Source organism: Haliotis rufescens, unplaced genomic scaffold (genome assembly GCF_023055435.1).
Source record: "Haliotis rufescens isolate VD_foot unplaced genomic scaffold, xgHalRufe1.0.p SCAF_36, whole genome shotgun sequence".
Classification (NCBI taxonomy): Eukaryota; Metazoa; Mollusca; class Gastropoda; order Lepetellida; family Haliotidae; genus Haliotis; species Haliotis rufescens.
In genome coordinates, this window is record NW_025964068.1 from 3,130,085 (window position 1) to 3,251,980 (window position 121,896).

Genomic DNA, 121,896 nt, shown 5'->3' on the forward strand with positions numbered 1-121,896 from the left:
AGTGTTAACAACGTAATAAACCACGACACCGGCTATACTGGACAGTGTTAACAACGTAATAAACCACGACACCGGCTATACTGGACAATGTTAACAACGTCATGAACCATAACATCGGCTATACTGGAGAGTGTTAACAACGTAATGAACAACGGCACCGGCTATACTTGACAGTGTCAACAACGTCATGAACCATCACACCGGCTACACTGGACAAAGTTAACAACGTAATGAACCACGCCACCGGCTATACAGGACAGTGTTAACAACGTCATGAACCATGGCACCGGCTATACTGGACAGTGTTAACAACGTAATGAACCACAACACCGACAATAGTGGACAGTGTTAACAACGTAATGAACAATGACACCCGCTATACTGGACAGTGTTAACAACGTAATAAACCACGAAACCGACTATACTGCACAGTGTTAACAACGTAATGAACAATGATGCCCGCTTTACTGGCCAGTGTTAACAACGTAATAAACCACGACACTGGCTATACTGGACAGTGTTAACAACGTAATAAACCACGACACCGGCTATAGTGGATAGTGTTAACAACGTAATAAACCACGACACCGACAATAGTGGACAGTGTTAACAAGGTAATGAAACACGACACCGACAATAGTGGACAGTGTTAACAACGTAATGAACAATGACACCCGCTATACTGGCCAGTGTTAACAACGTAATAAACCATAACACCGGCTATACTGGACAGTGTTAACAACGTAATAAACCACGACACCGGCTATGCTGGACAATGTTAACAACGTCATGAACCATAACATCGGCTATCCTGGACAGTGTTAACAACGTCATAAACCATGGCACCGGCTATACAGGACAGTGTTAACAACGTAATGAACCACGACACCGACAATAGTGGACAGTGTTAACAAAGTCATGAACTACGGCACCGGCTATACTGGACAGTGTTAACAACGTAATAAACCACGACACCGACAATAGTGGACAGTGTTAACAACGTAATGAACCACGTCACCGGCTATATTGGACAGTGTTAACAACGTCATGAACCATGACACCGGCAATACTGGAGAGTGTTAACAACGTAATGAACCACGGCACCGGCTATCCTGGACAGTGTTAACAACGTCATAAACCATGGCACCGGCTATACAGGACAGAGTTAACAACGTAATGAACCACGACACCGACAATAGTGGACAGTGTTAACAACGTAATGAACCACGACACCGGCTATACAGGACAGTGTTAACAACGTAATAAACCACGACACCGACAATAGTGGACAGTGTTAACAACGTAATGAAACACGACACCGACAATAGTGGACAGTGTTAACAACGTACTGAACAATGACACCCGCTATACTGGCCAGTGTTAACAACGTAATAAACCATAACACCGGCTATACTGGACAGTGTTAACAACGTAATAAACCACGACACCGGCTATGCTGGACAATGTTAACAACGTCCTGAACCATAACATCGGCTATCCTGGACAGTGTTAACAACGTCATAAACCATGGCACTGGCTATACAGGACAGTGTTAACAACGTAATGAACCACGACACCGACAAAAGTGGACAGTGTTAACAACGTAATGAACCACGACACCGACAATAGTGGACAGTGTTAACAACGTAATGAACAATGACACCCGCTATACTGGCCAGTGTTAACAACGTAATAAACCACGACACTGGCTATACTGGACAGTGTTAACAACGTAATAAACCACGACACCGGCTATACTGGACAATGTTAACAACGTCATGAACCATAACATCGGCTATACTGGAGAGTGTTAACAACGTAATGAACAACGGCACCGGCTATACTTGACAGTGTCAACAACGTCATGAACCATCACACCGGCTACACTGGACAGTGTTAACAACGTAATGAACCACGCCACCGGCTATACAGGACAGTGTTAACAACGTAATGAACCACAACACCGACAATAGTGGACAGTGTTAACAACGTAATGAACAATGACACCCGCTATACTGGACAGTGTTAACAACGTAATAAACCACGAAACCGACTATACTGCACAGTGTTAACAACGTAATGAACAATGATGCCCGCTTTACTGGCCAGTGTTAACAACGTAATAAACCACGACACTGGCTATACTGGACAGTGTTAACAACGTAATAAACCACGACACCGGCTATAGTGGACAGTGTTAACAACGTAATAAACCACGACACCAACAATAGTGGACAGTGTTAACAACGTAATGAAACACGACACCGACAATAGTGGACAGTGTTAACAACGTAATGAACAATGACACCCGCTATACTGGCCAGTGTTAACAACGTAATAAACCATAACACCGGCTATACTGGACAGTGTTAACAACGTAATAAACCACGACACCGGCTATGCTGGACAATGTTAACAACGTCATGAACCATAACATCGGCTATCCTGGACAGTGTTAACAACGTCATAAACCATGGCACCGGCTATACAGGACAGTGTTAACAACGTAATGAACCACGACACCGACAATAGTGGACAGTGTTAACAAAGTCATGAACTACGGCACCGGCTATACTGGACAGTGTTAACAACGTAATAAACCACGACACCGACAATAGTGGACAGTGTTAACAACGTAATGAACCACGACACCGACAATAGTGGACAGTGTTAACAACGTAATGAACAATGACACCCGCTATACTGGCCAGTGTTAACAACGTAATAAACCACGACACCGGCTATACTGGACAGTGTTAACAACGTAATAAACCACGACACCGGCTATACTGGACAGTCTTAACAACGTCATGAACCATGACACCGGCTATACTGGACAGTGTTAACAATGTAATGAACAATGACACCCGCTATACTGGCCAGTGTTAACAATGTAATAAACCACGACACCGGCTATATTGGACAGTGTTAACAACGTAATAAACCACGACATCGGCTATACTGGACAGTGTTAACAACGTAACAAACCATGACAGTATAGCCGGTGTCATTGTTCATTACGTTGTTAACTCTGTCCACTATAGTCAGTGTTAACAATGTAATAAACCACGACATCGGCTGTACTGAACAGTGTTAGTAACATAATAAATCACGACATCGGCCATACTCGACAGTGTTAACAATGAGATAAACCACGACATTGGCTGTACTTGACAGTGATAACAACTTGATGAACCATGACACCGGCTATACTGGACAGTTTTAACAGCATCATGAACCATGAGACCGGCTATTCTGGAAAGTGTTAACAACGTCATGAACCATGACACCGGCTATACTTGACAGTATTAACAACGTCATGAACCATGACACCGGCTATACTGGACAGTGTTAACAACGTAATGAACAATGACACCCGCTATACTGGACAGTGTTAACAACGTCATGAACCATGACACCGGCTATACTGGAACAGTGTTAACAACTTGATGAACCATGACACCGGCTATAGTGGACAGTGTTAACAACGTCATGAACCATGACACCAGCTACACTGGACAGTGTTAACAACTTGATGAACCATGACACCGGCTATACTGGACTGTGTTAACAACGTCATGAACCATGACACCGGCTATACTGGACAGTGTTTACAACTTGATGAACCATGACACCGGCTATAGTGGACAGTGTTAACAACGTCATGAACCATGACACCGGCTACACTGGACAGTGTTAACAACTTGATGAACCATGACACCGGCTATAGTGGACAGTGTTAACAACGTCATGAACCATGACACCGGCTATACTGCACAGTGTTAACAACTTGATGAACCATGACACCGGCTATACTGGACTGTGTTAACAACTTGATGAACCATGACACCGGCTATACTTGCCAGTGTTAACAACTTGATGAACCACGACACCGGCTATACTTGCCAGTGTTAACAACTTGATGAACCATGATACAGGCTATATTGGACAGTGTTAACAACATAATAAACCACGACATCGGCAATACTGGACAGTGTTAACAATGTAATGAACAACGACATCGGCTATAATGGACATTGTAATAAATCACGACAATGGCTATACTTGACAGTGTTAACAACATAATAAACCACGACATCGGCTATACTGGAGCGTGTTAACAACGTAATAAACACGATATCGGCTATCCTGGACAGTGTTAACAATGTAAAAAACCACGACATCGGCTATACTGGACAGTGCTAGTAACATAAAAAACCACGACATCGGCAATACTGGGCAGTGTTAACAATGTGATAAACCATTACATTGGCTATTCTTGACAGTTATAACAACGTAATGAACCACGACACCAGTTATAGTGGAAAGTGTTAACAACGTCATGAACCATGGCACCGGCTATACTGGACAGTGTTAACAACGTCATGAACCATGACACCGGCTATACTGGACAGTGTTAACAATGTTATAAACCATGGCACCGGCTATACTGGACTGTGTTAACAACGTCATGAACCATGACACCGGCTATACTGGACAGTGTTAACAACGTCATGAACCATGGCACCGGCTATACTGGACAGTGTTAACAACGTAATGAACAATGACACCCGCTATACTGGCCAGTGTTAACAATGTAATAAACCACGACACCGGCTATATTTGACAGTGTTAACAACGTAATAAACCACGACATCGGCTATACTGGACAGTGTTAACAACGTAATAAACCATGACATTGGCTATACTGGACAGTGTTAACAACATAATGAACCATGACACTGGCTATACTGGACAGTGTTAACAACGTCATGAACCATGGCACCGGCTATACTGGACAGTGTTAACAACGTAATAAAACACGACACCGGCTATACTGGACAGTGTTAACAACGTCATGACCACAGCACAGGCTATACTGGACAGTGTTAACAACATAATGAACCACAGCATCGGCTATACTGGACAGTGTTAACAACGTAATAAACAACGACGCCCGCTATACTTGACAGTGTTAACAACGAAATGAACCACGACACCGGTTATAGTGGACAGTGTCAACAACATCATGAACCATGGTACGGCTATACTTGACAGTGTTAACAAAGTAATGAACCGTGACACCGGCTATACTGGACAGTGTTAACAACATAATAAAGACGACATCTGCTATCCTGGACAGTGTAAACAACGTAATAAACCACGCCACCACCTATACTGGACAGTGTTAACAGCATAATTAACCATGACACCGGCTATACAAGACAGTGTTAACAATGTAATAAACCATGACATCGGCTATACTGGACATTGTTAACAACGTAATGAACCCCGACATGGGCTATATTGGACAGTGTTAACAACGTAATGAACCACGACACCGGCTATACAAAACAGTGTTAACAATGTAATAAACACAACAGTATTAACAACGTAATGAACCACGACATCGGACAGTATTAACAACGTAATAAACCACGACATCGGCTATACTGGACAGTGTTAACAACGTAATGAACTCATTCGATAAACTTGGTTTCTGAGGTCCTCTGATACTTTTCTTTGGCTCCATACATCTATGCTGTGACCGACTGCCCAGTAAGCTGCTGCCTGATAGTCCCAGTAAAGGTACATGAGGGCTTCCCTGTGTGGGGTAAATTCTGAAACAAAGACATGTATAACAAGGTATATTCATCTAGTAAAAGTGCATCTTAAACTTCGAGTATTTAAAGAATGACATTATGGAAAAAGGAGATTATTCCTCTCATTCGTTGGGTATCATATATTGGGAGTGAGTGAGTATGGTTTTACGCCGCTTTTAGCAATATTCGAGCAATATCACGGCGGGGCACACCAGAAATGGGCTTCACACATTGTACCCATGTCGGGAATTGAACCCGGGTCTTCGGCGTGAGGAACGAACGCTTTAACCACTAAGCTACCCGACCGCCCTCATATATTGGGAATATGAATATATGACATTTGGGGAGCCAAAACTCTCCTGGTGTGTGATATTTACAATACTGACACCAACTCCGATAATAACCTCTATATACGATATGGTCGGCTTGTACTGTGAAAATGTCGGGAAAATAGCTTACTTCAAAGTATGGCGGGCGCAACATTAGCACAACGTTATTTGCCAGCTGGGGTTGTTGGAAAAGTGCTGACTGGTGCGTTATACAGCATTCACGCAATCGTATAGATTATCAATATATAAAAGTTTCATCGAAAATGCTAAAGCATAATGCTATCTAGCTCAAAGGCATTGTACGGGTATTAGAAACATATGCATATCAGTACATGGAATATTTAAATATACGGGTGATGTTGAATAGCTACAGGCATGCATGAGTGATGTTTCCCGTCCAGTTGTGTGTGTGTGTGTGTGTGTGTGTGTGTGTGTGTGTGTGTGTGTGTGTGTGTGTGTGTGTGTGTGTGTGTGTGTGTGTGTGTGTGTGTGTGTGTGTGTGTGTGTGTGTCATGTCATCATCATTGGGGCGACGGTTGTATGACCAGTTCTTTTAATACAAAAAGTAATTCTAAAACTTAACTTTCACATGTCTCGAACAGACTTTCCGTCATTTTGAGATGTTATTTGAGATACTGACAAAGATAGTTAATACAATTTCAGATATGTCCCAATTAGTAAAATAATTATTTTTCGTATTCAGTATGAATAAGAAATATCTGAAAATAAATCAAGATAGAAAAATTGCCTTCATTGGAGGACACCAAGAAAATATGCTAGTTTCGGGGTGGCGGGCGCATATTAGACATATGTTTTCAAAAGGTTCTTATAATTGGAGAAATGCTTTTTTTAAGACATTAGTAATTAATATTCAATTGTTATATTTAACCGAATGTTTTGTTAATTTGAGATCGCGGGAAGGTCATTCATTCTTTGCTGTTGTGAGCCTATTCAGACAGAACTATTGTCTGTGTGGTACACAAGGAAATGACTATTTAAACACACACAGTTTTGAAAGTATTATCTGCTCGAGGGAAAGTTCGTGTAATTCGTCATTTTGAGTCTTGACGTCAAACGTGCATTGTAATCGCTTGAAAACTCAGATGTACTTGGAATCTTCTATTCATTATTCAAACGTGTTTTGTCTTTTTTAATATGACTGAATAAGAACTTGAATAGTTAAAGGAGAAATATGTCTTCGCTTGCAGAAAATATTTTGACACCTGCGTGTAGTTTGTCTGAGACAGCGACACTACAGGGGTTAAGCTAGCAAGCTGAAGAATGTTCCATGATGGTGTCAGAGTTGTTCAAGTTTGAATGAAACTGGCGTTTTTTAGTCTACGTGCATGGAAGTCGGTTAGCAAGGAACCTACAAACGGGCTTGGTTACTGAGATTCTCGACAAATGTTTAAAACATGACAGTTGCACCTCCGAGTTTAACCGTTAGTAACGCATGGTATCACTCGCACCTGAATGTAGCACTGGATAGACGGACCTATCTACGTGTTACGGCATGGCGGATGAATAGACAGGTCCTGGGGACAGCTTACCACATTGACCTGCCCTGCAGAAAGTGTCGAAATCAAGTTTTCTTACACATCGGTCCTCACCTATCACCTATCAGCAAACACACAACCCCAGCACTTTCACAGATAATTCACAACTGTATTCGCTGTCGCACAAGGTACGCGCAAAATTCCAGTAATTATAAAAGGGCAAATAAGATGTAGGCCTGCCTCTGTTTGTTTTAAATTCGCCAGACTTCACTACGGTGTGCGCGCGAGGCAATGCCGGAGATTGTTTGACCAATGGTGGTATCAGATCCCACGTGTTTTTCATCTTGTGCAATTTGAACCAATCAAATGCTGGTTTAAACACTTCGTAATCAGGCTTTGCTAATTATCGCCCCTGGTTTCGGGTACACACAGGCGTGGCTCCTTTCATACACACGGTACTGATAATTCGCAAGTCCTTGCAGCCATGATGCAAGGCTTATTGCAATGACTCGTACCCGTCGTCCTACATATAAAAGGCCGCATCTGCCGTCTAAGACGTCTCCTTTGCATTATCTCTCGTCTTCAAGGGACCCTACGTATATCTGATTAGGATCTATTTACAACACAGCAGCGATCAGGTAAGTACACCATATCTCATCAATGATTATCAATGCCTCGTAAGTTTCATAGCGCTTCATGATTGAGTATTGTTTTAATGCATTGTATTGATACATTGAATATTGCTTTTCACGTGAATGCATATACGACATAAATTCTGATAAGAAATATACTTGGTAACTTTTCGAATTCAGTTTTCAAAGATTACAGACCATCTTAAAAGCACGAATTCAACGTCGTCAGCAATTAACAGATTATTCATTGAAACGTATTATCTACCACCATAGTGAGACCGTGTTAACGTCACTGTCTTGACATAACGTCACTGTTCAACCCCAGACTTGAAAGCACTGTCTTGACATAACGTCACTGTAACTGTTTAGCCCAGACGTATCAGCACTGTCTTGACATAACGTCACTGTAACTGTTTAGCCCAGACGTATCAGCACTGTCTTGACATAACGTCACTGTAACTGTTTAGCCCCGGCCGTATCAGCAGTGTCTCGACATAACGTCACTGTAACTGTATAGCCCATAACGAAAACGTATCAGCACTATCTCGACATAACGTCACTGTATAGCCCCGGATGTATCAGCACTGTCTTGACAAAACGTCACTGTTTAGCCCCGGATGTATCAGCACTGTCTTGACAAAACGTCACTGTAACTGTTTAGCCCCGGGCGTATCAGCACTGTCTTGACATAACGTCACTGTAACTGTTTAGCCCGGACGTATCAGCACTGTCTTGACATAACGTCACTGTATGGCCCAAGACGTATCAGCACAGTCTTGACATAACGTCACTGTTTAGCCCCGGATGTATCAGCACTGTCTTGACAAAACGTCACTGTAACTGTTTAGCCCCGGGCGTATCAGCACTGTCTTGACATAACGTCACTGTAACTGTTTAGCCCCGGATGTATCAGCACTGTCTTGACAAAACGTCACTGTATAGCCCAAGACGTATCAGCACAGTCTTGACATAACGTCACTGTTTAGCCCCGGATGTATCAGCACTGTCTTGACAAAACGTCACTGTAACTGTTTAGCCCCGGGCGTATCAGCACTGTCTTGACATAACGTCACTGTAACTGTTTAGCCCCGGACGTACCAGCACTGTCTTGACATAATTTCACTGTAACTGTTTAGCCCAAGACGTATCAGCAGTGTCTCGGCATAACGTCACTGTAACTGTTTAGCCCCGGACGTATCAGCACTGTCTTGACATAAAGTCACTGTAGCTGTTTAGCCCCGGGCGTATCAGCAGTGTCTCGGCATAACGTCACTGTATAGCCCAAGAGGTATCAGCAGTGTCTCGGCATAACGTCACTGTATAGCCCAAGACGTATCAGCAGTGTCTTGACATAAAGTCACTGTAGCTGTTTAGCCCGGACGTACCAGCACTGTCTTGACATAACGTCACTGTAACTGTTTAGCCCAAGACGTATCAGCAGTGTCTCGGCATAACGTCACTGTATAGCCCAAGACGTATCAGCAGTGTCTCGGCATAACGTCACTGTATAGCCCAAGACGTATCAGCAGTGTCTCGGCATAACGTCACTGTATAGCCCAAGACGTATCAGCACTGTCTTGACATAACGTCACTGTAACTGTTTAGCCCCGGACGTACCAGCACTGTCTTGACATAATTTCACTGTATAGCCCAAGACGTATCAGCACTGTCTTGACATAACGTCACTGTATAGCCCAAGACGTATCAGCACTGTCTTGACATAACGTCACTGTAAGTGGTTAGCCCCGGGCGTATCAGCACTGTCTTGTCATAACGTCACTGTAACTGTTTAGCCCAGACGTACCAGCACTGTCTTGACATAATTTCACTGTAACTGTTTAGCCCCGGGCGTATCAGCACTGTATCGGCATAACGTCACTGTATAGCCCAAGACGTATCAGCAGTGTCTTGACATAACGTCACTGTAACTGTTTAGCCCCGGACGTATCAGCACTGTCTTGACATAACGTCACTGTATCTGTTTAGCCCCGGACGTATCAGCACTGTCTTGACATAACGTCACTGTATCTGTTTAGCCCCGGACGTATCAGCACTGTCTCGACATAACGTCACTGTAACTGTTTAGCCCCGGGCGTATCAGCATTGTCTCGACATAACGTCACTGTAACTGTTTAGCCCCGGACGTATCAGCACTGTCTCGACATAACGTCACTGTAACTGTTTAGCCCCGGACGTATCAGCACTGTCTTGACATAACGTCACTGTACAGTTAGCACGGACGTATCAGCATTGTCTCGAGATAACAACACTGCTTAGCCCCGAGCGTATCAGCACTGTCTCTTCGCCTGTCTCTCTCGAAATAGCGATTATGTGGGAAAATGTATTTCCCTTGAATCATTTGATGTCAGTAATCGACAAGATGGGTTTTTTTGTCGGCTACGATTACTAATAGTACACTCAACGGAATATATGGCCATACAGTCAGCTGCAGGACGATCAGGTCTGAGCGTACTGTTTGTCCATCATCACAGCGTTACGCTATTACAAGAGGAAAACATTTCCCAGAATTACTTCAGAATTAGGCTTTTATTTACACAGATCTGAAAAGTGGGATGCTTGCTGACCTGTGTGCCTGCTTTGACCCCAGCGTTCGCAAAGTAAATACAACGCTCGTCCCGGATCGGTTCTGATATTTAACTTTTCTAAAGGTCATATCAGAATATTTTTTATTTAAATGTGTGATTTCGTGCGTGCGTGCGTGCGTTCGTGCGTGCGAGCCAAATTTGCCAAAATAGGTCCCAAGGTCATGCAGTTTTTGAATGCAGGAAGCAGGAATAATCTGGGTGTTGTGTTGTGTATGTAGTACTCTCAATAACTGTCCAGTTTGATTATTGGTAACTACTAATATTGATCAATAGGAATTTTAGGAAACCATTCAGTATTTTATATAACATTATTAAATTAATATAAAACCAAATACCCCCAATTAAAGACCTAAAATGTAAAAAAAATGACTACTGGAAAATATTCTTTTTAGTCCATTCATCAGTTCATATGCAGTTTAAACAGAATAGTAAATTAAGCCAAAGTACGTCCATCTAACACCTGAATGCTAAATGTCACTTTAACTGCTAAAGGAATGTATCAAGGTGTTTTTGAGAAAAAAATCGCATGTCGTCAGTGAGAGATGATTCTACTCACACAAAGCGTCACTGAGAGATGATTCCGCTCACACAAAGCGTCACTGATAGATGATTCTACTCACACAGCGTCACTGAGAGATGATTCTGCTCACACAAAGCGTCACTGAGAGATGATTCCGCTCACACAAAGCGTCACTGAGAGATGATTCCGCTCTCACAAAGCGTCACTGAGAGGTGATTCTGCTCACAGAAAGCGTCACTGAGAGGTGATTCTACTCGCACAAAGCGTCACTGAGAGATGATTCTGCTCACACAAAGCGTCACTGAGAGATGATTCCGCTCACACAAAGCGTCACTGAGAGATGATTCCGCTCACACAAAGCGTCACTGAGAGGTGATTCTGCTCACAGAAAGCGTCACTGAGAGATGATTCTGCTCAAAAAAGCGTCACTGAGAGATGATTCCGCTCAAACAAAGCGTCACTGAGAGATGATTCCGCTCACACAAAGCGTCACTGAGAGATGATTCCGCTCACAAAAAGCGTCACTAAGGTGATTCCGCTGACACAAAGCGTCACTGAGAGATGATTCTACTCACACAAAGCGTCACTGAGAGATGATTCCGCTCACACAAAGCGTCACTGAGAGATGATTCTGCTCACACAAAGCGTCACTGAGAGATGATTCTGCTCACACAAAGCGTCACTGAGAGATGATTCTACTCACACAAAGCGTCACTGAGAGATCATTCTGCTCAAACAAAGCGTCAATGAGAGGTGATTCTGCTCACACAGCGTCACTGAGAGATTATTCTGCTGACACAGCGTCACTGAGTGATGATTCTACTCACACAGAGCGTCACTGAGAGATGATTCCGCTCACACAAAGCGTCACTGAGAGATGATTCTACTCGCACAAAGCGTCACTGAGAGATGATTCTACTCACACACAGCGTCACTGAGAGATGATTCCGCTCACACAAAGCGTCACTGAGAGATGATTCTACTCACACACAGCGTCACTGAGTGATGATTCTACTCGCACAAAGCGTCACTGAGAGATGATTCCGTTCACACAAAGCGTCACTGAGAGATGATTCTACTCACACAAAGCGTCACTGAGAGATGATTCTACTCACAGAAAGCGTCACTGAGAGGTGATTCTGCTCACAAAAAGCGTCACTGAGAGATGATTCTGCTCACACAAAGCGTCACTGAGAGATGATTCTACTCACACAAAGCGTCACTGAGAGATGATTCTGCTCACACAAAGCGTCACTGAGAGATGATTCCGCTCACAGAAAGCGTCACTGAGAGATGATTCTACTCGCACAAAGCGTCACTGAGAGATGATTCCGCTCACACAAAGCGTCACTGAGAGATGATTCTGCTCACACACAGCGTCACTGAGAGATGATTCCGCTCACACAAAGCGTCACTGAGAGATGCTTCTACTCACACACAGCGTCACTGAGAGATAATTCTACTCACACACAGCGTCACTGAGAGATGATTCCGCTCACACAAAGCGTTACTGAGAGATGATTCCGCTCACACAAAGCGTCACTGAGAGATGATTCCGCTCACACAAAGCGTCACTGAGAGATGATTCTACTCACACACAGCGTCACTGAGAGATGATTCCGCTCACACAAAGCGTTACTGAGAGATTATTCTGCTCACACAAAGCGTCACTGAGAGATGATTCCGCTCACAAAAAGCGTCACTGAGAGATGATTCCACTCACACACAGCGTCACTGAGAGATGATTCTACTCGCACAAAGCGTCACTGAGAGATGATTCTGCTCACACAAAGCGTCACTTAGAGATGATTCTACTCACACAAAGCGTCACTGAGAGATGATTCCGCTCACACAAAGCGTCACTGAGAGATGATTCTACACACACACAGCGTCACTGAGAGATGATTCCGCTCACACAAAGCGTTACTGAGAGATGATTCCGCTCACACAAAGCGTCACTGAGAGATGATTCCGCTCACACAAAGCGTCACTGAGAGATGATTCTACTCACACACAGCGTCACTGAGAGATGATTCTGCTCACACAAAGCGTCACTGAGAGATGATTCCGCTCACACAAAGCGTCACTGAGAGATGATTCTACTCACACACAGCGTCACTGAGAGGTGATTCTACTCGCACAAAGCGTCACTGAGAGATGATTCTGCTCACACAAAGCGTCACTGAGAGATGATTCCGCTCACACAAAGCGTCACTGAGAGGTGATTCTTCTCACAAAAAGCGTCACTGAGAGATGATTCTGCTCACACAAAGCGTCACTGAGAGATGATTCCGCTCACACAAAGCGTCACTGAGAGATGATTCCGCTCACACAAAGCGTCACTGATAGATGATTCCGCTCACACAAAGCGTCACTGAGAGATGATTCTACTCACACACAGCGTCACTGAGAGATGATTCTGCTCACACAAAGCGTCACTGAGAGATGATTCCGCTCACACAAAGCGTCACTGAGAGATGATTCTGCACACACACAGCGTCACTGAGAGATGATTCCGCTCACACAAAGCGTCACTGAGAGATGATTCTACTCACACACAGCGTCACTGAGAGATGATTCTGCACACACACAGCGTCAGTGGGAGATGATTCTGCTCACACAAAGCGTCACTGAAAGATGATTCCGCTCACAAAAAGCGTCACTGAGAGATGATTCTGCTCACACAAAGCATAGCGGCTGACTTGTACTTGTGTGAATGTATTCAGTAATGTCAGAGGTCGGTTGCCAGTTTGGTGCGAGGGATATGTAACGCCAGCCATCTTGTGTCACGTTTTAACCTTTGAATGCAGGGAGCACATCCTAATCCTTATCCACATCTGTTTCTGTTGCCTTTCAGGATTTACAAGTGTGTTTTGTGTAAATATATTGTCCATGTTGTGTTAGAGCGTGTCGTTCACAGTTTCACAGTCAGTACATTGACAATGTCATATTGCTAATTTGTGCGTATAACTGTGAAACTGACCAGTTACATATCATTCGACAAGATCCCCAATCCACAAAGCGACCAAAGCGCTATGACGGCTGCAAGCTAATGTCAAAGTATTGAACACAATAAAACCATGCGTTCAGATATCCTGTAAGCATTATTAAAATTGGCATCCCTCGAGAAAATGAAATGACTATTGGGATGATTTGTTGCAAAGCACTCGCCTCTCGTATTGTGCTACGTCTAGGCATTGTGACAGTACCGTGTTCAACTACTTGTTAATTGCTTGTCCCCCACGAAGAGAACAACACACAGTGGATAAGCGGTCATACTTCGGGGAGAGATGCCGGGCAGACTTAGTGGTTCAGTTGCTTCCACAGATGGCGGCCGAGACATATTTCTATTGGGAAATACTACATGGGTGTCCGAGACATATTTCTTTTGGGAAATACTACATGGGTGTCCGAGACATATTTCTACTGGGAAATACTACATGCGCGTCCCAGATATATTTCTATTGGGAAATATTACATGCGCGTCCCAGATATATTTCTATTGGGAAATACTACATGGGTGTCCGAGACATATTTCTATTGGGAAATACTACATGCGCGTCCCAGATATATTTCTGTTGGGATATACTACATAGGTGTCCGAGATATATTTCTATTGGGAAATACTACATGCGCGTCCCAGATATATTTCTATTGGGAAATACTACATGGGTGTCCAAGATATATTTTTATTGGGAAATACTACAGAGGTATCCAAGATATATTTCTGTTGGGAAATACTACATGGGTGTCCAAGATATATTTCTGTTGGGAAATACTACATGGGTGTCCAAGGCCTCTTTCAAAAACCGATCTTAGCTAGGGACATCGTAACGTCCATACTTTAACATTGCATCTTTGAATACTAAGATAACTGTAGGGTACAACCAAATCATCAGTCTTGATGGGGAGAAACACCGGATACTGGTCGGTCTGTCTTCATGTGAAGAAACACCAGACATCGGTCAATGTAAACGTAAACAATGGTAGCGTTCGAGATATAATCCGTTGATTAAGTACAGGAAATCAAGATCATTCATTGTGATCTTTAGATTTACTCTAGAACCAATGCATTATATATTTTCTAAATTATGCGAACACCATCGTTTATTCTCATGTTAGAAAAGCATACTCATATTAGGTTTCCTGCATCAATGGATGGTAACCTTTAAAGTTGTCTCCCTTTCTAGGCATTTAGTAACATCTTCAATGACTGATACATGATTGTACGATAATGTGATTAAATAATGTTGATTTGCCGGCGGGTGGTTATTATAACATCAGAAATGGTGATACTTGTAAACCATTACATGGTGAACCCAATCCAACCAGAAAGCCCCCATTTGAGTTGCCGTGTAGCACTACGTGGGAAATCGCTGCACCATGGTGAACTACAGTTTTTCTCAGATAATGACATACTGGATGTGGAAAGGGCATGTAGTTTTAAGACATTTCTCCACACAGAACAACTGTCCCTTCAATCAAAGAAAAGCAAATATCACATTGGTGACAATGTGGCTAGATTAGTAACACAGATAGCAAACTCCTTTGGAAAGTACGTAGGTATTTCAAAAATTGAATATTTTTCTAAAGTTTAAATTTGTTTGTATAAAAACAAAACATTGTTGTAAATTTCTAAGTTAGATGGAGGCTACATTTGTCCGCGAGGAGGTGGTAGACGACTATCAAAGCTGAATCCTGGGAGGGGGAGTGTTTTCACTGGTGCTTGGATGGCAGTCATTACATTGTTTAATGCTAAGGTTACGCCGTGTTACTGATATGTCCCTAATATAAGGAGACCTCCTTCCCCTATCAGCACCTGAGAAGTGTATCTGGCCAAGACAGGGATTAGCTCTGTACATTTGATCATAATAAATAATGCCTGTATACACTTTAAATACCGAAACACATGATTAAATATATATACACACGGTGGCGTGATTGCCCGTATATATATATATATAAAACGCAGTGAAAACGTACATGTGACTCAATGTCACCTGAACAGTTAAAACAGTTCCTCTGCAGGGGTACACTTTCATGTCTGTCAGTTTGTGTCCGAAGAGACACACCCCATCTAAATTGTGGTTATGTGTATCTATAATCACGGGGTATTTGGTTTAAAACATACACTTCAGCGCAATAATAATACTTTCAATGAATACTTTAATTCACCTCGATTTTGCGGACATAGATGCTTGTTGAGTAAACCATTCCCAGATGTTATATACTTATTCCTCCACAGACAAAGCTTGTGTTACTTCTACCAACGGTATTCAACACGTGCACCAATCCAATATTACAAAACGCCTTTCTTAACCTATCAACTGTCTTACAATAGGGGGTCAGTCCCAGATCGCCATTCATTTATCGAACATTTATTGACCGACCCTTAGTCACCGCTCTTGTAAACGTTGAGAAACGAATGCCTCATATCGACTGACACTTACATATATGCAACCCCATCAAACGAGTGTCCGATTTTGCAACTGTGCGTGCCATTGTCGTAGAATCTAGTTGATCAGTTAATAATATAGTTGTTGTGTTTCACAGATTTCATACCAATGCTTCCAACATTAAAACAATGCTCTGTCTGTTCTGTAGACGAGTCACTGAAATAAATGTACAAGCTTTGATTGTTTCTGATTTCTGTCTGGTGTGGTGATTTCAGGTACGACTATAGGTCCCCATAGGTATGCAGGTCATAAGAGGCGACTAAAATGGATCGGGTGGTCAGACACGGTGGCGTGATTGCCCGTTATGCTTCTCCGACGGGGTGGGACCTTGGCCTTTATATCATTGACTGGATAGTCTGCTTCCAGACACCATTATGTTCAGGCCGCCATGATATAACTAGAATATTGCTGAATACGCGTTAAACAAACAAATAATCAAACAAACAATGACGTAATCCGTGACCGTATTAATACGTCACCGTGTCACTTACACACTGAGGAATTCTTCGTACACAATCTGTAAAGTCCCCGAGAAATGACCCCCGTCATTCCCAACCGAGTAAACATGAACTGGCCGTCCTCAGCTTGTGAAACTCTTACCCATATAAACACGAACCGCGTCACCTTGTTTGAAGATCAAAAGACGTAATTAAACCACGGAAGGTGTGTGTGAAAGTGGGAACTGTAATAATCCGGAAAGTAACTTACAGCTGTACCTAAACACATCGAAACGATAAGAGATATCCTATTGGGTGAGGGTGCCTCAATCTGGGTATCGCTCTGCTGCAAAAGTTTAAAAAGATGGGGGGTTTCTTGACCTCCTCCCGAATAGTAAACGTGGATAGGCGTGACGACCAAATACTCCTTATCAGCATCAACATCGCGGGGCACATGTTGTTTGCTTGGCGTTCTTCAATGCACGGGACGACTATTATTCTCTGGATGCTTGCCCTTCACATGCCCACAGGTCGCCGCTCGTCTCAGCGTTGTCGTTAGTTTGTAGGAGGCAGAAATATCTATTCTTCATTCTTAATTGGATTGCTAAGTTCTTATGCGTCCCCCACACATCGTGTTTAAAACCTACATTGGTGTGTATAAATATAAACCATGTGGTATAAAGGTTTAGAGAAAGGTCATTTTTGAATCACATAACCCCTTAACTTTAACCGCTACGTCTGTGGTCCAATGTACGGCGAGTAGAGAATACTGAATGCTACATGACTTATAGACATGTGTTCGACTGTACACTGAACCCTGGTGAACTCAACCCTACTTTGCCCCATATATCGCTTACGATGTCACTTGAGAATGGCCTAACATTGGTCAATTCGATGCATCGACGTTGGTCATCTGAACTTCGGGTTAACGATGTTACACAGTAATCACTAAATTATCGTTATCATTATTATAACTATAACAATAATGATAGTACGGTTTGTACCTCCGATGATCGAAATATCATCCGATCTACAGTTCTTATATTGGAAATCTAAAACAGTGTGAGTCGTCTTTGCACCCCTAACTATCATGTTACTTAGGTTTTAATAGAATGCTGACATATTTCACCTTCCAAAACTCAGAGAACTTTTGTTTTGTTTGTGGTTGGAATTGTTTTTGCAATGGCAATATCGAATAGTATTCTCATGACAACAGCTTAGAGCAGTCACTACATCTGGTACCCGCAATGCGCCTGAGGCACATTGATCGTATCCCAAGTGGATATAGTAATATCTACCGTTGCATGGTTGCTTTAAGAGGGTTGGCGTGAGAGTGAAGTATTTGTCAGCTATTATTTCTGAATAAAGTATGAACGATTACATTTACTATTTCATAAAGACATTGTAAAGATATAATGTTCATAAACATTTCGTATCGATATATATATAGTAATAGCAAAATGACTTATTTGCTTTACACCTGGCATCAGATCCTGGTCTGGTAGGCATGTTAATGTTTTGAAAATAACATATTTCTTTATGGAAAACATTTTTGTTTTAAAGAGCGGATTTTTTTAACCTCATGAAGCCATTGTGTAAGTGGAAATTTCATGCGGTCCTGTCAACAAGCTTCTCCGTGGTAGCTACAGGATTTCTTGAGGCGGGCCATGACGTCACAGGTCGCCAGAGGCCAGTTAACACCGTGGATGTGAGCTCCACCCCAAGAACAAACGCCAAGTCCCGTCATGTCTCTTCTGTCCCCCTTATCCCCAATTAACGCTCAATGAACGTACAGTGTGGTGGCCCTGCAATTAGCCTGGACACGATAGCTTCTAGTTTGAACAACCCATGAAACTTTCAAATCACGCATCCCTAAACAAACACATTCTCATGCCATTTGGTAAAATGACGTAGGCCTATGAAGTGCCCCTCTTGAATTGTGTGACTAGATTAATCCAACTTTTAACACGACTAGTGCTCGGACAAACGGCCAAGTGACTAGACGTTTTCTGATTGTCCTGTTGTACACTACTTTCGTAAAGAACTTTCGTAGTGCAGACTTTAAAGGTATGTTTTAGTTTTTATATATATACCAGTGTGCAGAGATGGTGTTGCAGTATCACTACCCTAGACCAAAGTTTGGTTTTATTTAATCATCTTTAATACAAGAGATGCATTTGAATGGTTCTTTAATTCTCCTGGCAGTGATGTGAGTCAAGTGGTTCCAACAGAACATGTATTCTATCATCTGTACACAAGTATGAGTTGTTATTTATAATCAATGCGAGTAGTACGCGTGTTCTAATGTAGAATTAGTTATTATGTATAATTCCCCACAGCGTAAGTAAGCCTTTCTCAAGGCGGGGCTATTTGTAGTGAAGGTGTTGACGCTGAACATTTTGTGACATTGTACCTGTTTAATTAGAGTGAACATAAACTGAGTGAGTGAGTGAGTGAGTGAGTATGGTTTTACGCCGCTTTGAGCAATATTCCAGCCATATCACGACGGGGTACACCAGAAATGGAACATAAACTGAAAGATTATGTTCATCAAATCATTTGACTTAGCGGCAATTTTGTATCCAATGTTCTGCAATTGACCAAAGCCGAGTATCTCCTTATGGTTCCACTGATCAGCTTAAGTTTTTAACACTTTATTATTAACGACGCCTTGTGTTTCTTCAAAGTAAGTTTAACCAAGTGTCGGGTTGTGTCCTACATAAAAAGACTTGAATTTAAATACACTTTAGGATTTGAATTTTTCAACCCATTTAGTTAATTCACATAGAAAGATTTCAGACGTACCATAATGTGTATCTTAGTCCGCATCTTATCGGCCGCTTCCAGTCCGCATCTTATCGACAACCTCCGTGGTCTAGTGGTAGAGCGTCTGCCAGGAGAGCGGAAGGTCGGGGGTTCGATCATCGGCCGCGTCATGCCAAACGCCGTTAACAGATGGTACTTGTTGTTACCCTGCCTGGCGCCCAGCATTAAGAGCCATATACAAGGACTCGGAGTCAGTATACCGTGTCTGGGTGGGGTAGTCATGTTAAACTGCGGCTTGGTAACTCAGTGGACAAGCAATATAAAATCGTAATCTTTTGGTTCAAGGCGTTTTAAAAACTGTCCGGTTACACGAAAACTTGCCTTTTAATTCCAAAAGTAAGCCCCTAGCCCCTTTTGTGACAGCCAAGGAGCATAACGAGGGTTTATCTGGGAACCCACGCCCAATGAACACTCGCAGACAGACACGCAGCCTTATAACATGAGGCAACCAAGAGTACTAGACACCTGGACACACCCCACCCACATAATTGACCAACGCAATACAGGGAAGAGCATAATTGCAAGACGGATAGATGGACGTTTGCAGTAAAATTCAATTAATTGCAAATGTACTTTCTTTAATTCAGCAAGACACCAAAGGAATGGAGATGTGGATGGCGGTATGCGCCATCGTGTGCCTGGCAGGTCACGCTCACGCCGGGGCACTCACGGGGAACTATGGTCAAGACGCCAAACTACTTAGGGGATGGGTGGACTCACTTGCTGGTCAACAAATGAGGCCAAAATCTAAACCTACGGCCAGGAGTTGGGGTTTCGAGTTTTACAACTGGGGATCAACTAAAGGTATGTAAACACGTGGATCTGAGTTGGCAATAGGAGAAGGTAGTCAACAACGGTGCCTGTGAATTCAAATTTCAAAAGCAAGTAGTTAAAATAGAATGAAATGCGTCAATACTAAAAAACCGTGACGTTTGAATCTGTGTGCAAATATCAAATAAATCATAATGGAAACAAAAGGGTAATGAATGGTTGAATGAGTGAGTTAGGTTCAAGGCTGCTTTGTCTAGTATTCCAGTCAAATCACGGCGTGACAACTTTGTGTGGGAGGAAAGCCCAAAATGATGCTGGTTTCAGGAGTTTACCACTGTGGTGAAACCCACAAGCACATGTAGGGTGCTGACAAACCTAGAAACATAATCAGGGCGAATCTGGGATTTGAACTCGCGATCCTAGGATTCTTCTGACACTTAATGGGGACGCAGCTCTGCGCAGCAAACCCATTAGATGCCGAATCACGGGACATAACTACATCGGAGAAAGGGTGTCTATTTAATGTATAGACCCCCCTACCTTATTTGTTTCTCCAGGTTAGGATTCTAAAATGACATCACGCTTTATCGGCCAAATATCTGTAGCATACGTTAAATAAACATGTACTAGATTCATTTTCTTTGCCATTAGCAACTGAAAATTTGACTTTGAAGTAAGGGGAATAACAGTATGGTATGCCTTTGACCATAACAAGAACAGCTTCGTCTTTGTATTTAAGTCAAGAGATGCCCCGTGAACGTTGTCTTCGTCGTCGATGGTTCCGACAGCGTCTCTTTGAATGGCTTCCAGAAGGCCAAGGATTACTTGAAGCGTGAAATCAGATCCGTGACATCTTCTTTCGCTGGCACCGACGTTGGTGTCCTCTTCTTCAGCGACGGCATCTACCGTGAGATGCCTCTCCAAACTCGCAACAACGCTCAGCTCCAACAGTTGTACAACGACATCGACAACCTACAGCAACCAAGGGACAAGACAGAACTAACAACGGCCCTAAGACGCTCACGGCAGCTTCTAGAACAGTACAAGAAGGAAGGTAACGTCATCGTTGTCATCTCCGACGGCTGTCCCTACAACCTCCACGCAACCGTCAACGAGGCTCTTCTGTCTTGGTTGGAGGGCATCTTCATCATCAGCCTTGGAATTGAGGAACCCCAAATCAGCCTACAGAAGAAGATTTCAAGTCGGATCCAGGACGGTAACACTTCCATCGACTGGAGCGACATCCTCATGTGCCCAGGTGGGTATTACAGGTGTTAATGGAAGGACTTCCTTTGATCACAGATTTGTAAAATTGCGATTGAATTGACTTGTACTGGATTGCATTTAGTTGTATTGAACTAAATTGAGTTGCATTGGAATATATTGAGTTGTACTGGAATACATTGAGTTATTTTGGATTACATTGAGTTGTATTGGACAACATTGAGTTGTTTAGGACTACATTGAGTTGTATTGGAATACATTCAGTTGTATTGGACTACATTCAGTTGTACTGGATTGATTGTGATTTTGTAGACTGGCAATGAAAGATGACATGTTCATTAATATAAATCTAAATATGTTGCTGATTCGGGTTTCTTCTGTTGAAATTACCTTATTACTGATTTGCATTGACAAATGGTTTACCAAAGAAGGTTTGTATGTGTCATGTGACAGGGGGGAACGTATGCCAGTAATATGTAGAAAATGCTGTTCGTCTCGGAGGGTGATTGTGGCAGATCTACAATGATCTCATGTTCTGTTGCAGGTGTCATTCTCCCCGGGATCGGAGCCACGTCCAGTAAGTGTTTCGGGATGACAGTATTTACAATATACTTACAGGCATAAAATAACAGTGCTTATGTTCAGCTTTATCAAAAACATATAGGATAGGATACGTTTTATTCCATACTGAAAGGCCTCAGGCCCATAGTACAATTCTGTTTTCGGGAGTGGTTACATATCCGTTTAACAGGTCATATTCTAATTAACATAGCACGATAAATGAACATTGATAGATTTTTTAGAGTATCTTTATGAGTTGTTGACATGACAAAAACATCCTCCCACTGCTAAGGGACGCAACTCAGGCTAGCCTTAGACCACTGGGACAACTGTGTCACTTCTCGTACAGAAAACCTCGTTTCATAATAAATTGCAATTGGGTTGCAGCAACGTTGTTCTCATATTAGTTGCTAGATTCTCTAGGAATCTACACAATAAATGTTTTTCTTTTTCAGATTGTCGTGATTTTATGTTCGTGGTTGATGGTTCCGACAGTCTCTGCCACCACCAGGACATCGTCAAGGCCTATCTGAAGAGCGCCATCCATCGTTATGAGAACGTTTCCAACGCCATTGGCGTGACTATCTTTGGTACCGAGATCGGCAGTCAGGCTGCCCCGAACACCAACAAGATGGTAGTAAAAGCCGAGATAAATGGTTTGGACTTTCCTCTAAGCGGGACCAGGACAACAAGCGGCGTTGTCGAGGCCCAGAGACTCCTGGACCAGGCCGGGAGAAGCAACTCGAAGGCACTAATTCTCGTCACCGATGGTCCTCCACTCAGTTTGAACAACGCCATCAACGCTGTCAGCTCCGCCCGTAGTGCAGGATATGAGATTGTCGTTATCGGCGTCGGTGACGATATCAGCAGCTCGGATCTTGTCAGCCTTGCTGGCAACAACCAAGACAACGTGTTCCAGATTGACACCTACCTTGACCTGTATTCTGTTGACTTCAGCTTATTGCTCTGTGGAGGTAGGTGCTTGGATACTACTGTGACCACTAACACTAACACTAACACTAACACTAACACTAACACACAACACTACAATTACAACTACCACTACAAACTCTAACAGTGCCACTCTGATTACCCCAACTACCTGTATGTCAACCACTGCTACTATCACCAGACATGAAATGAAGACCACAACTACCACCACCAACAATGCTGTGGCGCCTCGTACATTGGTGAAAGCTCCCGTCCAGTAGATACTCGCATCAAGGAACATAAGTCTTCGACAGCTAAAGCAGACAACAATTCAGCCCTCTCAGACCACCAGCCAAGTTTCCCTAGACATCACATTCAGTTTAACAAAATCCAATTCCTGTCAGCCAAACGTCAGCACTTACGCCGTCACAAACCTTCGATCAACATGTCGTATCAACATGTCGTCTCCCTATGAAGATAATTTTAATAAGGACCCTATCAGATTGTCACAACTGTTTAATCCGTTTTTTCCTTATCCTCACTGTACATCTGGCTTCATTACCCACTTGCTTCATTACCCGTGTGCTGTTTGTTATTCTCACTGTACATCTGGCTTCATCCAATAATCTGTATGCTACTTGTTATCTATTACCTGTTATCAATGTTAATCTGTTGCTCATCACAACATGTCCTGCATATATTATACCTCTCATCACTTGGTTGTTGTCACTCCAGCTTGATAACGGTGTAAGAATCTACATCACAACATATCCTGCATATATTATACCTCTCATCACTTGATTGTTGTCACTCCAGCTTGATAACGGTGTAAGAATCTACATCACAACATATCCTGCATATATTATACCTCTCATCACTTGGTTGTTGTCACTCCAGCTTGATAACGGTGTAAGAATCTACATCACAACATATCATGCATATATTATACCTCTCATCACTTGGTTGTTGTCACTCCAGCTTGATAACGGTGTAAGAATCTACATCACAACATATCATGCATATATTATACCTCTCATCACTTGGTTGTTGTCACTCCAGCTTGATAACGGTGTAAGAATCTACATCACAACATATCCTGCATATATTATACCTTATACACCGAAACATGGCGATATGCAATAAACCAGAAGTTGTTGTCCATAAAGTTGTACGTTTTCTTACTGAGTCACCAACTTCTAGAATGACAATCAATCAGTTACTACTTCCATTACTAATATTCTTTGACTACGACTTCTACTTCTACTGTTGCTGCTGCTACTACTCATACTATTACTGGAATCACCACTGTCACCACCACAGAACAACCACTGCCATTTACAAAACAAAACCACCACCACCACCACCACATCAACAACAACCAACAACAACTACTACTACTACGTATACTACTACTGCTGCTGCTGCTGCTGCTGCTGCTTGTACGACAGACTAACTGTTATATTGTTATAACCAACTGTTTATTATTCAGTACATAAGATGAATAATCAAGCATTTCATCACAGTACAAGAAAAGCAGTTTCAAACATTTATTCGGTATGATTCAATGACTTGCTGACTGACGATTCTATACACTGAGCCTCCAGTACTGTTTATTATAAATGATACCTCTAAATATTCTTTCAGGTAGGATATTGTGCGACAACACCATCGCTAATTGCGTGAACGGCAACGCTGGGTTCGACTCAAACGGTGTTTGCAGATGCTTATGCAACCCAGGCTACACCGGACCTACCTGCGGTGTCCCCAACCGTAGGTTATCTCCCTGTATATGTCGTTGGTTGCCCTTCACGGGCCTCACACTGTGGGTTACTTCCCTTTACAGGTTGTTAAGAGCAACTTTATGTAATTCAAATCAAGTCCATCCAAAGAGGCATGTTATATGAAGACACATCACATTAAATAAGGAGGATCGTTTAATAACTGATTTTATTCCAGAAGTGCGTGGCTGTTACAAGAATGGATGACTATTTGTGCATTAATATATTTCTACATTACTTTATGAATAGTCAATTTGCATTATCTATGTCATTATAATGAATTTAAAGATTTTGATAATTGTTATCGATACCGACATTTTATTTTCATCTGGTTACGAATGTGTCAGTCAGCCGACCTGAGGTACGACAGGCTGATAAAGTAAGTTAGTTCTGTTGAGTTAAATGCGTTGTCTAAGCCTTCTAGACTGTTACAGCCCCGTCTTGTACAAATGCTGATATTGGATGCATCAACGGTAATGCTAACCTCGACAGCTCCAATGTATGTCGCTGTTTCTGCAACGCTGGATACTCTGGTGCCAGGTGTGAGAACCGTGGTAAGTGTGTGTGTGCGTGTGTGCGTGTGTGAGTGTGTGAGTGTGTGAGTGCGTGCCTGAGTATGTGCCATCCAACACGAATATTCCGTCATTGAAATGTAATTATTTTCACCACAGTATGTACGAACGCTCTGATTGGCTGCATCAGTGGTGTCGCTCAAGCTGACTCCTTGGGCAACTGTCGCTGTACATGCAGCGCCGACTGGACCGGAACACGCTGTGACACCCGGGGTGAGTGGGGATGGAAAGAGTCAATTTACCGGTTTAGTCAGTCAGTCTGTGATCGGTAAAACAGCCAGTCAGTCTGTGATTGGTAAGACAGTCAGTCAGTCTGTGATTGGTAAGACAGTCAGTCAGTCTGTGATCGGTAAAACAGCCAGTCAGTCTGTGATTGGTAAGACAGTCAGTCAGTCTGTGATTGGTAAGACAGTCAGTCAGTCTGTGATCGGTAAAACAGCCAGTCAGTCTGTGATTGGTAAGACAGTCAGTCAGTCTGTGATTGGTAAGACAGTCAGTCAGTCTGTGATCGGTAAAACAGCCAGTCAGTCTGTGATTGGTAAGACAGTCAGTCAGTCTGTGATCGGTAAAACAGCCAGTCAGTCTGTGATCGGTAAAACAGCCAGTCAGTCTGTGATTGGTAAGACAGTCAGTCAGTCTGTGATTGGTAAGACAGTCAGTCAGTCTGTGATCGGTAAAACAGCCAGTCAGTCTGTGATTGGTAAGACAGTCAGTCAGTCTGTGATTGGTAAAACAGCCAGTCAGTCTGTGATTGGTAAGACAGTCAGTCAGTCTGTGATTGGTGAGACAGTCAGTCAGTCTGTGATTGGTAAGACAGTCAGTCAGTCTGTGATTGGTAAGACAGTCAGTCAGTCTGTGATTGGTAAGACAGTCAGTCAGTCTGTGATTGGTAAGACAGCCAGTCAGTCTGTGATTGGTAAGACAGCCAGTCAGTCTGTGATTGGTAAGACAGTCAGTCAGTCTGTGATTGGTAAGACAGTCAGTCAGTCTGTGATTGGTAAGACAGTCAGTCAGTCCCTGATTGGAAAGGGGCGGACCATTGAAAATAAGTCAGCCTCAGTAAAAAGTCTCGACCGCAATGTGACCATCCTCATCAATACAGAGTATTTCGTAAAAAGCCATAATCTTTGACAGAGAGACATCACCATATGAGACAATATGTATCTAACCCTTATTTATTAATAATCATTTCAAATCTTCCATTTCAAGATGCATATCATGCAAGTCACTGTGTTGTTTCCTTGGACAAGGTTATTGACTCCGCTTATCCTACTGAGATATGACTTTTGGTCGTATCAGTGATTGGTTTGACGGCCAGTCAGTCAGTGATTGGTTCGACAGCCAGTCAGTCAGTGATTCGGTTAGACAACATTTAGTGGCAGTATTATGTAAATTACTGAAACTTTCCCCAAGTAGACTAAATTCTGCAATGTATCACCACTTTTGAGATGACAGTAATAATCCTGTTGAAGGTTTAAGATCAGCATGCCTCACCGTTGTTATAGTGCTCGTCTGTACAAATGCCCTGATCGGATGCCTCAACGGTAACGCCCAGGATGACGGCCTCGGATGTCGATGTGTATGTAACCCAGGATATTCTGGTTCCATGTGCGAGACAAGAGGTAAGTTCAAGTCACTCTTCCTGTGTTCTGCTTCCTAATATTACATCACTTTCATATCAAAAGAAACATATCTATTCTGATTTCTCCCTTTCATTTTATGAATCTTCTTGATATAATTTTTATGACCATTTACTTTGTGTTCTAGCTATACCAGAAAAGCAAAATAGTCAACATTCTTTTCAGTTAGAATGAACGAGGAATAACAAAAATATATATGACAAAAACACATTCAAGCCAAATATGTCGGGATTTACTGATACCAATATTCTTTTTAGTTTGCACAAGCGCTGACATTAACTGTCAAAACGGCGCTGTGTCTAACTCCTTTCGGCAATGCGTGTGTAACTGCAGAACTGGCTACACCGGCACCAACTGCCAGACCAGAGGTCAGTGCGTGCGAGCGTAATGACTGGTCCTCACTTTATATATCCTCTTGAAATCATTCTCATTACCATCTACTTTTTCATGTTACTATACCTGAAAAGCAAAATGATAAAAATCTTAACAATTTGTAAAGAACGAGATCTTGCAAATTCAAACCATAATATGTAATGTAAGAATACATCAATATTGAATTTTCAAAACTGAATATCAGCCTGGTATATTTTGTTATATTGAGACCATTTTTGCTTTTAGTGTGCACAAGCGCTGACATTAACTGTCAAAATGGCGGAACAGCTGTTTCTGGCTCCTTTGGGCGTTGCGCGTGCAGCTGCAGAACTGGCTATACAGGCACCAACTGTCAGACTAGGGGTCAGTGCACGCGAGCGTTATTACCGTCCTTCACTTCATGTCTCTATTCTTGTTATATTTATCGTTATGATCTACCTTTGGATGTAAATGTAAATACAAAGCAAATGGTCACCTCTGCTTAAGAATTCATAATGAGCAAGCCATGGCAAATTCAAACTTTGTTACACGTCATGTAGGTTTGCACATAACTCGTGGTTATTCAAAATTGAATATTATCCAAATATGTTTGTATTTATGGAGACCAATATTGCTTTTGGTGTGCACAAGCGCTGATATTAACTGTCAAAATGGCGGAACAGCTCTTTCAGGCTCCTTTGGACGATGCAGAATTGGCTATACCGGCATCAACTGTCAGACTAGGGGTCAGTGCACGCGAGCGTTATTACTGTGCTTCACTTCATGTCTCTATTCTTGTTATATTGATCGTTATGATCTACTTTTGGATGTAAATGTAAATACAAAGCAAATGGTCATTTCTGCTTAAGAATACGAAATGAGCAAGCCGTGGCAAATTCAAACTTTGTTCCACACGGTTATCCAAAATTGAATATTATCCAAATATGTAGGTAGTTATGGAGATCAATATTGCTTTTAGTGTGCACAAGCGCTGACATTAACTGTCAAAATGGCGGAACAGCTGTGTCTAACTCCTTTGGGCGTTGCGCGTGCAGCTGCAGAACTGGCTATACAGGCACCAACTGTCAGACTAGGGGTCAGTGCACGCGAGCGTTATTACCGTCCTTCACTTCATGTCTCTATTCTTGTTATATTTATCGTTATGATCTACCTTTGGATGTAAATGTAAATACAAAGCAAATGGTCACCTCTGCTTAAGAATTCATAATGAGCAAGCCATGGCAAATTCAAACTTTGTTACACGTCATGTAGGTTTGCACATAACTCGTGGTTATTCAAAATTGAATATTATCCAAATATGTTTGTATTTATGGAGACCAATATTGCTTTTAGTGTGCACAAGCGCTGACATTAACTGTCAAAATGGCGGAACAGCTGTTTCTGGCTCCTTTGGACGATGCGTGTGCAGCTGCAGAACTGGCTATACCGGCACCAACTGTCAGACTAGGGGTCAGTGCACGCGAGCGTTATTACTGTGCTTCACTTCATGTCTCTATTCTTGTTATATTGATCGTTATGATCTACTTTTGGATGTAAATGTAAATACAAAGCAAATGGTCATTTCTGCTTAAGAATACGAAATGAGCAAGCCGTGGCAAAATCAAACTTTGTTCCACACGGTTATCCAAAATTGAATATTATCCAAATATGTAGGTAGTTATGGAGATCAATATTGCTTTTGGTGTGCACAAGCGCTGACATTAACTGTCAAAATGGCGGAACAGCTGTTTCTAACTCCTTTGGGCGATGCGCGTGCAGCTGCAGAACTGGCTATACAGGCACCAACTGTCAGACTAGGGGTCAGTGCACGCGAGCGTTATTACCGTCCTTCACTTCATGTCTCTATTCTTGTTATATTTATCGTTATGATCTACCTTTGGATGTAAATGTAAATACAAAGCAAATGGTCACCTCTGCTTAAGAATTCATAATGAGCAAGCCATGGCAAATTCAAACTTTGTTACACGTCATGTAGGTTTGCACATAACTCGTGGTTATTCAAAATTGAATATTATCCAAATATGTTTGTATTTATGGAGACCAATATTGCTTTTGGTGTGCACAAGCGCTGATATTAACTGTCAAAATGGCGGAACAGCTCTTTCAGGCTCCTTTGGACGATGCAGAATTGGCTATACCGGCACCAACTGTCAGACTAGGGGTCAGTGCACGCGAGCGTTATTACTGTGCTTCACTTCATGTCTCTATTTTTGTTATATTGATCGTTATGATCTACTTTTGGATGTAAATGTAAATACAAAGCAAATGGTCATTTCTGCTTAAGAATACGAAATGAGCAAGCCGTGGCAAAATCAAACTTTGTTCCACACGGTTATCCAAAATTGAATATTATCCAAATATGTAGGTAGTTATGGAGATCAATATTGCTTTTGGTGTGCACAAGCGCTGACATTAACTGTCAAAATGGCGGAACAGCTGTGTCTAACTCCTTTGGGCGTTGCGCGTGCAGCTGCAGAACTGGCTATACAGGCACCAACTGTCAGACTAGGGGTCAGTGCACGCGAGCGTTATTACCGTCCTTCACTTCATGTCTCTATTCTTGTTATATTTATCGTTATGATCTACCTTTGGATGTAAATGTAAATACAAAGCAAATGGTCACCTCTGCTTAAGAATTCATAATGAGCAAGCCATGGCAAATTCAAACTTTGTTACACGTCATGTAGGTTTGCACATAACTCGTGGTTATTCAAAATTGAATATTATCCAAATATGTTTGTATTTATGGAGACCAATATTGCTTTTAGTGTGCACAAGCGTTGATATTAACTGTCAAAATGGCGGAACAGCTGTTTCTGGCTCCTTTGGACGATGCGTGTGCAGCTGCAGAACTGGCTATACCGGCACCAACTGTCAGACTAGGGGTCAGTGCACGCGAGCGTTATTACTGTGCTTCACTTCATGTCTCTATTCTTGTTATATTGATCGTTATGATCTACTTTTGGATGTAAATGTAAATACAAAGCAAATTGTCATTTCTGCTTAAGAATACGAAATGAGCAAGCCGTGGCAAATTCAAACTTTGTTCCACACGGTTATCCAAAATTGAATATTATCCAAATATGTAGGTAGTTATGGAGATCAATATTGCTTTTGGTGTGCACAAGCGCTGACATTAACTGTCAAAATGGCGGAACAGCTGTTTCTAACTCCTTTGGGCGATGCGCGTGCAGCTGCAGAACTGGCTATACAGGCACCAACTGTCAGACCAGGGGTCAGTGCACGCGAGCGTTATTACCGTCCTTCACTTCATGTCTCTATTCTTGTTATATTTATCGTTATGATCTACCTTTGGATGTAAATGTAAATACAAAGCAAATGGTCACCTCTGCTTAAGAATTCATAATGAGCAAGCCATGGCAAATTCAAACTTTGTTACACGTCATGTAGGTTTGCACATAACTCGTGGTTATTCAAAATTGAATATTATCCAAATATGTTTGTATTTATGGAGACCAATATTGCTTTTGGTGTGCACAAGCGCTGATATTAACTGTCAAAATGGCGGAACAGCTCTTTCAGGCTCCTTTGGACGATGCAGAATTGGCTATACCGGCACCAACTGTCAGACTAGGGGTCAGTGCACGCGAGCGTTATTACTGTGCTTCACTTCATGTCTCTATTTTTGTTATATTGATCGTTATGATCTACTTTTGGATGTAAATGTAAATACAAAGCAAATGGTCATTTCTGCTTAAGAATACGAAATGAGCAAGCCGTGGCAAAATCAAACTTTGTTCCACACGGTTATCCAAAATTGAATATTATCCAAATATGTAGGTAGTTATGGAGATCAATATTGCTTTTGGTGTGCACAAGCGCTGACATTAACTGTCAAAATGGCGGAACAGCTGTTTCTAACTCCTTTGGGCGTTGCGCGTGCAGCTGCAGAACTGGCTATACAGGCACCAACTGTCAGACTAGGGGTCAGTGCACGCGAGCGTTATTACCGTCCTTCACTTCATGTCTCTATTCTTGTTATATTTATCGTTATGATCTACCTTTGGATGTAAATGTAAATACAAAGCAAATGGTCACCTCTGCTTAAGAATTCATAATGAGCAAGCCATGGCAAATTCAAACTTTGTTACACGTCATGTAGGTTTGCACATAACTCGTGGTTATTCAAAATTGAATATTATCCAAATATGTTTGTATTTATGGAGACCAATATTGCTTTTAGTGTGCACAAGCGTTGATATTAACTGTCAAAATGGCGGAACAGCTGTTTCTGGCTCCTTTGGACGATGCGTGTGCAGCTGCAGAACTGGCTATACCGGCACCAACTGTCAGACTAGGGGTCAGTGCACGCGAGCGTTATTACTGTGCTTCACTTCATGTCTCTATTCTTGTTATATTGATCGTTATGATCTACTTTTGGATGTAAATGTAAATACAAAGCAAATGGTCATTTCTGCTTAAGAATACGAAATGAGCAAGCCGTGGCAAATTCAAACTTTGTTCCACACGGTTATCCAAAATTGAATATTATCCAAATATGTAGGTAGTTATGGAGATCAATATTGCTTTTAGTGTGCACAAGCGCTGACATTAACTGTCAAAATGGCGGAACAGCTGTGTCTAACTCCTTTGGGCGATGCGCGTGCAGCTGCAGAACTGGCTACACCGGCACCAACTGCCAGACCAGAGGTCAGTGCGTGCGAGCGTAATTACTGCTGAACAGTTTACATTTCTTTTTGAAATATTTCTAATTACGATTTATGTTTTGATGAAGTTAAACCTGAAAAGCTAAATGGCCAACAATCTTGACAATTAGAATGAAAGAGGCATTAACAGATGACATAAAGTACAAATCCACCTTTTATATTACAAAACTGATGTTCAAGCCAAATATTTTTGGATTTATTGAGACCGATATTGTTTTAGTGTGCACAAGTGCTGACATTAACTGTCAAAATGGCGGAACAGCTGTGTCTAACTCCTTTGGGCGATGCGCGTGCAGCTGCAGAACTGGCTACACCGGCACCAACTGCCAGACCAGAGGTCAGTGCGTGCGAGCGTAATTACTGCTGAACAGTTTACATTTCTTCTTGAAATATTTCTAATTACCATTTATGTTTTGATATAGTTAAACCTGAAAAGCTAAATGGCCAACATTCTTAGCAATTAGAATGAAAGAGGCATTAACAGATGACATAAAGTACAAATCCACCTTTTATATTACAAAACTGATGTTCAAGCCAAATATTTTTGGATTTATTGAGACCGATATTGTTTAAGTGTGCACAAGCGCTGACATTAACTGTCAAAATGGCGGAACAGCTGTGTCTAACTCCTTTGGGCGATGCGCGTGCAGCTGCAGAACTGGCTACACCGGCACCAACTGCCAGACCAGAGGTCAGTGCGTGCGAGCGTAATTACTGCCCAACAGTTTACATTTCTTCTTGAAATATTTCTAATTACCATTTATGTTTTGATGAAGTTAAACCTGAAAAGCTAAATGGCCAACAATCTTAACAATTAGAATGAAAGAAGCATTAACAGATGTCATAAAGTACAAATCCATCTTTTATATTACAAAACTGATGTTCAAGCCAAATAATTTGGGATTTATTGAGACCGATATTGTTTTAGTGTGCACAAGCGCTGACATTAACTGTCAAAATGGCGGAACAGCTGTTTCTGGCTCCTTTGGGCGATGCGCGTGCAGCTGCAGAACTGGCTATACCGGCACCAACTGTCAGACTAGGGGTCAGTGCACGCGAGCGTTATTACCGTCCTTCACTTCATGTCTCTATTCTTGTTATATTTATCGTTATGATCTACCTTTGGATGTAAATGTAAATACAAAGCAAATGGTCACCTCTGCTTAAGAATTCATAATGAGCAAGCCATGGCAAATTCAAACTTTGTTACACGCCATGTAGGTTTGCACATAACTCGTGGTTATTCAAAATTGAATATTATCCAAATATGTTTGTATTTATGGAGACCAATATTGCTTTAAGTGTGCACAAGCGCTGATATTAACTGTCAAAATGGCGGAACAGCTGTTTCTAACTCCTTTGGGCGATGCGTGTGCAGCTGCAGAACTGGCTATACCGGTACCAACTGTCAGACTAGGGGTCAGTGCACGCGAGCGTTATTACTGTGCTTCACTTCATGTCTCTATTCTTGTTATATTGATCGTTATGATCTACTTTTGGATGTAAATGTAAATACAAAGCAAATGGTCATTTCTGCTTAAGAATACGAAATGAGCAAGCCGTGGCAAATTCAAACTTTGTTCCACACGGTTATCCAAAATTGAATATTATCCAAATATGTTTGTATTTATGGAGACCAATATTGCTTTTAGTGTGCACAAGCGCTGATATTAACTGTCAAAATGGCGGAACAGCTGTTTCTGGCTCCTTTGGACGATGCGCGTGCAGCTGCAGAACTGGCTACACCGGTACCAACTGTCAGACCAGAGGTCAGTGCGTGCGAGCGTTATTACTGCTCAACAGTTTACATTTCTTCTTGAAATATTTCTAATTACCATTTATGTTTCATGGAGCTATACCTGAAAAGCTAAATGGCCAACATTCTTAACAATTAGAATGAGAGAGGCATTAACAGATGTCATAAAGTACAAATACATATTTTCTATTACAAAAAAACTGAAGTTCAAGCCAAATATTTTGGTATTTAGTAGGAACAATATTGCTTTTAGTGTGCGCAAGCGCTGACATTAACTGTCAAAATGGCGGAACAGCTGTTTCTGGCTCCTTTGGGCGATGCGCGTGCAGCTGCAGAACTGGCTATACAGGCACCAACTGTCAGACTAGGGGTCAGTGCACGCGAGCGTTATTACCGTCCTTCACTTCATGTCTCTATTCTTGTTATATTTATCGTTATGATCTACTTTTGGATGTAAATGTAAATACAAAGCAAATGGTCACCTCTGCTTAAGAATTCATAATGAGCAAGCCATGGCAAATTCAAACTTTGTTCCACACGGTTATCCAAAATTGAATATTATCCAAATATGTAGGTAGTTATGGAGATCAATATTGCTTTTAGTGTGCACAAGCGCTGACATTAACTGTCAAAATGGCGGAACAGCTGTGTCTAACTCCTTTGGGCGATGCGCGTGCAGCTGCAGAACTGGCTACACCGGCACCAACTGCCAGACCAGAGGTCAGTGCGTGCGAGCGTGCGAGCGTTATTGCTGCTCTTCACTTTATATATATCCTCTTGAAACCATGTATATTTTGCTACATTGTAACCAATATTGCTTTTAGTGTGCACCAGCGCTGACATTAACTGTCAAAATGGCGAAAATGCTGTTTCTGGCTCCTTTGGGCGATCGTATATATATATATTTCTCATGCTGTTAACATCCTCCTCTAATTATATCATTATGTCAACGTCCTATCCTATCATTAAGTCAACGTCCTATGATTATGTCAACGTCCTATCCTATCATTAAGTCAACGTCCTATGATTATTTCAACGTCCTATCCTATCATTAAGTCAACGTCCTATGATTATGTCAACGTCCTATCCTATCATTAAGTCAACGTCCTATGATTATGTCAACGTCCTATCATTATGTCAACATCGTATCCTTATGTCAACGTCCTACCCTATCATTAGGTCAACCTCCTATCCTATCATTATGTCAGCGTCCTACCCAAACATTATCTTGACTTACATATCGTTACATATCACAGTATCTTTTTACATATCACCTCACTTCTCCAGACTGTTCAACACAACTCCTATGCGAGAACTCGGGAACAGCGATTGAACAGTTTGGAAGTTGCACATGTCGCTGTCCGGCTGGCTACTCAGGACCAACTTGTGCGAACGTTGGTGAGTGTTTGCCAAGTCCAAGTCTATAAAATTGAAACCATCAAACAAATAATGTTATGAGTCGCAGAGAGACGTTAATGCCACTAGGTGTTGGGTATGTGGATTGTGTACAAACATTCACATATGGACTTTTACGTATTCAGCTAGTCGAAAGTGTTTTACAAACAAAACGAAAAAGTTGTCTGTCATCCAACGTTCATAAAAATTATAACAAGACTGAGAGAATATTATACAACGTTCTTCCCTCCTTCCCAGACTGCACGAGACAGATTTCCTGTCGCAATGGCGGTGTAGCGGTTAACCAGTTCGGTACATGCAGATGCCAATGTGCTTCTGGTTTCACGGGGAGCAACTGTGAGAACCAAGGTATGTACAGCTTAAAGTCTTAAATCGGAGCAATAGTTCATTCAAAATAAATGTCAAACGAACATGGTAAAAATATTATGACCTTTCGGATACTAAAAAGACGGATAAGTTGCGAATCCAAATAGAAAACCTAATTCTAAATACTGGTCATGGAAGTTGTAAAGCCTTTTATCTATTTAAGTTCATTCATTAAGTTTTTGTTAACTGTTTCTTTTCAGATTGTTCCTCACTTATCTGCCAGAACGGCGGCACAGCTGTCAGTCAGTCCGGTTCGTGTCGATGCCAGTGCCCCTTCGGTTACTCGGGAACCAACTGTCAAATTAGAGGTGTGTAGTATTTTGTTTTCTAAATTCTGAAACTTGCAATTCGCCGGCCATTTCAAATGCTTTACGGAGTTACGGGCGGTCCAGTGGTCTAGGGTGCTGAAATTCGCGGTACAGGATTACGTCCTTTCGGAGGACCTGAATCCTATCATCGAAGGTGCGACACTAATATGATTTTGGGTTGGGCAGCACCGTGTCAGTGTTCTTAGATTTCGAAACCGGCTTCACTTCAGAATTTACTTCCACTAACACGCTGCGAAATAACTGACATTCACTTACTCAAAAGCTGTAACATTTGGTCAAGAAAACGTTTACAAGATGGTGTTATTGCCTTTCAGACTGTTCAAGCGTTATCACCTGTGCAAACCGCGGCAGCGCAGTCCAGAACGCCTTCAGTGGTAACTGCGAATGCAGATGTACCCCCCAGTTCACAGGACCTACATGTCAAACACCAAGTAAGTCATAGTTACATTGCAGGGGTATCAAACAGAGAGCGTGGTGTCTTTACCTCCAGATCCGGGGAATGCCAGGTAGGTTTCTACAAGATTCTGCAGCGGTGCTTCAGCCGCCGAGGAGGAGAGAACCATCCAGTTCCGGAACAGATGTGTTTTCATTCATTACTGATGGTCCTGCAGGCAGGGGAAATGTTTGTTAAACTGCGCAAAATGGGGATTATAAACAGACAAATAAACCTGTAAGAATTGCGATGTTATGTGTTTTGTTTGGGAGCGTCTTCTACAGAAGATATTGTCTTTCATCTGTATCACATGCGGGCTACCCTAGCGCACATCGTGCACATGTAATACAGAAAACCCCGCCGTCGATGGTAAATTTGCTGTTAGGTATCTAAAAGCAGCACCATCCTTGTATTTAGTGTGTCCAGTAAAATCTGAACATGTTTTATTGAAACCCTGCTTCTCCTGCATGAACCACTCTGAAAGCGTGGATTCTATGGATATACAGTTGTATATTCCATTTGTATGACCTGTGTGCTTCAATATTCTTTTCTTTGTCAGACACCGATTCCTGAAGGTATGTCTTTTTGTTCCATTGTTTTGCCTCTTTGGATGGACATTTCCTAAAACTAGTATCTTCAATGTGCAGTTACTATACATGCATGCCTTCTGTATAGCAATGTCTTATACAACGTTTACAGTCACTCTGCCTCAACCTTTAAGGCTTTCCCATTAAATAAAGGACCTCCTGTCTCTGCTGCATTCTGTGCGTTGTCATGGAAATACAAATGTTGCATTTCAGCTCCAAGATGTGACCCTCGATGTAACGACAAAGGAACAGCATCTGTTGATGAACTGAACTGTCAGTGCGTATGTCAGGACGGATACACTGGACAAGACTGCTCCAGTAATAGACATACATTTTCTTCTCCCTTTTCAACAATAATCCCAGACGGTGCATATGTACGGGCTAGCCTCGTGGTTTCGCGTTCTCTCATCACACAAAAGGCCCGGGTTCTATTCTCCATATGGGTACAATGTGAGACTCCAATATCTGGTGTCACCCTCTGTGATATTGTGATATTGCTGAAATATTGCAAAGACGGCATAAAACTAAACTCACTCACTCTCACATACTGGCCATGGCTTTCACTTTTCTTCATTCGTTTTGATACAATACATTCTTTGCCCAAGCATCAGATTAGCTGATTTCGTTCATTTTTCTCTTTCCTCACACTTTTTTAAAATCATTGTTACCTCAGTAAGATTGCATCGCCTCTACTTTTCCACTTCCATAAGTAGTCACAGACGAGCAACTTGTTTTTTCAGACTTCAGTCCCTGATTACTGATTACTGTCTGATATAGTTCCTCAATATACTTCATCACTCAATTATATTATTTAATTGTTTTCGTATAGGCTTGTCAACCCAATAGTATATAGTCTGTAACAACATGGTAAAATAGTATAACTCTTCACAAATTTTACTGAATAATAATATGTAGGTATGTTGCGTAGTTACCATCACTATCCATTCAAGCTCCAGCTGGCCCTCATTAACAAATGTCTCAGAGGGGTACTCTGTCGCTCTTCTGTACTCATTATCCCGTGTCTCATACACGAGTATTTCTCTCATTTTAATGCTTTCTACTTGTTCATTCAATTTTCAGCTCACATGCTGTATCAAACCCTATCTTGTTAAAAAATTGTATTTTCTAAACGTCTGTAAACATATCGCGCAAACAACATTAGGACCAGATGTTCCACCACGCTCAACACAGGCCATAGCCTTCCCACCGGAAAAAAACGTGTGCCAGCCTACATTGTAGATATATCTTTCTTTTCCACCTTTTCATTGACATAACATCTTTCATATACATTTCTACCTTGACTCTGGTCTATCATATCTTATTTGAGATATATTTCAATCAACTTCTTCATTACCCCACTTTATTTGAAAAGAAATCGTTTTATTTAAGCATGTCGTGAATAAATCTTTAGGACCAGGTGTACCACCACGATCAACTTCAGCCCCAACTGGACAAACGTGTACCAGCCTAAACTGTAACGAGTCAGGGACAGCCAGGAGAGATATCAGAAATTGTAGATGTATCTGTAGACGTGGATTTTCTGGGGACTCGTGTCAGAGGGGTAATTCTTTCTTTCTTTTGCACCTATTCAATGTGCATGACATCTTTTATATACATTTCTATCATCTATGTGATTCCGGTCTATCAAATCTTATTTGAGATTTATTTCATTCAATATCTTCACTCCCCCACTTTATTTGAAAGGAAATTGTTTTATTTAAGCATGTCGTAAATAAATCTTTAGGACCAGGTGTACCACCACGATCAACTTCAGCCCCAACTGGACAAACATGTACCAGCCTGAACTGTAACGAGTCAGGGACAGCCAGGAGAGATATCAGAAATTGTAGATGTATCTGTAGACGTGGATTTTCTGGGGACTCGTGTCAGAGGGGTAATTCTTTCTTTCTTTTGCACCTATTCAATGTCCATGACATCTTTTATATACATTTCTATCATCTATAAGACGCCGGTTTCTCATGTCTTATTTGAGATTTATTTCATTCACAACTTCACTCGCCCACTTTATTTGAAAAGAAATCGTTTTATTTAAGCATGTCGTGAATAAATCTTTAGGACCAGGTGTACCACCACGATCAACTTCAGCCCCAACTGGACAAACGTGTACCAGCCTTAACTGTAACGAGTCAGGGACAGCCAGGAGAGATATCAGAAATTGTCGATGTATCTGTAGACGTGGATTTTCTGGGGACTCGTGTGAGAGGGGTAATTCTTTCTTTCTTTTGCACCTATTCAATGTCCATGACATCTTTCATATACATTTCTATCATCTATAAGACGCCGGTTTCTCATATCTTATTTGAGATTTATTTCATTCAATATCTTCACTCCCCCACTTTATTTGAAAAGAAATCGTTTTATTTAAGCATGTCGTGAATAAATCTTTAGGACCAGGTGTACCACCACGATCAACTTCAGCCCCAAATGGACAAACGTGTACCAGCCTAAACTGTAACGAGTCAGGGACAGCCAGGAGAGCTATCAGAAATTGTCGATGTATTTGTAGACGTGGATTTTCTGGGGACTCGTGTCAGAGGGGTAATTCTTTCTTTCTTTTGCACCTATTCAATGTGCATGACATCTTTCATATACATTTCTATCATCTATAAGACGCCGGTTTCTCATGTCTTATTTGAGATTTATTTCATTCAATATCTTCACTCCCCCATTTTATTTGAAAAGAAATCGTTAATTTAAGCATGTCGTGAATAAATCTTTAGGACCAGGTGTACCACCACGATCAACTTCAGCCCCAACTGGACAAACGTGTACCAACCTGAACTGTAACGAGTCAGGGACAGCCAGGAGAGATATCAGAAATTGTCGATGTATCTGTAAACGTGGATTTTCTGGGGACTCGTGTGAGAGGGGTAATTCTTTCTTTCTTTTGCACCTATTCAATGTCCATGACATCTTTCATATACATTTCTATCATCTATGTGACTCTGTTCTATCATATCTTATTTGAGATTTATTTCAATCAACATCTTCATTCCCACACTTCATTTGAAAAGAAATCGTTAATTTAAGCATGTTGTGAATAAATCTTTAGGACCAGGTGTACCACCACGATCAACTTCAGCCCCAACTGGACAAACGTGTACCAGCCTTAACTGTAACGAGTCGGGGACAGCCAGGAGAGATATCAGAAATTGTCGATGTATTTGTAGACGTGGATTTTCTGGGGACTCGTGTCAGAGGGGTAATTCTTTCTTTCTTTTGCACCTATTCAATGTGCATGACATCTTTTATATACATTTCTATCATCTATAAGACGCCGGTTTCTCATGTCTTATTTGAGATTTATTTCATTCAATATCTTCACTCCCCCAGTTTATTTGAAAAGAAATCGTTTTATTTAAGCATGTCGTGAATAAATCTTTAGGACCAGGTGTACCACCACGATCAACTTCAGCCCCAACTGGACAAACGTGTACCAGCCTTAACTGTAACGAGTCGGGGACAGCCAGGAGAGATATCAGAAATTGTCGATGTATTTGTAGACGTGGATTTTCTGGGGACTCGTGTCAGAGGGGTAATTCTTTCTTTCTTTTGCACCAATTCAATGTGCATGACATCTTTTATATACATTTCTATCATCTATAAGACGCCGGTTTCTCATGTCTTATTTGAGATTTATTTCATTCAATATCTTCACTCCCCGACTTTATTTGAAAAGAAATCGTTTTATTTAAGCATGTCGTGAATAAATCTTTAGGACCAGGTGTACCACCACGATCAACTTCAGCCCCAACTGGACAAACGTGTACCAGCCTTAACTGTAACGAGTCAGGGACAGCCAGGAGAGATATCAGAAATTGTCGATGTATCTGTAGACGTGGGTTTTCTGGGGACTCGTGTCAGAGGGGTAATTCTTTCTTTCTTTTGCACCTATTCAATGTGCATGACATCTTTCATATACATTTCTATCATCTATGTGATTCCGGTCTATCATATCTTATTTGAGATTTATTTCATTTAATATCTTCACTCCCCCACTTTATTATAAAAGAAATCGTTTTATTTAAGCATGTCGTGAATAAATCTTTAGGACCAGGTGTACCACCACGATCAACTTCAGCCCCAACTGGACAAACGTGTACCAGCCTAAACTGTAACGAGTCAGGGACGGCCAGGAGAGATATCAGAAATTGTAGATGTATCTGTAGACGTGGATTTTCTGGGGACTCGTGTCAGAGGGGTAATTCTTTCTTTCTTTTGCACCAATTCAATGTGCATGACATCTTTCATATACATTTCTATCATCTATAAGACGCCGGTTTCTCATGTCTTATTTGAGATTTATTTCTTTTTATATCTTCACTTGCCCACTTTATTTGAAAAGAAATCGTTTTATTTAAGCATGTCGTGAATAAATCTTTAGGACCAGGTGTACCACCACGATCAACTTCAGCCCCAACTGGACAAACGTGTACCAGCCTAAACTGTAACGAGTCGGGGACAGCCAGGAGAGATATCAGAAATTGTAGATGTATCTGTAGACGTGGATTTTCTGGGGACTCGTGTGAGAGGGGTAATTCTTTCTTTCTTTTGCACCTATTCAATGTGCATGACATCTTTCATATACATTTATATCATCTATGTGACTCTGTTCTATCATATCTTATTTGAGATTTATTTCAATCAACTTCTTCATTCCCACACTTCATTTGAAAAGAAATCGTTAATTTAAGCATGTTGTGAATAAATCTTTAGGACCAGGTGTACCACCACGATCAACTTCAGCCCCAACTGGACAAACGTGTACCAGCCTTAACTGTAACGAGTCGGGGACAGCCAGGAGAGATATCAGAAATTGTAGATGTATCTGTAGACGTGGATTTTCTGGGGACTCGTGTCAGAGGGGTAATTCTTTCTTTCTTTTGCACCTATTCAATGTGCATGACATCTTTTATATACATTTCTATCATCTATAAGACGCCGGTTTCTCATGTCTTATTTGAGATTTATTTCATTCAATATCTTCACTCCCCCACTTTATTTGAAAAGAAATCGTTTTATTTAAGCATGTCGTGAATAAATCTTTAGGACCAGGTGTACCACCACGATCAACTTCAGCCCCAACTGGACAAACGTGTACCAGCCTTAACTGTAACGAGTCGGGGACAGCCAGGAGAGATATCAGAAATTGTCGATGTATTTGTAGACGTGGATTTTCTGGGGACTCGTGTCAGAGGGGTAATTCTTTCTTTCTTTTGCACCAATTCAATGTGCATGACATCTTTTATATACATTTCTATCATCTATAAGACGCCGGTTTCTCATGTCTTATTTGAGATTTATTTCATTCAATATCTTCACTCCCCGACTTTATTTGAAAAGAAATCGTTTTATTTAAGCATGTCGTGAATGAATCTTTAGGACCAGGTGTACCACCACGATCAACTTCAGCCCCAACTGGACAAACGTGTACCAGCCTTAACTGTAACGAGTCAGGGACAGCCAGAAGAGATATCAGAAATTGTCGATGTATCTGTAGACGTGGATTTTCTGGGGACTCGTGTCAGAGGGGTAATTCTTTCTTTCTTTTGCACCTATTCAATGTGCATGACATCTTTCATATACATTTCTATCATCTATGTGATTCCGGTCTATCATATCTTATTTGAGATTTATTTCATTTAATATCTTCACTCCCCCACTTTATTATAAAAGAAATCGTTTTATTTAAGCATGTCGTGAATAAATCTTTAGGACCAGGTGTACCACCACGATCAACTTCAGCCCCAACTGGACAAACGTGTACCAGCCTAAACTGTAACGAGTCAGGGACGGCCAGGAGAGATATCAGAAATTGTAGATGTATCTGTAGACGTGGATTTTCTGGGGACTCGTGTCAGAGGGGTAATTCTTTCTTTCTTTTGCACCAATTCAATGTGCATGACATCTTTCATATACATTTCTATCATCTATAAGACGCCGGTTTCTCATGTCTTATTTGAGATTTATTTCTTTTTATATCTTCACTTGCCCACTTTATTTGAAAAGAAATCGTTTTATTTAAGCATGTCGTGAATAAATCTTTAGGACCAGGTGTACCACCACGATCAACTTCAGCCCCAACTGGACAAACGTGTACCAGCCTAAACTGTAACGAGTCAGGGACGGCCAGGAGAGATATCAGAAATTGTAGATGTATCTGTAGACGTGGATTTTCTGGGGACTCGTGTCAGAGGGGTAATTCTTTCTTTCTTTTGCACCAATTCAATGTGCATGACATCTTTCATATACATTTCTATCATCTATAAGACGCCGGTTTCTCATGTCTTATTTGAGATTTATTTCATTCAATATCTTCACTCCCCCACTTTATTTGAAAAGAAATCGTTTTATTTAAGCATGTCGTGAATAAATCTTTAGGACCAGGTGTACCACCACGATCAACTTCAGCCCCAACTGGACAAACGTGTACCAGCCTAAACTGTAACGAGTCGGGGACAGCCAGGAGAGATATCAGAAATTGTCGATGTATCTGTAGACGTGGATTTTCTGGGGACTCGTGTGAGAGGGGTAATTCTTTCTTTCTTTTGCACCTATTCAATGTGCATGACATCTTTCATATACATTTCTATCATCTATGTGATTCCGGTCTATCATATCTTATTTGAGATTTATTTCATTTAATATCTTCACTCCCCCACTTTATTATAAAAGAAATCGTTTTATTTAAGCATGTCGTGAATAAATCTTTAGGACCAGGTGTACCACCACGATCAACTTCAGCCCCAACTGGACAAACGTGTACCAGCCTAAACTGTAACGAGTCAGGGACGGCCAGGAGAGATATCAGAAATTGTAGATGTATCTGTAGACGTGGATTTTCTGGGGACTCGTGTCAGAGGGGTAATTCTTTCTTTCTTTTGCACCAATTCAATGTGCATGACATCTTTCATATACATTTCTATCATCTATAAGACGCCGGTTTCTCATGTCTTATTTGAGATTTATTTCTTTTTATATCTTCACTTGCCCACTTTATTTGAAAAGAAATCGTTTTATTTAAGCATGTCGTGAATAAATCTTTAGGACCAGGTGTACCACCACGATCAACTTCAGCCCCAACTGGACAAACGTGTACCAGCCTAAACTGTAACGAGTCAGGGACGGCCAGGAGAGATATCAGAAATTGTAGATGTATCTGTAGACGTGGATTTTCTGGGGACTCGTGTCAGAGGGGTAATTCTTTCTTTCTTTTGCACCAATTCAATGTGCATGACATCTTTCATATACATTTCTATCATCTATAAGACGCCGGTTTCTCATGTCTTATTTGAGATTTATTTCATTCAATATCTTCACTCCCCCACTTTATTTGAAAAGAAATCGTTTTATTTAAGCATGTCGTGAATAAATCTTTAGGACCAGGTGTACCACCACGATCAACTTCAGCCCCAACTGGACAAACGTGTACCAGCCTAAACTGTAACGAGTCGGGGACAGCCAGGAGAGATATCAGAAATTGTCGATGTATCTGTAGACGTGGATTTTCTGGGGACTCGTGTGAGAGGGGTAATTCTTTCTTTCTTTTGCACCTATTCAATGTGCATGACATCTTTCATATACATTTCTATCATCTATGTGACTCTGTTCTATCATATCTTATTTGAGATTTATTTCAATCAACATCTTCATTCCCACCCTTTATTTGAAAAGAAATCGTTAATTTAAGCATGTTGTGAATAAATCTTTAGGACCAGGTGTACCACCACGATCAACTTCAGCCCCAACTGGACAAACGTGTACCAGCCTTAACTGTAACGAGTCGGGGACAGCCAGGAGAGATATCAGAAATTGTCGATGTATTTGTAGACGTGGATTTTCTGGGGACTCGTGTGAGAGGGGTAATTCTTTCTTTCTTTTGCACCTATTCAATGTGCATGACATCTTTTATATACATTTCTATCATCTATAAGACGCCGGTTTCTCATGTCTTATTTGAGATTTATTTCATTCAATATCTTCACTCCCCCACTTTATTTGAAAAGAAATCGTTTTATTTAAGCATGTCGTGAATAAATCTTTAGGACCAGGTGTACCACCACGATCAACTTCAGCCCCAACTGGACAAACGTGTACCAGCCTTAACTGTAACGAGTCGGGGACAGCCAGGAGAGATATCAGAAATTGTCGATGTATCTGTAGACGTGGGTTTTCTGGGGACTCGTGTCAGAGGGGTAATTCTTTCTTTCTTTTGCACCTATTCAATGTGCATGACATCTTTCATATACATTTCTATCATCTATGTGATTCCGGTCTATCATATCTTATTTGAGATTTATTTCATTTAATATCTTCACTCCCCCACTTTATTATAAAAGAAATCGTTTTATTTAAGCATGTCGTGAATAAATCTTTAGGACCAGGTGTACCACCACGATCAACTTCAGCCCCAACTGGACAAACGTGTACCAGCCTAAACTGTAACGAGTCAGGGACGGCCAGGAGAGATATCAGAAATTGTAAATGTATCTGTAGACGTGGATTTTCTGGGGACTCGTGTCAGAGGGGTAATTCTTTCTTTCTTTTGCACCTATTCAATGTGCATGACATCTTTTATATACATTTCTATCATCTATAAGACGCCGGTTTCTCATGTCTTATTTGAGATTTATTTCATTCAATATCTTCACTCCCCCAGTTTATTTGAAAAGAAATCGTTTTATTTAAGCATGTCGTGAATAAATCTTTAGGACCAGGTGTACCACCACGATCAACTTCAGCCCCAACTGGACAAACGTGTACCAGCCTTAACTGTAACGAGTCGGGGACAGCCAGGAGAGATATCAGAAATTGTCGATGTATTTGTAGACGTGGATTTTCTGGGGACTCGTGTCAGAGGGGTAATTCTTTCTTTCTTTTGCACCAATTCAATGTGGATGACATCTTTTATATACATTTCTATCATCTATAAGACGCCGGTTTCTCATGTCTTATTTGAGATTGATTTCATTCAATATCTTCACTCCCCGACTTTATTTGAAAAGAAATCGTTTTATTTAAGCATGTCGTGAATGAATCTTTAGGACCAGGTGTACCACCACGATCAACTTCAGCCCCAACTGGACAAACGTGTACCAGCCTTAACTGTAACGAGTCAGGGACAGCCAGAAGAGATATCAGAAATTGTCGATGTATCTGTAGACGTGGGTTTTCTGGGGACTCGTGTCAGAGGGGTAATTCTTTCTTTCTTTTGCACCTATTCAATGTGCATGACATCTTTCATATACATTTCTATCATCTATGTGATTCCAGTCTATCATATCTTATTTGAGATTTATTTCATTCAATATCTTCACTCCCCGACTTTATTTGAAAAGAAATCGTTTTATTTAAGCATTTCGTGAATAAATCTTTAGGACCAGGTGTACCACCACGATCAACTTCAGCCCCAACTGGACAAACGTGTACCAGCCTTAACTGTAACGAGTCGGGGACAGCCAGGAGAGATATCAGAAATTGTCGATGTATCTGTAGACGTGGATTTTCTGGGGACTCGTGTCAGAGGGGTAATTCTTTCTTTCTTTTGCACCTATTCAATGTGCATGACATCTTTTATATACATTTCTATCATCTATAAGACGCCGGTTTCTCATGTCTTATTTGAGATTTATTTCTTTTAATATCTTCACTCCCCCACTTTATTTGAAAAGAAATCGTTTTATTTAAGCATGTCGTGAATAAATCTTTAGGACCAGGTGTACCACCACGATCAACTTCAGCCCCGACTGGACAAACGTGTACCAGCCTTAACTGTAACGAGTCGGGGACAGCCAGGAGAGATATCAGAAATTGTCGATGTATCTGTAGACGTGGATTTTCTGGGGACTCGTGTCAGAGGGGTAATTCTTTCTTTCTTTTGCACCTATTCAATGTGCATGACATCTTTTATATGCATTTCTATCATCTATGTGACTCTGTTCTATCATATCTTATTTGAGATTTATTTCAATCAACATCTTCATCCCCCACTTTATTTGAAAAGAAATCGTTTTATTTAAGCATGTCGTGAATAAATCTTTAGGACCAGGTGTACCACCACGATCAACTTCAGCCCCAACTGGACAAACGTGTACCAGCCTTAACTGTAACGAGTCAGGGACAGCCAGGAGAGATATCAGAAATTGTAGATGTATCTGTAGACGTGGATTTTCTGGGGACTCGTGTCAGAGGGGTAATTCTTTCTTTCTTTTGCACCTATTCAATGTGCATGACATCTTTCATATACATTTCTATCATCTATAAGACGCCGGTTTCTCGTGTCTTATTTGAGATTTTTTTCATTCAATATCTTCACTCCCCTACTTTAATTAAAAGGAAATGGTTTTATTTAAAGGGGCACTGATTTCTATCATCTATGTGACTCCGTTCTATCATATCTTATTTGAGATTTATTTCAATCAACATCTTCATTCCCCACTTTATTTGAAAAGAAATCGTTTTATTTAAGCATGTCGTGAATAAATCTTTAGGACCAGGTGTACCACCACGATCAACTTCAGCCCCAACTGGACAAACGTGTACCAGCCTAAACTGTAACGAGTCGGGGACAGCCAGGAGAGATATCAGAAATTGTCGATGTATCTGTAGACGTGGATTTTCTGGGGACTCGTGTCAGAGGGGTAATTCTTTCTTTCTTTTGCACCTATTCAATGTGCATGACATCTTTTATATGCATTTCTATCATCTATGTGACTCTGTTCTATCATATCTTATTTGAGATTTATTTCAATCAACATCTTCATCCCCCACTTTATTTGAAAAGAAATCGTTTTATTTAAGCATGTCGTGAATAAATCTTTAGGACCAGGTGTACCACCACGATCAACTTCAGCCCCAACTGGACAAACGTGTACCAGCCTTAACTGTAACGAGTCGGGGACAGCCAGGAGAGATATCAGAAATTGTAGATGTATTTGTAGACGTGGATTTTCTGGGGACTCGTGTCAGAGGGGTAATTCTTTCTTTCTTTTGCACCTATTCAATGTGCATGACATCTTTTATATACATTTCTATCATCTATAAGACGCCGGTTTCTCATGTCTTATTTGAGATTTATTTCTTTTAATATCTTCACTCCCCCACTTTATTTGAAAAGAAATCGTTTTATTTAAGCATGTCGTGAATAAATCTTTAGGACCAGGTGTACCACCACGATCAACTTCAGCCCCAACTGGACAAACGTGTACCAGCCTTAACTGTAACGAGTCAGGGACAGCCAGGAGAGATATCAGAAATTGTCGATGTATCTGTAGACGTGGGTTTTCTGGGGACTCGTGTCAGAGGGGTAATTCTTTCTTTCTTTTGCACCTATTCAATGTGCATGACATCTTTCATATACATTTCTATCATCTATGTGATTCCGGTCTATCATATCTTATTTGAGATTTATTTCATTTAATATCTTCACTCCCCCACTTTATTATAAAAGAAATCGTTTTATTTAAGCATGTCGTGAATAAATCTTTAGGACCAGGTGTACCACCACGATCAACTTCAGCCCCAACTGGACAAACGTGTACCAGCCTAAACTGTAACGAGTCAGGGACGGCCAGGAGAGATATCAGAAATTGTAAATGTATCTGTAGACGTGGATTTTCTGGGGACTCGTGTCAGAGGGGTAATTCTTTCTTTCTTTTGCACCTATTCAATGTGCATGACATCTTTTATATACATTTCTATCATCTATAAGACGCCGGTTTCTCATGTCTTATTTGAGATTTATTTCATTCAATATCTTCACTCCCCCAGTTTATTTGAAAAGAAATCGTTTTATTTAAGCATGTCGTGAATAAATCTTTAGGACCAGGTGTACCACCACGATCAACTTCAGCCCCAACTGGACAAACGTGTACCAGCCTTAACTGTAACGAGTCGGGGACAGCCAGGAGAGATATCAGAAATTGTCGATGTATTTGTAGACGTGGATTTTCTGGGGACTCGTGTCAGAGGGGTAATTCTTTCTTTCTTTTGCACCAATTCAATGTGGATGACATCTTTTATATACATTTCTATCATCTATAAGACGCCGGTTTCTCATGTCTTATTTGAGATTGATTTCATTCAATATCTTCACTCCCCGACTTTATTTGAAAAGAAATCGTTTTATTTAAGCATGTCGTGAATGAATCTTTAGGACCAGGTGTACCACCACGATCAACTTCAGCCCCAACTGGACAAACGTGTACCAGCCTTAACTGTAACGAGTCAGGGACAGCCAGAAGAGATATCAGAAATTGTCGATGTATCTGTAGACGTGGGTTTTCTGGGGACTCGTGTCAGAGGGGTAATTCTTTCTTTCTTTTGCACCTATTCAATGTGCATGACATCTTTCATATACATTTCTATCATCTATGTGATTCCAGTCTATCATATCTTATTTGAGATTTATTTCATTCAATATCTTCACTCCCCGACTTTATTTGAAAAGAAATCGTTTTATTTAAGCATTTCGTGAATAAATCTTTAGGACCAGGTGTACCACCACGATCAACTTCAGCCCCAACTGGACAAACGTGTACCAGCCTTAACTGTAACGAGTCGGGGACAGCCAGGAGAGATATCAGAAATTGTCGATGTATCTGTAGACGTGGATTTTCTGGGGACTCGTGTCAGAGGGGTAATTCTTTCTTTCTTTTGCACCTATTCAATGTGCATGACATCTTTTATATACATTTCTATCATCTATAAGACGCCGGTTTCTCATGTCTTATTTGAGATTTATTTCTTTTAATATCTTCACTCCCCCACTTTATTTGAAAAGAAATCGTTTTATTTAAGCATGTCGTGAATAAATCTTTAGGACCAGGTGTACCACCACGATCAACTTCAGCCCCGACTGGACAAACGTGTACCAGCCTTAACTGTAACGAGTCGGGGACAGCCAGGAGAGATATCAGAAATTGTCGATGTATCTGTAGACGTGGATTTTCTGGGGACTCGTGTCAGAGGGGTAATTCTTTCTTTCTTTTGCACCTATTCAATGTGCATGACATCTTTTATATGCATTTCTATCATCTATGTGACTCTGTTCTATCATATCTTATTTGAGATTTATTTCAATCAACATCTTCATCCCCCACTTTATTTGAAAAGAAATCGTTTTATTTAAGCATGTCGTGAATAAATCTTTAGGACCAGGTGTACCACCACGATCAACTTCAGCCCCAACTGGACAAACGTGTACCAGCCTTAACTGTAACGAGTCAGGGACAGCCAGGAGAGATATCAGAAATTGTAGATGTATCTGTAGACGTGGATTTTCTGGGGACTCGTGTCAGAGGGGTAATTCTTTCTTTCTTTTGCACCTATTCAATGTGCATGACATCTTTCATATACATTTCTATCATCTATAAGACGCCGGTTTCTCGTGTCTTATTTGAGATTTTTTTCATTCAATATCTTCACTCCCCTACTTTAATTAAAAGGAAATGGTTTTATTTAAAGGGGCACTGATTTCTATCATCTATGTGACTCCGTTCTATCATATCTTATTTGAGATTTATTTCAATCAACATCTTCATTCCCCACTTTATTTGAAAAGAAATCGTTTTATTTAAGCATGTCGTGAATAAATCTTTAGGACCAGGTGTACCACCACGATCAACTTCAGCCCCAACTGGACAAACGTGTACCAGCCTAAACTGTAACGAGTCGGGGACAGCCAGGAGAGATATCAGAAATTGTCGATGTATCTGTAGACGTGGATTTTCTGGGGACTCGTGTCAGAGGGGTAATTCTTTCTTTCTTTTGCACCTATTCAATGTGCATGACATCTTTTATATGCATTTCTATCATCTATGTGACTCTGTTCTATCATATCTTATTTGAGATTTATTTCAATCAACATCTTCATCCCCCACTTTATTTGAAAAGAAATCGTTTTATTTAAGCATGTCGTGAATAAATCTTTAGGACCAGGTGTACCACCACGATCAACTTCAGCCCCAACTGGACAAACGTGTACCAGCCTTAACTGTAACGAGTCGGGGACAGCCAGGAGAGATATCAGAAATTGTAGATGTATTTGTAGACGTGGATTTTCTGGGGACTCGTGTCAGAGGGGTAATTCTTTCTTTCTTTTGCACCTATTCAATGTGCATGACATCTTTTATATACATTTCTATCATCTATAAGACGCCGGTTTCTCATGTCTTATTTGAGATTTATTTCTTTTAATATCTTCACTCCCCCACTTTATTTGAAAAGAAATCGTTTTATTTAAGCATGTCGTGAATAAATCTTTAGGACCAGGTGTACCACCACGATCAACTTCAGCCCCAACTGGACAAACGTGTACCAGCCTTAACTGTAACGAGTCAGGGACAGCCAGGAGAGATATCAGAAATTGTCGATGTATCTGTAGACGTGGATTTTCTGGGGACTCGTGTCAGAGGGGTAATTCTTTCTTTCTTTTGCACCTATTCAATGTGCATGACATCTTTCATATACATTTCTATCATCTATAAGACGCCGGTTTCTCATGTCTTATTTGAGATTTTTTTCATTTAATATCTTCACTCCCCCACTTTATTTGAAAAGAAATCGTTTTATTTAAGCATGTCGTGAATAAATCTTTAGGACCAGGTATACCACCACGATCAACTTCAGCCCCAACTGGACAAACGTGTACCAGCCTTAACTGTAACGAGTCGGGGACAGCCAGGAGAGATATCAGAAATTGTAGATGTATCTGTAGACGTGGATTTTCTGGGGACTCGTGTCAGAGGGGTAATTCTTTCTTTCTTTTGCACCAATTCAATGTGCATGACATCTTTTATATACATTTCTATTATCTATAAGACGCCGGTTTCTCATATCTTATTTGAGATTTATTTCAATCAACATCTTCATACCCCCACGTTATTTGAAAAGAAATCGTATTATTTAAGCATGTCGTGAATAAATCTTTAGGACCAGGTGTACCACCACGATCAACTTCAGCCCCAACTGGACAAACGTGTACCAGCCTTAACTGTAACGAGTCAGGGACAGCCAGGAGAGATATCAGAAATTGTCGATGTATCTGTAGACGTGGATTTTCTGGGGACTCGTGTCAGAGGGGTAATTTTTTCTTTCTTTTGCACCTATTCAATGTGCATGACATCTTTCATATACATTTCTATCATCTATAAGACGCCGGTTTCTCATGTCTTATTTGAGATTTATTTCAATCAACATCTTCATTCCAACGCTTTATTTGAAAAGAAACCGTATTATTTAAGCATGTCGTGAATAAATCTTTAGGACCAGGTGTACCACCACGATCAACTTCAGCCCCAAATGGACAAACGTGTACCAGCCTAAACTGTAACGAGTCAGGGACAGCCAGGAGAGATATCAGAAATTGTCGATGTATCTGTAGACGTGGATTTTCTGGGGACTCGTGTCAGAGGGGTAATTCTTTCTTTCTTTTGCACCTATTCAATGTGCATGACATCTTTCATATACATTTCTATCATCTATAAGACGCCGGTTTCTCATGTCTTATTTGAGATTTATTTCATTCAATATCTTCACTCCCCCAATTTATTTGAAAAAAAAATTGTTTTATTTAACCACCACGATCAACTTCAGCCCCAACTGGACAAACGTGTACCAGCCTTAACTGTAACGAGTCAGGGACAGCCAGGAGAGATATCAGAAATTGTCGATGTATCTGTACACAAGGATTTTCCGGGGACTCGTGTCAGCGGGGTAATTCTTTCTTTCTTTTGCACCTATTCAATGTGCATGACATCTTTTATATACATTTCTATCATCTATGTGACTCCGTTCTATCATATCTTATTTGAGATTTATTTCAATCAACATCTTCATTCCCCACTTTATTTGAAAAGAAATCGTTTTATTTAAGCATGTCGTGAATAAATCTTTAGGACCAGGTGTACCACCACGATCAACTTCAGCCCCAACTGGACAAACATGTACCAACCTGAACTGTAACGAGTCAGGGACAGCCAGGAGAGATATCAGAAATTGTAGATGTATCTGTAGACGTGGATTTTCTGGGGACTCGTGTCAGAGGGCTAATTCTTTCCTTTACCTTTTCAATGTGATTGACATCTTTCGCATGCCCTTCTGTCATGTACAAAAGTTAAAACATGTTTGTATTTAGTAATGTTGGAGTACTTTTAAATACCTTTAGGGGAAGGTAGTCCACCGAGAACAGCACCAGGACACTGTTCTTGGTTTGCTGTGGTGATGAAGAAACATAAACTGCCTCTGCATTGCACACATTAATATTCTTGCGTTTCTTGTCAAAGTGACATACTTTCTTTAAAAAAATGTTGATTTGCTTGTTTTTTCCCTCTTAACCTTTAGTTACATATATATTACTCTGAACAATACGATTGCTTGATTTAGGGTCAAGCATTCCCAACCTAACAACCCAGGCACCAATCAGGCCACCAGGTCAGACCTGTACCAGTTTAATCTGTAACGATAGTGGGACAGACTTCAGAGATGTCAACAACTGCAAATGTGTCTGCAAAGCCGGATACTCTGGGGATTCCTGTCAACCGGGTACAATAGCTTCTAACTTCACATACACGTGACAGTAACCATTTCAAAGACAAAGATACTGGTGGACTTACTATGATTAAGAAAGCCCAGATAATAAGTAATATTTACGTTGTTTGAATCTCATCCGATCGTTCTTAAAACTAATTTAAAACTTTAGACTGAAACGATGACTGATTCTAATTCCCATATTATGAGGACAATCACTCATATTATTATGAGTATTTCGTTTACCCTATTTAATAATTTTGTTTGCAGATAATAATGGGTGTCCATTTGCTGACTGTGACGATTCTGGTACAATGTTAATTACCAGTACATGCCAGTGCCAGTGCAGGCCAGGATATTCTGGTCCTAGATGTGAACCCGGTACATATGTGTTTGTTGCATTACTGGGTGTGAGGACGAAATATCAAAATGTATAAGTGTACCATGTGTAAAAGAAAAGACACGTATTCCTCTATAGCTTACGAGTATCTCTGATGCCACACTCACATATTGAAGTTTCGTCTGGTTATGGAAAGGGTTTAATCGCTTTATTTACAGCTATGTGGTTGTAACAGTTACTGCTTTGTGTAATACATTTTGTTAGTAGGTGCAACAGCTTAGCTTCCATTTTAGTGGAGGGACGGCATCGATTTGTATCACAGCAGATTTGAATTATGGAGATGCTTCGCTTTCCCCCAAATGGGTTTATATGGCTGTAAAGCCTAAATATATCGTTACAATGTTCACTATAGTTCCTCACAACAGATGTCATGTTTCAGATGACCGGTCTGCGGTTTGTCCTGGTCTAAACTGTGACCCAGCTGGAACTGCTGAGACTGACACTGACACCTGCACATGTCTCTGCAAAGTTGGTTTCACTGGAGACACCTGCCAAGGCCAGAGTAGGCTTATCTTTCCTTCTATTCAGAAGAGGAAAACTCGTTTCAACAATCTTTCTATTCACACCAATTTCAGCCCTTACATGGTTCTACATGTTCTTGTCCTTTATAAATGACAGTGTCTTCTCGTCTTTGTATCCTATTTAGATCGAACAACTCTGCATAATAATCTTGTCTGTGTTTACTAGTCTTAGATCAATACTATCAGACCTAGTTGTTTCATCTCAGGCTTGATGTCTTCATCAGAATACCCGACATTTGCATTTTGGATTCACCTATTTTGCGTGCTTTCCTGTTGTCCCCTTCACTCAGTCGTGACGAGTATCACCATTAGGTCCACAGTGCACGGCTGCTGAACTCGGCTGTTCCCAGGAGGGCACATGGGATATCGATCTTGATAGATGCCAATGTGTATGCATGGACGGATACTTTGGACTGCAGTGCGAGAATACTGGAAGTATGACAGCATGGTGTCATGTCAACTCTTCTATACTATGCATGGCATTCCTATGTTCCGGATCTTGCTGTCTGAAGAACTTTACATTCGAAAGACACTTCTTTGTCTCTATGCATGTTGAGACTATTTCAATGCCCTTGTTGCAGCTCGTGTATGATGCTTTACAGATGTCAGAGACAGTCCGGATCTTGTGCTTGCTGATACCATTTCAATACCCTTGTTTCAGCGCTTGTGCAACTTTTTCCACGCCTGTATCAGCTGTTTGACTATATGCATGTATGTTGAAGCTACTTCAATACTCGTATTTCAATCTCTGCTAGTTGATTCTTTGTCCCCACAATGGACAGTTTAATGTGTGTATGCACGACGGGGCCATTTCAATACCCATGTTTCAATACTTGCTGTGTGATGCTTTGAAAAAAAATAGAGAATGAACATCCGCATTCTCTCTGCCTTTCCTCAGATGCTCTTTTCAAAAGATATGCTCTGGATTTTAACGTTCTGGCTATATACATCATACTTTCAAACATTTCACAATTGGTATACCTGTTTGTGTCGTTTTTTCGGCTTTTTGTGTGCTGCCTTCATTATCGTCTATTTCATAGACTATGAATTCTTGCCTCATACCTGAATTCTATGTGATTTTCGTTGGCGTTGGCACATATTAGTATTGTACAGTATTAGCTTCCATTACGTTGTGGTGCTTACCATCGATATACATTAATATATAGTGTTGGATGTTATTTCAGAACGAATTTCCGGTTATGTTTTGTATGTTTAATTTCAGCTTGTTATAACATGTATGTCTTTCATATAACAGCATAATGCTTTGCACACAGGTTGCAAGGAATATTGCATATGCTTAATCATGAAGCTGTTTGGTTATGATGTAAACCGGATATAAGCTGCTTTGTTCTTTTTCAGATTATGATACACTCTGTCTGAATGCCACATTATAATATCCATGATGATTGTGCATGTAGCAATGTACTTTATATAATTCTCTGATGGAGAATAAAATGTTTATATTGCTTCTTAACTATTACGTCAGTGACAAGAACGCCATATGTACTTCATATGCAATACTAGCTCTTTCTGATTAAGCTTCGTCATAATATTGAGAGGCATCGAAGGTATCTGAGAAATTATAAAACAGCAGTCATGAATCGTTGATTTGTTTACTGTAACTAAAAATCCTTTAATGAAAGAACTGACGTAACAGATCTCATTCATATGATATCTTTACGTAGGGTCATCATAAACTGAGATTGATTTGTATAATTAAATTTAACTTGAATGAAACCTCTCAGGGACTTCTCCAAATTTCTCGAGCCTACTCCCACTCACGATGTCTTCTTGAAACACCTATTACGATAGAGATGAACAATTATGTGTTCTTTCAGTCGATCCATGTGCTACCTTCACGTGTCTGAATAACGGGCGTGTCAGCCAGCAGAATGGACAGTGTGTCTGCGTCTGTCCCTCTGATTACGCGGGATCTCGCTGTGAAACACGATGTGAGCATTGTTTACAATTGTTTTTGCTTTCCTCTCTCCACATGATTACTCGGTATATATAAAAATGTTTTATTGCGAACAATTTCTTGAAAGTTTTCATAATGTTGAGTTATAAAACATAACTCAAATCAACAAGTGTTTGTTTGGAAAACACGCAGATATAATTCTTCCGGGTGCCTTACAGATCAGTTCTGTGTTGTCGGGTGTTCTTCATAACTAAAAGATTTTGTTAGAAATGTCTGACCAAGGAGGTAGCCCATGCTATTAAAAATACGGACTAATGTGGATCGCCTGGTTACAGTATCAGGCCTGGCGGGTTGTGTGTCATCGAGCCTCAACTGCGTGGAGCGTTGCTCAACAACTGGTCATTCTGGCACAGGCTTGATCATTTACAGGACGCTAGGACTATTTGAACTAATGCTGCCTGGCGAATCAATGTGTATGAGTGTGAATGCGCATTACAGACTGTGTTCTTCGTACCTGTGTTTACCTGAGGTGTCATTTCCTTTAGTTTGCGATGGTCGCCAGTTCTGTATGAACGGAGGAACCCCCCAGCGTGTCCCCCAACCCTCGAATGGCGTCTGTCCATGCACCTGCCTTCCTGGCTTCTCTGGTAACCAGTGTGAAACAGGTGTGACCATCTAATATATATTTGCGTAATTCTTCAGTGAGCTAAATCCTCAGTTTCTCTTTGGTTCTGTTATCAATATATGAATTCAATTAACATAGTGACGTCACATTTCACTTTTACTGCAGTGACGTCAACAAGGAAATAATGAGGTCATGTGTCATGTCATGGACTGTTCATTATGTGACGAATTCTGAAAATAAAAAATCCAACATCACTTTAGTAAAATGATATTTAATACATTCTACACTCAATCTGCCTCAGTGCCTCAGTGACACTATGTTTTCAGAGCACGATGGTGTAGATCACAAAGAAACTACGTAAAAAATAGAACACTGGTGTTTTCTCGTCAAATAACATGTTTATATCTGACATTGTCAAGAAACCATCACTGGATAAGATAAATATGTTATTGGCAATACTATTCTCTGTGTATGTATATGATGCCTGTGATGTTTAGTACTGATGCCGTGTTCCCAGGTCCTCCGTGCTCGCTCAACTGCCGGTTCGGTACTCTGGTCGAAGCAACGGCAACCAGTCCGTGCTCCTGCCAGTGCGACACGGGATATACCGGACAACTGTGCGACAGTGAGTGTTAGCATAGCGCGTTGCAGTGAGTTTGAGTGACTTGGGTTTGACGTCGCCTTGAACAATAGTTCAGTTATACCACGGCGTGACAACATGATATTGGAGGAAACCCCGAAGTAATTTAGTTCTTAAATGTTTACCAGTTAAGTCAAAGCTACAGGTATGGTGTTGACAAAACAAGGATCACTCTGAGTTCTGTTTCGACGTTGCTAACTTCCTGGCACGAGTAAGGTGAGGCGAGACGAGTCGAAAATTAATGGGGGTTTTAACGTCGCACTCGAGATTATAAGATTAATGCACTTATTTAGCAACATTGCATGCATGCATGCGTGCGTGCTTGCGTGCGTGTGCGTGCAAATTTCGGCGCCTGAGACACCCACAAGTCATTGTTTTTGAGTGAGTTTTAATATGGCCTTATTGTGGGCTGATCATACAAGCATGATAATAAAAACTTCATGGGCATTATGAAGAGTAACGATCTTTAAAATAAAAGACTTTTCACAATATTACGTTTGCATATTTTTCTCCAGACAGTATGTGTTACCCGTGAAGATCCCGGTAGAGAATAAGAGAATAGATCTTCAGCAACCTATGCTTGTCGTAAGAGGCGACTAACGGTGCATGTCACCGTATCCCAATTGTTCATGATATCAATCACTCGACTATTTATAGACCACCGTCGTATTCTTCACGCGGTCATATAGCTGGAATATCGCTGTAAGTGCGGTCTTAAACAACTAACAAACAAAACAAGACGGTATGTGATATTCTGTGGTCGTTTTGTCTTGAAAGTGATATGTCCCATCTCAAAGTCCCGGAGGGAAACTCGCTGCTGAAACTTTGTCAGGATAATACTCCACTTTACAAATCATCGTGAATAAACAATATGTGAGAATTAGAAAATGTTCAGTTAGTTCATACATGTTTATATCAACAAAAACGAGTATAAATAAGATATATAAACAAGTTTATCATTTCAGCCTGCGCATCAAACCCGTGCCGTAACGGCGGTTTCCCATCACCGAACGCACAGTGCAACTGCGCCTGCCCAGTAGCATTCAATGGACGATTTTGCGAAACACCCGGTAGGTTGCACGTGACAATTTTGGCTTAAAACATTAATAATTGAGGTCGTGTTTCTTGTCGGAGTCAAGACATGGTTCTTGAGTCGCTTGCATCACGAAATGATCATGGTAAAACTGCTGATGACAATGACGATGCAATGATGATGATGATGATGATAATGATGATGTAGGTGTAGTAACTATTATGATCATTACGGTGGTGAGGATGAGTCGTTATTATTATAGTGTGGCGTTGATTATTATTATTATTATTATTGTTATTATTATCGCCAGTCTGTGACGCCAACTCCCAACTCTGTCAGAATGGCGGTACACAGGTGCTGAGTGGCGGACGCTGTGTGTGCCAGTGCGCCAATGGATTTACTGGTGAATTTTGTGGAGCTCGAATTATTATCCGTGAGTACACTCCATCTGAATGATGAGTTCGGCAACCTCAATCGCTGTTAACAATACAAGTTATCTTTGTTGTATACATGGTTGTTGGCGGGCCTTCGCCTAATAGGGTGTAGGTTGTAGTGTACGATGGGTGTAGGTTGTAGTGCAGGATGGGTGTAGGTTGTAGTGCAGGGTGGGTGTAGGTTGTTGTGTAGGATGGGTGTAGGTTGTAGTGTAGGATGGGTGTAGGTTGTTGTGTAGGATGGGTGTAGGTTGTTGTGAAGGATGGGTGTAGGTTGTAGTGCAGGATGGGTGTAGGTTGTTGTGCAGGGTGGGTGTAGGTTGTAGTGCAGGGTGGGTGTAGGTTGTTGTTCAGGGTGGGTGTAGGTTGTAGTGCAGGATGGGTGTAGGTTGTTGTGTAGGATGGGTGTAGGTTGTTGTGTGGGATGGGTGTAGGTTGTTGTGTAGGATGGGTGTAGGTTGTAGTGCAGGATGGGTGTAGGTTGTTGTGTAGGATGGGTGTAGGTTGTTGTGTAGGATGGGTGTAGGTTGTAGTGCAGGATGGGTGTAGATTGTTGTGTAGGATGAGTGTAGGTTGTAGTGCAGGATGGGTGTAGGTTGTTGTGCAGGGTGGGTGTAGGTTGTAGTGCAGGGTGGGTGTAGGTTGTTGTTCAGGGTGGGTGTAGGTTGTAGTGCAGGATGGGTGTAGGTTGTTGTGTAGGATGGGTGTAGGTTGTTTTGTAGGATGGGTGTAGGTTGTTGTGTAGGATGGGTGTAGGTTGTAGTGCAGGATGGGTGTAGGTTGTTGTGCAGGGTGGGTGTAGGTTGTAGTGCAGGGTGGGTGTAGGTTGTTGTTCAGGGTGGGTGTAGGTTGTAGTGCAGGATGGGTGTAGGTTGTTGTGTAGGATGGGTGTAGGTTGTTGTGTAGGATGGGTGTAGGTTGTTGTGTAGGATGGGTGTAGATTGTTGTGTAGGATGGGTGTAGGTTGTAGTGCAGGATATGTGTAGGTTGTTGTGTAGGGTGTTGTGTAGGGTGGGTGTTGGTTGTAGTGCAGGATGGGTGTAGATTGTTGTGTAGGCTGTAGTGCAGGATGGGTGTAGGTTGTAGTGTAGGATGGGTGAAGGTTTTAGTGCAGGATGGGAGTAGATTGTTGTGTAGGATGGGTGTAGGTTGTAGTGCAGGAAGGGTGTAGATTTTTGTGTAGGATGGGTGTAGGTTGTAGTGCATGATTGGTGTAGATTTTTGTGTAGGATGGGTGTAGGTTGTAGTGCAGGATGGGTGTAGGTTGTTATGTTGGGTGGGTGTAGGTTGTAGTGCAGGGTGGGTGTAGGTTGTTATGTTGGGTGGGTGTAGGTTGTAGTGCAGGGTGGGTGTAGGTTGTAGTGCAGAGTGGGTGTAGGTTGTAGTGCAGGGTGGGTGTAGGTTGTTGTGTAGGATGGGCGAGGTTGTAGTGCAGGGTGGGTGTAGGTTGTTGTGTAGGAGTGGTGTAGGTTGTAGTGCAGGAAGGGTGTAGATTTTTTTGTAGGATGGGTGTAGGTTGTAGTGCATGATTGGTGTAGATTTTTGTGTAGGATGGGTGTAGGTTGTAGTGCAGGGTGGGTGTAGGTTGTTATGTTGGGTGGGTGTAGGTTGTAGTGCAGGGTGGGTGTAGGTTGTAGTGCAGGATAGGTGTAGGTTGTTGTGTAGGATGGGTGTAGGTTGTAGTGCAGGGTGGGTGTAGGTTGTAGTGCAGGATAGGTGTAGGTTGTTGTTCAGGGTGGGTGTAGGTTGTAGTGCAGGATGGGCGTAGATTGTTGTGTAGGATGGGTGTAGGTTGTAGTGCAGGATGGGTGTAGATTGTTGTGCAGGGTGGGTGTAGGTTGTAGTGCAGGATGGGTGTAGGTTGTTGTGTAGGATATGTGTAGGTTGTTGTGTTGTGTAGGGTGGGTATAGGTTAAAGTGCAGGAGGGGTGTAGGTTGTTGTGTAGGGTGTTGTGTAGGGTGGGTGTAGGTTGTAGTGCAGGATGGGTGTAGATTGTTGTGCAGGGTGGGTGTAGGTTGTAGTGCAGGATGGGTGTAGGTTGTTGTGTAGGATGGGTGTAGGTTGTAGTGCAGGATATGTGTAGGTTGTTGTGTTGTGTAGGGTGGGTATAGGTTAAAGTGCAGGAGGGGTGTAGGTTGTTGTGTAGGTTGTTGTGTAGGGTGGGTGTAGGTTGTAGTGCAGGATGGGTGTAGATTGTTGTGTAGGATGGGTGTAGGTTGTAGTGCAGGGTGGGTGTAGGTTGTTATGTTGGGTGGGTGTAGGTTGTAGTGCAGGGTGGGTGTAGATTGTTGTGTAGGATGGGTGTAGGTTGTAGTGCAGGGTGGGTGTAGGTTGTTATGTTGGGTGGGTGTAGGTTGTAGTGCAGGGTGGGTGTAGGTTGTAGTGCAGGGTGGGTGTAGGTTGTTATGTTGGGTGGGTGTAGGTTGTAGTGCAGGGTGGGTGAAGGTTGTAGTGCAGGGTGGGTGTAGGTTGTTATGTTGGGTGGGTTTAGGTTGTAGTGCAAAAATCTACACCCATCCTGCACTACAACCTACACCCATCCTACACAACAACCTACACCCACCCTGCACTACAACCTCGCCCATCCTACACAACAACCTACACCCATCCTGCACTACAACCTACACCCATCCTACACAACAACCTACACCCATCGTACACTACAACCTACACCCATCGTACATCGTAGGTTGTAGTGTAGGGTCGGTGTAGGTTGTAGTGCAGGGTGGGTGTAGGTTGTTATGTTGGGTGGGTGTAGGTTGTAGTGCAGGGTGGGTGTAGGTTGTAGTGCAGGGTGGGTGTAGGTTGTAGTGTAGGGTCGGTGTAGGTTTTTATGTTGGGTGGGTGTAGGTTGTAGTGCAGGGTGGGTGTAGGTTGTTATGTTGGGTGGGTGTAGGTTGTAGTGCAGGGTTGGTGTAGGTTGTAGTGTAGGGTCGGTGTAGGTTGTTATGTTGGGTTGGTGTAGGTTGTAGTGCAGGGTGGGTGTAGGTTTTTATGTTGGGTGGGTGTAGGTTGTAGTGCAGGGTGGGTGTAGGTTGTAGTGTAGGGTGGGTGTAGGTTGTAGTGTAGGGTGGGTGTAGGTTGTAGTGTAGGGTCTGTGTAGGTTGTTATGTTGGGTTGGTGTAGGTTGTAGTGCAGGGTGGGTGTAGGTTTTTATGTTTGGTGGGTGTAGGTTGTAGTGCAGGGTGGGTGTAGGTTGTAGTGTAGGGTGGGTGTAGGTTGTTATGTTGGGTGGGTGTAGGTTGTAGTGTAGGGTCGGTGTAGGTTTTTATGTTGGGTGGGTGAAGGTTGTAGTGCAGGGTGGGTGTAGGTTGTAGTGTAGGGTCTGTGTAGGTTGTTATGTTGGGTTGGTGTAGGTTGTAGTGCAGGGTGGGTGTAGGTTTCTATGTTGGGTGGGTGTAGGTTGTAGTGCAGGGTGGGTGTAGGTTGTAGTGTAGGGTGGGTGTAGGTTGTTATGTTGGGTGGGTGTAGGTTGTAGTGTAGGGTCGGTGTAGGTTTTTATGTTGGGTGGGTGAAGGTTGTAGTGCAGGGTGGGTGTAGGTTATAGTGCAGGATGGGTGTAGATTGTTGTGTAGGGTGGGTGAAGGTTGCATTTTCGTGTTAGCCCGATGAAAGTTCAGTAAAATAGCGCCACCACCGTGTAGTGTATCATGGGAATTACATAAATGGGGACATCACCTTTTGTTGTCAATTTCCCCCTTTAGATATTTTCAGCATTTTGAAAGGGAAAGACTTTCATGAAAATATCGATTGACAATGGCATGAAATGGACTGGTCTGTGATTTGTTGTACTTACACTAGAAGACACAGCCATACAGTCCATTCCATCGTAATTATCCTATATTTCTGTTATGAATACATTTTGCACTGATTCTTGTGTATATACGAGTAGCATGTTTAGGGTATCGCACTGTTCTCCAACAGCATGCGACCAGACAGCGTGCCAGAACGGCGGAACGAACGTGCGATTTGGAAGCACGTGCAGATGCCAGTGCCCTGTCGGGACTTCCGGTATCAGCTGTGAGATTACGCGACCAGGTCAGTTGGCTCGTGTGTATATATGGGTGACAGGATATACATCAGCTAGCACTGTAAATGTTTGTTGCAACTATTACTACAAAGCTTTGCTATGTGTCATAAATGTTTTTGGCGAAAGCTGAGTTGGGGAGGGATCGAGCACACATTCCTGTTATGTATTTAAAATCTAGTGATTATCTGCGCAGTTGCTTCCCTAAATTGTGGGTTAAGTGGGTGGGCTTTAATGCTGAACGGAGCATTCCGTCAGCTATATCCTGGCTGTTGGTCACCACCATGTTGGTTCAATCGAATCTGCTTGGTAAATCTTGGCCGATATTGTGTCACGTGAACCACTTAGTTGGGGGTAGGGAATCACAAGGGTAGATATGACATATATATGCTCCTCTGGTACAACCTTTGATTCCAGATCCCTGACAAATATTGTGAACGAGAGAGAAAATGGCCTGAGCATTATTCCAGTCATACCACTGCTGCTTGTACATTATTGAGTCTTGGCAACATGGCTGGGGACATGTTGTAAATAGGGCTGACAAGTATCATTTTAGCAGTATGCAAGAACAGACAACTCTTGGTTGTTCTGCTAAACAGTTGTTCTTATCGCCGTATGGCTTGAACATGAGCGACAAATACATTTCCATAATCATAAGAGTCCATTGTACCTTTCCGACTATATCATAAGCATGTGTTTATCAATCATTCTACCATGAAGTTGGAAATTACTCGATTCTGATTGGTCATTCAGAGGCTATTAAATCACAATAATAAACCGCCTCTGATTGAAACAGCTGGTTTCACCGCGGAAGCTAATATTCATAGAAAAGTACTTTTTTCAGTCATTGTCGGTAGGCATATTTAACTAATTATATCTAAAATTACAGGTTACAAAATGCAAAGTTGCGATTACTACAATATTCAGAGAATGTGTGGCAATGCATTTCGTGCAGAAAACAAGAAAGAAGAGAATGCAGTTTAAGTTTTGGGGACAACAGAGAGCTTTCGATATACAACTACGACGTCATATCTTTTGCGTCACAATTAGCGATATGACGTCACAGTGGTGAGGTGCTGTGTGGAACGAAGCTTTGCAAAGCTTGCTTAGTTTTCTTTAGGGTTGCCCACTTCTTGTTATCTTACCAAATTGCCGTGCTTACATGGTTTCAATGCCTGTCATATGTTTGCATGAAGTATTACTGTGTAAACAAACAGCTTTACCCCGCATAAACAGCGCGATATTTTGTTCACAGGCTGTTGTCGGTGATTCCGTAATTCGGATCGACAACCCACTCGAAACACTGGACTCAAAACCCATGCCGCTTCACTCAATATATTTGCCACAACCAAAGAGTTCGCGTTTTATTTAGTCATGACAGAATGGAAATAAACATTCTCTGTTTTCAGTGTAGATCTAGGTTACCTGCAGATTTAACCGCGCTAAACTGAATTTGGAACCGAACGCGCAGCTCTACATTGAAAACACAGTATGTTTATCTCCTAACTATCAAAAAGCAATGATAACAGGTGTTTTTAGAGGGTGAGACTATCCTGCCCCACCGGGGACACCCGTCACATGCAATAGCAACTCAGATGTTCGTCTGAACAATGCCGATGCCGCCTAATATTTGAACTCACTCACTACTGAACACACGGAGAGTCGGAGTCGTATAACAGGCTCTCATCTCCAGATAGGACACAGTCCACAGCCTATAAGTTGTTCGCCGTTTTGACCATATGAGTAAAATGACGAGCGGTTCATTTGGCACGGCAGCTAAAACTTTGTTTGCACTTTTCTTCTTCAGTGTGTAACCCGAATGCTTGTAGGAATGGTGGAACTAACTTGAGATTTGGAAATAGATGTATATGTCAGTGCCCTGTCGGTTCTTCCGGTCTCAACTGTGAAATCATCACTCCAGGTAGGTCGCCGCTGTATGCCTGTAGGGGAAGACAATCAATACAGGAATTGTACCAACAATGGAGAAATATGCAGATACACATTCTCCGACAAATTCTCTCATTCGTATCTTTTCCCTGGAGAATATATGACACAACAAACTAGGATTAAGATCCTTGTGTCACACTGTATTGTTACACAAAGCGACCAAGGTCTTGAACTTGACCCATGTCAAACACAGGGACAGAAGAATACCCTATAAATGCCATCAGTTTAGAAACATGTACCTTTCGAAATTGACTGTAAGTAAATGACACTTGGTTACAGATTGCAGTCGGACTTATTGCGAGAACGGCAGGGCTGTGTCCTCCAATGGCAACTGCGTCTGTGTCTGCGACACCGGCTACACAGGTCTCACCTGCAGTGGTAAGTACAAACCCATCTCGAGTCATGCGGGCAGTCGGACAGTCGGGCAGAAGATCCCCCCGTGGTGGCCTATGCATGCCTCAGAGCCATGTCCTCCTGAGGATTGGACGTGTTTTACGCGACAGTGTGCATTCATTCAGTAGTAGCTGTTCTTGCACGATGGTGTTCAGAGTGGTATTGTTAAGAGGGATGTTATCACACAGTGACAGAACATGAGGGGTAGAAACTGGGGCAAACAATGGAATATTGATAACTGCAGTCATTAAGAGGTTAGACATGAGGACACGATCTATCATGAGCGCCGCTTGGTGGTAACATTGGCGATCAACAAAAGGGCTGGGCTGGGAGCTGCTGTTGTAATGTAATCGTGCATGAAACACTGTCATGCTGGAAATTCCTTGTTCCAGACCAGATCGGCACTCCATGCAACCTCAACTGTTTCAATGGCGGGACTGTGCGCACGGCAAGCTGCACATGTCAGTGTGTCTTCGGCTTCACTGGGGCACAGTGCGAGGACAACACGGGTAGGTCCACCTACCCCCTGCCACACCTGAAGGGTGTGAGCTCACATGCGGGTGGTGTGTTGGAAGTAGAGGAGTCACCTCATAGAGAAAGATAACTGGTTATAAATAGTTATGGTTCTACAGATATGTCGCTCAAGTTAAAAAGGGTGGGTGGGGTTGGAAATAGAAGAGAACACACCTTTAGAGATTGACAGTTTGACACCGTAGTCTTAGCTCACCACTTCTACACCCATTAGCCACAGTAACTAAGGCGTATTTCTTGAAACACAAAATTGTGAATTAACATATCCAGACATTTCAACATAAACTGAAAATAACTAAAGAAGCTCAATATAGCTCAGTATTGTAATACTATTGTATTGTATTATTCATCCCAGCAAATACAGTTTATATCTTCATGATCACAGTTGCTTTTGAAAACTCCTATTCATTGTGTTGAAAAAAAGAAATGGGTCGACCTTGTGAACATTTAATAGCAAAACTGCTATTGTACCCAATGATGAGCACATTGTCTTTACAAGTATCACTTCAGGGTCGTAGTTACATGCATCAGGGTACATCGCTCTTACTTCTGGGTGTTACATTGTCCAGTGGATACAAAGAGGATTCGGTGGAATTTCAATGCGAATAGTACCGAGTCAAGTTAAGTGGTTCCTCTATGGTTCTACCTACAGTCCGGACGACTCCTACCTGCGACAACTCCGAGCAACTGTGCGGCCCTGGAGGCGAGGCCACCCGGGACTGTAATGACCGCTGTGTCTGCACCAGGTGCCCACGCTTTATGGGTGGACCGCGATGTGACATTGAACTGAGAGGTAAACTAGTATGACAAAAACGTGGCAAATGCCTTCGTACTATTGAAACTGTCATCATTATCTGAGTGTGATTGTCCTTAATCCTCATTTCTCACTGAAATTTAAAATGGAAAATTCGCCTCCTTCTTCCCTTCCCCTTCCACCTGAAACAAAGAATTCCAACATGTCAGAAACCCAACCTTGCTGGGACACAGTATCAATTTACACAGTTCGTTAAATCAGTTGACACACATTCTTATGTAATAGCAATTATACTAGTCAGTTCATACAGTGATAAACTGCTGTATCATTATGTCTGTTCAGCGGTCTCCCGGCGTTGTATTCTCGTCCACCATTTTTCTAGCCAACCTGTGTGACGATTGCAAGTACCAGAACGGCGTGGGCTACACTGGTGTCCAGCAGCGCTGTGATCTGTTTGTGCGCTGTCAGGAGTCGGTCAGCGGGCCACCAGTGCCAGAGATTTTTGAATGTGCTCCTGGAACTCTTTTCGATCAGAGTACGCTCACCTGCAACCACCCCGACCAGGTCTTCTGTAAAGACGGTGAGGTCACATAAATATATAGAAGCTATTGTTTCTGTATCGTAAACACTGTACATTATGAACACAACGTATGTGTTATTCGCCAGAAACCGTTCTATTAGAATAATGTCTCAGCCGTGTAACACAAAGTTCAACAAGTGACCATGTGTTACCTTACACCATGACGGAAACCAATCAATAAAATGTTGATTCCTATTCTGAAAGTGATTCAGGTTTTAGAAACGTTCAAATGATGAACGAATGATCACCTGCAATACACACTCCCTGCGCCATAGGCTGTTAAATTATTAAAAACATTTAACCATTGTTTTCATCTCATGCCATTTCCAGATTTCTGTCTTGGTAAAGCAAGCAACAGCACCTACTCCCATATTCGGGAATGCCAACCCTACTGGCGTTGTTCCAACGGGAAGACGGTCCAGAGCATGTGTTGTCCCCCTGGACAAGGCTACGACCGCGGACAGAGGCGCTGTCTCCCCGACCCCAACTGCCCCGAGACTTGTCGGCGTGACGCGACCAGCAGGCCTCCATGTCCCGGAGAAAAGAGTAAGGGGTCCTAAACAAAGTATTTAAAGTCGTTATTAAAATAAAAGAGCGAACTTACAATATACATTTCAGTATAACATCGAAGTTGGTCGATTGAGAATCAGCTTGGGTTAATTTGCGTCATAAACTGATCTAAATATTTCATATTCTAACGAGAAAAAATGTGTAATAAATGTTAACTAAACATAATAATAATGTCATAATAATTAATCACAACAAACATGCCTGCTGTCGTCTGTAAAATGGCCCTTCACGCTCTATGTAGACGTTTAATCTGATTCTTCCCAGGATGTCACCTGATACACGACCCAACGAACCCAAAAGTCTTCTCGCAGATGGTTGGGGATGTGAAAAAGACATTCAGCTGTGGCCCTGGCACCGTGTTCGATCTGGACAACTGCGTGTGTGTACATGACACACGACCCACAACCAGAGTCGGTAGGTCCATTTAAGTATTCAAGTGTTCTTTGTGAGTGAATGAGTGTTGGGTTTATAACCGTTTTCAAAAGCAATGTGTGTAACTTGGGACGAAACCCAAATTGACGCAAGAGACATTTACCTCTTGTTGAAACTAGAATATGGTGCTGACATACCAAGAGTCATAGTCATTGCGACTCTGGGACAGGAACCCATGATCAGCCGATCCTGAAACAACGTGACTTATACCAGTGGGCCATCTGTACACACTAATCGTTCACAATTCATATGGTACTGTGTTTTGAGACTGCCATGGATTAAATCTGTTTCAAAAAGCATGTTTTACAACCTTATTTCAAAACGACTTTGAAACAAGAACATGTTGTGCTTATCGTTATCTGTGTGGTTCCACTCACCCAAGGAGGCCTGTTCAAAGTCGACACATGTGAAAACATCTAATGATCCCAACTGCTGTGTCATTAGAAATGTTGGTTCGTCATGACCGACTATTGGTTACATATCTGATTTAATTATATCCTTAGTTGACTTATTTCGTTTCATTCAGGCGCCTGTGACAGTGCTGACTGGCCCATTGAGTTCAACGATAAAATCAACTCCTCTTTCGTCTTCGAGAACGTCGATCTGGTTACAAGAAGCGGTGCCGACGGAAAGGCTGGCAATTTCACCGGTAGAAGCCGTGTCTTCATCAATCCCTTCGCCAAGTCCGGCTTCCATAACCCCGTGTTCGTGTCCCGTGTGCGCATCCAAACATCTCTCCTGCAACCTGGTCAAGAATACGCCGTTGTCAGCAACGGTGACTGCAACGTCACCGCCAGCATGGCAATCACTGTACGCCCGTCGTCTTCCACAAGAGGACAAGCATTTTTCAAGGTTGTTGCTGAGGGTAACGACCAAGAATCAGCAGTCGATCTCCAATATACAACTGACTCTGTAAGTTTGTTGTGATTGAAGAGTTTGGGTTGGTTGGTCCCTTAAATCGGGGCTTGTTAGCTTAATGTGGGAGGAAATCACGTGACGAAGGTTCTTTACCTCTTTGATGAAACCTATGGACAACGAGCAAGGTACTAACAAACCAATGATCATAATCAAGGCGAATGTGAGATAAAAATCTACTATCATAAGATCCTGGTACGCCTAAGGTACGCAACCCCGCATACATTGTGGCGTCTAGTGTCCCAAGTGTTCCCCCAGTGTTCGGGATTATTAAACCATGTGTACTGTTTCAGAACGGCTGGGTTACTCTCGAGCTGAGGTATGTTCTCAGTGGGGAAGGATCTTACGACCTGACAGGAAGTTCAAAGGGCGCAGGCGCGGTTACACGTACTTCAACAGTGACACTTGGAGGTGAGTTCCGGGTCAATGACCAATATTTTGAGTTCTACAATGGGCGCAGCTTGTGCTGTGTCGATTATATTTATCACGATACGATGAGTATAATAAATATTAATTATACAAAATGTTAATACCATACATGATCTCATGATAAGATGTAATAGCGTAATGCTCTTGAGTGGCTCGTTACGAGTCGCATGAAGTTGCAACTGCTGCAATACGTTTCATTTTGTTACCTTCTTGTGATCAACTCACGTTTAATGAGTATCAGTACACATTGTCCCAATTTCACCCACGTCAGGAGACCTTGCAGCCGAACTATATATAGGCCTACTGTTGTATATCTCATTGGCCGTCTCTTCTTCAACATTCGCTCGTCACGCCGAAGACCCGGGTTCGATTCCCGACATGGGTACATTGTGTGAAGCCCATTTCTGGTGTCCCCCGCCGTGATATTGCTGGAATATTGCTAAAAGCGGCGTAAAACCATACTCACTCACTCTCTCTTCTTCAACCAGGTAAAATCGCCACCCGTGAGTGTCCGGTGCAAGTAGGCCAGGGCTACCTGTACCAGTCGTTTGTAGGCTTCGTCGACTGGGTAAGTGCAACCTATAGTCTCCACGGAGTGCTACACGTACGTACGTACAAGTATAGTCTAAACTGATAGAGCTATAAGTAGGTAAACTGCGTACGCAATGTAAATGTAATGACGAACGTTGGACATTCTGTCTCTCCTTGCGACCATCAGCGACCACCAAGGGCATTGTGTTGGTGAGTTAGCTGGGCGCATCTACAATATGTACAAATACGAGGCCCCTCGCATTTACTGGTGGACAGAGACGTAATAATAAGATGTTTAACTGAAGATAAAATTTCTCTCAGGGGCAGAATTTCTTGAAGTCGTGTATGTTTATTAAACACTGCAGTAAACATTATCTGACAAAATTATTGTGCATCCATGTTATCAATTTCAATAAGTATATAAATGTTTGTATATTGTTATTATCATTGCTGTGTTATTATCATTATTATTATTATTATTATTATTATTATTATTTACGGGTCTTCCTTAACCTTAGGGTTATATACAAAGCGCCTGGATATAACTTTTCTTTTTTCACTCTCCTTATCCAGGGGGAAACGGCTTTTTTCTCAACAACAGCCCCAAATGGTCAAACTGGTCAACACTATTCAGCAGATTGAATCTGGCAGGTCTCTCTATCCCTCCCCCTTCTCATAATCACAAACATTGCTTTTTTCAGGCTCGATTCTGGATCCTCTGCGACCCCGGCGAGATGTTCTAGTTTCTACAAATGAACAACTGTTAATACTGTTGAACTTGTTACTACTGAGTTCACACTAAACCTCTCACGTAAACCCATACTCATTCCGCGTCATTCTGTCCCCGTCGCTTTGTACAACGACAACTGCTATCATCTGTCCTATGTCCTGTGTGTCCTCGGCTGTGCCGGATCTACTTACTGTTGGCTAGCTCACCTGCTTCGTATGTGTTCCTTGTAAGTTATCTCTGTTCAGTTAAGCAATTTGTCCTTTTCATAGAGATGTTAGCAGGTTTGTTAACTTGATATTGGGCACAATTATGTGCCATATTATACATGTTTTATCTGAATGAAGTGTTGCAAATAAAATTCTGCAAACGGATATATTCGTGATGTATTTGTTTGAAATATATACGGGAAACCCTAGAGGTAATCCAGCAGAAACCCTAGAGGAAATCCAGAGGAAACCCTTCAGAAAATAACACAGGACATGAGGCAGGTCGTCACGTTTACCACTGTGGTCAAACAAACGAGACGAGTTTGTTACTGACAGCTCCGTGACCGCGACAGTGGTTCCTGTGACAAGTAGGAGTAATATGGAAAGTAGTAAGTTAAGGGGCAGCTTCTTACTGCAGAGGAAGCTGTTCCTGGTAGAGTGGAGTACGACAAACAACCCCAGTGTGTGCATGTCCGTATACATCACTGGGAGATGGGCGTGTTTAGAGGCAGGAGATACACCTACTGTTACTAGCACATTAAATATCCAAATCCCCTGTGGGGGTTCGGATAAAAATAGGTCTCCAGCAACCTATGCCTTTCATACGAGGTGATTCGCTCGGTGACTGCTTTGTGTGGTCCATTCTCCAGAATTTACAAGCCGTCGGGATATCAATAGCATTAATCAACGAACAAGATTGCGTATTTAAGTTTCAAAGGATTATTAATACAGCTACACTGAAGTACTATCGGAAATGCTATAAAGCTGTGTTTTTGCCTGTTAAAAAAGGATATAATTTTTCACAGACTGTTGTTATTGAAATATCGAGTAACTACCGATCGACCTACCTGTGGTTTGAAGTATTTCAGTCACAAGGAGTCCTATCGACAAGTTTACAAGAGACAAATTCGAACGAAAACAGGAAGTTTACATTTATTAAGTCCGATGTTGGCAGTCTGAAACGGATTATAGAAATATGCGCACGTGGCTCCGTTATAATGATACTAATGTAGTCTTCATGAAACATCTAATCCACACTCAAATATTATTTTGAGAAAATTCTAGATGTGCATCTTCTAAGATGACAAAATGACGCTGCGTTTGTTTTGTTGACATTGCTCCCATGATGCATGTTACATTTCACTTGCATAGCCATAACCCATTCGTGACCAACTCGTGTTATTCCGGAACAAGCCGAATAGCGTCTTACAGGGTACGGAAAGGGGCGAGTGGTGACGAATGAGCCATAACCATGGTACACCATATGGAGTCTGTACCGGCAAATGTATACAAGTTCTTTACACTTTAGAGAGAAAGAGGGAAACCATTTCTTAATTTAGATAGGGTGATTTATCTAACTGCCCAAGCTATTGGGTTTTCAATTCATACCATCAAGTCTACGGTTTGATAAATAAAACAAAACAGGTATAGGGGTGGTCTCAAAAAAAAAACTGGGACGTAAAAGGATATTAGACAGCTTTGATACAAGGTGATTAAGCGTATAGTGTACAAGCTTTATGAACAGAAGGTAACCCTGACTTGTAGTAGAATTTGGGAGGAATTAAGATACAATTTATGTTAACTGCACTAACTATTGCTCTCCAAGAGATCTGATTTCGATGCACTGCGCGTGGCGATGACCGAGCACTTTTCAGGGGAAAATATTCCATCCTGTCTATGGGGGCACATTATCCCCGAACCATTCATAACTATCACAGTAAGGGCGTCCAGATAATTTATCTTGGTGAATCATTCCACTAACTACATGTGGCTATCGGCAGATGGACAAAAAGCACCCATAGACCATCAGGTAAAGGTAATCGTGTCATTGTTTTGCACGCTGCAACCCATGCTATGGGACTTATTGATGGATGTGTGCTCGTTTTCGAGGCGAAAAAGAAAACTGGTGATTTTCATAAGGAAATTATAGGAGATGATGTGGTTTGAACATCAGCTATCGCCCATTTTAAACAATGTCAGTGTCATTGTCATGGATAACGCCAGTTAATATAAAGTCAGGGAATCAGATACTGTCGCCCAAACCATGAGTAGCCTGAAGGCGACCATACAGGAATATATGACATTGTCGACTTCAATCTCATTAAAATCAAATCAAAGTTCTCGCTGCCGCTAAACAAAGATCTGAGGACATCCCATAGGTTATAGGCCATTTCATACATACAACTTGTTTGAAGAATGTGACGCTAATTTGCCAGAACTGATTGAAAACTCTGATACTGACTATAATGCTGATGATACGGCCGCCTGTGTACAGGATTCTCCGATCACTCAAGAAAAGATACAAGAAGCAATCTATAAACTAAAAAAATCCAGGGGAAGATAACCTTATCTCAGAATTTTTCAAATCCCCTGATATATTGTTGCCATACATGGAATTGTTGTTTAAAGTCATTTTTGAATCATCTTATTTCCCTGAATCATGGAGTACAGGTGTCGTAATCCCTTTGTATAAGTCAGGGGATAAATCTGATACTAATAATTATAGAGGTATGTTCCTTTTAAGCACTTTAAGTAAACTTTATACATCAGTTATTAATGCAAGATTAGTATTTTGGGCAAATTTGTACGACAAAATTAGCGAGTCGCAAGCGGGATTTCGAAAAGGATATAGCACAATAGATAATATTTTCATTTTACAAACTATTATTCTACACTACCTTTCACAAAAGCGTCGTAAGTTTTATGCGCTTTTGGTGGACTTCAAAAAAGCTTTCGACTTTGTTAAAAGATCTGAATTATGGTTCATATTAAAATCACAGGGGAGTTTCACCGAATGTTAAATGCAATTGAATGTGTTTCATGTTACAAATACTTGGGATTATTATTCTCTAGATCACTTCTGTTGTCTGCTCCTATTAATAGTGCATCAACTCAGGCAAAAAAGGTTCCGTGTGGAATTATTAAATCACTATATATGTTAAATCCATTACCTCATGATCTATTTTTTAAAATCTTTGATTCCAAAATCAGCCCAATTCTATTGTATGGCTCTGAAGTTTGGGGTGTTCATAATTACGAAGAAATAGAAGTTGTACAAATGTTTGCCTGTAAGAGATTTTTATGCGTTAAGCAGTCATCCGCAAGCCACGTTGTTAGAGGAGAATGTGGAAGATACCCAATGTACATATTTGCATTTAAACGTGTTGTTAAGTATTGGTGGAAAATAATTATTATGCCTGAATCACATTTGGTAAAGAAATGTTATAACTTATTATTGTTAGACTGTAGTAATGGTAAAACTAACTTGGCATCAAAAGTACATCTTATTCTCCACTGGTTTTGGTTACACATGGGAACAACAATTTATAAGTAATATCTCCAGCTTTCTGTCGGAATTTATACTCCGTCTAAAATGATGTTATGAACAATATTGGCACGCAGCTCTTTCATCAAGCTCAAAATCAACTCTTTACAGTTTATTCAAAGCAAATGTCGGCTTAGAAACATATTTAAAAGAATTATCAATTTTTAAATATGACGTGCCCTTGCGCAATTGAGATGCTGTTCCAACCAGCTCCGAATTGAGACTGGGAGGTATAAAAAGAGGTAAAATCTGAAAGGTTGTGTGGCTTGCAATCAAAATCAAATTGAAGATGAATTTCATTTTATAATAATTTGTGATCGATGTGTACATTTATGACGAAAATATATACCCCAAAAGTTTTACCTATACCCCTCCATATATACGTTTAATATGTTAATGGCATCAAATAATGTATTAACCATTCAAAATATATCCGTATTCATTTACAAAGCAATGACACTACCTATAAAAGTACATTTTAAGGGTAATCACAGTGTCAATTAAGACAGGCTAGATTAGGGCAAGTTGCGTTATTTTGATATTTGCTCATTTTATAGTCCTATGACTCGTATTAATCAAATGAAGCCAGAAAAGCAGTTTTCTAGTATTTCCGACAGTACTTTAGAATCACAACAATGGAATATGGGACCGTGTGGAATTTCATTCATGGAACTTGATCAGCGTTCTTTAAGGTGATTTCAAACCTCTGATTGACCAATCAAAATCAAGCGAATCTGACTGGTCAGCAATAGGAAGTGACTGCTCTGGGGTGTCTGTCACTTATTGTTGGAGGGATTATGTAAAGGATAAACACGTTCCTGAGGTTTGGTTGAAAAGGTAAACATGAGGGACACAGACAAACTCGGGGGCGAAGCCTCGTGGGTTTGTCCCGACCCTGAGTGTTTACATGTTTAACCCAACCCAGAGGGTTTTATCTGTCTCATAAGCCAAAAGATCCATCTGAAACAATTTTCGTCAACGATTTGGTTTCCAAAACACTTTCAATGAACCTTACGAAACGGCATGTTAAGTTTGAGGTATTTTGACCTGTCATTTTCTTCAGTGTCATGGTAGAATATTGAAAACTAGTATGCCTGGAACAGGGAGACTTTCCATAAAATCTTCCTAGGGCCTTACTACAGAATATTCATGGGACAGGGCCTTGCTGTAGAACATCCACTATACAGATGGACATTCTGCAGTAAGTCCTGCCAATATGTTAACCTACAGAAACAACAACAACACACACACACACCCCCCCTCCCCAAAAAAAACAAACAATAGGATGCGCTCACTAGATGTTTATAACACTAAGACCAACACTTCACCAATATCACTGCAGTAAAACTGTCCGACCTGCAGACATTAGGAATTCTTGCTGCATGGGTCATTCTCTACATTTTTTGAAGTTATGTTGGTGAAGTTGATCAAGGATGCAGCATGGAAGTTATCTGATGTAGACCAGACAAGCCAGTCATTAATGACATACCACTGACACACTACCACACAGGTTAAATATTTAGGAGGAGATCACCAGTGGGAGCATGTATAGGGTGCTTAAAACCTATCTGGACCATTGTTGACCCTGAATTGTCAGGAGACTGGGGATCTGGGGACCTATAGTGGCATGGCATCCTCACAGACACCCCCACGTGAGTCTGCACCCAACTACTGGCATGACAAGGTGCCAATGTGCCATACTGATATGGTTCAGATTTCTACACTGGTTTTGCAGTCTTGACTCATCAAAGGCTTCCATAATAATATAAACTGGCCCCTAACAACATTTAGAACATAATAATTCAAGGCTAATGACAGAACATAACAGAAGTTAAGAATAGATATCAAACATTTTCAAGACACTTACAGAATCAAAACAAGAACACAAATTGTTACATAAAAGCCAAATTTATTAATATCACAATCTTATAAGATTTATAATTCACCATTATGCTTGATATGTGACCTTTTGTAAAACAGGATCAAAGTGAACTCATATCCTGGAAATATACAACAGAATATAGAACATCACTAAAATATGTGACAAGATCAGTATTAGGGCATATACAAAATACAATTATGCCATTCTCCTGCAAATGGGAAGAGATGAGACATGATTTTTTTTAAACACAACTCATTACTTTGTATGCCCGTTTCTTATGAACAACAAATATCTAACTTATTGGTTTCCAAATCTAACAGAGTAAACTTTGAATGGACTTCAGAAACATTTGAGACATGCTGATAGAAAGAAGAAAGGGGACAATGATCTCAATATGCTGATGGAAACATGACTATCCATGAAGGGAAGTATTTGCTTCATCTCCTGTGTGTGCCTCAACTGGCCAGAGATTGTTAGGCAATGTACGTTGTGGTGTGACTGAGTGAGCTGGGTTCAACATCTCTTTCAACACTATTTAAGATTATGGTAAATCATTCCAGTGTCAGCTAATGTTGGAGGGCAAGCCCAAAGTGAAGTAAGAGTATATGTCTGGTACAGTGGTTACACCTACAAACATAGGCTGGTGCTTACCGCTACACTGAGGCATCACAGTTACCTGCTGTACTGAAGCCATATACTGAACACAGCAGTAATATTCCTCCTGCTAACATCATGTGTTCTTTCGTCCATCACCATAACGTACTGCCAAGTGATAGTGTAAGCCATGTGGATGGCCATTCAGGACAATAACTTGGCTTCATCAAGTCAGGATGGACATTAGTTATAACCAGGGTGAGTGAGTGTGTCAGGCTCTGCTTTGACAGTATTTTAGTTGAATCAAGCATGAAAATGTTGCAGGTCTTAGACAATTGCCAGTTTGCTGAAACCCAAGACCACGAGTATGGCACTGAGAAACCAACAATCATAATTATAGTGAACAGGGCCTCAAGACCCTGGCGCTGCTGACACTTCCCTACACAGGAGATTGTTGTGGGATAAAATTCAGACATAGGCACCTGATCATCTGCACATCAACTTCACACACAATACACACAACAATATATGAACATATATGAACATAGAAACGCTTGTCAACTTATTCATAAAGTTTCAATTCAAAACAAAAACAAATGTTTCTACAGTTAGACATGTACAATACACATACAACAACAGACATGTCGGAATTATCATCTGGTTTAAAAACAGGTTTGGCATGAAAGACAGTACAACTAAATCAGATGGACGGTTATGATAACAAAATATACCTAAAAGAATACAAACATTAGATAAGGCTATGTACAGAAAGGCAGATGTGTTTCTATGTATTCTTGGTGGGGAAAAAAAAAAATGTTCCTCAGTCATTACTTTTATTTTCAATAAAAAAAATCACGAAGTCCTACCTCACTCTTCAGCTTGCCCCAGTTGCCTTCCGCAGCCTGATGTGAAACCTTCAGACATGGGTGCCAGACACCTATGTTCATCATTGGATTAAAGCTGGGGTTTGAACCCCCAGTTAGCAGACCCTTGTACTGCTGAGCCGATATCAATCAGCAAGGAACTCACTCAAAGATATGTACACAAATAAAACTGAGGCAATATTGGCTGGTAAATATTCAGTGAATTTCCTGATCACGTAACTTCAGCATCAGAAGAAAACCTTAATTACACCAGTAATTGTGACTACAACCATGTCTTGGGAGTGGTCCAATACACTCAGGAAACCATCTTGCATTTTTGATCATCTATGAAGTTTGCTATTTCGTTTGTTCATTTGTTTGTTGTTCAACACTGAACACAGCAATATTCTAGCTATATGACATCAGTCTGTAAGTAAAGGAGTGTGGACCAGGCAATCCAGTGACTGACATCATGAGCCTTGATCTAGACATTAAATCACTTCGGAATTCAATGAAGAAAAGCACCAGAAAGTTAACAATTTCATCAGACATATCTAACATAAAATTAGATAAAAAAACAATGTGTTCTACCAGTATCTTTAAGCTTCATTATATGTACAAGTCTTATGTTCACTTTCATCACCAGTTTAGATCTATTTGGATGGTTTTCCAATAATGCTTTGACACAAACGTATCACTATATGTATTTCCTGTTTTCAAATCATTGGGCAACCACATAGATAAAGTTCTTATCAAGCACAAGTGAGTAAACATATAACCTTCATATCTGAAGTCATATGATAGTGTGATACACAGATGGTGGCCTGCCCAAATGATGCAACTCTGGACGACTGGGCCACCCGTGCCCCCACTGTGCACCTTGATACAGTTTTACAGGAGTTCCTAAGCTACAACAAAATTATTGCAACAAAGGCACTGACAAAACTTCACATGATCAAAAAGGCATCCACAATTCATTTACCTTTGTATACCACTCATTGTATGATAACCCTTGTAGCTTGTATTAGACTGTAACTGACCTCTGTATCACAATAACGATCAAATACAAATGAATGATACATCAAATAAGTCCTAAAATTCAATGTAGGTGGTAAAAAATAATATATAATAATTTTCAAATTCTACATCAGTTCTTCTGCTAATGAATCAAAAACAAACTCATAGGTCACAACATCAATGAAGTACAACTGCAAAATAATGTGGAAAGATAATTGATCGGGAAACTTGTCAAAACTCACTTCATTGTTTTTGTCCTTTGGTTTTGTAAACCAAGACAATAAAGCATAAGGCCTAAGGTGAACAATGTAGTTGTGACCTTTGGGCGGAGCATACACAAACCTTGTTTCAGTCGCAACAGGAATTATGAAGTTGTGTTACAAGAGTTAAACATCATAACCCATGTACAACAATATGTATCCCATCTAACCCTTGAATGAACATATATACATATATATATACATTCATTGTGGCCCTTGCATTAACATTGTACTGTACCACATCTTGTGTATCATCAAAAGTCATATAGGAAGTGTGTGGATGTAGAGCTTCAATGTTCTATACACACGACCAGCAGTTCAGTAAAAACAACAAGCAATATAGTGTATGTCATGAAATTAATGTGTCACCAAACTAATGCCAGTGACAACATCTGGACTAAAATGTATCAGGATATTAATGCTAATAGCCCTGCCTTTGAAATATGTAAAAAGACAAGTTGGTAAGTCATAACACCAAGACTGTAAACTTCGAGTTTCATGAAACAGTTTTGGGGTGATAACAGGTCGATTGAAGAATATCACAATATCTTTACAATCTTAACTAGACATGTGATCTAACTTCATGAAATCAAAGCAGGAAATTCCAAATAAGGAGTATTCAAATGAGATAGGTTTGGTCCCGGGTTCCAAGTGTTGTTCCACAAGTTGGTGTACGCAATCCTTTGTACATAGATGAGCTGCTCTTACAGGACACATCATCCTCACTACCTGGGTGAGCAGTGTGGTGCTTGTAACGGTAAGATTACCTGACAAGGTTGGCGACTGTCATAAGGGCTCAATCCACTTGTGGAAACAACCTGACCACACGGCATGCACACCTGGTCAGAACCTCTGTCTGTATCTAGCATGCAGTTACATTGTTTACTGGGAGCTTTGCTATGTATGTCCTTGTCTCCGCCTGTGCAGTGAACCTGACATGACAATTAACTCAATCTGTTCAGAGTAAGTACATCAGTGCAAGCAGGGAATCTCACATTTTCTGCATTAATTTCATGATTTAAGATATTCAAGTGATTTGTATGAGGACACATTATCATTTGCTGCATAGAATTCAAATGTTTCTCTGAAGCAAACCTGAATTTAATGAGGTCCTAGGCAGGAAGCAAGAAGTACAGCATTTCTAGACTGGTCCTGGTACAACACTATTACCATAGCTATCCACTGATAACAGCTGATTTAGTTACAGCTCACACTTTGTGCTCATCTGAGCATATTACCACATATCTCACCACAATCAGGGATAACAGCCACATTTACTAAGAAAACAAGTGGTCTACACAGCACACTGACACTTGCTGGACAGTTGACACAGTGCTCTAACAGTAGTTGCTTATGTCAGCTGCTACTCACAAAAACAATGTCACTTTTCCTATGACAGAGGGTTAAAATGAACTTTGTTGTGGTGAACATGTAGTTCTATTCAAGTGATACATGCAGAGATGGCTGTACAGAAGCAGTGCCAGGCAAGACCTGCGGGCGTAATGCCCGAACAATACAGACCCTGTACGGGCAGTTCTTACACAACCAACACATAAAGGTGCAATGGACAGTCAAATCTGGTGTGACCATCCTATAGATTAACAAATTTCCTTAGCAGTTTGACCTTCAAGCATATTCTTCAGGTGATTCTATTCTCTATCAGCTGCACGTAATTCACTCCTGACTTTCATGCCAGATTATCACTACATGATGGTAACACTGTGACTGTACATTGGATGCTATCACAATCCATTACTTCATGCCATAGATGATACGATACGATATCAATTGATATTATACAACAAGATGCCAATATGAATTTGTAAAAATGACATTTGTTATTAGCTGAATCATTGAAGTGGAGATTCATTTCCCTACCACTTCTAACATGTCCTACCAGCGTATGTCCAGATAGCCCTAGTGTAACCTGACCACATGAAGTCAGCTACTCATCTGCTTTTGGTGTGATGATGAGTATTGCCATGCTTGTTCTGTTAGGGGTTGTATGTTGTCATTTCAGAGTTGAATCCAGTGTACAGTTTATCATGTTGGGATGACTTGTTCCCATGCAACCAAACAACAATCATGAAAATAACATAATCTTGGTACTGAGGCATGCAACCATTCCAATAAATGACGACCATGTTGCACACACTTTCATGAGGGGCAGCTCTAGTGTGACTAGCACTCCAGTGCTTCCTTCCCTTACAGCCAGCTGTGTCAGTGTGACTCAGGTCTCCAGACTTTCACCACTGTGGTAACATCCATAGGCAATATGCTGCCCTACTGACGGGAACCTCAGACTCAAACCAGTGATCTGGCATGGGTAAGAGACACAACTCTGCAAAACTAATCATGGCAACTTAAATCATATGCTTCTACAATCTGTACATGTATCTTGAATGAAAGAGTAGGTTACCTATGTACAGTTGTTGGAACTTCAAAGAAAAAAATGGCAGTTTTGATTTAACAGTTTTGGTCATAAACTAATGCCACTTTTTCACCCTCTAAGTATGGCACTGTCTACCCTGCCTCAACAGCAAACAGTTCAAGCACCAGCACACAATCAGCAGGAGGTAGATACATCCTGGCTTCGTCTCATCACACATACAGTCATCACTGGCAGCAGTTCATCTTCTTTTTCCGACGTTCGAACATGTCTGTATTTTCCCGCTGTACATCTGTTAACAAAGAGTGTCATAACCAGAGTGTCTGTCAAGAGTGAGTGAGTGAGTATGGTTTTACGCCATTTTTAGCAGTATTCCAGCAATATCTGGGCGGGGGACACCAGAAATTGGCTTCACATTGTGCACCCATGTGGGGAAATTGAACCTGGGTCTTCGAAGTGAAAAGCGAACACTTTAACCACTAGACCACCCCCATCGCCCTGTGTCTGTCAAGAACTATTCCCGTTATACACAGTGTGTCTGTCAAGAACTATTCCCACTATAAACAGTGTGTCTGTCAAGAACTATTCCCACTATAAACAGTGAGTCTGTCAAGAACTATTTCCACTATAAACAGTGAGTCTGTCAAGAACTATTCCTTCTATAAATGTGGCAGGCTCAAATTGTGTACATAACTTTTAATTAAGATTTATTAGTAAGAAGTAAGGTGTCTTTGTTCACTCATGACTTGGATACTGAAGATGTCATGAGCAAAGTCAATCAGCTTGAGGATGTTGATGATAAGTTTACTTCTTTCAAAGGCCTTCTTACTACCATCTTGGACAACCATGCCCCACTCAAGAAACGCTCTGTGATACTGCGTCCAAACACCAACTGGTATGATGATAACATCAGGAAGAAGAAGCAACAATCAAGAGCTGCTGAGAAAACATGGCGCAAAAGCAAGCTGGAGATTCATCGCCAGATCTTCAAATCAGCCAGAAATGAAGTAAACAGTGCCCTTAGAAGTGCAAAACAAAATTACATCTCTGATAATATCACCCGTAACAATACAAACAGACGGGAACTTTTTTCACTTCTAAACAGTTTGTTGAAAGGGACTCCAAAAGCAACACTTCCGGAATGTGATGATGATTTCTCATTGGCAAATGAATTTGCATCATTTTTCAATGACAAGATACAGAAAATCAGGAATATTTTGGACGAGAAACATCAGGAATCTTCTGAATCTAGACCATGCCCTGACGACAACTCTTTTTCTGGAAATGAAATAACCTCCTTCAGTCACGTTTCTTTGATAGTCGTATCGGACACTATCAAGCATGCTCCATCCAAGACGTATTCACTTGACCCAGTTCCTACCTGGCTATTCAAGACCATAATGGATCACCACGTGACACCTTCTATGTGGGACATTATCAACACGTCTCTGTCTCATGGCAAGTTCCCAAGTGAACTGAAACATGATCATGTCACTCCCATCATCAAAAAACCTGGTTTGGATCCCGACAATTTCAAAAACTTTAGACCTGTGTCCAATCTCTCGTTCGTGTCTAAATGCCTGGAAAAGATTGTCGCTGTGCAGCTACAACATCATCTGAAACAAAACAATCTCGGTGAAAAATTCCAGTCTGCATACAAGTCAAGTTACTGTACTGAGACAGCACTCGTTCGGGTCCACAACGACATCCTGACATCTTTTGGGCAGCGGAAAACCACTCTTCTTGTTCTCCTTGACCTCTCATCTGCCTTTGATACTATTGATCACGCAATTTTATTACACAGACTCAACACACGACTTGGCATTCGGGGAACAGCTCTCCAGTGGATCCAGTCCTACCTGTCTGACCGGACCATGTCTGTTAAGATCCATGATCATCATTCTACAACATGCAAAAGTCACTATGGTGTACCACAGGGTTCAGTCCTTGGACCTCTGCTATTCACAATTTACATCCTGCCAATTGGAGATATCATCCAGAAACATGCTCTTAACTTCCATCTCTATGCGGACGATAACCAGATCTACATTTCCTTTAAAACTTCCGAGCTGTCTCTGAACCTCACCGCCCTTGAGCGCTGTATTGATGACATACGATCCTGGATGAGCTTCAATTATCTCAAACTCAATGAAGAGAAGACTGAGTTTTTAATCCTTGGTTCGCGACAGCAAGTCAGAAAGCTTCACCCTGACTCTGTATACCTTCATATTGGTGATACCACTGTGTACCCAACTGCCAGTGCCCGTAATCTGGGAATCACCTTTGATTCAACAATGGCCATGGACACTCATATTTCACTAACCAGCACAACATGCTACCATAGATTCTATAACATAAGCAAAGTCCGCCATCTACTTGATACTCCAACAGTTAAATTGTTGATGCAATGTCTTGTGACATCCAAACTGGATGACTGCAATGCATTGTATGCTAATCTTCCCATGAAAGCCATATCAAAGCTACAACGCATTCAGAACTCTGCAGCTAGATGCATCTCTAAAGTTCCAAGATCCAATCATATCAGTCCTGTCCTCAAAGCACTACATTGGCTTCCAGTCTCCTTTCGTATAAACTATAAGATATGTATCATCACTCACGACTGCCTCAACAATAGTGACTATCCAGACTATCTCAAAGATCTTATATCCCTGTACTCTCCAGAGCGTGCTCTCCGATCCTCTGGTGGAACTCTACTGTATCAGCCTCTGTCTACTTCTGCTATGTCTGACCGTGCCTTCTCCTTTTGCAGTCCACAGTTATGGAACTCTTTGCCTTTGAATCTAAGAAACTCTGCTTCTTCTTCACACTTCTTCACTTCAGCTTTTCAATAGATCTCCTGATTGTTGGCATATGTACATAGACATTACATTTTAACTTTGTCACAGCGCCAGTGAGCAACTGTCGATGGATATTAGGCGCTTTACAAATCAATTATTATTATTATTATTATTATATGGCCTTGTTACCATTTTAACTGATTAGTTTATTACGATATTTGCATTATTTTATATATTAGTAGTTATAATATTAGTTATGTTTTATACCTTAGTATTTTATACCTTAAACATTCATTCCATAGCTCTGTAACATTAAGTAAGCTTACTCTCAGTCTAACTTCCACTCATTGTCACACTGCATGCTTTTGACTTACAGCACTCTTTGCCCCAGCGCGCCCCGGCCCAGTCTATTGTTTTGTTGATAGGCCAAGCTGGCCATAGCTACAACAATGTTTAGCTGTTGAATTTTAGAAAATCAGTTGCTATTGTCACCTCAAGGAAAGACTCAGCGAGATTTATTGCCACATTCATTTCTATGTGAGGATTTGGATTTGTGAAGGGATTTAGTCATATTTAAGATTTCTCAGAGGCAACGTTCACCGTGCAATCATTGTTAGGGTATTACGAGTTCAGGTATCACCTATCTGGTATATAATGTTGGTTATCACTCTATATCATATTAATATATTTTGTATCTGTGTATTGATGTATTGTACGGATACATCTGATGTATTGTGTAATGAAAAGTAAATGCTATTCATTAAGTGGAAGTGATAATCTATATTTTAGAAATTTAAAGAGTAACTATAACGGATTGTATATATTTATTTTTATGTTATATTTGCTTATGTTGTACTTTCATTGTTTCAGACTGAATTAAGTACGTACATTCGGACCTATAATAAAATAAACGTCATCAGCCTCACCCCCCACACCTGTTTGTGATTATTTGGCCAGTAGATCGCCTACTCAACTATCGGCCAACACAAGCACGGTTACATTGGAGCCCCCAGTGAGGAACAAGATAGACGTTGCTACCACCACCAAGTGCCATTTCGTGGACACCCAGGATCACTCCCCTGATTGTGCTTACATGTGATGTGCCTGTGCGTTGGTAGATATGTGTGACTTTTGACTATTTAATATGATATGTGACTATTGCTGTTTATACAGCTGATTACATGTACTGTGTACAGACACTATGAAGATTGTGCTGCAGCCTCACGTGACATATGAAATCAACAACTGTGTTTTCATCCCCTCCACATCTGTGATGTTACTCTGATTACTTGTATCTTCTGCTTGTGTGCTGTCTAATAAATTTAACATGTAAACTTTAGTTTCAATAGGAGCGCTCCGACTAAGTACTTAGTTAGTTCCCATATTTATTATCACACTTAATCTCTTTGTGTTCTTCTTAGTGTCGTTGTATAAGTGAAATAATCTTGAATGCGACGCTATACCCTCTCACACCTCAACTCTTGATATATTTAGATTTAGTATTAGTTATTTCATATTTCTCGCATCAATTACAATAACAGCCACTATCTGTCTGTGTGTGTGTGAATGAATGATGTGCTGAGGCAACTTATAAGTAGTTGGTAAAACTAAACTATTTAACTACCTACCTAAACTTATTATAACTAAATAAACTGTTAGGTATGTTGTGTTCTATTACGTGTGGTTTATTTGTTTAGTCCTGGTGCTTGTTGATAACAGGGTAGTGTATGTTATAGTTCTGTAAATATTTGATATTGTAGGTTCTGTGTTCAGTGTTGTTTCTTTCTCTTAGGTTGTTGGTGCGATTGTCTTATGTTGTAGGGTAAGTTCATTGATCCTGTTAGCCCCATACCCGCCTCCAATTGCGCGCGTCTGCTTACAATTTGCACTGCCACTATTTGCATGAATAATATTTGTTACTAAACATTAGTTGTATCTTAGCATTATTCCTAAGGTTTATTTAGCATTATTTTAGTGCTATTCCTTATCTAAGCATTGGTCAGCTCAGGTAAATTTGTGTTAACTGTAAACACGTACTGTAAAGGGTACATATTTCACCGGTAAGCCACAAGGTATCCTGTTTGGTAAGTTGCTACCCTATTCCATAGCCTATTTTATTCATGGTTATCCATCATCTTCCACCGTAGCTTTAGTGTACACATGAATGTGTGCATTATAATTCTCTTGGGCTTGGTACGTCCAGCTCGTATATCATTTGTATACTGTATAGTATACTAACCAACAGTATAGTCTCAGTTATTAAAGGGCAAGTTCACACGGAAATTAACCTATTTTTCTTGTACTTTTTCCACATTAAAAGTGTTAACCTAGAAGTGTCATAGACAAAAATATAAAAATATCACAATTAATTAACATATTTTTCGCATTAAAACGATTTATATTTTTCACATTTACCAAGTGTTCTATTTCCACAACAAAAACACCATGGCTTATGCCCCTTGCAATATGACGTCATTGGTGCCAATTGATAAACATTATGACGTCATCATGCTTTGTTAGAGCCGCTTCACGTGGTGTAGGTCTAGGTGTGTGATTCTAGCGTCTCAGATGCCAGCCAGCATAGTGTTATGCTGAGTCACCACTGCGCCGGAGTGTGTCGTAGGCCATGTTGTTTTACCGCAAAATGGTACTTGATATCTTTTGCGTTGAGAATAGACAGGGACCCAGTTGAATTGGCACCAATTACGTCATAATCTAAGGGGGATAACTCAGGCCTGTTTAGCTCGAAAAACGAAGACCTCATAACGGCATATCATTTTCACACTATTGTGAGCTTCCTACTTTCACTGTGAAAAAAATGAGTGTATATTTTCAAACACAGATACTAATTAATTCTAAAATTGCGTTTTGTTTAGAAAAAGAAAGAAAGTGATTTTTGCGTGTACACTTCCCCTTTAAGCCTCTCACACTTCACTTCTCCATGTGAGAATTTATTTTCCCTTGGTTTTTTTAACAAGGTACCATTTTGTCTTTTGCGCTTCATTTCCACATTACCCTGGTGTATTCACTGGTAGCAATTATCTATTTACTCGGAAATTCTGCTTCTCATACTTCAGTATGGCAACACGAAATATGTCACAGGAGGAGATGGATCAGTTGGTTTCTTCTTTGAATAAGTTAGGTTTACAACCTAAAGCTGAAACACCTGAAGATTTACTACAATGGATCACCGAGGTTGGTAGGCATAATCAAGAACAGGAGGAACCAACAGCAGCTGCTACTATCCCTTCTCTACCCACTACCGTCACCTTAGCTACGAGTCCGTAGCTACCATACTTCTCAGGTGACAGGAAGGGAGATGCCAACTTTGATCAGTGGATGCATGAGTACACATAAATGTGTTCCCACTACTCCACGGACATTGTCCTGGAAGCAGTCAGGCACTCACTTCGCGGCAAGGCGGCCAGAGTTGCTATGCACGTGGACAAGAATGCCCCACTGGATGCCCTCATCAACAAGCTGGATAGTGTATTTGGCAATATACACACAGAGCACAACATCATGGCGCAGTTCTACACGGCCAAGCAAGGGGACAATGAGACTGTAGCTGAATGGTCCTGCCGTCTGGAGGATATTCTCAGCCAAGGAGTTATCCTTGGTAAGGTTCAACCTAGTGACACGGAACAGATTCTTCGGGATACCTTGTGGACTGGCCTAACCAGCCATAAAGCAGACCAGGATGAGCCGTATGAGAACTTCCTCAGGTACCTCCGCCAAGTTGAAGATGACCTGCTGCAGAGGAAATCAATCAAGAAGACTTGCACCATCAACAAGACCACTGTTATCCCAGACAACTCGGAACTCAAGGAGATCAAAGGCCTGCTGAAATCCATGTCTGCAGAGATAGCGACTCTCAAGGCACAAGTAGGTAGGACTGACAGGCCAGGATGCACCCCAAATCAGGAATTGCCATCTTCAGGTCAAGGTCAAGGTCACGGTCAACAATGGCAGATGCCCCCTAGGCAATGGACAGCCTCCAAGGACAAGAGGACGTCAACCCTTTGGACGGCACCCGACTGGCCGTGGGACACCAACCTGGTTCCAGGGACCACAGGCCTTTGAAGACATCCCAAAATGCTACAGATGTGGGCAGCCTGGACATATACAGAGGGGATGCAGAGCAATCATAGACGGAGACCCTTTAAACTACCACAGGCCTATGGGAAGGGGCGGACCATGGGCCTAAGAAGCGTCAACAACCAGCAGATAACAGCCAATTTAGTGGGAGACCCAACAGAGAGTAATATTACCATCAATGGAGTCAAGTGTGTCTGTCAAGAACTATTCCCATTATAAACAGTGTGTCTGTCAAGAACTATTCCCGCTATAAACAGTGTGTCTGTCAAGAAGTATTCCCACTATAAACAGTGTGTCTGTCAAGAAGTACTCCCGCTATAAACAGTGTGTCTGTCAAGAACTATTCCCACTATAAACAGTGTGTCTGTCAAGAACTATTCCCGCTATAAACAGTGTGTCTGTCAAGAAGTACTCCCGCTATAAACAGTGTGTCTGTCAAGAAGTATATCCACTATAAACAGTGTGCCTGTCAAGAAGTACTCCCACTATAAACAGTGTGTCTGTCAAGAAGTATTTCCACTATAAACAGTGTGTCTGTCAAGAAATACTCCCGCTATAAACAGTGTGTCTGTCAAGAAGTATTTCCACTATAAACAGTGTGCCTGTCAAGAAGTACTCCCACTATAAACAGTGTGTCTGTCAAGAACTATTCCCACTATAAACAGTGTGTCTGTCAAGAAGTACTCCTGCTATAAGCAGTGTGTCTGTCAAGAACTATTCCCACTATAAACAGTGTGTCTGTCAAGAACTATTCCCACTATAAACAGTGTGTCTGTCAAGAACTATTCCCACTATAAACTGAGTCTGTCAAAGAGTACTCCCGCTATAAACAGTGTGTCTGTCAAGAAGTACTGCAGCACCTTAGACGACTGGGCCACCGGTGCCCCCCCCACAGAGTGTCTGTCAAGAAGTATCCCCACTATAAACAGAGTGTCTGTCAAGAAGTATTCCCACTATAAACAGAGTGTCTGCCAAGAAGTATTCCCACTATAAACAGAGTGTCTGCCAAGAAGTATTCCCACTAGAAACAGTGTGTCTGTCAAGAACTATTCCCACTATAAACAGTGTGTCTGTCAAGAAGTATTTCTCATATAAACAGTGTGTCTGTCAAGAAGTATTCCAACTATAAACAGAGTGAGTGAAAGTATTCCCAGTAAAAAACAGTGAGTGAAAGAATTCCCACTATAAACAGAGTGAGTGAAAGCATTCCCAGTATAAACAGAGTGAGTCAAAGTATTCCCAGTATAAACAGAGTGCGTCAAAGTATTCCCAGTATAAACAGAGTGAGTCAAAGTATTCCCACTATAAACAGAGTGTCTGCCAAGAAGTATTCCCACTATAAACAGAGTGTCTGCCAAGAAGTATTCCCACTAGAAACAGTGTGTCTGTCAAGAACTATTCCCACTATAAACAGTGTGTCTGTCAAGAAGTATTTCTCATATAAACAGTGTGTCTGTCAAGAAGTATTCCAACTATAAACAGAGTGAGTGAAAGTATTCCCAGTATAAACAGAGTGAGTCAAAGTATTCCCAGTATAAACAGAGTGAGTCAAAGCATTCCCGCTATAAACAGAGTGAGTGAAAGTATTCCCGCTATAAACAGAATTTATTGTGTTCACTATGTTCCTCCTCCATCATCTGTCAATGACGTCATTATTTTGGTTAACATGAATTTAACCAGATGATGATTAATATACAAGTCGTTTATCATTTGTTACAGTAGGCAGTTCACACAATGCAGAAGTTGAGGATGAAAGTTGGTGTGTCCATGTCAGAACTCTAATGTAAAGATTAGAGGCGAATCAGTACCAAAATGTTAAAATGTAAAGATCCTAAGGGTGTTGGTACCCCCACTTCAATACTTTGGCAGAGAACAGCAAGAACCAAAATCAATATGATAAAGTTAACGGGAAAAACATTAATATACATGCAGTTGAACCATTTACTTTTCAACTTAGGCGAGGAATGTTTACTCACTTATCAAATCATTTCCAATTTGCTTTGTGGGTGATATGGCAGAGGTATCGACTTCTTTAAGGAGAGCGTTGTCAAAGGCCAAGGACACTGCTCGGAAGAAGAAGTCTCGCACATTCTCACCTGGAACATGATTGGCACGACTCAACTAACACCTAAATGTACTGGCAGAAATAATAAACAAATAAGTTTTGATTAAATATAGTTAATATGGAACAAAGAGTATCAGTATTAACACAGGGTGACAAAGAGTATCAATATCAACACAGGGTGACACAGAGTATCAATATTAACACAGGGTGACACACCGTATCAATATTTATACAGGGTGAGAGAGTGTATCAATATTAACACAGGGTGACAAAGAGTATCAATATTAACACAGGGTGACACACCGTATCAATATTAACACAGGGTGACACACCGTATCAATATTAACACAGGGTGACACAGAGTATCAATATTAACACAGGGTGACACAGAGTATCAATATTAACACAGGGCGACACAGTATCAATATTAACAGGGTGACACACCACATCAATATTAATACAGGATGACACAGAGTATCAATATTGACACAGGTTGAGAGAGGGTATCAATATTAACACAAGGTGACACAGAGTATCAATATTAACACAGGGTGAGAGAGTGTATCAACATTAACACAGGTCGACACAGAGTATCAATATTAACACAGGGTGACACAGAGTATCATTATTAACACAGGGTGACACACCACATCAATATTAATACAGGATGACACAGAGTATCAATATTGACACAGGTTGAGAGAGGGTATCAATATTAACACAAGGTGACACAGAGTATCAATATTAACACAGGGTGAGAGAGTGTATCAATATTAACACAGGCTGACAAAGAGTATCAATATTAACATAGGGTGACACAGCGTATCAATATTAACACAGGGTGAGAGAGTGTATCAATATAAACACAGGCTGACAATGAGTATCAATATAAACACAGGGTGACACAGAGTATCAATATTAACACAGGGTGACACAGAGTATCCATATTAACAGAGGGTGACACAGTATCAATATTAACACAGGGTGACACACCACATCAATATTAATACAGGGTGAGATAGTGTATCAATATTAACACAGGGTGACAAAGAGTATCAATATTAACACAGGGTGACACAGCGTATAAATATCAACACAGGGTGACAAAGATTATCAATATTAACAAAGGGTGGCACAGTATATCAATATTAACACAGGGTGACACAGAGTATCAATATTAACACAGGGTGACAAAGATTATCAATATTAACACAGGGTGACACAGAGTATCAATATTAACACCGGGTGACAAAGATTATCAATATTAACACAGGGTGACACAGAGTATCAATATTAACACAGGGCGACACAGTATCAATATTAACAGGGTGACACACCACATCAATATTAACACAGGGTGACACAGAGTATCAATATTAACACAGGGTGAGAGAGTGTAAAAATATAAACACAGGGTGACACAGAATATCAATATTAACACAGGGTGAGAGAGTGTATCAACATTAACACAGGGTGACACAGAGTATCAATATTAACACAGGGTGACACAGAGTATCAATATTAACACCGGCCGACACACCGTATCAATATTAATACAGGGTGAGAGAGTGTATCAATATTAACACAGGCTGACAATGAGTATCAATATTAACATAGGGTGACACAGCGTATCAATGTTAACACAGGGTGAGAGAGTGTATCAATATAAACACAGGGTGACACAGAGTATCAATATTAACACAGGGTGACACAGAGTATCAATATTAACAGAGGGTGACACAGTATCAATATTAACACAGGGTGACACACCGCATCAATATTAATACAGGGTGAGATAGTGTATCAATATTAATACAGGGTGACACAGAGTATCAATATTAACACAGGGTGACACAGAGTATCAATATTAACACCGGCCGACACACCGTATCAATATTAATACAGGGTGAGAGAGTGTATCAATATTAACACAGGCTGACAATGAGTATCAATATTAACATAGGGTGACACAGCGTATCAATGTTAACACAGGGTGAGAGAGTGTATCAATATAAACACAGGGTGACACAGAGTATCAATATTAACACAGGGTGACACAGAGTATCAATATTAACAGAGGGTGACACAGTATCAATATTAACACAGGGTGACACACCGCATCAATATTAATACAGGGTGAGATAGTGTATCAATATTAATACAGGGTGAGATAGTGTATCAATATTAATACAGGGTGAGAGAGTGTATCAATATAAAGACAGGGTGACACAGAGTATCAATATTAACACAGGGTGACAAAGAATATCAATATTAACACAGGGAGACACAGTGTATCGATATTAATACAGGGTGAGATAGTGTATCTATATTTATACAGGGTGAGAGAGTGTATCAATATAGACACAGGGTGACACAGAGTATCAATATTAACACAGGGTGACAAAGAATATCAATATTAACACAGGGAGACACAGTGTATCGATATTAATACAGGGTGAGATAGTGTATCTATATTTATACAGGGTGAGATAGTGTATCAATATAAAGACAGGGTGACACAGAGTATCAATATTAACACAGGGAGACACAGTGTATCGATATTAACACAAGGTGACACAGTATCAATATTAACACAGGGTGACAAAGAGTATCAAAATTCACACAGGGTGACAAAGAGTATCAATATTAACACAGGGTGACAAAGAGTATTAATATTAACACAGGCTGACACAGTGTATCAATATTAACACAGGGTTACAAAGATCATCAATATTAACACAGGGTGACACAGAGTATCAATATTAACACAGGGTGACAGTATCAATATCAACACAGGGTGACAAAGAGTATCAATATTAACACAGAGTGACACAGAGTATCAATATAAACACCATCTTCCTGAGGCAAGAGATTTAACTGACTTTAAAAGTCCAGTTTCCACCCTTGCCGAACTAGGCTTGAATTCCTGGGCTCGATCGTAGCGCCACCAGTGGTTATTATGAGTTATGTCCCTTCTGAGCCTCTCCTATGGACCAATCCGATTCCACTGCTTGCATTTTCTTCAAACAAAATGGCAGCGCCCAGTCAAGACGATATGATCGATAATCAAGATCTACATTGTGATAAAACAGGTCTAACATCGCGAAGTGCATCAAATCACGCGAGCACCTTGATTAAAAACATGAAAAGGTTTGGAAAAAATCTATTGACGAGTTGTTGGTGTACATGCTTTGCAAATCCTACAATTGACCGAAATCTCCATGACAGTTTACAAACCGTATTTCGATTTCGTTTTTTTGAGATTTTGATTGGACTATGCATAGACTCGTTAGTCCAGCCAAAGTGTAACTCCATAATACCAGCCTCGTTCGGGTGGAACAGAATGGGTGGAAACTAGACTTTTATAGTCAATTAACTCTCTTGCCTCGGGAAGATGTATAAACACAGGGTGACAAAGATTATCAATATTAACACAGGGTGACACAGTGTATCGATATTAACACAGGGTGGCACAGTATATCAATATTTACACAGGGTGACACAGTGTATCGATATTAGTACAGGGTGACACAGTATGTCAATATTAACACAGGGTGACACAGTGTATCGATATTAGTACAGGGTGACACAGTATGTCAATATTTACACAGGGTGACACAGTGTATCGATATTAACACAGGATGACACAGAGTATCAATATTAACACAGGGTGACACAGTGTATTGATATTAACACAGGATGACACAGTGTATTGATATTAACACAGGGTGACACAGTGTATTGATATTAACACAGGGTGACACGGTGTACTGATATTAACACAGGGTGACACAGTGTATTGATATTAACACAGGGTGACACAGTGTATTGATATTAACACAGGGTGACACAGTGTATTGATATTAACACAGGGTGACACGGTGTACTGATATTAACACAGGGTGACACAGTGTATTGATAATAACACAGGGTGACACAGTGTATTGATATTAACACAGGGTGACACAGAGTATCAATATTAACACAGGGTGACACGGTGTACTGATATTAACACAGGATGACACAGTGTATTGATATTAACACAGGGTGACACGGTGTACTGATATTAACACAGGGTGACACAGTGTATTGATATTAACACAGGGTGACACAGCGTATTGATATTAACACAGGGTGAAACAGTGTATTGATATTAACACAGGGTGACACAGTGTATTGATATGTACACAGGGTGACACGGTGTACTGATATTAACACAGGGTGACACGGTGTACTGATATTAACACAGGGTGACACAGTGTATTGATATTAACACAGGGTGACACAGTGTATTGATATTAACACAGGTTGACACAGTGTATTGATATTAACACAGGGTGACACAGTGTATTGATATTAACACAGGGTGACACAGTGTATTGATATTAACACAGGGTGACACAGTGTATTGATATTAACACAAGTCAACACAGTGTATTGATATTAACACAGGGCAACACACTGTATTGATATTAACACAGGGCAACACAGTGTATTGATATTAACACAGGGCAACACAGTGTATTGATATTAACACATTATACAAATAAGTGGCATTTTGGTAATGGTAATTTGATGATTTGAAGTATTTTGTTGAAACTGAACCACACATTGTGGAATAGACTATGACCAGAGATGACTGGATAACACCTCTGAGGTGAATGAGATGAAATATTGTCAAGTGTTCACCACATTGTTATGTCATTATTATATCTGGGACTTAAATTGAATATTTCCAACTTTCCTGTTTTTCCACAAACCACCTTTTCACCCACTATTTCCTCCTGTATAAGTGGAGATAAAACATGGTGATGATCACATAGAACCAATGTTAGTTTGTTGGAACAGTGCATATCTGGTATTTCAACAAGAATAGGTCATCTCAGTTCACTGGTAATAATGTTACCTGTCTTGGAGGACACAGCCCAAAACTCAGCACCTAACTGATTGGCCAGTGCCATAGCGCGGAACTCGACATCGATGTACCCAGCCGGAGACTGAAAAGTAAGACAGGGAGTTAAATCGGAACTCCACCTGTAGTATTAGTATTACTTGCTATCACAGAGTTGATATTTATCATTGTGGGTCAGAATGGGGTCCTAATTCGCCATGATGGTCATAACAGACGACAAATGAGGGCTGTTGGATGCAGTGTTTTGACCTGCTGACAAGGATAACCATGATAACAATGGTATTGTTGACTGCGGTGTAAACCGTTACTGACTCAAAAACACCTTACTGCTTAGTCAAACATATTCCCTAACTGGAGGAGTTCATATAGCCTTCACTGCCATTGTCTCCAAGCTGCCCACAGTTTAACAGTCCATGTATTTCCAGCATGTTCAGGCTCGCTCTCAGTACAGCCCAATGAGAGATACACAAGGATTTTGACATAATGAGTCTTACAGACTGTAGCTATCATTTGCAATACCTTGTGTTAGCCTTTTCAAGGTTGCATGATTAGAAAACACCCCGACTGTCACTTACCCTATCTGGAAAGTGATGTTCTGGTTGTTGGAAGAAAAGATCGTTCTTACGTGACCTGTAATGGGATGTCCTCAGATCTTTGCTTCACGGTAGTGGGAACTAGGATCTAATCTTAATGAGATTGGTCCAGTCTGAACACAATACCTGACTTCCTACCTTGATGAACTTCTTAAGATCCATCAATGATCCAAATATCAGGATTTTGCCAGTAAAGGTGCAAAAGGAACTAGCACTGAATGCTGACCTTGACCTTTGACTAATCTTAACGCAAACGCTTTCAAAGCAGGGCCCCATGCTAGAGAAGGTGTATACCAAATTTGATAATATATGCATCAATAATTTTAGAGGAAGTGAAACCATCATCTACATTCCTACAATTTAACATTAGGACCCGACCCCTAGAATCTCTTCCCTTACTAAGACCACTGCGTACCATCAGATCTTTCTTTGTTCCAACAAGACATTTGATGGGGTCCGCTGCATTCTCACATGCTTCGTCCATCCACTTGGGAACACTCCGTAATGATGCCTCGTCAGACAGGTCAAAAGCAACCATCACAACTGTAAACACAGAAATAATACAGCCTCAGTTTGTACTTCAAAGTATCATCTAGCTGCAACCTGACTTTTCTCTTAGAGATGTCAGTATTGAGGATTGACTAGTTCGATTTTGTGAACAGTCAATCAAGAGTGAGCAAGGCATTGACATAGAGCCCTAACAAGATAAAAATATACTGTAACTATGGTAATATCCATCTTTTTCATCCTCCACAGTACCAGTATCAGAAGAGATTAAATCTTACTGAACCATGACTCAATACACCAATCTAGAGAGAGTTATCAATGAGCATATAACTAGGACATTTTCTACCTCTTCAAAACACAAAGGCACTCACAAAATGTAAGGCTGTGTCTCATAAACAGTAACTTAATATTTCTCAGGCATATTTTCTTTTGAAAGTGATGTTGGAAGGAGGATTTAAAGTAAATAAATTAATAAACATATATATAAATAATAAATTTAAAATTGCACAAAGTTGCACCACTTTAAAACATGTGCATAGGGCCCTTTCAATTCTATTTAAGAACATATATTTGATTTCCTGGGTTGTGTTCAGCGTTTCTGTCATCTGTCATGTAGTGTAGGCAGTTGGGGTTTAGCCACTACCAAAGATCAAACAATCTGGCCTGACTTTATTTCAGTTGAAAAAATGAAGTTGAAATGCCTCATTTATTTTGTTTTGATTAATCTTTTCCTATCTCACACTACGCATATCTTCCTTCTTCTTTCATTCCTTGTATGGAAACATCGTAAAATAAAGTTTACAGCTTCTAAAACCACTTTGCCCAAACACCCCTCGCATCACCATAGTCCCCGACCAAACAAAGAAAGTCATGCAGCACAATCATGTGACACCCTCTTGGAGCTGTCCATCTTCCCGAGGCACGAGAGTTAACTGACTATAAAAGTTCAGTTTCCACTCTTGCCTAACTAGGCTGGTATTATGGAGTTACATTTTGGCTGGACTAACGAGTCTATGCATAGTCAAATCAAAATCGCACAATGAAATTGAAATACAGTTTGTAAACTGTCATGCAGACCTTGGTCGATTGCAGGATTTGCAAAGCATGTGCACCACCAACTTGGTGTCAACAGATAATTTCGAATCTTTTTATGTTTTTAATCACGGAGCTCACATGATTTGATGCAATTCGCGATGTAAGATCCGTCTTATCACAATATAGACCTTGATTATCGATCAGATAGTCTTGACTGGGCGCTGCCATTTTGTTTGAAGCTAACGCAAGTGATACGAGGGGTTGGAATCTGATTGGTCCATAGGAGAGGCATAGGAGGGACAGAACTCATAATAGCCACAGGTGGCGCTACGATCGAGCCCAGGAATTCCAGCCTAGTTCATCAAGGTGAGTGAGCAAGTGAGTTGGGTTTAACGCCGCTTTTAACATTATTCCAGTTATATCACGGCGTGTCAGCTTAATGTGTGAGGAAAGCCCGAAGTGATGCAGTTCTCAGACCTTTACCACTCGGTGAAACCCACGAGCACGGGTATGGTGCTGACATACCTAGAAACATAATCGGGGCGAACCAGGATTCGAACCCACGATCATAGGTTTCTGGCATGCCCAAGGGACGTAGTTCATCAAGGGTGGAAATTGGACTTTTAACGTCAGATAACTCACTTGTATCGGGAAGATGGGAGCTGACAGGCTAGTGTAACTGTGATGCGAGGATGATCAGATGGGTATATAACATGTGAGCTAGGATAAGAATATAAATATAATTTTTAAACTTATCCTATCCTACACGATGCATTTTATCCCATGTTTGGATGGTGGGTCGCAGATACTGAAGCCTGTAAGATATACACGAGGAAGCTGATGCAAAACATGCTTCAACCACAAGATTGTCACACAATAGCGTCTGAAAGACATGGAAGGAATGTCATAAGTGAAATGACCGCTTTTGCTGCTTACTAGGACACAACACTATGAAATCGGGTATAACATTCATTATGTGTCTTCACGTATGACATCGTTTTAAGAATGACTGCATAGCTTTGAAGTATTCAACCACAACTTATAACCAATTAGGAAGGGTTCTCCAGTCCATTAGTTCCACAAGAGGAGCCGACAGTATGTCTGATGGTAATCTCAAGATGAGCCAGTTCCCGGTCTTCAATGATGGATGTATTAGAATAGCACTTGGGATTGAGAGTCGAAACAGTCCCGTCTAACTTCGGAGTAGCTTGTCCTTTTGACGACGGAAAGCTGAAAAGGCCTGATCCAACTTCTTAGGCAGGTCTGTCATAGTCTGCCTTTGGGGCAGCGTAATGGACGAAGCAGTGCTGGACGACATCACAAAACCTGTAAGTAGATCATCACTGGAAGCTCAGGAAGATTGAGCATGTCAGCAATACAGGGTCAACCCTTGTGTATATGCCAGTTGATGAAAGAGGTGAAGCTTGACTGTCTGGTGTAGTTTCCGGGGGGGGGGGGGTCACGGTACGGTACCGGCGACAGGGAATGCGATCTGCTGGATGATCTGGCCTGTACTCCTAGCTGCCGGGGAACTAGAACATGTACGAGAGGAAGGTCGATGCCGATCTTCTTGTTTATCCTCATGTCGATTTTGAGGATATGCATATCAATAGTAATCTGGCATCTATCAGTAGTCCAAGAAAGGATGGTATCGATGGTCCCCGTAACGATCATGAGAGGCAAACGGCTGGTACAGCATATGATGATATTGCTGTGATGGAGAGGTGTATCTATCCCAATCATGACCTGTCGTATCTATACCTACTAGAAAAGGGACGATGGGAGCGTCGATGAGGGTCGGAGTCAGATGATTGCGACTGGGTGTAGGTGTAGCATTGATCTGTAGAGTGACGACACTCATGAGTCAGAATATTCCTCATTGGTGCAATGTCAATCTCCCTTAGACTTCTGCTTAGTATAATGTCAAACCATGGAAGATTGATGCTGGGAATGTCGACTCTTGGAAGATCAATCCTGCGAATGTTGACACTTGGAAGATCGTTCCTGCGAATGTCAACCCTTGGAAGATCGATCCTCTCAATGTCGACCCTTGTGTTGCTTTCCAAGATGTCGTTCCTTGTAAAGTCGCTCCTTGGACCGGTGATTTTTCCCCTGACGCTCTCTGCTCCTCCTTATTTCAGTAGTTGATGTGGAAGTTGTCCGAGAAGTGTCGATTGTAGCTGTGGTCGACAGAACTTGTGGAACCTGGGGAGAGGAGGTAGAACATGGCGGGACAACATCTCTAGGTTTAACTGTGTTAACAGGAGAAGGCGCCTTTCAGGTGATGGTCGGAGAATGCCACATGCACCAGAAGGTAGGTGGCAGTGGTGGTTTGATAGTGGATTTGACGATGGAATGGACCAAAGCGTTGGTAGTAACGCTCTTAGGCTTCTTGGTAGCAGACGGCCCATGTTTAACATCCTATGATTGTGGTAAATGATAAGTAAAGCTTTATTTAGGTTTAACTCTGATTAACGTTACATTTTCACATTTATGCAGGTAATTCATAAAGGCTGATAGGTGAGAACATTCAGAACACCAAAGACCAGGCTTACAAACACCACATCAGTCACAGCTTAGTAAAATCTAAATATTTTTTACATTTGTATACTTATCCTGCATTACTCCGTATTACTCCGTATTGCATTTACTGCTATGTTTGACAGAGAGACGAACTGTGTGAGATCCAGCTGCTGAAGAAAGTTGTCCCAACCAGCCCAGGAGGCAGCGCCCTCTCACAGTCGGCACGTGACCCGGAAGTCATGACGTCACACAAAAAGACATAACTGCTTTAAACATAACATCTGAAACTTCGTGGGGAGGTAGCGTAGCGAAAGGGAGGGCACTTAGACTTCGTAATGCAGGATAAGTATACAAATGTAAAAAATATTTAGATTTTACTAATTTTTTTAACTTATCCTGCATTACTCCGTATTGCATCTTTATCAGACGGCTTGGCCGGTGGGCATACCTGCAGATGTGAACCATATTAAACCCTCGTCAAGGTCCGATGAATCCGCACCGCATACAAGTGATGACCGGAACATCTACGACCATTCCTGTCTTCAGGAAACAAGAGTCGATGCAAAAACGAAACGCCCGAATAGGTAACCGAAATACAATGAGGCGTGTAGCCAAAATATATAACTTACCGAAGAGCGAAAGCGAAACGCAGTAGAACCCTCTAATCTGAGGTGATAAACACCAGAGAGTTCGACGGGCCCCGCTCGTGGAATCGAAGAATCAGCGGCGTCGGCGGCAAAATCTACGACCAATCCCAAGAGCGAATGCGAAACGCAGGAGAGCCCTCTAAGCTGGAGGCAAGGAACACCGGTGAGGTCGACGGGCACCGCTCAGGTACCAGAGAAGCAGCGGCGTTGGCGTCGGCGCCGGTGTCCACATCTACTACCATTCCTGTCGTCAGGAAACGAGAGTTGATGCAAAAAGTAAAACCCGGATAGGTGACAGCAATAGAATGAGTCGGGTAACCCAAAACTAAAACTGACCTAAGAGCGAATGCGGAACGCAAGAGAGACGTCTCGTCTGGGGTGATAAACACCAGAGAGGTCGACGGGCCCCGCTCAGGGTATCGGAGAATCAGTGGCGTCGGAGATAGATGACCTGTTGGGCTACAACCAGGGACCAAAACTGTGAACGCCGGCGACAACTTTCAAGGCTACATCACGGAAGTAGTGGTTGGTGAAGGCGGTGTCCGATCGCCACGAACAGGCTTCCCTGAACGACGGGATGGAACAGTATACCGTGAAGAACCAGTGTAAATACGATCGCCCTGATATCATTTTATTTCAGGTAATAGCCTTTGGGGGGAGGGTCCAATCCGGCGGCTCATACGCTTTAAGGATGACCGCCCGGAGCCACAGGGAAAAGTATTCCGGCTGACCAACGACAGCGACGAAGGGGAGACCGGCAGAAAAAGGTGTTTCCTAGACTTGCGGCAGTCTTTAGATCGTAGAATAACCTTCAGTGCCCTTACTGGGCATAATGATGCTCATCCTCATCCTCGGCACCCACACTGGACGAGGGGGGTGGGGACAAGGAATGATCTAACAGGCTGTCCTGGGAGTTGAGTCTTTACGCTGACGTCCCAGTACGGTCCATGATGAACGGTGCCCTGGGTACCGCATTCGAACCGGGCATGGGAGACGTCGAGGGCGTGCTGTACATGGACTCGAGCGGCAGTAGTCAAAACCAGTAGAAACACCCGTCTTCTACTTAAGGTCGTAGAAGGAAGACGAGGGGAGTGGTTCGAAGGGCGTTGAAGACCACATTCAGATCCAACGCAGGCGGTCCGAACTTGGTATTCAGGTCTTCAAGACTGAACGAGCGCAGCCAGGCCCGTAGGTCGGAAATTTTCGTCTTTCTCCGATCGCCCGGGATGGCCAGAACGGAGTAGATGGCGACCAGGTATGTGGGGGTGGTAAGCCCTTCAACCGACGGGTGCTACACAAGTACAGAAGGAACTGATCCAGAATCTGCGGTGACGCTGTCATCGGATCCTGGTGTTTGTCAGAACAAAATGCCTGGAACAAGCATAATTTATCAGCATACAGTCCCCCTGTAGATGGACGGTGGGCTGAAGCAATAGCCTTGGTCGCTCTAGCCGAATAGCCCTTGGCTTTCTGCATGTGTGTCAGGCGTGCAGACGATAACATGCGGGTATGAGGGTGTGGCAACAGACCGTGTGGTTGGACCACACCGGAAGTTCCAGGGGTTGTCTCTGGCTATGTTTCGGAGGTCGATAACCCAACTTCTGGCTGACCAATAAGGCGAGACCAAAGTCAATGGCAGTGGTCGAGTGGCCTGGATCTCTGAAGAACCGTGGGAGGGAGAACCGGAGTCGGAAAAGCGTACGCGCGTAATCCTTCTCAGGAACGATGGAAGGCTTCGACTGCCACAGCGATCGTATCCGGCACAGGTGGAATGGAAGACGACTGCTGGCCACATTCAGATATGAGGCAAACAGATCTAGGGTTGGGGTGTCGACCGTTTCACATAGTCTGGCCCGAGGCGCCGGAGAGCGTGAGGCGTCGGAGAGCTTGAGGCGCCTGGAACGCCGAAGATGGTGATTCTCTGGGGCGCCGGTCGAGTTTGTAGCGCCGGGAGAGGGGCGAGAACTCTGGGTCCGCAAACACCACACTACGGTGACGTCGTCAGTGGACACGATCAACAGGGCGTGACCGAGAATGCACTGTCAGCAAGTGCCGTCCTGGATAAGCATTTATCTCGAGGCTGTTGCTGTGCCTATGGTGTTGATCTCTGGATCACAGGTGGTCACAATGTGGGCTGGCGTGGGCCACTAGCCACTGACAAGGTGGCAGGGGAGGTAGTCAGCAACAGGGGTCTGCGATTGCGTACCGTCGGTACGATTCGGAAAAAGGTGTGATCGCCTGCGAGCCAACCTCAAGTAGAGGAAGTAAACCAGCTTCACAATCGACCGCCGGTACATCGACGTAACCGGGTAGTAGGAAGTCGAGGCAATATGGCCATTGCGCGAAGTAATGAGATCGTTTTCATCCCTGAAGCGGCGTATAAGTACTCCTGTTCTTATATCGAGGTGACGATGGAGGACGACAACACGATACGAGGCAGGTATGCAACAGGGGTCAGTGGGACGGCCGAGGGACTTTAAGTATCAAATCGACACTGTGTCCGGTAGTCAAGGCGGAAGATAGGAAGGTGTCGTAGTCGAAAAGATCAAACCGGACGGAGGAAGGCGATCTTTTCCATCCCTTGAACGCCTATAGGCGCTATCGTTCTTATAGCGAAGGGTTGATGAAACAAGGTTCCTCGTGACAGCCGTGTTGGTAGAGGAGGTCTAACATCCGTGCATGGATGGACTGCGACAGGCGCCTGGTTGAGTGGTATCACCAAGCGTACAGGTAGACATGGAAACCAATCTGTAGAAATACATGGCACCCCTTGCCATGGTAAGTTGACCTAAATCCGGTCGGAGTTGTTGACAGTCCGAGTACTTGACACGTGACATGTAAATCACCCTGCGCAGTAGCCGAGAAAACCGCCTTGGAGTCGGAACTGAGGTGCAAACTCCACACACAGACAATCCTCAATGAACTGTGTGAGAGACGATCAAGTGGTGTACCCGAGTTTTGCGATAAAACACGGAACCCCATGGGCGTCGTGGAAAACCCGGGGAGCGCCGAGGAAGAGTCTCTCTCAGGAACACTGGCGCTAGGGTAGGGTAGAACAGCGTTGATGTCTGCGATGTCGACGAAGTAAACTCTTTGTAAGTGGATGTCGTCGTCGAATCTGATACAGACGCTGTTCACATGACGCTCTGTTTCGATGGAAACCCGCAGGTCATCTCTCCGGAATCATAGCGCTTTAAACCACGGGATTATGGATAACGTCTCAGTGGGCAAGTTGAATCAGACCAACTGTCTATTGGTTGAAATGATTCCACCCAGGAAGTAGAACGATAGTCACGATCCCGAAGACCGACGGGAGAGTAGCGACAGGAGCGGCGACAGTTGTTTCACCATGCTTCTCCGTGTGACGAGTTATGAGACGGCAGCAAGAGAAGAGGGCAGTGGCGCCGGGGAGGCGATTGCCGATGGTGCCCCTTAAGCCGCAGTAGAAGATCGGATGGTCGGCTCGTTGATCTGAGCTTGATAAAGCTTGTTGATCTGAAGCTTGTTGAGCGCCGAAGACATCAGAGGATGCGGAGGCGCCGGAGCGCGGAGACATCAGAGGCGCCGGAGGCACCAAGACATCAGCGGCGCTGAGTCATCAGCTTGTCATGAACAAGTCATGAAGCTTGTTGAGCGCCGAGACATCAGCGGCGCCGAGTCATCGGAAGCGCCGAGTCATCAGAGGCGCCGGAGGCGCCGTGTCATCAGAGGCGCCGCGTCATCAGAGGCGCCGAGACATCGGAGGCGCCGTGTCATCAGAGGCGCCGAGTCATCAGAGGCGCCGAGACATCGGAGGCGCCGTGTCATCAGAGGCACCGTGTCATCAGAGGCGCCGAGTCATCAGAGGCGCCGAGACATCGGAGGCGCCGTGTCATCAGAGGCACCGTGTCATCAGAGGCGCCGAGTCATCAGAGGCGCCGGAGGCGCCGAGACATCGGAGGCGCCGGGGGCGCCGGAGACATCAGCGTTGACGGTGTTGGAGACCGTGAACGGTCGTATGTCGTGCCAGGGGAGGCAGACTCTACGTTGGGAGCGCTGGCTACGTTGGGAGCGCTGGAGCCGCCAGTGGAGTAGGAGACCGTGAACGGTCGTATGTCGTGCCATGGGAGGCAGACTCTACGTTGGGAGCCGCCGTGAAGCTCCGCTGAGCGCTGCTGCCGTCAACGTAGGTGGGGGTCGACGAGCACGTTGAGCGAGGTGTGTCCTGGATACTCGCTCATGAGCTGAAGGATCACAGCGACGAATGACTGCAACATCGGCACTGCCTTGTGAAAGTACAGGGCGTCGTACAATCACGGCAGAAAGGGGCGGCCCCGGCCAGATTTGTTCCCGCGGCAACAAGTGCAGCGAGGCAGAAAATCTGGAATTTAAGCAAAACATAACTATGTGGCAAAGCCACAAAGTGCGGGAAGCATAATGTGTGGCCAATCACAAAGTATGGGAAGCATAAAGTAACTCAAAAACAGTATATTTTATTAAAGTTTATGAGATAAACAAGTACGCTAAAAGGGAGCGAAAAGGCAAAGCCTTAAGCAAACACGTAACCATGTGGCAAAACCACAGAGTACGGGAGACATAATGTAACTCATAAACTTCGTATTATATTGAAGTTTATGAGAAGAAACAATTACGCTTAGAGGTAGCGAAAAGGCAAGGCTTTAAGCACACCAAAACAACATACATAAATGTAATGTATTACCCAAGCCAAAGAGAGAATTCAAAACGCAGAACACGACATTACGTGGCCACGTGGTGAATGGCCAAAATGGCGGGAAAGAAAACAAAATGGCGGAACAACATTGCGCCCGTAAATTACTGTGACGTGAGCCACAGACGAGCGATAAACGTTACAATTTACGAATGGGAAGACCCTAAGGTCACGGCCCATAACAGGTAACAATGTAGCAGCATATAATGAATGTAGAAACACGCAAAATATAAAAAACATATAATAAGCTTTAATTTCCACAAGGGATACAAAGTACGTCCGTCCGTGGAGGTGACAAAGCAGTTATGTCTTTTTCTGTGACGTCATGACTTCCGGGTCACGTGCCGACTGTGAGAGGGCGCTGCCTCCTGGGCTGGTTGGGACAACTTTCTTCAGCAGCTGGATCTCACACAGTTCGTCTCTCTGTCAAACATAGCAGTAAATGCAATACGGAGTAATACGGAGTAATGCAGGATAAGTTAAAAAATGAAATAGTTTTAGAATCTGGAAACCTTGTTTTACGATGTTTCCATACAAGGAATGAGAGAAGGAGCAAGAAATGCGTAGTGTGAGATAGGATAAGATTAATAAAAAAAAAACAAATGAGGCATTTCAACTTCATTTTTTCAACTGAAATAAAGTCAGGCCAGATTGTTTGATCTTTGGTAGTGGCTAAACCCCAACTGCCTACACTACATGACAGATGACAGATGAACACAACCCAGGAAATCAAATATAGGTTCTTAAATAGAATTGAAAGGGCCCTATGCACATGTTTTAAAGTGGTGCAGTGGTGCAGTGGTGCAGAAGAAACACTGCTGTTCTTAGCCTTATAGAAGTCACTGCATGACAGCCAGTTAGAGTGGGGAACAAAGGGCAGAGTGACCTCCCCTAGTTGTGTGGTACTCACTGTTGGCTCCCCGGTAGTACGATGCAGCTATACACTTGAACCTCTCCTGACCTGCTGTGTCCCATCTGTCAGTAAAACATGACCATTTATGTGTAGTGGGTAAATCCCTGATACCAAAATCAGTGTCAAAAATAAAGTTTCAGTTGGAATTATATTGCCTGTGGTCAATGTCTGACTGACTAATCACAAACCATAACATGTGATATATAAATGCACACATTCTTGGTAAACTATTAACATGATTAACTTGCAATTTTTAGGTACCTTTCTGAGAGATGATAATACTTTTATGACGACAGCATTTAAAAATGACATTGCATAATAAAGAGGTTTAATGGTCATCATGCTGCCATCCCTAACACACTTGCATGACAACTTCTATGTAACTGTCACCCATTCAAAAAATAATAACAATGCTTCAAAATTATTTTGACAGTTTCTCCTAAATTTCATGTGTCTACAATCTTTGAAATGCAGATCTTTGACATTTACTACATTAAACGGTACTGACAAACCAAGGATCATAATCAGGGCAAATCAGGGATTCAAATCCATGATCATAGGTTGCTGGCATATGAAAGGGAGGCAACTCTGCACAGCAAATTGAGGAGACTGGGCCGCCCGCTCCCAGTCATTGATATAAAAAACAGCATCTTACTTTGGCAGTAAAATTCTTAAAAAGACAGGACTGACTTGAACCAAATACCCAGAAAAACATCTCAATAACAATTGTTGCCCCTTGCCGACTGAGTGAGGTATGCTATGGCCTGAACAACTTACATCTGTAAGGTGAAGGGTGTGGACAAAATACTGAACTTCTCCACTTCAAAGTCAACGCCTATTGTGGCCTTGTAGTCTCGGTCAAACACGTCATGGCAGAACCTGGAACATGTGGCAGGGAACACTCAAACTGTGACAACAACTGACTACATCACTGATGCCTGTCAATAATCAAGTCAGACATATCAGGCATGTTAAGTAAGTTAAGTACGTCAATTCATAAAAAACAACAATGAATCGGCTGGGGTTAATAAATGTTATTTGGGGAGATTGAGGAATGAGTTTCTTAATATACAGAGCAATTTGTTTTTTGCTGCAAACAGACTGTACAGGCTCCAGTTGAATGACTTTTTCAGAGCTGTGTCATGTGAAGTCTCAATACACTGATAATTAAGGATGCTCATCTTTTTCAAATCTGAGTGTATTTTGACTGAGTATGGTTTGCACTGCTTCTAGCAATCTTCCCTTAAAAGTTGGTTTCACAAACCTTCCCCATGTTAGAAATCAAACAGATATTTAGCATGACGAGAGAACGTTTAAGGAACAACTAGGCTTCCCCACCATATCAAGCACATTCTGACAGCCTTTGTCCTAGGTGCATCTCACACAATCTCTCACCTGTTAACGAGGCAGGTCTTCCCAACAGCTACATCTCCCACCAGCACCGCCTTGGATATCTTCAACCTGCAACCACAAACACATCTTTCTGATAACCACGGCAAACACTTCACACCATTGGAACACAAAACTGTCAACTGTCAAAGTTTGATGGATGCACAAATATATTTATCAAATATAATCTGAAGTAAAATGGAGAATAGACAAATGTTTGTTTGTTTATTGTTTTAACGCCGCACTCAACAATATTCCAGCTATATGACAGCGGTCTGTAAATAATTGAGTATGGACCATTCAATCCACCTGATCTCATAAGTCGCCTTTTACGACAAGCATAGTCACCATTTACGGCAAGCATGGGTTGCTGAAGACCTAATCTACCCCGGGTACCCACGGGTAAAATAGATAAATGGGGTAACAAAGGGCCACCTGAAATATACAGGACAACTGTCTGTAAACAATAAAGTCAGATAAAAGAGTGGTTGATAATATGAGCAAACTCCCATGCTAGCAGTGTCTGGTGACACAATCGCCACTTATGCCAAACACAGGTTACTGGGAACAGCTTCTATCCTGGAAAGCCCATGGTGACTACAGGGGACAGGTGAGTCATATCTACCTACCCAACTCTTCCTGTTCTGTTTTCTGTACATGCTGCTTTCACCTTGGGGTGGAAGTTCATCTTCTGATAAGGTGTTGCATCCGGGTGGAAGGCCTGGAACAACATCATACATACAGACCAAGACGACACAGGACACGAGTGCCGGTCTCACCAGGCCGTACATACAGACCAGGACGACACAGGACACGAGTGCCGGTCTCACCAGGCCGTACATACAGACCAGGACGACACAGGACACGAGTGCCGGTCTCACCAGGCCGTACATACAGACCAGGACGACACAGGACACGAGTGCCGGTCTCACCAGGTCGTACATACAGACCAGGACGACACAGGACACTACGAGTGCCGGTCTCACCAGGCCGTACATACAGACCAGGACGACACAGGACACGAGTGCCGGTCTCACCAGGCCGTACATACAGACCAGGACGACACAGGACACGAGTGCCGGTCTCACCAGGCCGTACATACAGACCAGGACGACACAGGACACGAGTGCCGGTCTCACCAGGCCGTACATACAGACCAGGACGACACAGGACACTACGAGAGCCGGTCTCACCAGGTCATACATACAGACCAGGACGACACAGGACACTACGAGTGCCGGTCTCACCAGGTCGTACATACAGACCAGGACGACACAGGACACTACGAGTGCCGGTCTCACCAGGCCGTACATATAGACCAGGACGACACAGGACACTACGAGTGACGGTCTCATCAGGCCGTACATACAGACCAGGACGACACAGGACACTACGAGTGCCGGTCTCACCAGGTCGTACATACAGACCAGGACGACACAGTACAGTACGAGTGACGGTCTCACAAAGTCGTACATACAGACCAGGACAACACAGGACACGAGTGCCAGTCTCACCAGGTTGTACATACAGACCAGGACGACACAGGACACTTTACGAGTGCCAGTCTCACCAGGTTGTACATACAGACCAGGACGACACAGGACACTCTACGAGTTTTTGATTTTTGATTATGATAACATTAGAGACAGACCGAAAAACATTCATCATATTCAGTTCAGTTCTGAAAGATAATCAAGTTCAAACACTTTCTCTGACAACTTTCTCTGACAGTGTATCAATCACTTCAAAATCACACACTGCTGTGGACAGTACAAAAACAATTTGCTAAGGAACAGGATCATAAAATGCATTTAGTCTGGCATGTTTTTGTGGCTTGGACGATCGTAAGGGCAAACAAACCATTTGTTTTCATTCTCTACTTAGATGCATCTATAATGACTGCTTTTTTATTGCCAAAACCTTTAGCATGCCGTAGCTTAATTGTGATTTGTGAACATTTTGAAATTAAGACATACTACTATGAGTCCTAATTAAAATTGATGTCCTTACTTGAGGGAACTTGGAAATGACCCTGTCTTTGGCCACAGCCGACGTAATTGTACGACCTGCAGACATGACTCTGGTCACACAGCTGGGACAGTGGGGTACGGACGGATTGATTGCAGTAAGTCGTGCAAATGATCAATTCTGCATATCAACTGAAAAATAAAAGCTGAATTAAATTATTCAAATAAGCATTTTGTTTTCATGAAAACAGTATGTGTAATTTCATGAAAGACGAATCATGGCGGAACACTTTTTTTAACAGGTTCAGCATATCCCCTTGTTAAGGATGGGTAATGACTGAAGTAACCCCCATGCCAAAACAATCCCAAGCAAAAAACGCCCTGCATTGGTGAAAAGGTGGTTCTGTAACCTTTGCAGGTGAATTTTTGCAGGCAGGGCCATTTTCATCAACGATGACTGCAACGTGTTTGCCAGCATGGCCAAGGTGGATCTGTCTGGACCAGTAAAATATGAGGTTGTTTCAGACAGATTCTGTTTGATGGAGCCCTAACCTTGGAGAAAGTCAGTCAAGCTGTTGAGATGTCATAAAACAAGCTTATTACCATGCAATCGTTCACAGTCAACCACACATATATAAAAATTGACATACAACTATTATCATACAACATACACAACCAAAACATCACATGTTAAAAAACATTTGCATTCAGATTTAAGCAGTCAAGCATTCATTCTCTGTAACATTCAAGGAAAACACACACATACATTTATCAAGACAAATAATTCAATCACCATAGAGCCAGGTCTAGAAAGCCCTCTCACAGCTTGAATATAATGTCATCAGCTGTTCGTTAAATAAACATCTCCAATCTCCATCACAACTGTGTAAATAAATTGAAACAGTCTTTTCTTAAAGATTAGCATCGATCGATAGATAAATCCCATATGTTAATCTTATTGAAATAACATATTGCCCCACCAATTTATTTTCACTTGAGAAGGTGCTCTAGTTAAATACACATTTCAATTCTCAGTGTTTTCTTAAACATTGGCATATTTTCATATACAAGTAATTTATTGTTTATTGCATGGGGTTATTTCATATAACACAATTTATTTACCCATAGGGGTACAAATTCGTTTTGGGTACGAACTTACCAAAACCCGCTTATAAACTTTGTAGGAATTCTAAATTTACGAAAGCTGCTGTCCCTCTGGATGTTGCCAGTACAGAAGTATAGAAAGTTGTTGGACCTTTCAGTAACAACGGTAGTAAAAATAATAAAGGATTGAAATAAGAACAAATGTTGCCTTTACCCACAAAGGTAGGCGGCTTTTTCTTATCAATGTTGTCACATTTTCTCCTGATCTGATAACATGTGTTTACACCGTTAGTTGCATGTTGTCTTATAAATAAGGCAATGACGACCCGGTGAATCCTTGAAACACCATTAATATTTTCAATGAAACCGTCAATTTGCAATGAAAGTGGGTTTCTTCTACGAATTGGGTTAAAATTATAGTAACAGATCTGTTTCGAAACAGAACCTACTGTCTAACGTACATGGACGGATAATCTCCACAGAGCTCGTGTTCATGTGTTTGGAATTTAGCGGAAGCGGAACCGCTACACCTTTTCATGCGCAACAGAGTTCAGGAAACGGAAGCAAGTGCCCGTCCACCGTGGTCTAGCACGTGTAGCCCCAACTCGGTCTCTTTCACACCAACATGGCTGCTAAGAAGAAGCCAGCGGCAAGTGCGTACAAAACATGATATGTATCTGAAAAAATAAACGTTGTTCACAAGAAATAAGTACACTGATACCCTTTTTAATTATCGTACTTGTGGAAAGTAGTTTAATATGATGATAGAAGTGTCGCATCACGTTACAATCAAGCCCATAACAAATTGATAGGGTGAAGGCACATGTTGTTGGTTCTGAAAAAGCCCGATCGTACACACTTTGATAAAAGTTACTTCATGTATGAAAGTAAGAGCTATGTTGTTATTCACATCGGTAATGACGGTTGAATCGACCAATAAGAACTTGATGGTTTAAATCTAATTGTGCACGCGTGTGACGGATCATGCCTGTTATTTTGCTTTTTCAAATAGCACAGAGACATGGTTATGTGAGTGTACATACAGTCAGCAAATAGCATTGATTTCTTCCCGGTTCCTGTACCTGCGAGTGTACATACAGTCAGCAAATAGCATTGATTTCCTACCAGTTCTTGTACCTCTTGTCGCTTAATGATCCTGGGAAGAATGCTTTGTCCATCACGGTGTAGTGCAGAGTTATGTGATCTTGTTATTGGTCTTTGACTGGCACACTGGTCTATTGGGAGTCTGAGGATTTGTACCTACTCATTACAATGTCATGTGCCTGGAGTAGGTATAATAGTAAGGAGATTGACCATCCAAGTACACTTGTGCTACAATGGGTTGTTTTCAATATTTGTGGGTCAAATATATCCTCGCGTACTGTGTTTTCGAGGCCATAAATAGTATTTCCGATTATGTGTCTTACAACAATCCCAATACACTAAAATTACATTTTATCTTTGAGAACATTTATTTTTGCTAACACTGGATTATCAAATGACTATGTCTTGTTAATTTTATAGTGATAATGCTAAGCTGGACGAGTCGATCGGGTACCATCTTGTTACAGTCACATAATTTTGAGCCCCTCCATCAGGCCTCAAAGTTTAAGTATTTAACTAAGTAGCCATATGGCTGCAAGTATTTTTTTCCGGGTAGGCAGTGGTAAAATCAAGAAGTCGAGCCAATGTTGTAGGTATCCAAAAGCATTTGAAATTATCTTTTATGAAATAACTATTATATGTACAAGTCATAGCACTAGTCTTGGAATTGTATGTTGGTGAAAACTGTACATGCTGTACTTGAGTTTTGTTATTTGTGACACGAACAATGATACAATTTATGTTACTAGATTATATAGGTATATCCTTGCTTATCCAAAAAACTACTAACTAAAATAAAATACTAATTACCATAATATTTATGCATTTTTGATCATTGTTGACTTTAGGAGGAATTATTTGCAAGTACAATCGGTAGCAGAAATGTTTATTTTTGTGTCTACATATGTGTAGCAATAGAATTTAGTCACCACAAGATATTTTTGAAGATAGTCATTTGGCTACCTCTGAATTTTAGACAAATTGAAATTTTGGTTGCATTGGTGACCGTTTTAGTCGCAGCTTTGAGGCCTGTCCATGACATTCAAGTTTAAACTAGATGCACAACATGAACAGTCACATGACATTACAGTCAAGAAGTTTACAAACAGCAGCCGGGTGCATACTGTTGTTCTGATGCAAAGTTATCAGATGAAGTTTAATTAAGATGTGCATAAGTGTAAAAGTATGTTTTTGGGTATTCATTACTTACTGAATATCTCACCACCTTAAGCTTAATTTGTAACATAACTTCAGCAGCAAGTGGTGAACACTTTGAAGCCTTCAGTGGGCTTAAAAGCGTCTACCTTGATTGCATTTTTTAAGTGTATGGTTACATATTGTTTAGGGGCTTGAAAACTGAAATGAAAAGAGGTGAGGTTTGAAAACGTGACATGGGGATATTTAACCTGTGGCCCAAAGAACTGATGCTGTTATCTGATAGTAAAGAACACTCTACACAACACTATTGTTAATGAACGGCTTGAAAATGACCATGCTTGTTATTAAGATAGCTACGTCTAATAGCCCAGAGTGGTCTCTTTCTATCCATTGAGTAGATAGTTGTGTTAATATGGACTTAGCAGCCACGTTTCGCCATACAAAAAGATCTTGGGAAAGAGAATACGTCACCAGTGGAGACAGTCATGAAAGCCAAAGGGGTCCTGGTCACAATTCCAATGTTAACAGTAAATGATTAAGGGGGTGCCTCAAGTTCAGCATTCAAATACTATCACAGCACAATACATGGAACCAAGGACCCCCTTTAATTTTGAGCACTGCTTGCAGTATTGCATTGTTCGTGTTCTTGTAGAAAGAACATTTATTGAAATATTAGCTGCATTATGGAGAGAAATGAAAATAAAGAGAATCTTTCACATGTGAATTATCAACAGAGTTTTAGATATAAAGAGGGTGGCCCAGTCGTAAAAGGTGCTGCGATTCGCTGTGCAGAGTTTCGTCCCTTGGACACGCCAGAAACCTATGATTGTGGGTTCAAATCGCCCCAATTATTTTTCTAGGTTTGTCAGCACCATACCCGTGCTCGTGAGTTTCACCGAAGTGGAAAAGTCTGAGACCTGCATCACTACGGGCTTTCCTCCCACATTAAGCTGACACGCCGTGATATAACTGGAATAATGTTAAAAGCGGCGTTAAACACAACTCACTTAGATATAAAGGTAAATGTTACAATTGTTGTATAAGGAAGACCTATTTTAGAAATTTATTATATTTCATGATTAATATCACACCCACTGTTACAGAGGCCGACAAACCAAAAGCTGAGCCTGTCAAAAAGGCACCAGCAGCACCTAAAGGTGCCAAGGACAAGGCGCTTAAAGCAAAGAAAGCCGTCCTTCGTGGTGTACATGATAACAGAAACAGGAAAACCAGGACTTCGGTCAAATTCAGGAGGCCTAAGACCATGAAGTTGCCCAGAGCTCCCAGATATCCTCGTAAAAGCGTTGCACGAAGGGACAGGTAATTCCCATTGTAGAAAATCTAGAAATTACTTTTACAGTTGAGATACTGATCAGGATATGAACATTTGTGAACTATATTGGTATTACTTGGAAAGAATGGTTGCATCCATTTCATTGTTCAATCAACATGGTTGGGTGTTGAAATGGTGGTTACAATGCATGGATGCAACCTAACCAGAAAGATTTACTAAGAGTTTGATGAGTGCTCAGACCCTTAAAGATCCAGGTTAGAATAGGTTTTCAGCAACCCATGCTTGCTGTAACAGGCGTCTATTTTTGTACGAGTTTGGGTGGTCAGGCTTGCTGACTTTGTTGATGCATAACATCATATCCCAAATGTGTAGATGCTCATGATGTAAATCACTGGATTGTGTGGTCCGGACTCTATTGTTTTCAGACAGCCGTCATGAAGCTAAAATATTGCTCAGTGTGGCGTTAAACAACAAACGATGAGTGCACTTGTTGCAGCTATTATCTGGCTTCTTGTTCATTTATGTACTCATGCAAGTTTTATTTCTAAGAATTTAAGTTTTGTAGTTAGCCCAATTGTTACTAAAGATTGGTCTTTTATGCTGAAGCACAGTTTTCACAAAATGCTTTATTTTTTACTTATCCTGCATTACTCCTCAATGCATTCACTGCTTACATTACAACAATAAAAAGCAAGCACACAGCAATGGTATTGGGTAAAGAAAGTCCCACTCCTGCTTTTTATACGAACCAATTACCGGAGGCTATTGTGAGTATTGTAGCTGCTCCTAATTGTCAGGCGCCTGGGACATCCAGATCTATGATCCCAGTGACATCGGTGTCTGCATTTCCAGACGCCTTGATGGGGGATAGCGTAGGCGTTAGCCATGATCCAGTCATTGCGTCTCATAGACCTACGCCGAGCGCATCGCTTTCTTACCGCTAAACAGTCTACTGTCGGCTACAACTATGGCACAAGTGTTAGCGCCTACATAGGTGCCTAATGTGGCGTTTTGGAACAGCACATACATCCTTGGGCAGCGCAAGTACGCCAGCATGTACATGGACATCGGCGCATCACTCCTTATCGCCAAGGCAGGTCATCAAAGCCTTCTGATAGAGGAGGCGCTACGCACCGGTTCCTCTGTGAAGTGGAATACGCATCTAGGCTTAGCACAAGTACTCGGATGGGTAGCAGACCGTCTCATGTCAGTGGCGCCCTCCCCTGGTAACAGGGTGGATAAAAGGGACACCATATGGTCACATCCTACATCGTTGCCAGCGGATCCGAGGTGACAGACATGATAAGATCATTGGCCATGTACTTCTCCAAGCTTACACTTGCTCCGTCATTTAAGCCACCCATGTTTATGAAGGATGATTTTCCTATCCTATCCATGCGGTTGCGGTCGCAGCCCAAGCTCATAGTTCAGATGAGAACATTCAAAGGATGACAAACTCGTCAGGACCAACCACCCTCAAGTTACAAGGTGATTTGCGTTCATAGAAACGGAAATCAGCTGTGTACTGAAACCTTTGTCAGCACCAAAATCGTCAACGCATGAGGTGGATCAGGATCTATCAGAGGATAACCCTATCTGATTACACCATTTCCAAACTATGGCTAATTTCCAACAGCGTCAGATTGTCCATGAGAAACCATCTTAAGGCAGCTCTTACCGTCACACGCAGACTTGGTTGTTTAGCGCTTTCCAACCGGGACACTGAGTTCAAGCTGCTACATCAGCCTTGGTCATCTACTTCCCTGTCCAATGAACATATCAAAGGCCAAAGTTCCCAATAAGCCTAGACGTGTGTCGCTCAAGGAAGGCCAAGACCAGGATTCCCTGGGCGTGGCAGAGGCAACCTCAAGCTTATCAATCCTGTCGTGGTAAATACCAGGGCAGGGGAGGTGATAGGAGGGGTAAACGCTGAAGTGTTGGTCTGCCATGACTGGTGACTCCCCCATAGGCAGGAGACTGAATCTGTTCTGGAAAAACTGGACCATTCTCAAGGATGCTTACATACTCAACGTACTATAGACTGTTACGGTCTAGTCATCGAGGTAACTCCACTGTTGACCACAGCTCCTTTGCTTTGGAATTATCCAAGAAAGCAACATCTGCTATTAAAATCCAACATACATACTGTTGGTGAAAGGAGCTGTAGAGATGGTTCACACCCCATAGTTAACACTGGGGTTTTATTCTCACACCTGCCTGGTACCCATGAAGGACTTGGACAAGACGAGAATGATCCACAATCTCCCCATGTTCAACGAACGTTATCTGAAGTGTCCACCTTGTTACCGCCTCATCACGTTGAGACTGCTTAGAACCAGCATCAATGTTTTCATCCGCCGCTCCAACGCTCAACATGGTTCGAGGAAGCAGTTATTTATACCTGTGTCTCCTACATCCACGACCGAAGGTAGTCGCAACACCATATCTCTATGGTTATGCGCAGTCATCCTCAGGCTTACGAGATCACCAAACTGGATCTTCCGAGGGCGAGTAATCCTCACGAGATCAGGGCGTTGATGTGAGGAAGGTGACTTGTCATCAAGGTCATATGACAGTGGCGATGGTCCGTATAAAAAACAGGAGTTTGAATAATTCTCACATGATCAGGCCGTTGGCATTTCATAGCAACTGTTCTATTAGAATGATCATGGAAGGATGTTTTTGGAGGTCAGACACAGTTTTTGCTAGTCATTACCTTTGCGATGTGACTCTCGAGGAAGTCGGAAAGGCATGCAAAGTTTTGGTCCTCTGATAGTAGGCCAGCAGGTTACCTATACAGAGCCAGTCTACTGAGATTCGGCCAGTGCAAGAAAATTAGACAATCATTTTTGTCAGGCCTTGGCTCTATGACATAGTAAGTGAAGAATTAGGTACCTAGCTAATATTTTCTTTATTACTAAATATGTATGCGGAACAGATGCAATATGAATAATGCAGGATAAGTAAAATAATTTTGTAAAATCTAAATATTTTTTACATTTGTATACTTATCCTGCATTACTACGTTTAAGGACCCACCTGTCGAAGACTTGCCTCCCCACTTTGGCTTCAGAAACCTCAAAAGTATGTGTTTTAAGCTAGGGTGACAGGCAGTGATTTGAGGAAGGTGACTTGTCATAAAGGTCCGATGACAGTGGCGATGGAGTGGGACTTTGAAACAATTTTTTTTCTTCACCCAAGACCATCGCTGTGTGCTGTCTTTTTGTTGTTGTAAGGTAAGCAGTGACTGCATTAAAAGGAATAATGCAGGATAAGTATACAAATGTAAAAAAAAATTTACTAGATTAGATTTTACTAATTCTAATTTCCTTCTGGTAATTCCTTCAGGTTGGACAGATACAAGATTGTGAAGTTCCCCCTGACCACTGAGTCTGCCATGAAGAAGATCGAAGACAACAACACTCTGGTGTTCATCGTGGACAAGCGAGCCAACAAGCCCCTCATCAAGAGCTCCGTCAAGAAGCTGTATGATATTGAAGTCGCTAAAGTAAACACTTTGGTCAGGTATGTACTCTTTTATTTCCTGTCTGCATGAGTGTAAGAAGTAAGCATACACGTGGGGGGCGGTGGGGTAGCCTAGTGATTAAAGCGTTTGCTTGTCACGCCAGAAACCCAATGTGAATTCCATTTCTGGTGTCCCTTGCCGTGATACTGCTGGAATATTGCTAAAAAGAGGTGTAAACCATACTCACTCTAATACAATGCATGTCATCATATCCCAATTGCATGGATGGATGCTCATGATGTCAATCACTGGATTGTCTGGTCCAATCGATTATTTACAGTCAGCAGTCATATGGCTGGAATATTGCTGAGTGCAGCATTAAACAACAACAAACACTCACTCTAATCCACATGACCTCTGGAGGAATTCAGGGTCAGAATAGATCACCAGTACCCCATGCTTGTTGTAAATATGGGTCGGGTGGTCAGACTTTGTCAATTACCTGACGTCAAACCTCCGTGAATGCTTTCATTCACTGAAATCGAAATAGTGACATTGCTGGAATATTACTGATGCTTTAATCAACATTCCCTCACTAATACAAATGATTGATTTACTTTACATAGAAGTAAAGGATTCATGTTTGTTCTTCTCATTGTTTGATGCCCTCATTTAGTCTCTGATGAGTGTCATGGTAACTGAAACAAGGTTTATTTTTGGTAATTTAACTTGCTTGGCCATGTTAGCATAACATTTGGCCTGAAACAGCAGGTTTTTTTTGTCTATTATAGTCTGTACATAGTTGCGAAGATAGCACATATATTTGGTTCAGCATGATTTTACTTCCTATATTTATAAAGCATTGGATGGTTCTATTGAAAGGATGAATTCACAATTCAAGGGGGACAATCTATTTCTCCAATAACCACATCTTTACTGACATTGTTCAAATGCAGATGTAGATTTGATTTTAACTGTCTGTGAAATAGGCGTGATATTTTTGTCTTTTATTTTCAGACCTGATGGGGAGAAGAAAGCTTACGTGAGGCTAGCATCAGATTATGATGCTCTGGATGTTGCAAACAAGGCAAGTTCAGCATGTTGATAAATATATCTAAGAGTGGCATTAGAAGTTTGAGATTTAGTGGCAAGATGGTAGGGACGGTTAGTTTCTGTGTTGCAATTGTTGTGACATTTGATGTAAACACATGGTCAGGGCATGTTTCAGACAGGTGAGAAACATGGGTGTTTGTGTGGCAATGGAAGCTGGAATCTCATTAGGCTGTGAACGTGCTGGCTTCCCTCTTCCTGGATCTTGAATGTATTCATAGGTGGTGGATGCCCCTGGTCTATAGTTTTCTATGTAGTATTGATGGGTATCAAATGTACAAGGAAGGTTTGTTACTGACCATGTGAAGCAGGAAATGTATGGACATTTGTAAAAATTGCTTCTTTCATCACATCACTTAGTATGTGTATGCTCATCTGCTTGCTTGATAACACAATCATTATTGAAAAGCATGAATTTTGTTTGTTCTGTGTCAATTATGATAAATAGTCTTAAGCCTCAATTGGGCAGGGGTGCACTGCAATTCACTGTGCAGAGTTGTGTTCCTTGGTCACCCCAGAAACCTATGGTCGTGCTATGGCACTGATTGTTTCTGGGTTTGTCAGGACCATATCCTTGCTCGTGGGTTTCACCAAAGTCGTAGATGTGTGAGACCAGCGTCACTTGGAGCTGTCCTCCCACATGAAGCTGACATGCCCTGATATAAGTGGAATACTGTTGAAAGCGGGGTTTAACGAAACTCACTCAAAGTGAAGGCAGACACTTAAAATGTCTGAAACTGAGAAATGTTTAACACAGGTTAACTCCCTCAATACTTGGGCAAACTGATTATTAAAGGCATGAAACTAATAATACGAAGAACTAGTTCCTAATCAGCAACATATTTGCAAATGATTCATCCATGACATGTGGGCTATTTTCATATTTCTTTGGTTATCCTAGTTTTGCATTTACTTATTACACCTTCTTTTCTTTACAGATTGGCATCATCTAAGCAGTGGAAACTATAAAAGGGGAAATTAAAAAAATACAAAAGACACATTATTTTGCTTATTTTGTCCACAATTTTTGTCTTGTTTGAAATGGAAAATGTGCACACCATTCCTTTTGGAACGGACTAAGTATGGATGTATATTAGTATCCCGCACCGTAAAGGTGGGGATTGGTTATGCTTTGTTTCCATATCATAACTCAAAAGACAGTTCGATATTTCATGATCGAACTTCGCACTGATATCAGTCTAGCCATGAACTGGTGATTTGTCTTTCAGGTTTTCATGACAACAAATTCAAATCAGTGAACCATTGCATTCCCTGTTTTTTTTGTCACCTATTCATCAAGTGATCAGCAGAGCAAGGGAGGGTCAGTTGTCTTAGGTTCTGCAATTCGGTGTGCAGAGTTGTATCCCTTGGTGACACTAGAAACACATGAATGTGGGTTCGAATCACGGTTCACCCTGAACATCTAATCTCTACTTCATTACTCTTGTTTTTCCAAAAAGCTCTATCCAATCTGTCAGCAAGTTAGGGACGGGGAAATATATTTGTGAGAAAGAGCTGTCCAACAGAGTTATATATTAGAAGAAGAAATAAAATGATAAAAAGAACTTTTTCATAGGGAATGGGTGTAGGGTCGTCCAGTGGTAAAAGCGTTATATGTTTGAACCCCTTTCCTGCTTTGAGGTCCCGTTCGGCATTATTTCATTTGTGTGATGTCAGCCTGTAAACATCTGCCGGGCGGGCGGCATCATCACTGACCATCAGAGTTCCTCATCTGTCTGGTCTTGCGACTGACCTACGGAGCAGCTACCCGTCGGGAATAGGCCCGAGGCCTTCATGTTGCTGAAGTCGTAATAGTGTTGAGAGGGACCCAGGAATTCGCAGGGCCGAGTTGCACGGCCTCAGGTGTGTCGGTGTCTTGTGGATAGGGTTTTACCCTAAGCCGTGGTCTGGTCCAGGATGCTGCAATATTGCCGTCTGGGACGTTAAACAACAAACAACAATCGCCCAGTCCAAGTGAGAAGATTGGATAATCAAGGATTTGCAGTGTTTGTATATCCGTCCTACTGTATAGCCTGCAACAAAAGTTTGTGTTTGGTTATGAAGTACGTCACAACGTTTGTTTTCAACATGAAAAGGATCCCGGGTCTTATTACATAGAAAAATGAAAGGGGATAAGGAAATCATCGCCTATGAATATGATTTTTCCGGGTACAATTGTAGCAGAATTCTTAAAAAAATCCTGATGTTGCAAAACAATGTCACTTATAGCATCGACCTACGAGGGGCGTTCAATAAGTTTTGCAACTTCAATATAAGACCAAGTCGCAGAATATCTTTTGCACTTTTATTTTTCAGTATAATCTCCATTCACCTCAATACACTTATTCCATTTGTCCTTCAAGCTTTTAATACCACTTTTATAGAAATCCGCAGATTGGCCCTCTAACCACGCCTCTGTGGCAGCCTTTATGTCCTCGTCATCCTGGAAGCGTCTTCCACGTAGGGCAGATTTCATTTGCCGGAACAGGAAATAGTCACTGGGGGCTAAGTCTGGGCTGAAAAGTACAGTTAAATCACCCACCCTACAATAATAGCCGAAACTTTCAATGATGCAATTTTCCATTACAGCAGGTTTTCGACCAAAACGATAGGCAGTTTCACTACACCGATCTTCTTCAGAAAATGCTATTTTCGCACCTGCAATTCACCATTTATGAAGTT

At 41.7% G+C, this 121,896-nt stretch overlaps 3 protein-coding genes across 6 annotated transcripts; 2 read left to right on the forward strand and 1 right to left on the reverse strand.

The window, feature by feature from the left end:
* Positions 1-7,841: 7,841 nt before the first annotated feature.
* LOC124147734 (neurogenic locus notch homolog protein 1-like) lies at positions 7,842-71,658 on the forward strand. Of its 2 annotated transcripts, XM_048381168.1 has the most exons (87): positions 7,842-8,066; positions 20,493-20,709; positions 21,416-21,934; positions 22,445-22,477; positions 22,917-23,435; positions 25,036-25,161; positions 25,604-25,723; positions 25,841-25,954; positions 27,247-27,363; positions 27,639-27,749; positions 28,000-28,116; positions 28,416-28,478; positions 28,712-28,828; positions 29,086-29,202; positions 29,436-29,552; positions 29,852-29,914; positions 30,148-30,264; positions 30,522-30,638; positions 30,872-30,988; positions 31,288-31,350; positions 31,958-32,074; positions 32,308-32,424; positions 32,662-32,778; positions 33,016-33,132; positions 33,370-33,486; positions 33,744-33,860; positions 34,094-34,210; positions 34,451-34,567; positions 34,801-34,917; positions 35,485-35,595; positions 35,851-35,961; positions 36,180-36,287; positions 36,623-36,739; positions 38,740-38,889; positions 39,073-39,222; positions 39,405-39,554; positions 39,738-39,887; positions 40,070-40,219; positions 40,402-40,551; positions 40,735-40,884; positions 41,068-41,217; positions 41,401-41,550; positions 41,734-41,883; positions 42,066-42,215; positions 42,399-42,548; positions 42,732-42,881; positions 43,065-43,214; positions 43,398-43,547; positions 43,731-43,880; positions 44,064-44,213; positions 44,397-44,546; positions 44,730-44,879; positions 45,062-45,211; positions 45,395-45,544; positions 45,728-45,877; positions 46,061-46,210; positions 46,394-46,543; positions 46,727-46,876; positions 47,392-47,541; positions 47,840-47,989; positions 48,172-48,321; positions 48,505-48,654; positions 48,838-48,987; positions 49,171-49,320; positions 49,504-49,653; positions 53,246-53,394; positions 53,732-53,891; positions 54,147-54,257; positions 54,656-54,778; positions 55,110-55,232; positions 56,636-56,749; positions 57,261-57,380; positions 57,858-57,965; positions 58,946-59,050; positions 59,324-59,446; positions 63,373-63,486; positions 65,283-65,396; positions 65,702-65,800; positions 66,208-66,324; positions 66,999-67,139; positions 67,483-67,680; positions 68,011-68,226; positions 68,515-68,664; positions 69,209-69,594; positions 69,891-70,008; positions 70,515-70,594; positions 71,259-71,658. In XM_048381168.1, the coding sequence occupies exons 2-87, from the start codon at positions 20,508-20,510 to the stop codon at positions 71,298-71,300; spliced, it is 12,180 nt and encodes a 4,059-aa protein (XP_048237125.1). In that variant the 5' UTR covers positions 7,842-8,066; positions 20,493-20,507; the 3' UTR covers positions 71,301-71,658. The 2 variants fall into 2 exon arrangements, with proteins under 2 accessions (XP_048237125.1, XP_048237126.1); XM_048381169.1 differs by lacking the exons at positions 38,740-38,889; positions 39,073-39,222; positions 39,405-39,554; ... (32 more) ...; positions 54,656-54,778; positions 55,110-55,232 and having other exon boundaries at positions 7,861-8,066.
* A 5,049-nt stretch (positions 71,659-76,707) lies between these two features.
* Positions 76,708-111,611, reverse strand: LOC124147740 (ras-related protein Rab-34-like). 3 transcript variants are annotated; one of them, XM_046518490.2, is made up of 11 exons: positions 111,544-111,598; positions 110,772-110,860; positions 110,022-110,170; positions 108,641-108,732; positions 108,018-108,083; positions 107,400-107,501; positions 106,620-106,684; positions 96,705-96,832; positions 95,691-95,781; positions 90,696-90,815; positions 76,708-82,115 (listed from the first exon to the last, which is right to left on the reverse strand). In XM_046518490.2, exons 3-11 carry the CDS (start codon positions 110,085-110,087, stop codon positions 82,051-82,053), a joined length of 795 nt encoding a protein of 264 aa, XP_046374446.1. In that variant the 5' UTR covers positions 110,088-110,170; positions 110,772-110,860; positions 111,544-111,598; the 3' UTR covers positions 76,708-82,050. The 3 variants fall into 3 exon arrangements, with proteins under 3 accessions (XP_046374446.1, XP_046374447.1, XP_046374448.1); XM_046518491.2 differs by lacking the exon at positions 110,772-110,860 and having other exon boundaries at positions 111,544-111,611; XM_046518492.2 differs by lacking the exon at positions 110,772-110,860 and having other exon boundaries at positions 111,532-111,609.
* On the forward strand, positions 111,605-120,212 carry LOC124147741 (60S ribosomal protein L23a-like). The gene is made up of 5 exons (XM_046518493.2): positions 111,605-111,735; positions 114,448-114,664; positions 117,987-118,163; positions 119,122-119,191; positions 120,153-120,212. The coding sequence occupies exons 1-5, from the start codon at positions 111,708-111,710 to the stop codon at positions 120,165-120,167; spliced, it is 507 nt and encodes a 168-aa protein (XP_046374449.1). The 5' UTR covers positions 111,605-111,707; the 3' UTR covers positions 120,168-120,212.
* Positions 120,213-121,896: the final 1,684 nt, after the last annotated feature.

Excerpts from the sequence above, each read along its gene's own strand:
- LOC124147734 (XM_048381168.1), top strand. The coding sequence starts at position 20,508 with ATGGAGATGTGGATGGCGGTATGCGCCATCGTGTGCCTGGCAGGTCAC. Across the intron at positions 29,203-29,435 it reads CACCAACTGTCAGACTAGGG|TGTGCACAAGCGCTGACATT; the intron begins GTCAGTGCACGC and ends TATTGCTTTTGG. Across the intron at positions 59,447-63,372 it reads TGGAGCTCGAATTATTATCC|CATGCGACCAGACAGCGTGC; the intron begins GTGAGTACACTC and ends GTTCTCCAACAG.
- LOC124147740 (XM_046518491.2), bottom strand. The coding sequence starts at position 110,087 with ATGTCTGCAGGTCGTACAATTACGTCGGCTGTGGCCAAAGACAGGGTC. Across the intron at positions 108,733-110,021 it reads TCATTTCCAAGTTCCCTCAA|GCCTTCCACCCGGATGCAAC; the intron begins GTAAGGACATCA and ends ATGTTGTTCCAG. Across the intron at positions 108,084-108,640 it reads AACAGAACAGGAAGAGTTGG|GTTGAAGATATCCAAGGCGG; the intron begins GTAGGTAGATAT and ends TTGTGGTTGCAG.
- LOC124147741 (XM_046518493.2), top strand. The coding sequence starts at position 111,708 with ATGGCTGCTAAGAAGAAGCCAGCGGCAA. Across the intron at positions 111,736-114,447 it reads TAAGAAGAAGCCAGCGGCAA|AGGCCGACAAACCAAAAGCT; the intron begins GTGCGTACAAAA and ends CCACTGTTACAG. Across the intron at positions 114,665-117,986 it reads AGCGTTGCACGAAGGGACAG|GTTGGACAGATACAAGATTG; the intron begins GTAATTCCCATT and ends TAATTCCTTCAG.